The sequence below is a fragment of the Pristis pectinata genome, chromosome 11, assembly GCF_009764475.1.
Source record: "Pristis pectinata isolate sPriPec2 chromosome 11, sPriPec2.1.pri, whole genome shotgun sequence".
Lineage (NCBI taxonomy): Eukaryota > Metazoa > Chordata > Chondrichthyes > Rhinopristiformes > Pristidae > Pristis > Pristis pectinata.
Window position 1 is genome coordinate 11,522,223 of NC_067415.1, and position 144,179 is coordinate 11,666,401.

The 144,179-nt window shown below is 42.3% G+C and overlaps 1 long non-coding RNA gene across 2 annotated transcripts; it reads left to right on the forward strand.

Annotated features, from left to right (window-relative positions):
• The first annotated feature begins 55,135 nt into the window (after window positions 1–55,135).
• Window positions 55,136–115,194, forward strand: LOC127575648 (uncharacterized). 2 transcript variants are annotated; one of them, XR_007957108.1, is made up of 11 exons: window positions 55,136–55,321; window positions 85,387–85,536; window positions 96,108–96,265; window positions 98,928–99,069; window positions 102,480–102,600; window positions 102,688–102,866; window positions 102,964–103,105; window positions 104,006–104,147; window positions 107,101–107,194; window positions 109,296–109,380; window positions 110,321–115,194. It is a non-coding gene; the product is annotated as an uncharacterized LOC127575648 (long non-coding RNA). The 2 variants fall into 2 exon arrangements; XR_007957109.1 differs by lacking the exon at window positions 55,136–55,321 and adding an exon at window positions 56,787–56,929.
• Window positions 115,195–144,179: the final 28,985 nt, after the last annotated feature.

Genomic DNA, 144,179 nt, shown 5'->3' on the forward strand with positions numbered 1-144,179 from the left:
GGCACATTACCTTGTTTTTCTCACGTATTGGGATGATAGTCAGTGGAATCAGCAAGTTGAGCAGCATCTATCGGAGGGGAAGGAATTATTGACATCATAGATCAAAACCCTACATCAGAGACAGAAAGCTGGAAAATATTCAAGTTTATTGCCATGGGCATACATACCCATACATGAAATTGAGCTTTTTGCAGCAACGGCAACACAGTACATTACAAACGTGACACACATAAATTGCATAAATTTAATTCAACATAAATTATGCAAAACTTACACCACAAAATAAACAAAAAAAATGAGTGCAAGTTGAGGGAACTATGGTCCAAGGTAGAGTTAGTTTTTTTTTAGGTCGGTTCAAGAACCTGGTGGCAGTGAGGAAGAAGCTGTTGTTGAACCTTGAGGTGTGGGTCTTCAGACTCCTGTACCTCCTGCCTCATGGCAACAACGAGAAGAGGTCATGGCTTGGATGGTGGGGGTCTTCAATGATTGATGTCGCCTTCCTGAGACATTGCCTCTTACAGATGTCCTCGATGGTGGGGAGAGCCGTACCCGTGATGGATCTGGCTGAGTCCACCACTCTTTGTAGCCTTTTGCATTGGAGTTTCTTTACCAGACCGTGATGCAAACCAGGCAGGTTGCCTTCCACCGTAAATCTGTAGAAGTTTGTCAGAGTCTCTGATGACGTGCCAAATTTCCTTAAACTTCTAAGAATGTAGAAACACCGATGTACCTTCCATTTGAGTTTTTTGAGATTGTAATTAGAGATCAGATTAAGGATGAACCAGTTGCTGTGGTGCATTTGGTCTATACCAGAGATTATAAAACAAAATTGGAACATCTGGTATTATACCAGCAAAGACTGAAGATTAGTGAACAGACAGAAGAGAGTAAATGGGTCATTTTTGAATTGGGAAGCTGTAACTATTGGTGCATCCCTGGGATTGGTGTTGAGGATCCAGCTGTTACAATTGAAAGGCAAGAATTGGATGAGGATATCAATGTGTTTTGCTGATGCAACATTAGGTGGCAGTGTGGCCTATGAGAAGGTGGCTTTAGGGACTATTAGCGAGTTAAGTGAGTGGGCACAGTTACAGCAGATGGGGTCTTCCAATTTGGCAGAAAACAGAAAAATAGAGTGGCTTGTGTTGGTGTTCAGAGGGACCGGGGGTCCTTGTACACTGAAAGTGAGCCGTGAAAGTGAGACCGAGAACGGAGATTCGGACTGTGGCGGGGAGGACGACAATGAGAGGGGTGGACAGACCCTGAGGGACAACAGAAAGAGGAACGAGGAACATGAGCAAGAGAATCGGCGGATTATTTCGAGACAGATCGAAAGATTGAGAGAGAAAGACACAAACAGACATTAGATCAGAGAGAGGGACACTATAGCGGTTAGCATGACGCTATTACAGCGTCAGCAACCAGGGTTCAATTCCCGCCGCTGTCTGTAAGGAGTTTGTACGTTCTCCCCATGTCTGCGTGGGTTTCCTCCGGGTGCTCCGGTTTCCTCCCACATTCCAAAGACGTATGGGTTAGGAAGTCGTGTTGGCGCCAGAAGCGTGGCGATACTTGCGGGCTGCCCCCCAAGAACACTCTACGCAAAAGATGCATTTCACTGTGTGTTTCGATGTACATGTGACTAATAAAGATCTCTGATCTGATCTGAGATAACGTGCAAATCCAGCATGCAATTTGGAAGGCAAATGATATGCTGGCCTTTACCATCAAAGGATTTAAGTACAAGAGTAGAGAATTCTTGCTTTAGTTTTCTTGGGTCCTGTCTAGACTCTGTGTAGAATGTTGTGTGTAAGTCTGGTTTCCCTACCCAAGGAGGAAGTGCTTGTGATAGAGAAAGTGCAATGAAGATTCACCAGTTGAGTGGTCATGGGCCAAAAATTCCCAGGAATCAGCGGGGATGTTGTGGTACATTAATAAAAAACTTTTGGTCAATTCATTTTGCTACCTGGTTGCTAACTACAGGCAATAATAAATTACCGTGGGAAAGGCTGAGGTCACTATGGATGCTGGAGAGGTATGGGCTTGTTGCTGTGGAGAGTAATACGAGCACCGGAGCGGGAAGTCTCGTTTGCCGTGCTAAGTGTCGCAAGAACTAGAGCGAGAACAAGAGCGAGAACGAGACCGAGAAGCAGCTTAAAAAGATAGGCCCGTTCTTGTAGGTCTTGTTGCTGTGGTGAGTTGATAGGCCTGTTGATTAGATAATTGGATGATTAGGCCGCAACTGCCAATAAAGAGAAGTTAGGGTCAAGTGGAGTGGCAACTGTGAAAGTGCAACAGTGTTAGAGCGGGGAATGGAGGCTTTGGCTCAAGAAGCTTTGGGGTAAAGATACGGAGTAGGTGAGTGGAGGCTTCTTCTGGTAGGTTCTCTTTCTTTCTTTGTTATTTGTTATTTTCTTTGTATAGAATAGTGGGAATGGCAGTCAGGGCAGAAATATGCTCCTCCTATAGCATGTGGGAAGTCAGGGAGACCTCCGGTGTCCCTGAGGACTACACCTGCAGGAATTGCATCCAGCTTACAGACCGCATTAGGGAGCTGGAGCTGCAGCTGGATGAACTCGGTCATTCGGGAAGCTGAGGAGATGATAGATAGGCGTTACCAGGAGGCAGTTACATCTAGGGTGTGGGATGTAGGTAGTTGGGTGACCATTTGGAGGGGGAAAAGGAATAGGCAGTCAGTACAGGACACCCTGGTGAGCGTTTCCCTTGTATATCATTTTGGATACTGTTGGGGGGGGGATGAATCACCCGTGCAGAGCCACAGCAGCCGGGTCTCTGGTGTGGAGTCTGGCTCTGTGCTCAGAAAGAAAGGGGGAGGGGGGTGAGGAAGAGGAGTGTGATAGTGATAAGGGATTCATTGGTTAGGGGAACAGGCAGGAGATTCTGTGGACGAGAACGAGACTCCTGAGTGGTATGTTGCCTCCCAGGTGCCAGGGTCAAGGACGTCTCAGATTGAATGCACAGTATTCTTAAGGGTGAGGGGGAGCAGTCAGAAGTCGTGGTGCACATTGGCACCAATGACATGGGTAAGAAAAGGGATGACGTCTTGAAGAGCGAATACTGGGAGTTAGGAAGGAAGCTAAAAAGCAGGACCTCAAGGGTAGTAATCTCTGGATTGCTGCCTGTGCCATGGGCCAGAGAGGGAAAGAATAGGAGGATAAAGCAGATAACTGAGTGGCTGAAGAGTTGGTGCAGGGGTCAGGGGTTCAGATTTGTGGATCATTGGGATCTCTTCTAGGGTAGATAGGACTTGTACAGAAGGGAGGGGTTATACTTGACCTCGAGAGAGACCAATGTCCTTATGGACAGGTTTGCTAGAGCTGTTGGGGAGGGTTTAAACGAGGTTGGCAGCAGGATGGGAGCCAGAGTATTCGATTAGTTGATGGATCAGTTTGTGTCGAAGTAGATGTGATGTGTACAGAGAATGTGAGGAAGGATAGGCAGAGGACAGGGTCAAATGCAGCCAGTTAGATGGGTTGAAATGTGTTTACTTTAATGTGAGACCTGTTAAGAATAAAGGTGATGAACTCAGAGCACGGATCAGTACATGGAATTACGATGTTGCGGCCATTACAGAGACTTGGCTGTTGCAAGGGCAGGAGTCGCTGCTTGAGGTTCCGGGGTTTAGATGTTTCAAAAGAGGTAGGGAGGGCGGTAGAAGGGGTGGGGGGCGGTGGCATTGCTAATTAGAGATCAGAAGGGAGCTGTTGGAAGGGAGGACATCATAGAGGGATCGTCTATTGAGTCAGTGTGGGTGGAAGTCAGAAACAGGAAGGGAGCAATCACTCTATTGGGTGTATTCTATAGGGCCCCAAATAGCCATCGGGACACTGAGGAGCAGATAAGTCAGCAGGTTTTGGAAAGGTGCAAAAATAACAGGGTTGTTCTCATGGGAGACTCCAACTTTCCTAATATTGATTGGCACCTCCTCAGTGCAAAAGGTTTAGATGGAGCAGAATTTGTTAGGTGTGTCTAGGAAGGATTCCTGACACAGTATGTAGACAAGCCGACTAGAGGAGAGGCCATGCTGGATCTAATACTGGGCAATGAACCTGGTCAGGTGACAGATCTCTCGGTGGGTGAGAATTTTGGGTATAGTGACCACAACTCCCTGAACTTTAGCATAGCCGTGGACAAGTATAAGAGCAGACATTATGGGAAAGTATTTAACTGGGGGAGAGCAAATTACGATGGTATTAGGCAGGAACTTGGGAGTACAAATTGGGAACAGATGTTCTCTGTAAATGCACTGCAGAAATGTGGAGATTGTTTAGGGACAACTCGCATGGGGTTCTAGATAGGTTTGTCCTACTGAAACTAGGAAAGGATGGTAGGGTGAAGGAACCATGTTTAACAAGAGAGGTGGAAGGTTTAGTGAAGAGGAAGAAGGAAGCAGGGGAGTATTCGACCTGGAGGTCTATGACTAGGGGTGTTCTGCAGGGATCTGTTCTGTGACCCCTGCTCTTTGTGATTTTTATAAATGACTTGGATGAAGAGTTGGAAGGGTGGGTTGGTAAGTTTGCAGATGACACGAAGGTTGGTGGTGTTGTGGATAGTGTAGAAGGTTGTCTGAGATTGCAGTGGGATATTGACCGAATGCAGCACTGGGCAGAGAAGTGGCAGATGGAGTTCAATCCAGAGAAGTGTGAAGTGATACACTTTGGAAGAATGAACTTGAAGACACAGTACATGGTTAATGACAAGTTTCTTAGCAGTGTGGAGGAACAGAGAGATCTTGGGGTTCTAGTACATAGATCCCTCAAAGTTGCTGCGCAAGCTTATAGGGTAGTTATGAAGGCGTATAGTGTGCTGGCCTTCATTAGCCAGGGGTTTGAGTTCAAGAGCAGAGAGGTAATGTTGCAGCTCTATAAGACTCTGGTTAGACTACATCTGGAGTATTGTGTTCGGTTCTGGTCGCCACATTATAGGAAGGATGTGGAAGCTTTGGAGAGGGTGCAGAGGAGATTAACAAGAATGCTACCTGGATTGGAAAACACGTATTATGAGGAGAGGCTGAGCAAGTTAGGGCTTTTCTCCGAGAGACAGAGGATGAGAGGAGACTTGATAGAGGTATAGAAGATTATGAGAGGCATAGACAGAGTGGACAGCTAGCACCTTTTCGCCAGGGTGGTAATGGCCAATACTAGAGGTCACCATTTTAAGGTGTGTGGAGGAAAGTTCAGGGGAGATGTCAGAGGTCGTTTTTTTTACACAGAGAGTGGTGGGTTCCTGGAATGCACTGCTGGGGGGGAGGGGGGGTGGTAGGGGCTGATACCATAGGGTCATTTAAGAGACTCTTAGATAGGCACATGGATGAAAGAAAAATAGAGGGTTATGGGAGGTGAAGTAGTGAGGGGTATAGATATAATGTAGATGAGGTTTATATAGGTTGGCACAACATCGTGGGCCGAAGGGCCCGTACTGTGGCTGTACTGTTCCAGAAACTCCCTTGATCCACCAGAGAGAATGGCAGAAAATTCACATGTTTAAAAAAATTGCCCATTTGGCTCCTCATTACAGGTAACCTACCGTGTTAAAGAGGGGTGGGGTGGGTTGCCTTTCGAGAAAACAGCCCGTAATGCAATTTTCTGTAATGCAAAACAGCATTTTCTGCACGTGTCAAGAAACGTGAGTTGAACAAAATAAATCTTGTGTTTTACTTTTTTTCACACATATTCTGTAAGAGCAAATTTTATTCCTTACCTCAAATTTTTGAGGAGCAGTTTGGGAATTCTGTGAGGACGAATTTCCATAAACTGAATAGACATAACGCGGGGGTTGCCAGTATTAAAATACTTCCATTTGTGTGTCAGATTGAAATTTCCTGGAATCCACAAGCAGTTGGAATTCCACTGTGGAATTGTGCAAAATCCATGTTCTGGTAACTAATCTCTGACATGGGAAAAGAATCTTGTTACTTTTTTCTTCCCCCAGTTTCTTTTACTTTGAAATCTTCCCACTGCTCTCCAGAGAGGCAAAAGAAATTGGTAGGAATTTACTTTCATACAGCGATCTCAATATCTCAGCATTTTCTGAAGTGCTTTGCAGTCGATTACATATTTTTGACATGGAGCCACTGCCTTAATATAGAACCATAACATCGTACAGCACAGAATTGGACCATTTGGCCCACATTGTCCATGCTGACTGAGATGTCTATCTATTCTAATCCCATTTGCCCGTATTAGGCCCATATCCCTCTACAACTTTCCTATCCAACTACCTGTTCAAACGCCTTTTAAACGTTGCAATCGTGTCCATCACCACCAGCTTCTCTGGCATCTCATTTCAGATATTCTCCACCCTCCTGTGAAAAATGTACCCCTCAGGAAACATCCAGAGTGTCCAGGAAAGGCCCCAAACATTAAAGGGATAATTTAGTCCTTCAAGCTATGAGACAACTCCTGGAAAGGGTCACATTTCTTGCCCACTCCTACCTGCCCTCGAGAAAGTGGTGGCAAGTCACCTTCTTGAACTACTTCAGCCCTTCTGGTGAAGATGCTCACACAGTGCCATTGCCATAATAAAGGAACAGTGATTCATTTCCAAGACAGGATGGTGTGAGACTTTGAAGGGAAGTTGCATGTGGCGATGTCCTTACCTTTCTGACCAATAGAGGTGGTGAGTTTGGGAGGTGCATTCAAAGAAGTATGGCGAGGTGATGCAATTCATCTTCTAGATAATCGCTGGTGCTGTCATGGAGTGTGGAAATAAAAGGAATTAATACTTATGGTGGTGGTTGTGTGTCTATCAAGAAGATGTTTCTAGTTTCTTGAGTGTTGTTGTAGCTGTACCCACACAGGCAAGTGGAGAATATTCCATTACACTTCTGAGCAGTGCCTTGAAGATTGGGCTTGAGGAAACCAGGTGGGATAATTATTGGTTAGGAGGTTGAGAAGAATCATCTGGGTTTTGTCTATATACTGCTATGGAATCTTTTAATTCAATCCAAGATGTTTTGGTTTAATGCCATGTCTGACAATGCAATAATCCTTCAACATTTCACCAGAGGATGAGGGAAGATCTTGTACTGAAATCTTTGGAGTGGAGCTCAAAATAAGAGAGGGATCCAGAGCTATGAATGCATCAAGAAGAATGTCCCCTCAGGCATGTATAAGATAAGATAAGATCTTTATTAGTCACATGTACATCGAAACACACAGTGAAATGCATCTTTTTGCACAGAGTGTTCTGGGGGCAGCCCGCAAGTGTCGCCATGCTTCTGGCGCCAACATAGCATGCCCACAACTTCCTAACCCGTATGTCTTTGGAATGCAGGTGGAAACCAGAGCACCCGGAGGAACCCCATGCAGACACGGGGAGAACGCACAAACTCCTTACAGACAGTGGCTGGAATTGAACCCGGGTGTCTGGCACTGTAAAGCGTTATGCTAACCGCTACATTACCATGCCTGCCCCTAATATACAAAGTTGACGCGTAGTCGGCAGGATAGAAGGTCGCATCAAGAAGTATGTAAAACTCTTCAAAGAGTTTGCCAATTATCAGATTTGGTAAGAAACATTGCGAATGCTAAGGCTGGATTTAGCCTTAGTTTTATAAGTATTCCTGTCTCCACTATTTTTGCTATTGTAGATAAGTAACCCTCCCCTTCCTTCCAATCCTGAAATTCCTGAATTTTGTCCTCAACCAATCCAGGTGGGTTAAACCGGCCAATGCTCACAAGGCAGTATTTTAATGGTTTATGTAATTACAAATGTTTTTCAAATACGAATCTGCCATTCCCTTTAAAACACCATTCCTTAAACTTTAAATATTACTTACTTTTACAGTTCTCTTTAACTCTGGATGAGTTGGAACATGTCACAATCTGGTGATTACGGAGGAATCTCTTCCCGTGTGTACAGGTGATCATATTATCTGCAGTTACTCTGTGATGGCAAAGTTTGGCCCCCAGCCAGCTTTTTCTTAATAGTACAGAAATCATGACTGTGACAATTTGATTGATGCAGTATATGATTTTACCATTGTTATCTTTATCTTGGTCACGATAAGTCAGTGAAATGTTCCTTCTCACTCTCAATGTTTTGACCACTATCACACAAGGCTTTGTTGATGGGAAGAGTTCTGGATTCATTATCATTTTGAAGGGCTGATGAATGGCTTCCACTCCATCGAGGTAACATGCCTTAATGACTACCGACCGGTGGCTCTGACATCCACCATCATGAAGTGCTTCAAGAGGTTGGTCATGGCACGCATCAACTCCAGCCTACCAGACAATCTCGACCCATTGAAATTCACCTACCGCCGAAACAGGTATACAGCAGACACCATCTTCCTGGCCCTTCACTCATTTCTGGAGCATCTGGAAAGTAAAGTCACCTACAGTACGTTAGACTATTGCTTATTGACTGCAGTTCCACCTTCAATACTATAATCCCAAGCAAACTTATCACCAGACTCCGAGAGCTGGGACTCACCACTTCCCTCTGCAACTGGATCCTTGACTTTCTGACCAACAGACGGCAATCAGTGAGGATAGGCAGCAACACCTCCAGCACGATTATTCTCAAAGCTGGTGCCCCACAAGGCTGCGTCCTCAGCCCTCTACTCTCCTCCCTATATACACATGACTGTGTGGCCAGATTCTGCTCTAACTCCATCTACAACTTTTGCAGATGATACCACCGTGGGCTGTATCTCAAATAATGATGAACCAGAGTACAGGAAGGAGATAGTGACATGGTGTCATGACAACCTTTCCCTCAATGTCAGCAAAACAAAAGAGCTGGTCATTGACTTCAGGAAAGGGGGTGGTATACAAGCGCCTGTCTACATCAATGGTGCTGAGGTCGAGAGGGTTGAGAGCTTCAGGTTCCTAGGAGTGAACGTCACCAATAGCCTGTCCTGGTCCAACCACATAGATGCCATGGCCAAGAAAGTTCACTAGCGCCTCTACTTCTTCAGGAGGCTAAAGAAATTTGGCATGTCCCCTTTGACACTCACCAACTTTTAGCGATGCACCATAGAAAGCATCCTATCTGGATGCATCATGGCTTGGTACAGCAACTGCTCTGCCCAGGACCGCAAGAAACTGCAGAGAGTTGTGGATGCAGCCCAGTGCATCACGGAAACCAGCCTCCCCTCTATGGACTCTGTCTATACCTCTCGCTGCCTTGGTGAAGCAGCCAGCATAATCAAAGACCCAACCCACCCAGGTCATTCTCTCTTCTCTCCTCTCCCATCAAGCAGAAGATACGGGAGTCTGAGGGCGCATACCAGCAGGCTCAAGGACAGCTTCTATCCCACTGTGATAAGACTATTGAACGGTTCCCTTATACGATGAGATGGACTCTTAACCTCACAATCTACCTTGTTATGACCTTGCACCTTATTGTCTACCTGCACTTCCCTGTAGCTGTGACACTTTACTCTGTATTCTGTTATTGTTTTACCCTGTACTACCTCAATGCACTGTGTAATGAATTGATCTGTATGAATGGCATGCAAGACAAGTTTTTCACTGTACCTCAGTACAAATGACAATAATAACCAATACCAATACCATCAATGATCTGCACATTAACAATTCCAAAGGTGTTGGGGATGAATCCAAACTTTGTGGAACCAAGGTTGTGGCTTCTTTGTTAATCTGAAATCTCATGGACAGGTAGACAACAAGGATTGCGAGGGAAACAGTTGCATTCCCACAAACACATAACAATATTTAGTCCACGTATTCCCCGTTCTCTTTGTGCTCCTCCAGTATTCTCTTCAGCCCACTACCACATAGAGTCATAGGGACACAGAGTCAGGCCCTTCAGCCTACCATGTCCATGCTGACCATTATATTTATCTATATTAGTCCCACGTACCTGCAATTAGTCCGTAGCCTCCTCTGCCTTGGCAATTCAAGTCCTTGTCTAGATGCTCCATAAATGTTATGAGAGTAATTGTCTTCACCAACTCCTCAGGCACTGCGTTCCAAATTCTAACCTTCCTATGTGAAAAACTTCCCTGCTAAACCTCCTTCTCACCTTAAACCAATGCGCTCTTATTTTTGATTTTACTATCATGGGAAAAAGATTTTGACTATCTACCCTATCTATGCCTCTCATAATCTGATATCCTTCTATCAGGCCACTCCTCAGCCTCCTTCGCTCTAGGACAAACAAACCCTGACTATCCAATCTCTCCTGACAGCTGAAATGCTCCAGTCCAGACATCATCCTGGTGAATCACCTCTGCACCCTCTCCAGTGCAATCACATCTGTTACGAACCAGTAACAAAAGAAACACACTGAGTCATGATTCAGTGTTAAAAACTATTTTATTAATCACTACTTATGATAATAAGAAAAATAAAAGTAAAAATGTTAGTATGTTAGAAGTAAAAATGTTAAACCTTGAACATTAACCCCAAAAACTAAACTCTTCATGTGTGTGTGGCAAAGTCCCAAACTCCAAGTCCAGGAATGGTTCTTAAAGTTCAGTTCAGCAAGCCATAAGGTGAAACATGAGCAAAGGCTTCGTTGACTGAAGATAAGACGTAGATGTAGAGAACATAGAGAGTAATTATGAAATCCAAATGTTCCACAATGGAAACCAAACAACACCTCAGTGTTTATTCGGTAGTGACTTCCTCACCCCGAAAAGCATCCGACTCGTGGTCGTCCACACAAATACCTGTTTCTTTCTACAGGTCAACAACAGAGTGAACTCCACTGGATTACTTTTCAATTTCCATACGTGGATTGTAGTGACAGACACAGTTATTGTTTCTCATCCATCGATAGAGAAACTAGCAGGCCGGTGTCTCTCTCCCTTCTCTCTCTCTCTCTCTCTCTCTCTCTCTCTCTCTCTCTCTCTGACCTCTCTCTCTCTCTCTGACGGCTCTCTCTCTCTCTGACCTCTCTCTCTCTCTCTCTGCCCGCTCTCTCTCTCTCTCTGACCTCGACTGACTTCTTCAACAATGTCATTACATCCTTTATCTTCTGTTGACGTAAGCACACCCCACCTCTCACACGCGCGCGCGCGCGCACACACACACACACACACACCCACACACACACACACACACACACACACACACACACACCCACACACACACACACACACTACTACTACTCTAAAAGGGACATTCACTGAGTCCATAACACCTAAAAAGAATTTTTTTCCAAGAAAAAATTTAACCGCGCATACAGTTAGTAATGTTAATAATTATCATGCTACACAATTACAGAATATCAGATTAGTGAAGATACATGTTTCCCATTTAACATCAGGAAAGACAATCAGCGATCACATTATCTTTGCCTTTAATGTGAGTTATCATGAGATCAAACTCTTGCAAAATTAAACTCCAGTTTAACAGCCTTCTGTTCTTGTTTTTGACTCAGCTCAGAAACACCAGTGGGTTAGGATCTGTACACACAGTCAATGGTTTCTGAGCGGTGCAAACATATATACTGAAATGTTGCAAGGCTAAAACAAGTGACAGTAATTCTTTCTCTATGGTGGAATAATTCTTTTGATGCTCATTAAGTTTCTTTGAAAAGTAAGCTACAGGATGGTCAATATCATCAAAGTCACCCTTCTGCAACAACACAGCTCCTGCAGCTTCATCACTGGCATCTACTGCTAATGAAAATGGCTTTTCAAAGTCAGGTGATTTGAGCACAGGATGGTAGCATAAAATGGCTTTCAGCTTCTCAAATGCTTCTTGACAAGGATCTGTCCAAACAATCTTTACTCCCTTTTTCAGAAGATTAGTTAGGGGAAGAGCAATATCAGCAAAATTTTTACAAAATTTTCGATAATATCCAACCATTCCCAAAAATCTTCTAACAGTCCTCGTACCCGTGGGAACAGGGAACCCAGATATTGCTTGAACTTTTGCCTGAACAGGAGCTAACTTGCCTTGACCTACAACATAACCAAGATACGTCACAGTGGCATGGCCAAATTCACTTTTAGCCAAGTTAACTGGAAGGTTAGCTTCGGAATGTCTTTCAAACAACCTTTCTAATGCAGAGATGTGATCCTCCCAAGTATCATTCCCTGTCACTAAGTCGTCAATGTAGGCATCTGTATGTTTTAACTCATGAATCACTGAATTAATCATTCTTTGAAATGTTGCCGGAGCATTTTTCATTCCAAATGGCAAAACATTGTATTCATACAATCCAGAAGGCTTTACAAAGGCAAAAATCTCCCTTCCTCTATCTGTTAATGGAACACACCAGTACCCTTTTAATGGGTCAATCTTTGTAAGAAATTTAGCCTTTACCACTCTGTCTATGCAATCATCCACCCTAGGAATAGGGTAAGCATCTGACTTCGTTACAGCATTCACTTTCCTGTAATCTGTGCAAAATCTAACAGTTCCATCAGGTTTAGGCACAATAACACAGGGTGAACTCCAGTTTGAAGCGGAACGTCTGATAATATCATTTTCTAACATGTATTCTATCTCCTGGTCAACAAGTTTACTTTTTTCCACATTCATTCGATATGGGTGTGGTTTGATTAGTTTTGCATCCCCAACATCAACATCATGGGTAATTATCGACGTTCTGTTTGGAACATCTGGGAACAGATTTTTAAATTTTAAAATTAATTCTCTCATCTGTTGTTTTTGCGAAACTTGTAAATGGTCCAAGTTCATTTCAAAGTTCTCCAGGATATTTTGTTTCTTCAGTTTTAATGGAACAATATTTGGCCTAAATTGGCCTTCCTCATTATCAACATCAGGCATTCCAGAAACAACTTTCATATCATCCACCATGGCCACAATTGAATCTCTCTCATAATAAGGCTTCAGCATGTTTACATGACACAGTTCTGTTTTCTTGCGTTGTTTTCAAATCAGTTACTCGGGATTCAATAACATATGGTCCAGAAAAACAAGATTGCAATGGATTGTTTTGGCTAGGGAAAAATACTAACACCTTTTATCCCACTGCAAATATCCTAGGCTGAGCACGTCTGTCAAAACATGTCTTCATTCTTATCTGACTGGTTTTCAAATTCTCTCTCGCCAGCTGGCAGACTCTCTCCAACCGAGTTTTAAACTTTTGGACATAGTCCAACAGACTCAAATGCACTTCCTCATTAACCCATTGTTCTCTTAACAATTCTAAAGGTCCTCTCACCCGATGTCCAAATACAAGCTCAAACGGACTAAATCCTAATGACTCCTATATTGATTCTCTTACAGCAAACAAAAGTAAATGAACACCCTCGTCCCAATCCTTTGTGTTTTCAAAGCAATATGTCTTCAGCATATTTTTGAGAGTAGAATGAAATCTCTCCAGAGCTCCCTGAGATTCTGGGTGATATGCAGATGGTACAATCTGCTTTGCTCCCAGCGCATAGACTAGTTGTTGGAATAAATTAGACTTAAAATTACTGCCTTGATCAGATTGGATTTCTTTTGGCAAACCAACCAAAGTAAAAAATTTTAAAAGAGCCTTTGACACAGTCTTGGCCTTAATATTTCTAAGGGGTATTGCCTCTGGAAATCTAGAAGTTGCACACATGATGGTTAACAAATACTGATTTCCAGCCTTAGACTTTGGTAATGGGCAAGCACAGTTCACAATCACCTTCGAAAAGGGTTCACCAAAAGCAGGAACAGGTTTCAACGGAGCCACAGGGGGTTTTTGATTTGGTTTACCTACCATCTGACATGTGTGACAGGTTCGACAAAACATCACCACATCTTTTCTCTAACCAGGCCAATAGAATTGTTTCAAGATCTTCCCTACAGTTTTATTCACACCAAAATGACCACTCAAAGGCATACTATGGGCCAGATTTAAAATCTCATTCCTATAAACTTTTGGAACCACAACCTGATGAATACCTTCCCATTCCTCATTAACAGGAACATAAGGAGGTCTCCATTTCCTCATTAACACTCCATTTTTGACATTATATCCAATTGGCACTTCTTAAATCTCATCACAAGAGAGTGCTTTTTCTTTCAATTCTGTAAGCTCAGGGTCTTTCGTCTGTTCCACCATAAATTCTTTCTTCGACAAAGACAAATCTTTAAATTCAGGTTCACTACAAGGATTTTGATCCTCCAGCGAAGACAGAAAAGTCTCAGACAAGTCATCATAATTTTCTTCCTGTTTAGGACTGTCACAGGGAACCACATCGGGCTGCACAGGACTGTCAACCTTGGCTAATTCTTTAGCTCTAGCTCGAGTCACCGCACATGATGGGTAAACATCTGGATCATTCTCAGACTCGTCAATCCTTGGTTTGGTCGTTAACCGTACCATAGGGACACATTCTCCATCCGCAAGGTCATTTCCCAATAACAAAGAAACTCCTTCCACTGGCAACCTAGGTCTTATCCCTATCTCGACTGGTCCTTCTACGAACTTTGACTTTAAAATCATCCTGTGTAAAGGGACAGACATGGTGTCACCTGTAACGCCTCGCACTAGATTTACCTCACCAGTGTCAGTTTCTTCACCAAAACTTAAAACACTGTCCAGCAAGAGAGATTGACAAGCCCCAGTATCTCTAAGAATTTTCACTGGCACCTGGGGTGACTCATCATTCAGTGAAACAAAACCCTCTGATGCATAAGAACGGAATTCCTTTCTCACCTCCTCCAATTTTTCAGCTTTCACCTTTGGCAAGGACAGATCTTTAACAACATCTCCTAAACCTTTTTGATTTTTAACTGCCTGAAAGCAAGCATTGGGCATGGCTTCCTTCCTTTTCTTCAAAAGGGCACAATTAACTATTACATGGCCAGGTTTCTTACAGTAATAACAAGTACGCTCAACAGGTTTCTCCAGTACTGGCTTCTTTTCATCCTTCCCTTTTTGATTACCTCCCAATTTAATCCCTGGTTTACCTGGATTGTCTTTATAACTCTTTTGAAAGGTTTTAGGTGGTCCCCATTTGGATTTATGGATTAAAACATAATCATCTGCCAACCTAGCAGTTTCTTGTAATGTTTCCACCTCCTTTTCATTTAAATATGTTGTTATTTCAGCTGGAACATATCTTTTAAAGTCTTCCACTAACATCAATTCTGTCAATTTATCATAATCCCCAACTACATTTTTAGCCATGCACCATCGTTCAAAACATATTCTCTTTCCATTGGCAAATTCCATGTACGTCTGATCTGCAGATTTCTTCAAGTCTCTAAATTTTTGACTATAAGCTTCAGGTACCAATTCATAGACCTTCAACACAGCTTGTTTTACTTTTGTATAATCAGCTACATCCTCAACAGACAAAGCAGAATAAGCTTTTTGAGCTTTACCTTTAATTACACTCTGTAACATAAGAGCCCATCCTTCCTTTGGCCAGTTTGAACTCACAGCAACGTTTTCAAAATGTTGGAAATACTGATCAACCTGATCTTCCTCAAAAGGAGGGACAAATCAAACCTCCCTGCTGGCTAAAAAGCCATCATCAGAATCAGATTCCAAACTCTTTCGCTTCATTTTTAACTCATGCTGCCGCTGTTTTTCCTTCTCCGCCCTATCCAGCTCCATCCTCCTCAATTCCATCTGGGCCTTGCTTTCCTCTGCCTCAGCCTCAAACTTCAACCGAGTTAGTTCCCGTTCAGCCTCTAACTGTAGTTTCCTTCATTCGGCCTCTGTCTTTGCCAGCTGCACCTGTGCCTCAGAAATCGCTGGTTCACTGCCAGGAAACTGTTTTAACACCTCCTCCTCAAACACCTTCTTTTCCACATAATGGCCAGCTATCAGTCCCTGAATATCTGCCTTTCTCATAAATCGTGTTACTGCCTCAAGATGTAGCTCTGCAGCAATTTTCACCAAATCAGGCTTCCTCATCCCCTGCAATCCTCCAGGGGTGGGTTTTTTCAAAAATGTATCCATTGTTGCTGGTTTCCACACACACAAGCCAATTAAAAAGAATTTATCAGACCGACCACAATCAGTCATCCACTAAGACCCCACTTTGTTCAAACTCAGACCTCCCTCGTCAATCTTTGGATTGTATTCCGAACGAATCTCATTAACCTTGGGAACAATCCCGGATGAGCCCCCAATTTTGTTACGAACCAGCAACAAAAGAGTCATGATTCAGTGTTAAAAATTATTTTATTAGTCACTACTTATGATAATAAGAAAAATAAGAGTAAATGTGTTAGTATATTAGAAGTAAAAATGTTAAACCTTGAACATTAACCCCAAAAACTAAACTCTTCGTGTGTGTGTGGCAAAGTCCCAAACTCCAAGTCCAGGAATGGTTCTTAAGGTTCAGTTCAGCAAGCCATAAGGTGAAGCATGAGCAAAGGCTTCTTCAACAGCCACCTTTGTCTGAAGATAAGACGTAGATGTAGAGAACATAGAGAGAGTAATTACGAAATCCAAATGTTCCACAATGGAAACCAAACAACACCTCAGTGTTTATTCGGTAGTGACTTCCTCACCCCGAAAAGCATCCGACTCGTGGTTGTCCACACAAATACCTGTTTCCTTCTACAGGTCAGTAACAAAGTGAACTCCACCGGATTACTTCCAATTTCCATATGTGGATTGTAGTGACAGACACAGTTATTGTTTCTCATCCATCGATAGAGAAACTAACAGGCTGGTGTCTCTCTCCCTTTTCTCTCTCTCTCTCTCTCTCTCTCTCTCTCTCTGACCTCGACTGATTTATTCAACAACGTCATTATGTCCTGTATCTTCTGTTGACGTAAGCACGCCACACACACACACACACACGCACGCACGCACATATGCACGCACGCACGCACGCATGCACGCACACACACACTACTACTCTATCTTAAAGGGACATTCACCGAGTCCGTAACACATCCTGTTTATAGTCTGGTGACCAGGAATGCTGCAGACAATACTCCAGGTGTGGGTGAACCAATGTTTTATAAAGTTGGAACATGATGTCCCTGCTTTGATATTTTTCTGCTATGGCTGATGAAGTCACTTTCAAGGATTTATGGATTTGTACCTCAAGTCCTTCTCTCCGTCAACACTCCCTGTGGCTCCGCAATTTACTGTGTTTTAAATACTTATTCAGGGGCACCTTGGTTCCTTATCACATGCTAGAATGTGAAGCTTTTAACATTTTTTAATGTTAGGAAAGCACAAAACTAGCTTTACCCATTTAATGTTGATTTATTTTCATGAGCTGAATGCCTTTTTGCTGCTTTTTTTTTACACGCTGTTTACAGTTCTACATTGTCAACACTCTCCTCTAAGGAAAGCCCCAGCCTGAAATAATAAATGCATGGCAAAACAGTATGACAGGAAAGTATCTGTCAAAATGCCAGTGCAATCTAGAAAATTGATATGTCAGGCATTCATCCAATAAGCAAACTAATCTGCAAATTTTAGAAATCTCTTATCCATGTCTCATTAATAAACATCCTAAAGCCTTCTTGTTGTGCTTTCCTGTGTAGCTCAAAGACTGTAAATCTTAATAATTTTAGCCATGGGCTTCCATTATTCTTAATGAATTGCACAAGGTTGTTCAACTTCAGTGAAGTACAGTTGTTCAAGAGTCCAGAAGTACCCTGTTGACTTTCACCAATTTTGACAGATGCACCATAGAGAGCATCCCATCTGAATGCATCATGGCTTGGTATGGCAACTGCTCCGCACAAGACCGCAAGAAATTGCAGAGAGTTGTAAGCATAGCCCAGTCTATCATGAAAACCACTCTCCCCTCCATTGACTCCTGTCTACACTTCCCGCTGCCTTGGATAAACAGCCAACATAATCAAAGACCCCTCCCATCCTGGTCATTCTCTCTCTCCCCCCTTCCATCGGGCAGAAGATACAAAAGCTTGAGAACACATACCACTAAGCTAAAGGACAGCTTCTATCCCGCTCTGATAAGACTCTTGAATGGACCTCTTGTATGATAAAGATAAACTCTTGATCTACCTCGTCGTGGCCCTTGCACCTTATCTGCCCACCTGCATTGCATGTTCTCTGTAACTGTAACACTATATTCTGCATTCTGTCATTGTATACCTTTCCTTTTGTACTACCTCGATGTACTTATGTTAAGAATGCTCTGTCTGGATGACATACAAAACAAAGCTTTTCATTGTATCTTGGTACATGTGACAATAATTAACCAATTATCAATACACTGCATTTACTCCATCTCTCGAGTGGTGTGTGAATGCTGTCAGTCTGGTGACCCTTGTATCTTTGCTCAGAGCTTTGTTTTATCTTCACTGTGAGGCACTGAACTTGCTTCTTCCTGTTGATTCCCATGTGGGAAGACTGAATTAACCTACTGTCTTACTGATGGTAAACTGGGGATTTTGTTAACTCCAGACACTCACAGGCTGTTCCCCTGCTCCCCTGCACAAACTGGTTTCTCTAGATAACTCCACCCCGTTTTCCTGGCAGTCCTTCTGAAGCCAGTGTGTGTGCCAGTGAAGGGAACAGTGTCATGAGCCCTTCCCCTCAGCAGTCAACAAGAAAAATTCATACATACAGACCGTAAAATGAGGGGTGATCTCCATGAAACACACAAAAGTATCACAGGGCTTGACAGAGTAGATTTAGGTTGAATATTTCTCCCAGAGACATGACAGACTGCAGATGCTGGAATCTGGAGCATAGATACTGTAGACAACATCTACAGGAGGTGCTGCCTCAAGAAGGCAGCATCCATCATCAAGGATCTCCACTATCCAGGTCATGGTCTCTTTTCACTGCTGCCATCAGGCAGGAGGTACAGGAGCCTGAAGTGCCACACCACCAGGTTCAGGGACAGCTACTTCCCCAGAACTATCAGGTTCTTGAACTGACCTGCACACCCTAACCCTACCTCAGCAATGGGACACTACGGACCACCTCTCACACTGCAATGGACTTGTCTCTGATTGTGTCTTTGTTTTTTGCACTGAGGTCTTACTTTTGCACTCTTTCTTTTCCACTGTGTGGTATAATTTTACATATAATTTATGCATAAAATATATTCTGTATGTTGTCTGTACCTAGTACCTAGTGCCTGTGATGCTGCTGCAAGCAAGTTTTTCATTGCACAATACACAAAAGGTGCTGGAGGAACTCAGCAGGTCAGGCAGCATCCATGGAGGGAAATAAACAGGAGGGCTGAGACCCTTCATCAGGACTGGAAATTCTGCAGAATTTATTGTGTCTAAGTTTTTCATTGTACCTGTACCTCACTATTTTCGTGCATATGACAATAAACTAGACAATAAGACAATAAAATAAGACAATAAACAAACTGGTGGAGGAACTCAGTAGGTCAGGCAGCATCTGTGGAGGGAAATGGATAGTCAATGCTTCAGGTTGAGACCCTTCATCTGGGCCCTTCATCAAAGGTGTAGCCATGGGCAATCCCATGGCCCCCAGCTACATCTGCCTTTTTGTTGGCTACTTGGAGCAGTCCTTGTTCCAGATCTACCCTGGCATCCCTCCCCAACTCTTTCTCCACTCCGTCGACCGCTGCATTGGTGCTGCCTCCTGCATCCACACAGAACTTGATGATCTCATCACCTTTGCTGCCAACTTCCACCCTGCCCTTAAATTCCCTTGGACCCACTCCAGGTGAAATGTCTCAGCCTGAACCGTAGACTCTCCATTTCCCCCACAGATACTGCCTGACCTGCTGAGTTCCTCCAGCAGTTTTTTGCTCCATATGACTGGGTCACATAGAGTCACAGAGAGATACAGCATGGAAACAGGCCCTTAAGTCCAATGAGCCCATCAACCACCAACCATCAATCACCCATTTATACTCAGCCTAAATTAATTACATTTTTTAAATTTTGCAAAATTGTTTGTTTTTTAATTTTACATTTATTATTTATTTGGTTCTCATCAGCTTCCCCCAGATTCTACCACTCATCCACAAATAGGGGCGATTTACAGACACCAATTAACCTACCAACTTGCACATCTTTGGAATGTGGGAGAAAGCCCATGCAGTCACAGGGAGAATGTGCAAACTCCACGCAGACAACACCCGAGGTCGGGACTGAACCCCGGTCTCTGTCGTTGTGAGGCAGTGGCTCTACTAACTGTGCTACTGTGCTGCCCCTGGAACCAATGGTCACAGTCTCAAAATAAGGGGTCAGTCATTCAGGACTGAGATGAGGAGAAACTTCTTCACCCAGCAGGGAGTGAATCTTCCGAAATGTCTCCCCAGGAGGGCTGTGGAAGCTCAGTAGATGACTATTTTCACAATAGACATCAATAGATTTTTAGATATGAAAGGGAGACAAGGAATACAGGGTTATGAACACCAAACTTATGGATACCCCCACTTACCAATGAGCTCCCATAATATTATTAAATTCAAAAGTCCGATGTATGTACATACGTTCGTTCCTATGGATGGCAGAACTAGTTTCCTCTCTCTCTCCACTTTTAGTAATAGTTTTTTCTTATCAGTCCTATTTGTTTTTGATACCACAATACTGTGGAGGTATGGTTACCATAATTGAGTGATTTTTGTGTATTTTACAGAGAAGAATCGACTTATGGACATCTGTAAAGACAGAACCAATTCATTACCCAGGGATAGCCTGTGTGGGGTTACTGCAGAAAAGTGGTGCTGTGGTAAAATATCAGCCATGATCTTATTCAGTGCAAGAACAGGCATGAAGGGCTGAATGGCCTACTCTTGCTTCTTTCTTATATGTTTGTCACATAATGTTGAGGTACAAAAGCCAGAAAATTTAACCACCTTCACACATCTGAAGATCAACCAGCTTCTGAAGCTCAGCCAGACTTTGAAACCTTGGAGCACAATTGACCTGAGATGTGGTTCAAACTGAGATTGTCTACCTCCCTCTCCCCTCCTTCAAGAGAACCAAATGCTAGTTATTGCCTCAAACAACCCTCTTTGAAGCCTTGCATCCATTGACTGATACGAAGTATTGGGCAGAGATATTGAGAGAAACACAGTGTCTAGAACACAAGGAAGCAAATTCCATGTGTAAAACCAGTTTTGAAAATTTTGCTGTGCAGACTTGACTTTTTTCCATGAAAGTAAGCCTAACAAAAGTGCAGAGATGTTAGAAAGTCATTGAATTAAACGGGATTTTTATTCTGGTTACACTCCCTCTCCTGCCATGCAGGATAAGGATAGGGTTCCATTTGACCTTGTATTCACTCTCATCAGCGCATTCACGTTCAATGGATTGAATCCTCTGTAATTTTGCTTTAACATGTTTTCCACCACCCCTATACCCATTCACCATGGGAATGGTCATAGTCTTTTTCCCAGGGTAGAGGATTCTAAAACTAGGCAGCATTGGTTTAAGGTGAGAGGGGAGAGATTTAAAAGGGACTTTTTCACACAGAGGGTGGTGGGTCTGCGGAACGAGGAAATGGTAGAGGCAGGTACAATTACAAATCTTAAAAGACATTTAGACAGGTACATGGATAGGAAAGGTTTGGAGGGATAGGGACCAAATACAGGCAAATGGGACTAGATCAGGTAGACAACTTGGTTGGTGTGGACAAGTTGGGCCGAAGGGCCGGTTTTCGTCCTGGGTAACTCTATGACCATTCCAAAAGGAACATTTCCTTTCACAACCCTTTGATTCATCTTTCCATCTCCAGCAACACCCACTACCCTTTTCCTGGCACTTTACCATCAACTGCAGGAGATTCAACACCCGCTCTTTTACCTCACCCATTCTCACCATCCAGGGACCCAAAATTTCCTTCCCTGAGCCTGAGGTCCCTGAGGTTGAGCCTGGAGGAGCAAGGGGAATAAGTTGGCTCTCCAGAAGACTGATGCAGCAATTTATTTGCACTTCTTCCAATCTAGTATTTTGCTTTGTTTCTATGTGTTCTGCAGACATTAAAAACTGGCACTGGGGATGTTGACAGATTTCTTGAAGAATATTAATAACGTTCTTGTGGTAAGTTTGCAGGACCAAAACTGAATGTTTGAGACACACAGTAGTGGTAATGGACATTGCAGTTGACTTACCACTGGACTATTACATGCACCATGTTTAGCCAAATTAACATTGAATGGGACTGTCTGCCCATCTGTTTTGGGAATCTGTACATAAACAAGTGAAATTAAACATGTAGGATCTTAAGGGGGCTTGACAAGGTAGACGTGTAAAGATTTCACCAGTAGGACAGTCAGGAACAAGGGGACATAGCTACAAAATAAGAGACCAGTCATTTAAAACTGAGATGGGTAGAAATTTCTTCTCTCAGTGAGTAGTGAATCTCTGGAATTCTATGCCTCCGAGGTTGGTGGAGGCAAGACCATTAGATATATTTAAAGGTGGGGATAAATACTTGAAAGAAGAACTGAGGGTTATGGGGAACTGGAACAGAAGACGAATTGAGGCCAGCATAGATCAGCCATGATTATATTGAAAGGAAAGGCAGACTTGAGGGGTCTGGTGATCTCCTGCTGCTCCTATTTTCTTGTGTTCTTGTTAGATAGAGAGCCATTAAACTCACGCATTGAAGAAATGGGCATATTCCGTATAGTTAATAATTTCTTACAGATTGAAGAAGGCAGTTTGTTAGTTTATAAGTCAGTTTGGAAGATATGTTACAAGAGTATTAAAAAAAAGACTGCTGTAGACTGAGACAGAAGCATGCAGTCAAAACCTCTCAGGCCACAGAAGGTAAAAAATGTCTTGTACAAAGATTCATGCAGAAATTGGAAGACTGTTTTGACCAGAGGCCAGTAAAAAGTTCAAATTTATTGTCATAGCAATGCATACCCAGGGAATAAATGCCGTGAAAATTAGCTTTCTGCAGAAGCAGCACAGTACATTACAAGCATGACAAACATAACGTGAGCTGAAATTAACATAAATTGTACATAACTCACACAACAAAATAAACATAACAAAGTTAGTGCAAGTCGAGAGAGAGAAAGAAATATAGACTGAGGTAGTGTTAGGGTTTTTCAGGTCAGTTCAAGAACCTGGTGGCAGTGGGGAAGAAGCTGTTGTTGAACCTTGAGGTGTGGGTCTTCAGGCTCCTGTACCTCCTGCCTGATGGCAGCATCGAGAAGAGGGCACGGCCTGGATGGTGGGGGTCCCTGATGATGGATGTCATCTTCCTGAGACATCGCCTCTTCTAGATGTCCTCGATGGTGGGGAGAGCTGTACCCGTGATGGAACGGGCTGAGTCCACCACTCTCTGTAGCCTCCTGCGTTCCTGTGCATTGGTGTTTCTGTACCAGGCCGTGATGTAACCAGTCAGCATGCTTTCCACTGTACATCTGTAGAAGTTTGTCAGAGTCTTCGATGGCATGCTGAGATTCCTGAAACTTCCAAGAAAGTAGAGGCACCGGCTGCCTTCTTCATGGTTGCACATATGTGCTGGGCCCAGGATAGGTCCTCTGAGATGTTGACACACAGGAACTTGAAACTGCTCACCCCTTCCACTGCAGACCCTTCAATGAGGACTGGTGTATGTTCGCCTGATTTCCCCTTCCTAAAGTCCACAATCAGTTTTGCTGATCTTGAGTGCAAGGTTATTGTTACGACACCACTCAACCAGCAGATCTATCTCACTCCTGTGTACCTCTTCATTACCTCGAATAGCTAAATGCTGTAGATTTATGATAAGGAATCAAAATCACTTTGATAGGGTTATACTAAAGGTCTCCAAATAGTGGGAATCCAGAGAGCAGATACGTAGGTATTTGGTTCTTGAACCAAGTGACACAACCCTAATCACTACAGTATAGCAACACTATGACCACTTTAATCACTTTGCACTAAAATGGACTTTTTGTTGTTCTAATTGTGTTCCTTCTTGTAAAATTTGTGTATAATTCCTGTTTAATTTATGTTTTTCTTGTGAATGCTACTTATATGATGCTTTGTGTCTGTGATGCTGCTGCAAGTAAGTTTTTCATTGCACCTGTGCCCACATGTACGTATGCATATGGCAATTAACTGGCATTTGACTTTGAGATCACAGAAAAGTAGAAGAGCAACAGGGTTGTAATAGTGGGGGATTTTAAATTTCCAAATATTGACTGGGATTGCCTAGTGCAAGGGATTTAGATGGGATGGAATTTGTTAAGAGCAGCCAAGATAGTTTGTTTTGGGACAATATTTAGATAAACATACCAGAGAAGGGGCTGTGCTTGACCCTAGCTTAGGAAATGAAACTACGCAGGTGGAGGAAGTGTTGGCTGGGAAACACTTCAGAAACAGTGACCACAATTCTGTAAGTTTCTCTGTAGTATGGAAAAAAGATAAAGTTAGTGTCCTCAACGTCCTAAACTGGGGAAAGGCCAATTTTGCTAGTGCAGGAGAGGAGCTGGTGAAAGTACATTGAGAGCAGATGATTACAGGCAAAACAACATCTGATAAGTGGAATTTTTTTTCAAAAGAGAATTAGCGATTATTCAGGGGCAACATGTTCTGGTAAGGCTGAAAAGAAAAGATAGCAAGATGGGGGAACCTTAGACGACAAAGGTTATTAAAGATTTGATCAAGATTAAAAAGGCTGCATACAGCAGGTATAAACAACTTCAATCAAGTGAGAAGCAAGTCCCTTGAGGAATATAGAGTGTACAGGAGAGTAATTAAGAACAAAATTAGGAATGAAAAATATAGACAATGAAATATCCTTGACAGGTAAGACTAAGGAGAATCCTAAGTCATTCTTCAAGTATATTAGGAGCAAAAGTCAAGTTGAGTTTATTGTCATGTGCACAAGTACGGTAAGGTACGGGTACAATAAAAAACTTGCTTGCAGCAGCATTACAGGCACATAGGTTCAGACAACACACAGAATATAAATTATACATAAATTATACAAGACTGTGAAGAGAGAGAAAAAAGTCTGTGCAAAAACAAGACCTTAATGAAAAAAAAAACACAATCAGAGACAAGTCCATCGCAGTACAAGAGGTGGTCAGTAGTATTCCGTTGCTGAGGTAGGCTTAGGGTTGTGCAGGTAGGTTCAAGAACCTGATAGCTGCAGGAAAGTAGCTGTTCCTGAATCTGGAGGTGTGGGACTTCAGGCTTCTGTACCTCCCGCATGACAGTAGCAATGAGAAGAGGGCATGACCTGGATGATGAGGGATCCTTGATGATAGATGCAGCCTTCTAGAGACAGCATCTTCCATAGGTACTGTCAACGGTAGGGAGGGCTGTGCCCATGATGGACTGGGCTGTATCCACTGCACTCCGAGCCTCTCTTCTTCCTATGTGTTGGAATTGCCGTACCAGGCCATGATGCAACCAGTCAGGATACTTTCTACAATACATCTGTAGTAGTTTGTTGGACTATTTGGTGACATGCTAAATCTCTTTAAGCTTCTAAGAAAGTAGAGATGCAGGCATGCCTGCTTCATGATTGCATTTATATGCTGGGACCAAGGCAGGTCATCCAATATGTTAACGCCCAAGAATTCGAACTGCTAATTCTCTCCACCTCTGACACACCAATGAGAATTTACACTAAAATGGATTTGGTTTTTTTTTGTTCTAATTGTGTTGTTTCTTGAAAAAATTGTGTATAATTTATGTTTATAATTTGTGTTTCTCTTGTGAATGCTGCTTATATTACGCTATGTGCCTGTGATGCTGCTGCAAGTAAGCTTTTCATTGCACCTGTGCATACATGTACTTGTGCATTTGACAATAAACTCAACTTTGAAACTCGACTTTGACTTTGAGAACAGGCATGTGGTCAAATGACTTCCCCTTTCTGAAAGTGCTAAATGAAAAATTCTCATCTGTATTCACCAAGGAGAAGGGTGCGGAGGATGGTGAATTCAGGGGGTGAAGTGTTGATAGTCTGGAGCATGTCATATCAAGAAGATGGAACCATTAAATGTCTTGGAACACATAAAGGTGGATAAATCCTCTGCGCTGGATGAGATCTATGCCAGGTTGCTATGGGAAACATGGGAGGAGATTGCAGGGGTCCTGACAGAGATTGTTGCACCTTTGTTATCCACAGGTGTGGTATCAAAAGACTGGAGACTTTTATTTATGAAGGGAAGCAGGGATAAGCCAGGTAACTACATGCTGGCAAGCCTTACATCAGTGGTAGGGAAATTATTGGAGAAAATTCTATGCAGCAGAACTTATGTGCAGTTAGAAAGGCAGGGACTGTTAGGGAAAGTCAGCATGGCTTTGTGCAGGGGAAATCCTGTGTCACTTATTTGATTGAGTATTTTGAGGAGGTAACAGATTTTTAAAAGCAGAGTGGTAGATGTAATCTATATGGACTTTAGTAAGGCACTTGACAAGCTTCCACATGGTAAGCTGGTCTAGAAAGTTAAGGCACATGGAGCCCAAGGTGAGCTGGCTAATTGGATCCAAAATTGGCTTGGTGATAGGAAGCTGAGGGTAATGGTGGAAGGATGAAAGTCTGTGACTAGTGGTGTGCTGCAGAGATTGGTGCCAGAACCCTTGTTGTTTGTGATATATTAACAACTTGGATGTAAATGTAGAAGGTTTGATTAGTAAGTTTGCTTATGACATGCCGTGACAAGTTTGCTTATGCTTATGGTCACCTGCCTACGGGAAAGATCTCAAAAAGCTTGAAAGAGTGAAGAGAAAATTTACATGGATGTTGCTGGGACTTGAGGACCTGAGTTACAGGGAAAGGTTGAATAGATTAGGACTTTATTCCCTGGAACACAGGAGAATGAAGGGAGATCTCATAGAGGTATGCCACAGCCCAGCACATTACGGACACCAGTTTCCCCTCCTTGGACTCTGTCTTTACCTCTCGCTGTCTTGGTGAAGCAGCCAGCATAATCAAAGACCCCACTCACCCGAGACGTTCTCTCTTCTCTCCTCTTCCATCGGGTAGAAGATACAGGAGCCTGAAGGCACGTACCACCAGACTTAAGGACAGCTGCTACACCACTGTGATAAGACTATTGAACAGTTCCCTTATACAATGAGATGGACTATGACCTCACGATCTACCTTGTTGTGACCTTGCACCTTATTGCAATGCACTTTCTCTGTAGCTGTGACACTTTACTCTGTACTGTTATTGTTTTTACCTGCACCACATCAATGCACTCTATACTAACTCAATGTAACTGCACTGTGTAATGAATTGACCTGTACGATTGGTTTGTAAGACAAGCTTTTCACTGTACCTCAGTACAAGTGACAATAATAAACCAAAACCAATACCAATTATGAGGGGTATACATAGGGTGAATGCATGCAGGCTTTTGCCACTCAGGTTGGGTGAATCTAGAGGTCATAGGTTTAGGGTGAAAGGTGAAATATTTAAGGGAAATCTGAGGGGGAACTACTTCATTCAGAGGATGGTGCGAATGTGGAACCAGCTGCCAGCGGAAGTGGTGGATGCGGGTTCAATTGTAACATATAAGAGAAGTTTGGATAGATACATGGATGAGAGAGGTATGGAGGCCTATGGTCCGGGTGCAGGTAGATGGGACTAGGCAGAAAAACAGGCAGGCATGGACTAGATGGGCCGAAGGGCCTGTTTCTGTGCTGTAGTGATCTATGACATGAAAATTGGTAGTGTTGTGGATAACGACGAAGTTTGTCTGAGATTACAGCAGGATATAGATCAGATGTAATGTTGGATGGAGCATTGGAAGATAGAATTTAATCCTTACAAGTGCAAGGTGATATATTTTGGGAAGTTAGGTCGTGGTAGGACAATATATACAATATAAAGTAGAGCATGAAGAAATGTTGATGAATAGCAAGACCTGGAGTTCCAAGCCCATATCTCCCTGAAAATGGCATCACGTCAGTTGGGTGGTGAAGGAGGCATATGGTATCCTTTCCTTCATAGGTCGGGGCATTGGATATAAGTGTTGGGATGTTATGCTGCAACTGTATAAAACATTGGTTGGACTGTACTTGCAGTATTGTGTGCTCTTCTCGTCACAACACTATAGGAAAGATATAATTGCGCAGGAAAGAGTGCAGAGGAGATTCACCAGGATATTCCTTGGATTGGAGGACTTTAGTTATAGGGAGAGATTGGATAGCCTGGGCTTTATTTCCCTGGAGCAATGGAGGCTGACCTGATAGAACGATATAAGATTATGAGAAGCCTAATATAGATAGTCAAAATCTTTTTCCCATGGTGGTGGCAATATCAGAAACAAGAGAGCATAGATTTAAGGTGAGAATAAAGAGTTTTGAAGAGGACCTGAAGGGTCATTTTTTTTTGTTTCTTTTACTCAGAGTAGTGGATATCTGGAATATGTAGCTGGAAGTGGTGGTGGAATCAGATACCATTAAGAGGCATTTAGAGAGACACCCAAATAGGCAAAGTAAAGAAGGATAAGGACGGAATGAAGGCAAATAGAATTAGTGTAGATGGGCGCAAAGGTTGTCATGGACACGATGGCCAAAGGGCTTGTTTCTATTCTGTATGAATCTATGATCCTGAAGATGAGGGAGACAAATAGTGAGTGCATGTATTATTAAAGGATTTTACCATGTACTGCAGTTTTGATGCCTTTTTCAATCATGCCATTTATGAAAGGTTTGGGGGAATGAACAAATTTAGTCAGAACTTTTGAGCAAACTAAATCTGACTCTTAATCTTGCATACCACATTTCTGCGTCAAGGAAAATAGCATCCAAAGAAAACATCCAAATAGCACCGAAAATGAATGGTTTGGCTGAAGTCCAGAATCTAAAAGTCAAAGCTAAGTCTGAGTGTGAAGCAAGTTGTTATTGATGCAAAGGCCAACACTCACATTCCATATTTTCTTACAACATTGAAGGAGGCTATGGGAGCAATAGAGCCCATATCAGCATTAGGAAAATCCCATTAATATCCTTCACCTACCTCCCCGTAACTTGTTTTCTCCCACATGCCCATCAGATTCACCCTGATTCTCCTGTCATCTACATGAGGGATAGTTTACAGCAGCCAATAAATTGATGAATCCGTGTGCCTTTGGGATGTGGGAGGAAACTAGAGCATCCAGGAGAAACCTATAAGTTCAGAGGAAGAACTTGCAAACTCTGCACAGACAGCACCAGAGGACAGGATTGAATTGGAATCACTGGAGCTGTGAGGTAGAAGTTCTACCCATTGCACCAGTCATCCCAGAGATCATCACTTTAGAACAGGCAGGTTTCCTGGTTGCCTGAAGGAAGTAACATTTCAACAACCTGCAGACCTGATGTTAAGACAAGCAACAAAAGCAATTGCAGCAACAACCTAGAATACAAATGTATGGAAGGCTTCAGAGTTTGGCAATTCATTTAGACAATGACCAAACGGGTTTCTAGAGTACCTGCAGCAAACATGCAGAGACTTTAGAGTAAAAGGGTGGCATGCAAATTGATGCTACCACAGACAGTTCAGTAATGAGTCAAGACATTTACAAGCAATATCACCCAGATACCACTGAAGAAGAGTACCTTCAAACTGAAAATGAACTCTAGCGAGGTTTTACCGACATTAGGACAAGTGGAGTGCATAATTACACACAATGGATAGTGAGTATAGCTACTCATCATCGTTGAATATTATGAAAACAGGCCAACTTTACTGGGGCAGATCTGGATTACAATTTTCAGCCAAATTGCTCCTTGACACATTGTTGAAAGGATATGGCAATGTGTTGAAAGTCGGCTCTGCTGGCTTTACAGGGCACACTGGCATTACACCTTGAAAGCCCAACCAAGCCCATAGACATTAATAGGTTAGGTTAGGATAGGTTAGAACAAGATGGTGTGCTTGAGAAAATAGTCTGCAGTGAATGGGTTCCACCAATGGCGATTGTGCCTGAGGTAGATAAAGCTGTGTGAATGGAGAGAGTCTGCAAATCACATAAAATCAAACAGCAGATGATGAACAATATCTGCTACCTGCTTCACAAACCTCACACAGAGTGTTAGCAGATTCAAACATATTCATAAAATTGGACCATTCCTACACCTATAACTTTTACACAAAATTACAGAACGGAGTCAAGTCTTTGTCCAGGAATTTCCAGGATGAAATCTTGCAAGGAGTTTGTCAGTACACGAGTACAGTACAAGACAAGTCACTGTTTGCCATGAGAAAATTCAAGATTTTGGTGGAGGTGTGTAGGAGATTGCATGAGCATAGTGTTATCTAATGATGAGAGGTATTTTGCAAGTTGATGCCTGTGACCTAGAGCCAATGAAGAGACTGTACAAGCCATCACTGATGCAACATAGGGTTGTCCCTCGGGATTGTATGGTAATCAGAGCTTTGGTATTGGTATTGGTATATTTCTGTCACGTGTACTGAGATACAGTAAAAACCTTTTGCTTGTGTGCCATCCAGGCAGATCATGCCATACATAAGTAAATCGAGGTAATAAAAAGAAAACAGAATGCAGGATATAGTGTTGCAGCTCCAGAGAAGGTACAGTGCAGGTAAACAAATAAAGTCCAAGGACCACTACGAGGGAGATTGGAAGATCAAGAGTTAATCTTTAGCGTACGAGAGATCCATTCAAGAGTCTGACGACAACGGGATAGAAGCTCTCCTTGAGCCTGGTGGTAAGTGCTTTCAAACTTTTGTACCTTCTGTCTCACAGGAGAGGGGAAGAGAGTGAATGACCAGGATGGGAGAGATCCTTGATTATGCTGGCTGCTTTCCTGAGGCAGTGGGAAGTATAGAGTCAATGGAAGGGAGGCTGGTTTGTGTGATGGACTGGGCTGCATTCACAACTCTCTGCAATTTCTTGCGGTGTAACACTGGTTGGAAGAGAATGAGATAGGTATGGAGCAAGGAGCAACAAAGTGCCGATATTGAATGCAAGAGGAGATTAGCAGAAGAGAAGCTCTCCTTTTTCCTTGCAGTACACTTGCTGAGTTGAAGTTGGCATTGGATTACAAATGCCACATTATGGATGATGTGCAAAACAAACCCATCACTTCACTTCTTGCACTCTCCCAAAGAGTGAGTGCAATTGTGCACAAACTGACAAGAAAGCACTTAGAACAACGTTTGGAATCAAGAAACTATCAGTTTTTACTGGGCAGATCCTTTACCCAAGTGACAGATCATAAGACAGCACCAAATATAAGATTCCAGGTAGCAATAGCAAATACAGATACTGCCCAATATACAAGCATTGAGAATACAAACACCCACACTTAAGAACGGCTGAAGCAGCACGACCCTTTATCGTTTCAGTTGTTTGCAAGTGCAAGCATGTGCATTGAGGTTTCAACACACATAAAAATATCACTTTAAAAATAGCGGACAAAGTACGACAGCTCAGTGAAATCCCAGGGCTGCATCAAGTGGGGTTTGGGGCTGGGAATATTTATCATTTTGTTCAAATTTTATACTGAACATACAGGAATAGTCAGTCAGTGTGAAAGCAACTTCAAGAGGCTTTATTAACTGACCTTATCTTGGACAGTGATTTTGAATCTTTGGCGAGCAAATGTGGGATTTGACAAAGTTGTAGAAACAAGCCACCAAAAATTCCTTTACAATCAAGGTCATGGCCAATTAGACCTTCCCAGCGAGTGTGGCAAGGCTTTCGTGAAAGGGGGATTGGGAATTTCCTGGCACTGATCAGGAGTCACTCCTGAATGAAACACATGGGTTCAGGTACAACCATTGAACTGCCACCAATAGGTGAGTTGAAGTTTAGGCAGAGACAGAAGAGACTGCAGATGCCGACAAGCACACAAAATGCTGGAGAACTCAATGGATCAGGCAGCATCTATGGAGGGAAATGGACAGTCGACGTTTCGGGACAAGACCCTTCATCTGGACTCAGATGAAGTCTATATGCTTTACCTGAAGATATCATTTCTGAAAATGCCCCTCAGTTTTAATGTACTCCATTTACAAAAATGATGTAAGAGAATGGAATCAAACATTCTCTCGTTCCTTCACAACATCCAGTTTCAAATGGAGCAGCCAAGAAGTCAGTCTAAATGGAAGTCTCAAGAAGCAAATGTGGCAAGGAGAGTCAAAGCTCAGTGTGAAACATCACTTGGTCAACTTCTCGCTGAAGTGCAGAACAACCCTGCCCTCTACCACGGTGTGCACCCCTGCAGAACTCTTGATGAATAGAAGATTGGGAACACACTGAAGCCTTGTTCAACCAAATGTGGTTTCTGGAGTCGAGCAGAAATAGCTGAGCTAAAAATGTTATTATGACACCTCTGTAGGGCACATGAAGATTGTGCCTCCCTAATGTAGTTTCAATGCTGGGGATGCAGGTCTAGGCAAAAAAAACTGTTGTTGGTTTGCTCATTCTTCCAGAGAATTTGCAGGTTTTTGCAGAGACAGCATCAGTGGCATCTTTACAATACCTTGCCGTACCTGCTGTATGCCGATCTGGGATCACGGCTACCTGGTATACCACAGGTCGTGTTGCAGGTCAGAATTCCTGATCCTTAAATATCCTTTTCCTCAATCGACCAAAGACTGTGCTGGTGGATTTCATCATCAATGTCTGTCTTCGCTGAGAGGTGGCTCTGGAGATATGGGAAGTGATGCACATTTTCCAGGGTATTGGTAAGAACATTCAGTGTTGGAGGGCAATGTTGAGGCAGATTAGTTGAGGGTATTTGCAGACGTTCAGTGGAAGGCCCTTGATTCCAATCTCTCTCACATGTGGAGATTACCAAGTGGACAGAGGAAAAGATTGTAATTGGTTTATTATCGTCAATGTACTGAAATACAGTGAAAAGCTTTGTTTGCGTGCCACCCAGACAGATCATTCCAAACATAAGTTTATTGAGGTAGTACAAAAGAAAAAGCAGTAACAGAATGCAGAATATAGTGTTACAGTTACAGAGAATGTGCACTCAAACTAGTGAAGGGCCATTCAGGATGGTTTCAAGTCCATGCATCAGGAGCACGCAGATCACAACCACCACATGAGCAGCCACTTCCTACACCATCTGTGGAAGAGTCTGTGGTTCCCACGTTGGTCTCAACAGCCACCTGAGAAGACAGAAAGCTGGAGTGGAACAAGTTGTCCTCTATCCGGGGGGGATTGCTGCCCAAGTAGAAGAAGAGGAACCAAGATACCGATCGGTAAGAAAGCAGTTTCAAGAAAAACAAGCTCATTTGTGTCCGTAACTCCCCCGCGAGCTGACTGTGCAAAATGGGAGGTTGGAAACATTGCAGATATTTGTGGAACTAAGATGTATTTGGTTGATATTGAATCAGAATCAGAGTTATTAGCACTGACTCATATAATATGAAATTTGTTGTTTTACAGCAGAAGTACAGTGCAAAGACATACAATTACTATAAATTATGAAAATAAATAAATAATGCAAACCAAAAGCAGTAATGAGTTCGTGTTCATGGGTTATTGATAGAAGAGTCCAGTGTGTTCAAGTGATCTCTGTTAGATATGAACCAAGTCTGAAGGTTGATGCACTCAGTCATGGAGCTGTGTCTGGGTGGGATCGAGTACAGACTTCAGCAGGTGAAGCACAAAACCCAGGGCAAGTATCAAAAAAAAGAAACAGAACTTCTTTAAATTCAAATTCAGCATCAAAATGTCTGAAAGCAGATTTAATCTGTAAGGAAATCAGGATGACTCTGAAAACCATTTATTAGGCTATATTTACAATTATTGGCATGAAAGTATTTTGATAATTGTATTCACTCTTGTTTTTATTAAAAGAATGAGAAACAGAATATGTTCTTTCTTTAAGCATGGAAAATGTTGTTATCTCTTTATCTGTGTTTGTCTTCCGATTGGTCAGCAGAATCATGTGGTGTTTCTCAAGTAACATAACAGTTTCACAGTTACGCATGAGAATACCATTTGGAGGCCATTTGGACCCTCTGCTGATTGATAAAATCTTACCTCAGCATCACTTTCCTATACCCGCCCATATCTCTTTATTCTATTAAATATTCAATTTGCATCAAGTAACTCAACCCCAAAAATAGTAAACATGCTTTTTCATAAGTAAACTTCCATTGCTTATTTGCTCTGTTTCAATAATTCAATGCTTCAATGAGAAGATAAGGAAAGTTGTGTTTGTTTGTCGAGTGCTAAGCACATAAAATAGCAGGTACTGTTTGCAATAAGCATTTCTGCCTCAAAAGAAATGATGTGTGTTGAATGCAATTGACATAAGACTATTGAATGGTTCCCTTATACAATGAGATGGAGAATGACCTCACGATCTACCTCGTTGTGTCCTTGCACCTCATTGCACTGCACCCTCTGTAGCTGTGACACTTTGTACTGTTACTGTTTTTAGCTGTACTACATTAATGCACTCTGTACTAACTCAATGTAACTGCATTGTGTAGTGAATTGATCTGTACAATCGGTTTGTAAGACAAGCTCTTCACTGTACCTCGGTACAAGTGACAATAATAAACCAATACCAATGTGCCTTAATGCTAATGAACAAAGCAACAATTGTTACTGTTCATGTGAAGTTGTTTCTAATACACAATGACTGAATCGAAATAATGTTCTCGAAAAAACATCACACCAGAAAAATATACAGAGGTGAACATCAAAAGCATCTGCTTTCCACAACTATTAAGGTTGCAGTGAATAACAGAATACGAATAGTTTTTCTCATGGGCTCATAGAGCACAGATTGAAACTGTTAAACTGGCTGATTTGCACAAACAATTTGTTCAATTCACTTGCCCTTTCTCCAAAACACCGCTTCTCTCTGATCGGTTTCTGACTCCCTGGGCTTCAGGAGACTGGGTTGACCCCTTGACTGAATCATTCTCAGCTGTGGTGATGATTCTTTATTTGTAACCCATGCATTCATCTTCTTCCTGGTTTTGTGGTTGGACTGAACTTCCCCAGCATTGCCTTCCTCCAACACACCCAAGGTGAAAAGTTCACAGCTATTGTTATTCCCAACTCTGTGGCCATGGCTTGTTGCTTGTTGTCCCCTGCAGAATGAATCAGAATCAGGTTTACTATAACTGATACAGTATATGTCATGAAATTTGTTGTTTTCACAAGATCACACAAGATCACAAGACAAGGGAGCAGAAGTAGGACATTCGGCCCATCAAGTCTGCTCCAAAGAAAAGGAAAAAAGAAAAAGAAATGAGAAATTGGGGGAGGGGGGGCCAAAAAAAAACCTAACCCCAATTTCCGGCCTTATCCCCATATCCCTTGATACCCCGACTATTTAGATATCTATCTATCTCTTCTTTAAACGCCTCCAATGATCTGGCCTCCACTGCTGTATGTGGCAAGGAATTCCACAAATTCACCACCATCTGGCTAAAGAAATGTCTCCTCATCTCTGTTTTAAACCTGTACCGTCTAATTCCAAGATTGTGCCCTCTGGTCCTGGGCTCACCCACAAAGGGAAACAGCTTGACCACATCTACTCTGTCCAGTCCTTTCAACATTTTAAATGTCTCTATGAGGTCCCCTCTCATTCTTTTGTACTCCAGTGAGTTAAGTCCAAGAGCCGACAAATGCTCATCATACGTAAGCCCTTTCATTCCGGGAATCATCCTCGTAAATCTCCTCTGAACCCTCTCTAACATCAGCACATCTTTCCTAAGATATGGGGCCCAAAACTGTGCACAGTGTTCCAAATGAGGCCTCACTAGTGCCCCGTAGAGCCTCATCAACACTTCCTTACCTTTATACACCATACTTCTCGAAATGAATGCCAACACAGTATTCGCTTTCTTTACCACCGATCCGACCTGGTGGTTAACTTTTAAGGTATCCTGCATGAGTAACCCCAAGTCCTTTTGTACTTCTGTACTTTGAATTTTATCTCCTTCTAGATAATAATCTGCCCGTTTATTTCCATTTCCATAGTGTACAACTGCACATTTCTCAACATTGAATCTCATCTGCCATTTCCTTGCCCATTCTCCTAAACTATCTAGGTCTCTCTGCAACCTTCCTGTCTCCTCAATACTCCCTACTCCTCCACCTATCTTGGTGTCATCTGCAAACTTAGCCACAAAACCAATTGTGGCAGCAGTACAGTGTAAGCAATAAAGACATAAAAATTACTATAAGTTACAAAGCTAAATAAATAGCGCAAAGGTGGAATAACGAGGTAGTGTTCATGGGTTCATGGACCGTTCAGAAATCTGATGGAAGAGGGGAAGAAGCTGTTCCCGAAATGTTGAGTGTGGGTCTTCAGGCTCCTGTACCTCCTCCCCAATGGCAGTAACGTGAAGAGGGCATGTCCCACATGGTGAAGGTCCTTAATGATGGATGCTGCCTTCTTGAGGCACCGCCTCTTGAAGATGTTCTCGATGGTGGGGAGGGTTGTGTCCATGATGCAGCTGGGGGAGTCTACAACCCTCTGCAGCCTCTTTCAATCCTGTGCATTGGAGCCTCCATACCAGCCGGTGATGCAACCAGTCAGAATGCTCTCCACTGTACATCTGTAGAAACTGGCAGGCTTCTTTGGTGAGATACCGAATCTCCTCAATTTCCTAATGAAGTAGGGCCGTTGGCAATTTATGAGCGAGTTCAAGACTGCCTTTCCAAAATTTGGTTCTGTTGAATTAAATGTAACTGAGCTTCAGGAATAGAATTCAGCAGAAAGCCAAATGGATAGCACATGCAGAAGAAAATGAATTTCTCATCCATCTCTCTCTAGGTTATCCTGAGTTTCTCAAGTGGGATTGAGAGATTACAGAGGGAAAGAATCTCAGAATGTGCAAAACTTCAGAACATAGAACAGTACAGCACAGGAACAAGCCCTTCAAACCACAATATCTGTGCTGAGCATGATGCCAAATTAAACTAATCCCTTCTGCCTTCACATGATCTAATCCCTGCATATTCGTGCACCTATCTAAAAGCCCCTTGAACACCACTAATGTACCTGCTTCCCTTACCACCCCTGGCAGCACGTTCCAGGCACCCACCACTCTCTGTGAAAAAAAAACTTGCCCTGCACACATTCCCTTTAAACTTTCTCACTCTCACCTTGAAGCTATGCCCCCTGGTATTCTACCCTGGGAAAAAATATTCTGGCTGTCTACCTTATCTATGCCTCTCAGAATTTTATAGCTATTTTATAAACTTCTGTTACTTCCTTATACCCATCTTTAGCTGAAGCGTAAATCCTTGGACCATCTGTCCTCTCAGGTGAGCTGAAAAGACTCCATATGCATTACAGGTCCTCCCCAGGTTACAGCAGGGTTCCACTCGTGTGAACTGTTCGTAACCTGGACAGCTCGCAAGTGGAAATGTGGTCTCAAGATTTTTATTAATGACTTGGATGAGGGGTAGAAGGATGGGTTGGCAAGTTTGCAGACAACACAAAGGTTGGTGGTGTTGTGGATAGTGTATAGGATTGTCAAAGATTACAGAGGGACATTGATAGGATCCAGAGCTGGGCTGAGAAGTGGCAGATGGAGTTCAATCCGGAGAAGTGTGAGGTGGTACACTTTGGAAGGACAAACTCCAAGGAAGAGTACAAAGTTAATGGCAGGATTCTTGGTAGTGTGGAGGAGCAGAGGGATCTGGGGGTCCATATCCACAAATCCCTGAAAGTTGCCTCACAGGTGGATAGGGTAGTCAAGGGAGCTTATGGGATGTTAGCTTTCATAAGTCAAGGGATCGAATCTAAGAGCCATGAGGTAATGATGCAGCTCTATAAAACTCTGGTTAGACCACACTTAGAGTACTGTGTCCATTTCTGGTCGCCTCATTATAGGAAGGATGTGGAAGCGTTGGAAAGGGTGCAGAGGAGATTTACCAGGACGCTGCCTGATTTAGAGAATATGCATTATGAGGAGAGACTAAGGGAGTTAGGACTTTACTCTTTGGAGACAAGGAGGATGAGTAGAGACATGATAGACGTGTTCAAATTATTAAGAGGAATAGATAGAGTAGTCAGCCAGCACCTCTTTCCCTGGGCACCAATGCTCAATACAAGAGGGCATGGCTTTAAAGTAATGGGTGGGAAGCTCAAGGGAGATATCAGAGGAAGGTTTTTTACCCAGAGAGTAGTTGGGGCATGGAATGCGCTGCCTGGGGCAGTGGTGGAGGCAGGTACATTGGTCAAATTCAAGAGATTACTAGATAGGCATATGGACGAATTTAAAATAGTATTGTGCTGTACTATTCTATGTATCTATGTAAGCTTCCACATGGCAGAAGATGCCTACAGCCCTGCAGCAGCTGACAAAACCATCCCACTGGTCTCCCAGATTCTCGTTTGGATGTATGGGCTGTACATAAGTAACACAGGGAGGACTTTTATTCTGAAGCAAAGGGGCAATCTGCAGTCACTGCGTTCTCCCAAGTAACCTGGCAGATGTATATGTCTATTGTGATGTTTCATGAAAACCTCTGCTATGCTCAAGAGCTTCCTTAACTATTCTAACCTCACAGTTGAAGCTGGATGATATAAAGGAACAAGATTGTTTCGATGCAATTCCATTTCATAAAGTTTGTGAATAGATTTAATCAAAACCGAGGGCCATTGTCAGATGCACTGTAACTGTACAAATAAACCTCAATTAATCCTTAGTGTATTCAGTAGTGCCATATGGTGGTGGTTCACTTCAATCTATTTTGAATGATCAGTATCAGGATACTCTTATCCTTTCTTGCACAAACGTTGACAAATTCTCTCTGAAGTTTAGTTGGGTTTCACGTTTCAGAGCAGATTTTGGTGATTGTAACTGTAAAAGGAGCTTTGCAAATAGCTGCAGCATTGCAGTAATTGCTGTTTTCTGCAATTTTAGGGGATTAGGGGGAAAAAATTGTTCATGGTAGCTTGTGTCACTTGTGTGTACATGGATAAACTCCTCGTGAATGTAACTCTGTAGCTTTGGTTCCTTTGGATCCAAGCATGGAAGATGAATACAATTGGCAGACAATACTTGTGCTTGTATTTAACATGGGAAATCAAAGGTGAATTGATTCCTTGAAGTGCTTCATCCCTTTACTTGAACAGTTATATTTCTCATTAACAAGTTCAATTTCACCATTGTCATGTAGTGCCCTGTTGGATGACCTATCTTAAGTGCACCATCTAAAATAGAAATGAAGGAACCTGCATTCTTATTGCATTGTCTGGAACCTCAGAAAGGCCAAAAGCACTTCACTTTACAGCCTAAAAGGTATTTTTTTTGAAATGTGGATGCTGTTATAAATATTTTAATCTATTCGCACGGTGCCAAGTGTCATAAAAAAGCAATGTGGTGATAACTAGATAATTTAAAATAATTTCTTATTGGAGGGATATATATTACCCAGAAAAATGGAGAGAAGTCCCCTACTTTTTTGTTTGGGATCCTTAATCTTGGATTAACATTCAGTTCAAAAGTTAGCACAGATTGACATCAGCACACCAACTCAGAACTGCGCTACTTTTAATTTTCTAAACTAGAGGTGATACTGTTATCAACAAACGCATTTGTTTCAGCAAAATAGTGTGTCGACTGGTTCCATGTAAGTCACTCCAAACCTCCAATAATTAATAGTTAATCTTTAATAACCATGCTATTAGCAAATTTCAGGTAAATAAGCAAGCATTCGATAAGAACCTTTGGATAAAATTGTAGAAACGTCAGATACTAGAGGATATGTATTTAAACTGAGAGGTGAAAAGTTTAAAGGAAATGTGAGGGACAAGATTTTTCCCCCACACAAAGTGTGGTAGATGCCTGGAATATGTGGCCAGAGGTAGTGTTGGAAGCAGGTACAATAGTGGTGCTTAAGAGACTTTTAGATGGACACATGGATATACAGGGAATGGAGGGATATGGATCATGTGCAGGCAGAAGAGTTTTAGTTTAATTTGGCATCGTGTTTGACACAGACATGGTGGGCTGAAGGGCCTGTTCCTGTGCTGTACTGTTCTATGTTCTAATTTGGTAAAAAATTCAGTGTTGCCTTCTGCATCAAGGATTACAGGGAATAAGATTCAGGGCTGAAGTTTGCTGGTGAGGTTGACACTAAGTTGGCAGTCTAAAGTGGAATGCAGGAATGGGGAATACTGAATAAAAATTAAACAGAACTCTTCACAAGAGCTTTGAAAAGGTATGTGTGATTTAATCTGTTTCCCCAAGTGACGAATCCAAAACTAAGCATCATAAGATTATCACCAACAGATCCGGTAGGGCAATCAGGGCAATTTCTTGACACAGAATGAGGGCTAGAACGTGCAGCTTGTCACCAAATGAAACACTTGAATCAAATAGCAGAGATACACCAAAGAGAAAGTTATACATGTATACAAGAGAGAAGAAAAACCCAGGTCATACCAATGGGTTTAGTTGATGAATGGGGACTTGGAAGCTTGTTTGGAGCGTCAGCATCAACAAGTAGGGGAGCAGGACTTGTCCCAAGCTATCCAATTCTGTATCATAAATTCATGTGGCATGAAGGCATTTTTGATGTTTAATTTTATATGATAACAGATAATGTTGGAATGGAGAAGTAACCTGATAGAAATGTACAAAATTATGAAGGATTTCGATGGGGAAAAATTAATAAACTTTATCCCCCCCAGCAAGGTACCTATAACCAGGGGGCATAATTTAAGGTAAGGGGTAAGAGGTTTAGAACGGATATCAGGAAGAAAAGTTTCACCGAGAGCTTGGTTGGAATTTGGAATTGGGTTCTTTTGAAGTTGTTCAGATGGCACAGTGACGCAACTAGCAGCGCTGCTGCTTCACAGTTCCAGCAATCCAGGTTCAATCCTGGCCTCCGATGCTGCCTGTGTGGAGTTTGCACATGGTCCCTGTGATTGCATGGATTTCCTTCTGGTGTTTCTGTTTCTGCCCATGTCCCAATGCCGTGCAGATTAGCAGATTAATTGACCTTAATTCGTAGCAAATTTCCTTAACAGGAGTTGAGGGGAATGTAACCAGAATAAAATGGGATTAGTGCCGGAATAGTGGAAATGGGTATTTGACAGTTAGAGTGGACTTGTTGGTCCAAGTGGCCTGTATTTGTGGGGTACAACTGTGTCCATAATGTATGACTCTATGATGAAGAACCTGAGGATATAGAACCAGACAACATAGTCTGAGGATAAGCTTCATTAATTTATGATTGTGATGGTGTTGTGTGAAAAAGTTCTTTTGGAATCTTAAAGATGGAGGACTTTGGACACAGGATTTGGAAAGGAAAGGAAAAATGCAGGGATCACAAAGGAAAATGCAGGGACAGAATGAATAGGAACAGATGCACACTCACACACACGCAGGAGACCGCGAACGTGAGGGGGGATCGCAACGAGGACGAGATATCACACACACACACACACACACACACACACACACACACACACACACACACACACACACACACACACACACACACACACACACACTAAACAAGGTACAGCTTATAAAGGGATAAACACTTCAATGCCTGAATACCTTGACCCAAACAAGCATTGGCCCTAACACTCCCTGGAATCCGACTAAGATGCTCCCAAACCATGTGGGGGTGCACACTCTTACCAGTGCTCTCTGCAGCATTGTCTCACTATTCCTGAGGTAGTTGAAAGAGGAAGGGCCAGGGAAGTGCAACACACTTTATAGTGCTGGAAGGCCAAGCCAGGTAATTTAGACAGGCCAGTGGCTTGGAGGTCAAGGACAAAGGTGCCTGCCAAGGCCAATGGTCAGGCAGCTTCAGGAACAAAGGTGCTCTCCTAGTCCAATCCCTATGCCCACACCTGATGGGTGGGGTGGAGCCACACCTTGATTGACAGTGGTGTCGCTTCCGATCCGAGGAGCAATGCTGTCCTCTGACCAGAGGGGTCAGTGTTGTTACTGTCACTTGACAGCTATGTGCTCTCCTACTACAGTTGAGGAGAAGCTTCTTTAATCAGAAGGTTTCAGATCTTTGGAATTCTTTCTCAAGTGGCCAAATGGGGTTCTCCCACCTCCAGTTCCCCGTGTGCTTATCATAACCAATGACACAACAGTGCTGATGGCAAACTTTTCAGTCCGTCATAGGTCCTGCCTTGATGAACTTTGTTCTAAACAGAAATTTACTTCAAGAGACCAAGATAGAATCAAAACAACATTGTGGGTGGAGAAGTTAACAAAGTTATTCTTAAAGGGAAGATACTAGTTATTTCTGTAAACAAATTAACAAGTGATAGTTTCCACTCGAGCCACAGAAACTATTAGTTCCAACTATAATTTTGCCACTTTTCCATCTCATCTGAATTACTTGTAATAGGAGATTTAAAGCTTAGAAACAAGGTAGGCTATCTGTCCCTTGAACCTCTTTCATCATGGTAGTTGAGTTGTGACCTTAATCTATAGCCTCCCCCCCAACAACCACCCATACCCTCCATGTCTCCGTATTCCTTAACAACTTCAACTATCACAAATCCATCAATCTCAGAGTAAAATTAACAATTAAGTTAACATTTTTACTTGCTAAAGGGAGCTCCAAAGTTCTACCATCCTCTATGTAGGAGTGTTCACTAGTGAAAACTTGGCTTTTGCTTCTGGACTCCATTCCAAGACTTCCCAACCAGTAAAACCTATCCCACTCACACCAAGGCCAATAAATCATTTTTTTTTAAATTCATTTTTTAATATTGGGACATTGCCAACCAAGCCTTCATTTGCTGCTAATCCCTAGGTGCCCTTGAGAAGATGGTGGTGAATCACCTTCTTGAATTGGTGCAGTCCTCTGCTGAAGGTGCTCCTGGTCTTGCTGTTGGGTAAAAAGTTCCAAGATTTCATGTTGCAGCTCTATAAAACTTTAGTCAGATTCCACTTGGAGTATTGTGGGCAGTTCTGGTTGCCCATTATAGGAAAGATGTGGAGACTGTGGAGAGGGTGCAGCGGAGTTTTGCCAGGATGCCGCCTGGATTAGAGGGTATGAACTATAAGGAAAGGATGAACAAACTTGGGTTGTTCTCCCTAGAGTGTCAGAGGCTGAGGGGAGACCTAATAGAGGTTTTTAAAATCATGGGAGGTATAGATAGGGCAGGCATTCAGAAATCCTTTCCCCAGGGTAGAAACATTAAACACCAGAGGACATGCTCTTAAGGTGAGAGGAGGGAAGTTTAAAGGCATCAAGAGGGGTAAGTTTTTTTATGCAGAGAGTGTAAAACTGTGTCCAGTTCTGGTCGCCTCATTATAGGAAGGATGTGGAAGCGTTGGAAAGGGTGCAGAGGAGATTTACCAGGATGCTGCCTGGTTTGGAGAGTATGGATTATGAGGAGAGACTAAGGGAGCTAAGACTTTGCTTTTTGGAGAGAAGGAAGTTGAGGGGAGACATGATAGAGGTTTACAAAATATTAAGAGGAATAGATAGAGTAGACAGCCAGCACCTCTTTCCCAGGGCACCAATGCTCAATACAAGAGGGCATGGCTTTAAAGTAATGGGTGGGAAGTTCAAGGGAGATATCAGAGGGAGGTTTTTTACCCAGAGAGTGGTTGGGGCATGGAATGCGCTGCTTGGGTGGTGGCGGAGGCAGGTACATTGGTCAAATTCAAGAGATTGTTAGATAAGCATATAGAGGAATTTAAAATAGGGGAATATGTGGGACGAAGGGGTTAGATAATCTTAGGTGAGGTTTAAAAGTTGCACAACATTGTTGGCCGAAGGGCCTGTATTGTGCTGTACTGTTCTATGGTTCTGTGGAGTGGTAGGTGCCTGGAATGTGTTACCAGGGGTAGTAGTGGAAGCAGGCAGTTTGGTGGAGTTTAAGAGGCTTTCAGATGGACACATGAATATGAAGGGAATGGAGGGATATCGATGATACACAGGAGGACGACATTTAGTATAAATTGGCATCAAGATTGGCACAGCATCATGGGCTGAATGGCCTGTCTAGTGCTGCACCATTCTACATTCAATGTACAGGTTTGTACCCAGTTTTGCAGGTGTTACTGAAGTTATATACTGTAGATGTATGAAGTACTTCCATGCCTGCTACAGTGTACTCCTGGGCAGCATTTCGTTTCATTGATTACAACCTGAGATTATTTGTGAATCCTTAATAACTTGTAATCATTAAATTCCAAGTCTTTTGAGACTCTTCAACTCAAAGAATATTAGGCTCTTGCAATGGAGGTGACTCCAGAAATAACTATTAATGAACAATAATGAATTAACTAACCATCGGAACTAATTGAACACCTCTTTCAAAGACATGGAAACTTGATGATTCTAGTTAGGACAGGGTTGATTGCATTCCAATTTTTGACTTTCTTTGCAGAAGCAAGGCAGAAATTTAGTTACATTGGCTAAAAATATCCAGATGTAAGGTATTTCCCCATTTAAATGAGTAATTTACACTAATTCAAGTGACATGACATTGCACACTAGGTGAGAAACATTCAAAGTGGCAAAACATAAGGAAAGGGCCAGAATTTTGGACCGTTTTCATCAGAGTCTGGGTAAAAAGATACTGTCTCTTAGTAAAGCACTGAATCTTCCAGTCAGCTGAATCCAAATGAAATAAATTTCTGAATCAAGAGTACAAAGAGCACCTGGAGGAAACCCACGCAGTCACAGACAGAGAACGCAAACTGTACACACACAGCACCAGAGGTCCCAACTGAATTTAGATTGCTCAAGCTGTGAAGTAGTGTACTTCCATACCTGGGCTGAATGGCGATGCAGTTTATTGGAACAGTCTTATTGGGCTCATGCCCAACACTTGCTCCTATTTCTTACATTCTCATGAAATAATCAGGAAAGGTTTTACTGCAGGCTTTCATAATGTGCCTTTGAATTAATGCCCTGGTACCGGAGCATCCGGGCCAGAACTACTAGACTGTACAACAGTTTTCTCCCCACAGGCTGTCAGGCTCCTGAATACCCTGGAGGCAGTCTCAGACAAATGCCGTGTCAAAAACCCTGGTAAGAACTCTGGCAGCTGCTGAACATGTTTATACAATTAGTGCAACACACTGAGTTCTGTATTTTTTTTGTCTAACTTGGTTTTGCACTAACTCTGCACTAAATTTGTGTTATGTATATACCGTTTTTTGCATTATTTGTACTTGCATAAGTTTTTTGTCTGCCTTTATTGTATGTCCTCTGTTTTATGTATGTCCTCTGTTGTGTGAATCTGGGGGAAATGACATTTCATTCCTCTATGTGTTTTTATGGCATATGGTGAATGACAATAAAGTAACTTGAACTTGAACTTGAATTGCACTTGTTTCCTTGAGCTCAGACACTCACAGGCATGTTTTAATCTGTTAAAATTTACTTAATTTACTAAAATGCTGACAAGTGTACGTCAATGAATATGGTTTTATTTTGGAATCGGACTTGGAAGGCTGGGAGTGTGGAAAGCACGGATTACAAATGCAACATGCAAGGTGCTGGAGGAACTCAGCAGGTCAGGCAGCATCTATGGAGGGAAATTACACCACTGTTGTTGGTAGAATCTCGGAGGTGTGCAGAAGTGAGATAGATTGGCTGGGTGAGTGGTGTTGCAACAACAACCTTGCACTCAATGTCGGCAAGACCAAGGAATTGATTGTGGACGTCAGGAAGGGGAAGTCAAGAGAACACACATCAGTTCTCAGCAGTGGAAAGGGTGAGCAGCTTCAAGTTCCTGGGTTTCAACATCTCGGAGGATCTATCCTGGGCCCAACACATTGATGCAATCATGAAGAAGGCATGCCAGCAATTCTATTTCATTGGGAATTTGAGGAGATTCGGTATGGCACCAAAGCTCCTACAAATTTCTATAGCTGTACGGTGGAGAGCATTTTTACTGCATCACAGCCTGATATGGAGGCTCCAATTCACAGGATCGCAAGAGGCTGCAGAGGGTTATAGACTCAGCCAGCTCCATCATGGACACAACCCTCCCCGCCATTGAGGACATCTTCAAGAGACGGTGCCTCAAGAAGGCAGCATCCATCATTAAGGACCCTCACCATCCAGGACATGCCCTCTTCTCATTACTACCATCAGGGAGGAGATACAGCAATGTGAAGACCCACACTCAATGATTCAGAAACAGCTTCTTCCCCTCTGCCATCAGATTTCTGAATGGTCCATGAATGCTACCTTGTTATTCCTTGTTTTTGTACTATTTATTTATTTTTGTAATGCATAGTAATTTTGTGCCTTTGCACTGTACTGCTGCCACAAAACAACAGTTTCACATCATATAAGTCAGTGATAAAAGTCGACATTTTGGGTTGTGACCCTACATCTGCAGTCTCTTGTGTCTCCATTGATTACAAATGCTTGTTCCCTGTGATAAACTCATTCCATGAACAAATGCAGTCACCCTGAGGCAGAAAATTCTAAATATTCACAAACCATGAGGAAATAGCTACAGCTGTATTGGTTGAGAAAATATGACAGCAAACGTCTTTTTTGTTAGTAGATGAATATGTAATAGGATCAGGGACAAACAGGAGTCATATTGAGCCTCTTTATGTTACAAAGTCCAGAGGAAGGTTGGCAACTTTGGTGTGTTGGTCCATAAAGGGTGACATGTATGGAACCAGCTCAATAAACTCCAACACTGAAGCATGGTGAATGGTGCCCTGGGATATTTTGCCATAGATCCTTTTGAAGAACTTCTGGATTTTGAACTAAGTAGGAATGAATGGAGCAAACTGTACTGCACTGAGATTTTCGGGTAAAGCCTCTTCACATCCAAAGGGTACATCACCTCTGAGTATCTTCTTCATTCAAAGGATATCCATCAATTCATAGCTGTAGCAAGATCTGTGTAACCTAGATATCAAATTACAGAAATTATTTTAAGAGAGAAATATGTGATCATGAAAGTGTAACCAGTTGTTGCCACTTTTAAAAACATCAACCGATCTATTTTATTTTAAAGGAAAGCAAAATAAACAACTGAGTTCATTGTGGTTTCACAATAGACTGCAGATGCTGGAATCTGAGCCACACAAAAAGCACTGAAGGAACCCAATGGGTCAGGCAGCATCTATGGAGGGAAATGGACAGTTGACATCTCGTCCCAAAATGTCGACTATCCATTTCCCACCATAGATGTTGCCTGACCTGCTGAGGTCGCCCAGCGCTTTTTGTGTTGCTCCATTGTGCTTTCCATCTAAATATCAGCGGAAAGTTGAGCTACACCGATCTCCAATGGGGTTTAAGCTATGGCTCCTGTTCCAAAGGGAATTTTCATCTGATTTCCAAAATAGAACCTATTTTCTTCAAATGTGTGTTTCTTGCATTTCTTGCTCAATACCTGCAGTTTTAATGAAAACTTATACATGACATCACAACAATACTGCTTCATATTCCAAAATATCTAAAGCATCCCAAGACATTTTGGAGTAGAATTATCCAACTACAACTGATGGCAAACTTCCTAAGAAGATTTTAGAGTGGATGACAAAGAGCTGAGTTTAAGGTCTGGGGTTCAAATGATCTCTTAAAGAAGGAAACAGATATAAAAGGGAGGGTGGAGATTTGCAGAGATTGGAAATGTAATACCTGAAGGTAGAACTACCTGTAGTGAACTGATTAAATGTAGGGATGAGGATTTGGCTATAAGTAATCAAAAGGAAATAACAGAAAGGGAGCAAGATGAAGTAGGGCATTGAGAAAATAGGTGCAGATTTAAAAATTGAGATGTTTCTTAAGCAATAGCCAATGCAGGTCTACAAGATAAGAGTGAGGAGTGAATGAGCCTTGATTTGATAGACACAGAGACAGAAAATCATGGTTAAGTAGTGGATTAGATGATTCAGGTTAAATTAGGGAAGTGAACAGTCTGCTGACAGCCCAGATATGAAGTCTGAAACTCAACTCAGGTTCAAATATGACACCAAGATTCTGTGAAAGATAGTTGACAGAAAGAGGGATAGAGATGGTGGTTAGAGAATGGAGTTTGTCATTGGACTAAAAGGAATTGGCCTTCCTAACATAGCATTGAAGGAATTTGCTACTTGACTGGTACACAGTAGAGAAAGCAAGAGAGTTGCTAGTGAGACAAGCCTGGGTGTTGTGAGTATGCTGCAGCCTCAAAAGAATGGAATTTAGGTCAGGCATGAGGTTTCCTCTCAGATGAATGTGCTGACTTTACACTGCTGTTTTTTTTGTCCTCAGGAAAGAACATCATAAACCACAAATGTGAAGCTTAGTTTCACAGTATGAGTGGTTTCTAACCATTGTATAAATGGCAGATTGAATCATGTGTTTATTTTCTACCTCTGTTTTCAACTGCTTGTCGGAATGCTCAGCATAATGATTTAAATTACTGAACCAGAAATCCCTGGAACTCAGTTAATGATCCATAGATATGAGTTCAATGCCCGCCATAACTACAGGGGATTTAAAATTCTCTTAGATGAAACTGGAATGAGGAAAAAATATCAGAAAAGTGGCTATGAAACGAGCAGCCTGCTGATAGTTCACTGATATCTTTACGAAAAGAAGATCTACTGTCTTTAGCTGGTCTCTGCTTTTAGGCAGTCCATCAAGGTTGAGGATGACTTGCTCCACCTCGCTTCTAGCCTGATTATTATCTGAGGTGAGATCAGCAGACTCTGCCACTAGTGGGACAGGTTGTGCTTGAATAGGTAACTTATTTGGTTACATTCTCCTCTGCTGTTTGTGCTTGCCCTCCATGTGCTCAAAGGCTATGAGCTTAATGCCGTGTTATGGCCTTGGTCTTCAAACACTCTTTTCCTCTGGCACATGAAGGTTATGCAGGCATATTAAAGGCAGTGGTGTATTTTCTCATTGATGACTGCCCTCTTTGAACGGCTCTGGAGATAATTGATCCATATTGTCCAGGATCTTGTCATAGGTCTTGATTGTTGGTTCCTCAGTATCATTCTCTCATTTAAGAGTTTTATGCTACATTACAATGCTCTGCCCTTGTGGCCAATGAGAAATAATAGCATCTTTACTTTTATTTGTTCTGGTTTATGTGCCAATGTCAGTTTAAGATAAAATGTAAATTCTTTTCTCCGCCTTCTCCATTCATTTGACAAGTTACTTGTCTGCTTGGCTGTCATTAATTGTTCCTACATGTATAGAGGCATAGAAACATAGAAAACCTACAGCACATACAGTCCCTTCAGCCTACAAAGCTGTGCCGAACATATCACTGCCTTAGAAATTACTAGGCTTACCCATAGCCCTCTATTTTTCTCAGCTCCATGTACCTATCCAAAAGTCTCTTAAAAGACCCTATCGTATCCGCCTCCACCACCATTGCCAGCAGTCCATTCCACGCACTCACCACTCTCTGAGTAAAAACTTACCCCTGACATCTCCTCTGTACCTACTCCCCAGCACCTTAAATCTGTGTCCTCTTGTGGCAACCATTTCAGCTCCAGGAAAAGCCTCTGACTATCCACACAATCAATGCCTCTCATCATCTTATACACCTCTATCAGATCACCTCTCATCCTCCGTCGCTCCAAGGAGAAAAGGCCGAGTTCCCTCAACCTGGTTTCATAAGGCATGCTCCCCAATCCAGGCAACATTCTTGTAAATCTCCTCTGCACCCTCACTATGGCTTGCACATCCTTCCTATAGTGAGGCAACCAGAACTGAGGACAGTGTATCAGGGTCATGGAGTCATGCAGCACAGAAACAGGCCCTTTGGCCCACTCTGTCCATGCTGACCACCATGTACTCTCTCAAATGAATCACACAGCTCCTCTCAGTGCACATTCTGAACGAGGAGAGACCATATCCAGTGTTCAATATTCTTGAGCCTTGAAGTTTAAATTTTGCAATTTTGTCAACTGGTTAAACCAAAAGGTTGACAACACATCTGGTGTTAGTGAAGATCAGTGTCAAAATCTGAACCTCTCCTCCAAGCTACAGCACTAACATGAAACTGTTCAACCAATATCTCCCCTACTCGAGAAACAAGGTCATCACAACACCAGTAGCTGAGCTGCAATAGACAACTGAAACTTGCTTTCATGTACATTTGGATGACAAACTCCAAGTCATCATCCGTTTATGCAATGAAGAATACAACAGGATGGGCTTTCTGGTCAATGTCCATGTGATAAGAATCCCCTACCAACCCGTCTGCACTGCACAACACTATCCAAAAACAAAGGTCCATAGTAAGACCTTTGGAAACTCAGGAAGCACCTCTTGATGAAGGCAGACATTGATGATGAAGTTCACCACTGTGTCAGCACACCCTTTTATCGATTGAGGGAAATCAAGACCCCACATCTGGCACAAAGCTCACACGAGGCAGCAGTGCTCCCAGACCTCCTATATGCTTTGGAAACCCACACTACTTACAGCAGGCACATCAGGGCACTGACAGGATGCCACCAATGCTGCATCCACAAGTTCCTCCAAATTCACCAGGAGAAGTAAAATAACAAAAGCATTTTCTCCCAGAGTGTTTCCAGCAGTTTCTGTTTTTATTTCAGATTTCCATCATCTGCAGCAGATTTCATTGCCTAGAGGACATAGTGAACCAAATGACCTTTTGCAAAGATCTGGTAGTTTCACGGGAATATGGCTTTGACTGAACACATTTTGATTACCTAGGTCCTGCGCGAAGATTTAGACTCATCTCTGGATTGGTAGCCCAGTAAGTTAAAAACTATGCTACCATTTTCCATTATCATCTTCCTTACTTATCATATTCCAGCACTGGTAGCCTTTGTGTCCACACTTATCACCCTCCAGCAGCTGTCTCCACCTTCACCCTCCCATCCCCCCACCTGGCTCCATCTGCCCATCATCCCTCATCCCCCCTCAGTCCACCCATCACCTACCGGCCCCTGTCCTCTTTACACTGGCTATCTTCCCTCTCCACACTGAGTCCTGATGCAGGGTCTCAACCAGAAACATCAGCAAGTCCTTCCTCCTCCACAGCTGCTGCTCGACCTGTTGAGTTCCTCGAGCAGTTTGTTTTTCACTACCATTTCAAATTTTATTACCATTTCAAAGTTTGTGACCATTGTAAAATTTCTATAGATGTATGGTGGAGAGCACTCTGACTGGTTGCATCACTGCCTGGTATGGAGGCTCCAATGCCTTGGATTGCAAGAGGCTGCAGAGGGTTGTAGACAGCCAGCTCCATCACAGGCACAACCCTCCCCGCCATTGAGAACATCATCAAGAGGCGGTACCTTAAGAAGGCGGCATCCATCATTAAGGACCCTCACCATCCAGGACATGCCCTCTTCACGTTACTACTATTGGGAAGGTACAGGAGTCTGAAGACCCACAGTCAACATTTTAGGAACAGCTTCTGGATGGCCTGTGAATATTACCTCATCATTCCTCTTTCACACTATTTATTTTATAACTTATAGTAATTTCTATGTCTTGCCCTGTACTGCTGCCACAAAACAACAAATTTGTATGTTCTCCCTGTGTCTGTGTGGGTTTCCTCCGGGTGCTCCCGGTTTCCTCCCACATTCCAAAGACATACAGGTTAGGAAGTTGTGGGCATGCTATGTTGGCGCCGGAAGCGTGGCGACACTTGCGGGCTGCCCCCAGAACACTATGCAAAAGATGCATTTCACTGTGTGTTTCCATGTACATGTGACTAATAAAGAAATCTTATCACGACATATATCAGTGATAATAGACCTGATTCTGATTCTGGGATTCTGATTTCCTGTACTTGGCCTGATTTCCTGTACTTATTTCAGCATGTCTGGCTGCAATGTTTTTTTTCTTTTTTTTTATTGATAAACAAAAAAGATATCAATTGATATTGATAAGTTTAGAATAATTTTATTATAAAAAAATCTAACCCCACTACCAAAACCAAAGTTGTTTAATAACATCTTAAAGACATAGTAGTATTGGCAAATATCTGTACATTAAGCACCAAATCAGTGGTTTTGAAAGTAGTTCAAAAAGGGTCCCCATAATAATTGAAAGTCCAGAACAGATCCAGAAATAGAGCAATGGATCTTCTCTAAATTTAGATATGACATAACATCCCATAACCATGGAGCATGAGTGGGAGGAATGGTTTCCTTCCATTTAAGCAATACAGCCCTCCTAGCCATAAGAGGAATGAAAGCCAATATGTGTAAGTCGGAAGTCTCCAAAATTATATCTTTTTCTCCAACAATCCCAAATAATGCAGTTAAAGGATTTGGCTTAAAATTTATTTTAAAAAGTATGGAAAAAGTTTGAAATATCTCTATCCAGAATTTTTCCAAACTTGGACATGACCAATACGTATGGATTAAAGAAGCCTCTCCATTATTGCATTTGTCACAATAAGGAGATATATCTGAATAGAAACGTGATAACTTATCTTTGGACAGGTGAGCGCTATGGACCACTTTAAACTGAAGGAGGGAATGATGCGCACATGATGATGAAGTATTAACCGGGCTAAAAATTTGATTCCAGGTTTCCTCAGAAATTGAAATCTACAGATCGCGTTCCCAAGCATTTTTAATTTTGTCTAAAGGGACCTTATTCATTCCTGATAATCTACCATAAATCTTAGATATTGAAGCATCATAAAAAGGCTTCAAATTAAAAATTACATCTATTAATTTCTTATCAGGACTTATAGGGAAAGTATATACTTGAGATCGGAGAAAATCTCTGATTTGCAAATATCGAAAAAAGTGAGTTCTTGGCAAATTATATTTAGTTGCCAATTGTTCAAGCATTAAAAAATTTCCTCTTACAAACAGATCCTGAAAACGAGGAATACCCAATCTATCCCATTCTTTAAAAACTATATCAGTCATAGAAGGTTTAAAGAAAAAATTAGCAAAAATGGGACTAGATGCAATGTTGAAAAACTGATAAAAGAAAGACTTTTTATCGCAGTTTTTACATTGCTCTGAATTATTTTATACCAACCATAAACCATTTCCATAATTGTAGAATTAATAAGTATAAAACAGAGTCAGTGGCATTATGGAGATTCATGCTCAATTTTACAGTGAGCTTTTATACATTTTCAGAACATGGGTATTGTCCATCCTAACTTGCCCCTTGAGAAGTTGGTGGCTAATCTTAAGTTTGACCATCTAAAGCCTGAAAGAATGCACTACCAAGCCCAAGGACAGATTCTATCCCACTGTTATAAGACCATTAAATGGACCTGTTGCATGATACTGATGGACTCTTGATCTCACAACCTACTCATCACAGCCTTGTACCTTATTGTCTACCTGCACTGCACTTTATTCTGTAACACTATATTCTGCATTTTGTTATTGTTTTTCCCCTGTACTACCTTGAAGTATTGATATTGTGAAATGATCTGTATGGATGGCATGCAAAATAAAAATTTTCTCTGTATGTGACAATAATAAACTAATTACCATTGTCTGAAAGGTGGATGTTCTCCCACAATGTTGCCGGGTTGCGAATTCAAGGACTTTTACCCAGCATGAAGGGAATCAATCTCAGTACTTGGGAGTGTGGTTACAATTGCAGTGTGGGAAACTCATGGAGTCATAGAATTGTACAATGCAGAAACAGGTCATTTGGTCTCCTGTCCATGCTGTGTTGTACCCATCTGAACTAATCCCCTTCACCCATGTGAAGTCCATATCCTTCTCTGTCTTGCTGACTTAAGTATTTGTTGAGATGTTGCTTAAAAGGTGAGAGAGTATTTGCCTCCACCACCTCTTCAGGCAGTCAATTGCAGACTCCATTCACTCTCTGTGTGGAAAAGTCCCTGCTCAGATACCTTCCTTCCTCTCACCTTAAACCTCTGCACCCCCACCATGGGAAAAAAGATTTTTACTTTGTACCCTATCTATCCCACTCACAATTTTATATCTATCAAGTCCTTTCCCCCATCCCCCACCCCACCATCCAACCTCCTGAACTTCAGGTAAAACAAATGCAGCCAATCTAGTCTCGTCTCATTAACACTACAGTTAATTTGCATCCAGCAAGCTCTCAAAGAGAGGAATGTGATGACGACCAGATATTCTAATTTTTGTAATGTTGATTGAATGATTAATATTTTTAACTTTTTTACTTAGATACAAAAAGAGGCCATTCAGGCCATTGGATCCATGCAAACTCCCAGCAGTCCTATTCTCCCTCTCCTGTATTCCTGCAACTCATTCTTTCTCATAAACCCATGAACTCCCCTTTTTACTCTTTGGCACTTACCTAACTAAGCAGCAATTTACAGCAGCCAATTAACCTACCAGTACATCATTCTGCTGTTGGAGTCAGCTGGAGCACATGGAGGAAATCCACACAATCACAGGAAGAACATACAGTCTCCATGCAGACAGCACTGGAGGTCAGGATTGAACCTGGGTCACTGGGGATGTGAGGTAGGAGCTCGAATTACTGTGTCATCCAGTGCGTGGGACACTGGAAAGAACTTTGGTTATCTTCAAAATAGTGTTGTTTGTTATATATACCTGAGAGGACACATAAGAGCCTTGGTTTAATACCACACCTAAAGATAGCACCATTCTCTGTTTGCAACAGACTCTCTCAGTATTTTACCAAGGTGTCAGCCTGGATAGTTCTGACAGTCTCTAATGTTTTTATTAATATATTTATACAAGGGATGTGGGCTTCACAGGCTTGCATTTAATTGCCCATCCCTATAGTTTGCCCTTGAGAGGTGGTGGGGAGCTGCTTCTTGAACTGCTGCAGTCCTTGCGGTGTGGTAGACCCGCAATGCTGTTACTGAAAGAGTTCCAGGATTTTGAACCAGCGATGGTGAAGGAACAACAATGTATTTCTAAATCAGGACGGTGTGTAGCTTGGAGGGCAACTTCCAGGTGGTGGTGGTCCCTGTGCTTTTGCTGCACTTGTCCTTCTAGCTGGTGGAGGTCATGGGTTTGGAAGGTGCTGTCTAAGGAGCCTTGGTGAATGGGATTTAAACTGGATTTAAGATAAGATAAGATCTCTTTATTAGTCACATGTACATTGAAACACACAGTGAAATGCACCTTTTGTGTAGTGTTCTGGGGGCAGCCCGCAAGTGTCGCCTTGCTTCCGGCGCCAACATAGCATGCCCACAACTTCCTAACCCGTACGTCTTTGGAATGTGGGAGGAAACCAGAGCACCCGGAGGAAACCCACACAGACACAGGGAGAATGTACAAACTCCTTACAGACTGTGGCCGGAATTGAACCCCGGTCGCTGACGCTGTAAAGCATTACGCTAACCGCTTGCCCTACCCTGTGAGTTTGTGATTTGGAGGTGAGTGAGACACCGACCGAACTGAGGTAAGATGAAAGCCGAACCAAAACTGGCTTGTGTGCTGCTTCGCTGCCTCCATGGACTTTGATATCACAGATTATGACAAATCAGAAGAACAGGAAGTTTTGTTGTTCATTAGAGCAGTGACCACAGCAGCAGAGCAGAGCAGAGAGAGAGAGAGAGAGAGAGAGAGAGGGACTTTCCGATGCATAAGCAGCTCTCATACTGAGCTGCGCAAACAGAACACACTGGGAGACAGAACAGATCTGTTCTGACAAAGAAGCATCTGACTTGTTCTTGGAGATAATCTTGACAAGGAAAGGGATGGTTCGATTCTCTCTTCATATGCAAACTGCTTCATAGAAACAGTAAGACTTTCATTGGATATTTCAACTCAAATGGACAAAAGCATTTGTTTTTAAGAAATTAGTGTTTGGTTATTATGACTTGTAATTTCTCCATTGTTTTAGCTTGATCTTAAGTGTATGTTTTGTGACTAAGCCACCACAAATGTCAATTATTGATTTTTTTCTTGATTTCATTTAAGCTATGCTGTTGAACTTCTTAGTTGTTTTTTCCAAAAACAATAGCAAGGAGTATTTTCTGACCTGGTTGATCAAAATTAGACTTCAGAGAAGCAGGGCAGAGACCAAGTGACTGACCTTTCCTGGGTTATTTCTCTGAAGGATACTGAACTAATCTTATAAACTGCCAAAGGTGCCCGGCTTGACATTGATGTCGAAGTCGCACTTCTCTCTTTATGGATCCAGCTGGCTGTTGGACTGTTATCATACATGAGTGCTTCTCCTTTTCATTGGCACAGTGGAGGACTATCCATAACCTTATACCAGTTAACACCTCAAATACAATACAGCAAAGCCCAATCCTGTCTCAAGTTGCTTGCTCATTCACAGAGCTGGTTGAGTAGGTAATTTTTGCTCCTTGTCCCTGAACCAAGAAGCTTTCTAGGCCAGTTCAGTTTAAAGACAAGGGTTTGGGACAAGAATCTTGGAGTGCATGTGAGCAGGACTTGGTAGTTTATAGATGACAGAGTTTTGGAAGAACTAAAGTTTACTGTGGAAGACTGGCAAGTATTATTGTGACTGGCAGTGTCAAATATATGGGTGAAGCATATATGATATATCGCAAATTTTGACTGGAAGATGTGAATACTAAGACAGAGACCAGTACCACAGAGAAAGATTAAATTGTCTTTATAACGGAGGTGCTAAAGGGTTAAGAAAAAGCTTGGGGTGGAATGGGAAAACTGCAGTCAAATGGGCAGACACGGTAGTGTAGCGGGATAAGAACCAGTCAAATTATATAGCAGACTAGGTAAGGATGGCAGATTTCCATCCCTGCAGGACATTCAAGAGCCCAATATTTTTAAAAGACAATTTGAGAGATTCAGGTTTATTTAGTTTACTTGAATTCAAATTTCCAGTGACGATGGTGGAAGCCCTGCCGAAATCATTCTATAATTCTATGAAAAGCTTTCATGACTCTGGATCAATAGTCCGAGCTTCAACAAACTAATAACAAACGCTTAACTACCATAACTCTCCAAACTTACTGAGCAGATGATGTTTAGAATTAGGACTGGGTTGTCTCTAATGTTATTCTGATCAGAGGCTGCAAAACAGGTTCCACATTGCCACGATAGATTCAGGGCTATGGGTGTCCATTTTGCTTCGTATTTATTCTGCGAATAGCATGTCACAATTGAGAAAACAGAGTATGCTGAATGTTCCTTCAAGCTTGCTGTGCCACCCAATAACAGCATTGCTGGATCTGTGCCTCAGAACAGCCCTGGAGTACAAAAGGAAAGAAGCCCTGTTAAAACTTATCAGAAATTTGTAGCCGTGGGCGCTAATCACCATTCAGGCCCTTTGCCAGCTTAAATGTGGGTAACAAGACCCTATTGATTTCAATAGAAATTCTAAGGCTTCATATCATATCAAGAGTTAAGAGGGCAGGTAAGTTCCTTTTACAAATTATCTTAAGTTTAGTTTATCATTTTTAACTATTTTTGTATTTTAACTTGATATTTTGCTTATAATGTTTTAATCATTTTAAATTTCTTCCATCCATTGCTGGTCAGACAGAGATGAGGAGGGATGGATTTAATTATGAGAAGGAGAGGTCTAAATTTAAGGCATTGAAGAAATGGCAGTTAATGTAGATCAGTGACAATGGAGTGCATGTGAGCAGGATTTGGTAGTTTATAGATGACAGAGTTTTGGAAGAACTAAAGTTTACTGTGGGAGACTGGCAGGTATTATTGTGACTGGCAGTGCCAAATATATGGGTGAAGCATATATTATATATAGCAAATTTTGACTGGAAGATGTGAATACTAAGACAGAGGCCAGTACCACAGAGAAAGATTAAGTGTTCTTTATAATGGAGGTGCTAAAAGGTTAAGAAAAAGCTTGAGGCAGAATGGGAAAACAGCAGTCAAATGGGCAAGCATGGTAGTGTAGCAGTTAGCATAATGCTGTTACAACGCCAGTGACCCAGGTTCAATTCCGGCCACTGTCTGTAAGGAGTTCGTATGTTCTCACGTCTGTGTGTGTTTCCTCCGGGTGCTCCGGTTTCCTCCCACATTCCAAAGATGTACGGGTTAGGAAGTTGTGGGCACGCTATGTTCGCGCCGGAATCATGGCGACACTTGCGGGCTGCCCCCAGTACACTACAAAAAAGATGCATTTCACTGTGTGTTTCGATGTACGTGTGACTAATAAAGAACTTATCTTAAATAAATCATTACAGGATGAATACATATTTGAAACATATTTGTAAGCAGAAGGACTTAGAAAATTAGCTTGAGCCAAGAAGAGAAAGAAAGCCTTTCTGTGTGATGCGTTAATTTATCAGATGTGATATCTGGGAAATCTTTCACAGTTTCCAGAAAGTGAATCACACTTCAGATCTTTCAATCTGATTCATACTATTGTTTTGATGATTTGAAGAGATGCAAGAGGAGTTTGATTAGTGAAGGTAATTTGTATTTTCACTTGCCCGAGCTCAATGTAAAACCAGTCTAGAACGCAGTCACTTCTGAAGTGTTTAGGGATGAGGTGAGAAAGACAAAGTCAAATGTAAGGTATGAAACAAAGGTCAAGGGAGGAAAATTTCTCTCATTTCTTCAAAAGCTGTGCTCCCCACTTCCCACTAACTGTTGCAACCACTGCCTGATTTGCACCTCTGATAACATAATTTAGATAATATAGTCTAAATTGATAATTTTGGTCTTCTTTCAACATTCGATTACGGAGCACTTAATTTTGTGCAATATGCAAACTTGGACATCTAAGGATATATAATGTTGACTCGCTGCCAGTATATGTATGTGTGCTTTCTTTAAGGAGATGATTGTACTGAAGAGGGTGGAGAGGAGATTCACCAGGATGTTGCCTGGGATGGGATGGGATGTTTCAGTTACATCGAGAGACTGCATAGGCTGGGCCTGTTTCTCTTGAAGCAGAAGAGACTGAGGAGGAACCTGATAGAAGTAGAAGAGGCACAGATAGGCGAGATAATAAGAAACCTATCCCCATGGCAGGGGTGTCTAAGACAAGAGGGTATAGGGTTAAGGTGAGAAGGAAGAGATCTGAAGAAGTATCTTTTTCACCCAGATGGTGGTTGCAATCTGGAGCACTCTGCCTGTGAAGGTGGTGAAGTCAGGTGCTCTCATAACATTTAAGTAACATATGAATGAGGACTTGAATCTCCAAGATATAGTAGGCTACAGACCAAGTTCTGGTAAGTGGGATTAGTAGAGATAGGATTTAATGGTTGTCATGGTGGGCCAAAAGGCCTGAATCACACCTGTACCTTTATGACTTATGAATACATTTATATATATTAATAATGACATGTATAGACATTAATGGACCTGAATTTCATAAGCAGAAGGCAGAGAATGGTGCTAGGTATCATAGTATGCAGAGTGCTAGTGACTGTGAATATATTATAATATGATAAATTCTCATGTCTCTGGGTCAATGGTCTAGGTCTCTGGGTATTAATCCAAAAATTTAATCATTGGAATTGGTAGGTCAAATATGTTGGTGGAATATAGTCTTAATGGTAGGACTCTTGGCAGTGTGGAGTATCGGAGGGATATTGGGGTCCGAGTCCATAGGTCACTCAAAGTGGCGGCGCAGGTTGACTCTGTGGTTAAGAAGGCATATGGTGTATTGTCCTTCATCAATCGGGGAATTGAATTTAGGAGCTGGGAGGTATTGTTGCAGCTATATAGGTCCCTCGTCAGACCCCACTTGGAGTACTGTGCTCTGTTCTGGTCGCCTCACTACAGGAAAGATGTGGAAGCCATAGAAAGGGTGCAAAGGAGATTTACAAGGATGCTGCCTGGAATGCGGAGCATGCCTTATGAAAGTAGGTTGAGGGAACTTGGCCTTTTCTCCTTGGAGAGACGGAGGATGAGGGGGGACCTGATAGAGGTGTATAAGACGATGAGAGGTATTGATAGGGTAGATAGTCAGAGGCATTTCCCCAGGGCTGAATTGGTGGCCATAAGAGGACATAGGTTTAAGGTACTGGGGAGTAGATATAGAGGAGATGTCAGGGGTAAGTTTTTTACTCAGAGAGTGTTGACTGCATAGAATGGGCTGCCGGAAATGGTGGTGGAGGCGGATACGATAGGGTATTTCAAGAGACTGTTAGATAGGTATATGGAGCTGAGTAAAATAGAGGGCTATGGGTAAGCCTAGTAATTTCTAGGGTAAGGGCATGTTTGGCACAGCTTTGTGGGACGAAGGGCCTGAATTGTGCTGTAATTGTTCTATGTTCTATGTTCTATTATTGGAATTGGTTTATTGCTGTCACATGTACTGAGGTACAGTGAAAAGCATCTCTTGCATACTTTTCCTACAGATCAATTCAATAGTGCATTGAGGTAGTACAAGGTAAAACAATAACAGAATGCAGAATAAAGTGTAACATCTACAGAGAAAGTGCAGTGCAGGGAAACAATATGGCACGAGATCATCACGAGGTAGATTGAGAGATCAAGAGTCCATCTTGTATTCTGCTACTATACCCATCTATCCTTAAATATACAATCAATGACTGAGTTTCCTTTATTGCCATTCCTTCTAAAATATAACCAGATAACATAATATATAAAATATATAATAAAATTTATATTACATATTAATACATTTATAGTGTAATATATTATAAAAGCTATATAATAAAATATAACTTGATATTAAGTTTATGAAATATAACTTTACATATTGATATTTTATGATTTTACATATATCAGCTGAAAATGCTGGAAGCATATAGCAAATAAGATAGAATATTATTCCCAGTTCTAATGAAAAGCAAATGATTTGAAGTGTTAACTCTGCTTCTTGCTGCCTGACTTGCTGGTATTTTCAGCCTTTCCTGACTTTATTTCAGATTTTCAGGCTCTGCAGTATTTTTTGCTGTTGTATTGGAATCTTACCCCGACCAACTTTCTAGAATTGCCAGTAAATCAAAAATTAATCTGAAACCTTCCAAAATTCCCAATGAGCAAATGTTGTTACGGAAAGTTTTTGAGATGGTTTTAATTCTTGTAATAGTAAGGAATAGCCTCTGTGTTTGAGCTGGAACATACTCATGTTTTGCTGTAAGGGGGGACTTCCAAATGCTCTTTATTTCTTGGAAGGTGCTGAAGACGTTTGCCATTTTTCTTGTTCTGGTCTGATCAGTTGGCACCCAACTGAAAATGGAAATTTTTCTAATATGCATTTTGCTTCAATGTTTCTTCACATCACTTTGATAATCCTTCCTGTTTTGTTTTTAAGGCATGGATTTGGTTACTTTTTCACATAGACCATGAACAGTCTAACATTCCTCCATGCACAGTAGCATTATGGTTACCAAACCAGAGGCTTATATTAATGGCCCAGGACTGTGAAGGAGCCTTTCCTTAAATTTCTTACTGTTCACTTCAACAGCTCTGTGGTATCGTCTATATTCTCACCATCTTTGGGTCAAAGTGTTTCTTCTCAATTCTCTGTTGGAGTTTCCAAGAAATATCTGATATCGATGGCCTCCGGTAATGTTCTTTCACATAAGTGGAAACATTTTCTCTGTTGGAACATGTGCAGGCAGATGGGATTAGTTTCACTGGGCATCATGGTCGGCACAGACATCATGGGCTGAAGGGCCTGTTCCTGTGCTGTACTGTTCTATGTTCCAGACACAAGAGACTGCAGATGCTGGAATCTGGCGCAAATAAAAATGAACTGCTGGAGAAACTTAGCGGATCAGGCAGCATCGGTGGAGGGAACTGGACAGCTGACATTTTGGGTTGAGAGAGAGAGAAAGATTGAGAGAGAAAGAGACAGAGAGACAGAGAAAGAGAGAGAGAGAGAAACAGACAGAGAGACAGAGAGCACCGACCATTTATTTGATTCTAAATGACATGAAAACCAAGTTTTGCACTTGTATCTTCCAAGGATCCTCAAATTGAAATGAGATTTGGACCAGTTGGGCCAAAGGGCCTGTTTTGTACTGTCTAACTCTATAAACTTTATTTATGGACTCCATGAGACAGAGGGTGCAGAAAATCACTTAATCCATGTTAATAAGAAGGGCATTGGTGGGAACTCTTTGCTAACTGGTAAAATGATGCAATGCCATTATTAATTAAATATGGTCAAATTTGGTGCTGGAAGTCTGAACTATTAGACAGTAAATATTTTAAAAAAAATTTAGGTTGCAGTATTTACAGTCAGTTTTTTGCGTTCTTTGGAATTGTAGTTCCTTAAAATCAGTGCTTTCTCAGCAGAATTCTTACATACATGCGAAAGCAAAAAGGGCTCGAAAGGAAATTACACTTCATGACAGAGTTGGCATGAAGGAATCAGTATTCAGCTTGTATCCTTCCTCTCTCTAAGTCACATTAATGTGTCCTGTCGAAACTCAGCATTTGTTAAAAGCAAACACCGCTATTTAAAACGAGCCTTTGTTTGAATTCATTCCCCAAACATTAGCTCGGTCCTTGGTGATGGATTTTCCAAATGCTGCCAACTCCCACCCTACTTGCAACTCAGATGTTTAATTTTTGAGCAAACAGTTAACTTAAATCATTTGTTGTCCTCTTTTTGGTTAGCTGGCATTGGGAGTTTTGCTCATTAGTACATAAGCCAAGAGAAATATTTCAACACACGCTGTTTCAGCATCAGTGTGTCCCTTATGAATATTCAAGACTGGAATCAACTTCTATAAAACTATAAACATTCCAGCTAAGAGACTGGCCAGAGCACACTCATTATGTTGGGAGGCATTTCTTTTGTCATGGGATCAAAGAGACATACAGCACAGAAACAGGCCCTTCAGCCTACCATGTCTCTGCTGACCATCAAGCAACCATTGATACTAATCCCATATATGTGTCTGTTATTCATCTTCACCTGTTCATGGTTCCCAAGCTCTGTGATGATCAGGGGCACTTAGTATCACAGAACATAGAACATTACAGCATAGTACAGACCCTTTGGTCCATGTTGTTGTGCCGACAATTTATCCTGCTCTAAGATCTATCTAACCTTCCCTCCCACATAGACCTCCATTTTCCTATCATTCGTGTGCCCATCTAAGAGTGTCTTAAATGTCCCTAATGTATCTGCCCCCACAACCTCTGCCGGCAGTGCATTCCAAGCACCCACCACTCTGTGTAAAAAACATCCCCCCTATACTTTCCTCCAATCACCTTAAAATTATGCACCCTCGTGTTAGTCATGATTGCCCTGGGAAAAAAGACTGACTGTCCACTCAATTTATGCCTCTTATCATCTTGTACACCTCTATCAAGTCACCTCTCATCCTCCTTCTCTCCAAAGAGGAAAGCCCTAGCTTGCTCAACCTATCCTCATGTGACATGCTCTCCAACCTAGGTAGCATCCTGGTAAATCTCCTCTGCACCCTTTCTAAAGCTTCTACATCCTTCCTATAATGAGGTGACCAGAAATGAACACAATACTCCAAGTGTGGTCTAACCAGAGCTTTATAGAGCTGCAACATTACCTCACGGCTCCTGAACACAATACCCCAACTAATGAAGGCCAACACACCGTACGCCTTCTTAACAACCCTATCAACCTGCACGGCAACCTTGAGGGATCAATGGATGTAAACCTCAAGATCCCTCTGTTCCTCTACACTGCTGAGAGCCCTACCATTAACCTTGTATTCTGCCTTCAAATTCGATCTTCCAAAGTGTATCACTTCACACTTTTCCGGGTTAAACTCCATCTGCCACTTCTCAGCCCAACTCTGCTATCAATGTCCTGTTGTGACCTACAGCAATCTTCTACACTATCAACAACACCACCAACCTTCATGTCATCAGCAAACTCACTAACCTACCCTTCCACATCCTCATCCAAGTCATTTATAAAAATCACAGAGAGCAGGGGTCCCAGAACAGATCCCTGCAGAACACCACTGGTCACAGACCTCCAGGCAGAATACGCTCCATCTACAGCCACCCTCTCTCTCTATGGGCAAGCCAATCCTGAATCCACACAGCCAAGTTTCTCTGGATCCCATGCCTCCTGACTTTCTGAATGACCCTTCCATGAGGAACCTTATCAAATACCTTACTAAAATCCATGTATATCACATCCACTGGTCTACCTTCATCAATGTGATTTGTCGCATCCTCAAGGAATTTAATCAGGCTCGTGAGGCACGACCTGCCCCTCACAAAGCCATGCTGACTGTCCTTAATCAGCCCATGCTTCTCCAAGTACCCATAAATCCTGTCTCTAAGAATCTCCTCCAGTAATTTGCCCACCACTGAAGTAAGACTCTCTGGTCTGTAATCCCCAGGTTTATCCCTACCCCCTTTCTTGAACAAAGGAACAACATTTGCCACCCTGCAATCATCTGGCACTACTCCTGTCGCCATTGAGGACGCAAAGATCACAACCAAAGGCGCAGCAATCTCTTCCCTCACTTTGCATAATAACCTTGGATATATCCTGTCCAGCCCCAGTGGACTTAACTATCCTAATGTTTTTCAAAAGTTCCAGCACGTCCTCTTTCCTCACATTGACATGCCCTAGCGTATCAGCCTGTTGTACGCCATCCTCACAAACATCAAGGTCTCTCTCACTGGTGAATACAGAAGCAAAGTATTCATTAAGGACCTCCCCTACCTCTTCCAACTCCAGACACGTTTCCTCTTATCCCTGATCAGTCTGACCCTCAGTCTAGTCATCCTCCTATTCTTCACATATGTGTAGAATGTCTTGGGGTTTTCCTTAATCCTACTTGCTAAGGCCTTCTCATGCCCCCTTCTGGCTCTCCTAAGTCCATTCTTAAGCTCCCTCCTAGCTATCTTGCAACTCTCCAGAGCCCTGTCTGATCCTCACTTTCTAAACCTTCGATAAGCTTCTTTCTTCCTCTTGACAAGATATTCTACATCTCTTGTCAGCATGGTTCCTTCATTCTACCATCCTTGCCCTGCCTCACTAGGACAAACTTATTCAGAAGCCCATGCAAGTACTCCATAAACAACTTCCACATTTTCGTTGTGCACTTCCCCAAGAACATCTGTTCCTAATTTACGCTCCCAAGTTCCTGCCTGAAAGCATCATAATTCATCTTCCCCGAATTAAATACTTTCCCATATTGTCTGCTCCTATCCCTCTCCAAGACTCTGGTAAAGGTCAAGGAGTTATGATCACTGTCTCCAAAATGGTCTCCCACTGAGAGATCTGAAATCTAATCAGGCTCATATATGGTTTTACTGTAGAAATGTCATGGCTGTAGAGGTTGGAGAACCATCAAAGCATTCAGGCACGGGAATCCGGGGGTCAGAGGGAGGCGGTTGACTGGCACAGATTTGCTGCACCAAGGCAGAGAGTTGGATGAGAGTGGCGGACAGATGGTCAATGGTTTCCTGCTGCATCCTGATCGTGTGCTCATGTCGGTGGATGACTTCCTTTAGGTGAGCGTACTCTGCTGGGTCAGTCGTTGGTTCACTCATCCTGTCACGATTGTAGAGGAGGCTTGACCCAAAAGCAGAGCAGTGGAGATGATTTAGCAGTGAATGATGACGCTAATAATAGACCGCAAAATAAGAAGCCACGAGAGGCCCCTATACAGAAGAGAATAGAAAGTAAACACCGCAGGCAACAAGATAACCTTGGGCAGGGAGAGTAAAGCTAGGAGCAACTGGTTGGGACCGACTGGTTCGATGAGTGAACAAGGACTGTGAATGAAAACTGGGGTTAAATAGGCTGCAGGCGATGAGTCTGGAAAGAGCAGCAGGTGAATCCTATTAGCTGGGCGAGACTGGGAGATGCCTGCACGTGCAGGCTGGGAGGTGTCCGTGGGAGTAGGCCTGACAGCGGCAAGAAAGTGGTGGATGGAGTAACATAAGATCAGATAGATAAGATATCTTTATCAGTCACATGCATATCGAAACACACAGTGAAATACATCTTTTGGCGTACAGTGTTCCGGGGGCAGCCCGCAAGTGTCTCCACGCTTCCAGCACCAACATGTGAGAACATGTAAGGTTAATTATTTTGTGGGAAGAGTGCTCAAACAGAATCCTTCTTAAATGATGAAATCCCAGTAAATAGAATCATAGAACATTACAGGTCAGAAATAGGCCCTTCGGCCCAACTCATCCATACTGACCAGGATATGTATTTACACTAAACCCATTTTCCCACGTTAGGCCTGTATCCCTCCAAGCACCTATACAAATGTCTTTTAAATGTTGTTATTGTATCTGCCTCCACCACCTCCTCTGGCAGCCCATTCAGATATTCACTACCCTTTGTGTGGACAACCTGCTCCTCTGATCTCCTTTAAATTTCTCTCTTCTCACCTTAATTCTGTGCCCTCTAGATCTAGACTCCTCTGCCCCTGGATAAAAGTTTGACTATCTATCCGGTCGATGCCCCTCTGAATTTTATAAACCTCTATAAGTTCAGACCTCAGCCCTCTATGTTCCAAAGAGAATAAACCCAGTCTATCAGACCTCTCCTTATAACTACACCCTCTAACTACAGCAACATCCTGGTAAATCTCTTTTGCACTCTCTCTATTGGTACCTCATCCTTCCTGTAGTTTGGCAACTAGAACTGTACGCAATATTCTAAGTGCTGTCGAGCAAATGTTGTACACAACTGCAATATGATGTCCCAACTCTTATACTCAATGCTTCTGAAGGTAAGCATACCAGGTGCCTTTTTCATCACCCGATCCACTTTCAGGGAGCTAAGGACTTGCACCCCAAGATCTCTCTGTACATCAATGTTGTAAGATCCCTGCCATTTACTGTCTATATCCCAGCTGAATTTAACCTCCCGACATCCATTACCTCACACTTGTCTAGATTAAATCCCATCTGCCACTGCTCCACTCAACTTTCCACCCCCACTGTACGCTTAGACAACTTTCTTCACTATCCATGACTAAATTTTCATTTCATCAGTACCACCTACATTTTCATCCAAGTCACTAATGGTCCCAGCAATGGTCCACCTCTCATTACACCCATGCACCACCACCCTCTGTATCCTATCATCAAATCGAGTCAGACAACAAAGGAACAAGCCCTTCAGCCTACTGACTCCAGACTGACTGTTGAGCATCCATATACTCTTTATCCTCGCCTAACCCCATTTTAACCTCCAAACTTTCCCATGATGGTATACAGTGAGATTTGTGTGTGCTTGTACACAATATAGAAAATAAACATGCAAGTATAACAAGCAATTAAGAAAGTAAACAATGGATTGGTCTTTATTGCAAGGAAATCAGAAAACAAAAGTAAAGAAGTTTTGCTATAATAGAACAATGATTTTGTAAGACAATATCTACAGTACTTTGTAAGATGGACTCTTGACCTCACAATCTACCTTGTTATGACCTTCCACCTTATTATCTACCTGTGCTGCATTTTCTCTGTAACTGTAATACTTCATTCTGCATTCTGTTATTGTTTTACCTTGTACTACCCCAATGCCTTGATGTAATGAAATGATCTGTATGGATGGCATACAAAAACCAAGTTTTTCACTGTACCTCAGTATATGTGACAATAATAAACCAACTTACCAATTTACAGTTTTGCTCTCTCTATACCAAGGAAAATATGAAGTTTCATGGGAGGAAATTCAGCAGAGGTCAAAAAGGTTGATTTCATGGATGAAGGGGGAATGTTTTGCCTTTACCCTGTGTAACTCTTTCAAATCAAACAAGATTCTGAGAGGGGTGGATAGTGCAGACAAAGAGAGATCGCTTGCTTTAAAATTATAGGTACACAGTCCCTGAATTCGGGTTGGAATTGAGATGAGGAACAAATCCAGTACTTAGCGGATTGGGAATCTTTAGAATTTTCCATCCCAAAGGGCTGTGTGGATGCTTGGTCATTGAATAATTTGCAGGATATCTGAAAACCTTTAGAATTAAGGGATATGGGCATTAGGCAAATAAAATGGTGAGGACCGTGCATGATATTGGACAGCAGAGTAAACTTGTATTGGTGTAATATCTCAGGTTTTTTATGCTCCCTGGGAGTGGAAAGCTGTTGCCTGGCTGGTATACAATTCAGTCCCAATTGTTCCCACATCAAGGTTTCTGAAGTCAGCTGACACTACGACTTATGAGCAGGCTACTGGTCGAGAGATCCCCGATTCTAAAAGAGTCATCCCTTCATAGTTAGCCATATAACATGATAACAAAGGTTACATTCTATCTACGTTATTTAGAAATAACCTGAGTTCAGAAAAAGTGTTTTATAAATGCAGGTCTTTTTTTGCTCTTTCATTAATATACATTTCAAAGCAACTCACAAACAATTAATTTTGATGCACAGTCATTGTTATGAAGGCAAACACAGCAGTCATGCTTGTCCAAGGCAAGGTCCTATAAAGGAACAATAATAATCTACATTGTGGATGGGGCATGAAAGTTAGCCAGGACTGGTGTTCTCCAATCAGTGACATGGAATGGAATCAACCTTTTCAAATTGTTCAAGCAGACATTTTTGATTTAACGTTAAGCTCCAAGGATCGTGCTTCTGACATTGCCATGCTCCTGTAGTACTGTATAGAAAATAACAATATATCAGGCTTATTTATGAAGATTTCTGGACAGTGATCAATGTTCTTGAAATATCAGCTTCATCAGTCAGTCATCTTGATTTGAGAATAACTCCTGTTGATTTCAATTCACAATCTAACTACATGTAAGATAAGATTAAGATATTTATTTATTAGTCACATGTACATCGAAACACAGTGAAAAATGTCTTTTTGCATTGCTAAGAATGTGCTGGGGGGCAGCCCGCAAGTGTCGCCACTCCTCAGGCGCCAGCATAGCATGCCCACAACTTCCTAACCCGTACGTCTTTGGAATGTGGGAGGAAACTGGATCACCCGGAGGAAACCCACGCAGACACGGGGAGAACGTACAAACTCCTTACAGGCAGCAGCAGGAATTGAACCCAGGTCGCTGGTGCTGTAATAGCATTACGCTAACCGCTATGCTACCGTGACGCCCCACCACTATGCTACCGTGCCAAAACTAATGCCATAAAATTGTTATCCTTGGTTTAACACAACATGTTAAATGATCACAAAAATTTAGACTGCAATTTTCAGCTGCGTTTTGGTGGGTTGTTTTAGCAGTGCCTCTCACATGTGCATCCTGTGATTTTAGAAATAGAGATTTATATTGGCTGGCCAAGGCTCAAAGGCATGACCAAGAAAAATAATTTTCAGAGTTAATCATGACCTGGAATTCACTGCTTATTAGATCAGTGGAAGCAGGTTCACTCTTCATTTTCACAAGTCTTGGCCAGTCATCATGAACCTCTATTTCTACAATCACAAGATAAATCTTCAAGGAGGAAAAATTTGTAGAATTGCTGGAAACAGAGGAAAATGTGATCAATTATATTGCTCTTCCAGAGGTTTGGAATGGGCTGGTTGAGTTTCCTTCTTTGCTGTAAAAATTTTGCAAATTTGTTATCTTATTCACGTGGCAAGATAAGCAGGCACTGTAGTGTAGCGGTTAGCATAACGCTTTACAGCGCCAGTGACTTGGGTTCAATTCCCGCCACTGTCTCTAAGGAGTTTGTATGTTCTCCCCATGTCTGCGTGGGTTTCCTCCGGATGCTCCGGTTTCCTCCCACGCTCCAAAGACATCCGGGTTTGGAAGTTGTGGGCATGCTATGTTGGCGCCGGAAGCATGGCGACACTTGCGGGCTGCCCCCAGAACACTCTATGCAAAAGGATGTATTTCACTGTGTGTTTTGCTGTACATGTGACTAACAAAGATCTTATTTTATCTTAAGATAATGGCAAAGGAGCAGCTCTCTTTATCAAGGACATATTCAGAGGCTTAGTCAAAAGCTAATGCAAACACTTTGCAGTTGTGAAACAAATTCACCAAAGGACAATTTGAATGAACTGCAATAAGTGCCTAATATTGAGTCTCCTCAATACTTTATACAATGATAATTGACAATGGAAACTTAGTGGCATCTCTGGAAATGGTTATTAGGCTGAACAGTTTTGGTTACGTGCTCCAGAAAGTATTAGAATCATAGCATAGAAACAGCATAGTACAGCATAGAAACAGGCCCTTTGACCCACTGAGAATATGATGACCATCATGCCTATCTATACTAATCTCATTTATCTGAATTAATTCAATATCCCGGTATGCCCTACTTATTCAATAGCTATCCAAATGCCTGTTAAATGTTGTTACTGTTCCTGCCTCCACCACCTCCTCTGGCAGCTCATTCCAGTACCAACTACTCTTTGTCTGAAAAAAATTACTGCTCAAATCCCCTTTAAACCTCTTTTCCCTCACCTTAAACCTATGCCTGCTAGTTTTAGACACCCCTATCATGGGAAACAGACATTGGCTATCAAACTGGTCTTTGCCTCTAATAATTTTACATACCCCTGTCATGTCATCTTTCAGCCTCTTTCACTCCAGGGAGTCAATTTCTCCTCAAGCCCTCCATCTAGTCTAAGTAACATCCTTGTAATTTTATTTTTTCACCCTCTCTAGTCCTTGTTATAGTGTGACAACCACAGCTGCACACAATACTGAATGCATTCTAACCAATGCTTTGTATAACTGTAACATGTCCTAACTCTTGTACTCAGTGCCACAGCTGATGAAGACAAGCACAGCATATGCCTTCATCATCACCCTGTCTACCTGTCTTCCCACTTTCAGGGATCTATGTACTTCTACCCTATGGTCTGCCATTCACTGGGTGTGCCCTGCCTTGGTTTAACTTCCTAAAATGCATTACTTTGCAATTGTCCAAGTCAAATTCCATCTACTATTCCCTTGCCCACTTTCCCCGTTGATCAATATCCTATTGTACTCTTCTTGGCTGTCCACTATACCAATAATGTTGGTGTCATCTGCAAACTTACTAACCATGCCATCTACATTCTCATCCAAATCATTAATATACATGATAAACAACAGTGGACCCGACATTGATCTCTGTATCCTCTAATCTGAAAAACAACCCTCCACTACCGCCCTCTGCCTCCTACCACCAAGCCAATTTTGTGTCCAATTGGCTAGCTCACTCTGGATCCCATGTGTTGTAACCTTCCAGACCAGCCTACCATGTGGGATCTTGTCAAAAAGGCCTTGCTAATGCCTACTGCCCTGAACTCATGCCTACTACCCTGAACTCGTCAACATTTTTTGCACCTCTTCAAAAACTCTACCAAATCCGTGAGATTATTTCCCAAGCACAAAGTCATGATAACTATTCCTGACCAGTCCTTGCCTTTACAAATGCAGATAAATCCTGTCCTAGCTTATCCCTACTGCCCTTCTGAAATCCTCGCTTTTCCTCCAGTCTTCCAGGACCTCACCTGTGGCTAATGAAGATACAAAAGTCTCTGCCAAGGCCCCAGCAATTGTTGGTGATATTTGTCAGTAAAGTTTATTTGTGGGATAGTTTAACTGAGGTGCTTCAAATAATCAAGGATCGTTTAATAAGAGCATTTGGAATTCATCCATTTTTTGCAAAAACTTGCACTGTTACTGTGGAGAGTCCCAAAGTGCTTCACAGAATTGTTACCAAACCAAATTTGATATTGAGCCGCACAAAGAGGAGCCTGGACAATGTGGTGGGATTTAAGAAGTATCCTAAAGAAGGAGATAGGGTTAAAGAAGCAGAAAAGGGTTAGGAAGGGCATTGCCTAATAAGGACAAATCAATTAAAGTTTGCAGTGTGTGCCAGACCAACACAGGAAAGAGTTCAGTTGTACATTTTCTTTATTTATTCACAGGATGTGATATCACTGGTATTGTCAGCACTATTCCTAATTGCCCTGAATTAAATGAGCCACTTCAAAGTCAATCTCTCTGGTGTGCATCCAGAGTCCTGAGCGTCATAGGGTCATACAGCCTGGAAAGACGACCTCGGCCCACTGAGTCTGCACCGACTATCAACCATCACATTAATCCCATTTTTTATTATTGCCCTCACATTCCTCTAAACTCCCCCCAGATTTTGCCACTCCCTACATATTAGGGGCAATTTGCTGTGGCCAATTAACTTACTAACCTGCACGTCTTTGGGATATGGGAGGAAACCAGAGCACCTGGGAAGGGGAACCCACACTTTCACAGGGAGAACGTGCAAACTCCACACAGACAGCTCTCAAGGTCATGACTGAACCCAGCTCTCTGATGCTGGGAGACAATGGTTTTACCAGCTGCACCACTGTGCTGGACAACATTACAGTCAAGTGGAGAGGAGAGACAATGGAGGGATGACACCTTTAGAATCAGGGGATCTCTCGACCAGAAGCCAGTGCAGGTCAAACACTGTGCAAAACCAGAGGCCAGTGAAACAAATTTTGGGCTTGATGCTTCTCCCTGCTGCACAAGCTTTTTCTGGGAAGGCTCTCTATTGACGACAGAAGCTCTTCAAAAGATGAGAGAAAATATAAACTGAGAAGACCGACAGCAAACCAGCAATGTCCAATGTTAACCATTCCTTACAACTGTACAACATGTGGTTGGATTCCGTACAAATGTAAAATTCACATTGTATTGAAGCTTCACATATTATTCACCCTTAACAGCTTTACTATGAATATCACTTGTGGGTTTTCTGAGTTCTTAATACTTTTTTTTTAAAGTCATGAGACTTGTTTTCCATGACAACATGGTTTTAAAGAACAGGGTCTTGACCTTAATGTCACCAGCTGATAGGGAAAGTAAATTATCTGAATTGGTATTAGAAATGACTAGTTCTGCTATTGGTGAGCCACCTGTAATATTGGCTCGTTTTCCCTCCCTCCACCAGCATGGCTTAACCTGTTGGTCATATCCTACAGCTCTTTGTGTCACAGACTTAAAATTCCTTTGTTCATTAAATTCTACAGAACTTTTTTTACTGAAACTAATTTGCTCTAATTCCTCCTTTTCACTTGACTCTTGGATCCCTCGTGTTTAGAGTCATAAATTGTTTATTATTGTCACATGTACCGAGGTAGAGTGAAAAACTTTGTTTGGCATGAATTATTTCATTACATCAGTATATCGAGGTAGTACAAGGGAAAAGCAATAACAGAATACTGTAGCGGCTAGCTACACACTATGAAGTGAAGACACAGAGTCGCTGGTTTCAAAATCAGAGGTCGAAAGCAGACTCGGGGCGCAGTGCGCCTTTAATAGCTGAAAACTTCCTGCACTACAGTTCCCTCGCTGACGTCACGCGTGGGTCACCTGACCTTCTCGCGCGCGAGCTTTCCCAGCCCAACACTGGGAAAGAAGGAGGGCCCCGTGCCATCTTGGATCAGGGCCTCCGACGACGTCGCGATGTCGGGAGCCGGTTCGAATGTTGGTGTGGTGAGTTGCTACAATACACTCAATATTACAGTTACAGAGAAAGTGCAGTGCAGGTAGACAGTAAGGTGCAAGGCCATGGCAAGGTACATTGTGAGGTCAAGAGTCCATCTTATAGTACAAGAGGTCTGTTCAATAGTCTTATAACAGTGGGATAGAAGCTGTCCTTGAACCTGGTGGTATGTGCTTTCAGGCTTTTGTATCTTCTGCCCGATGGGAGAAGGGAAAAGAAAGAATGTCCAGTGTGGGTGGGGTCTTTGATTATATTGGCTGCTTTACTGAGACAGAGAGAAGCGTAGACAGAGTCCATGAAGGGGAGGCTGGTGGCAGTGGGGAAGAAGTTTTTGCTGAACCTTGAGGTGTGGGTCTTCAGGCTCTTGTACTTCCTGGCCCCTGATGGTAGGGGTACTTAATGATGGATATCGCCTTCCTGAGATATCACCTCTTGTAGATGTCATCAGTGGTGAGGAGAGCTGTACCCATGATGGAACTGGATGAGTTCACCACTCTCTGTAGCCTCTTGCATTCCTGTGCATTGGAGTTTCTATACCAAGTATGGAATCTCCAATACCAGCTCTCCCAGTCAATAATTATAGAGGATTTAACAGTGATCTCAAGTGACACTTCACATCTACATCTGTAGATTTTGTCAGAGTCTTTGATGATATGCCAAATCTCCTAAAACTTCTCAGAAAATAGAGACTGGCATGCCTTCTTCATAGTTGCATCTATGTGCTGGGCCCTGGATAGATCCTCTGAGATGTTGACACCCAGAAACTTGAAGCTGCTCACTGTCTCCACCGCTGACTCCTCAATGAGGACTGGTGCATGTTCTCCTGACTTCCCCTTCCTAAAGTCCACAATCAGTTCCTTGGTTTTCCTGACGTTGAGAGCAAAGTTGTTGTTACGACACCACTCAACCAGCTGACCTATCTCACTTCTGTATGCCTCCTCGTCACCATCTGTGATTCTGCCAACACTAGTGGTGTCATTGTGTGTGATGACATTGGAGCTATGGTTAGCCACACAGTTGTAGGTATAGTGAGAATAGAGAAGGGGCTAAGCACACATCTCTGAGGTGTGCCTGTGTTGATAGTCAGTAAGGAGGAGATGAGGTTTCTGATCTGTGCTGATTGTGGTCTCCCAGTGCCAATGCTTCTCTCTCAAAGTCACTATCATCTCTTTTCCGTTCATGCAGTCTTGACCTATTCAAATTGATGGCCATTGAGAAGGTGCATTTGTGATTTGCTAAACGTGATAACAAAACTTAAAAGTCATACTTATCAGAACCATAATTTAAATGTATTGGGACTTGCTTTTGATCGGATTGATATGGAGAAGATGTGTCCTCTTACAGAGGAGACCAGGCATATAAATACAATATTCATTAATAGCTCAGAAAGATGTTCAGGAGAAAAGATTTTATCTGGATAGTGGTTATAATGTGGAACTCACTTTCACAGGTAGTAATTGAGATAACTTGAGAGATATGGTAGAGAAGTGGTTATGTTACTTGATTAGTAATCCTGAGGTTTGGCCTAAGATCTAGAGATGCAAGTTTAAACCCCAGTACAGCATACAAACATATACAATTAGGAACAAAAGTAGAATACTCAGCCTTTCAAGCCAACTCTCCCAGTCAATAATTATGGAGGATCTAATAGTGCTCTCAACTTCACAATCCTGTCAATCCCCAAGGACTTTTCTCCCCCTTGCTTATCAAGAGTCTATTAGACACTGTTTAAAAATACTCAAAGCCTCCGCTTCCACTGCCCTTTGAGGAAGAGAGTACCAGAGACTTGTAACCTCTGACAGAAGAGAATCCACTTGTGATTTAAATGAGTGAATTCTTACTTTTCAAAGGTAGACCTCAGTTCAACATTGTCCCACAAGGGGAGATGTCCTCTCCACATTCACCTTACAAAAACCCCTCAGAATCTTTTATAATACAATCAAGTCCCATTTCACCCTTTTAAACTTCGGCAGATACAAGCCTAATCTGTCAAACCTTTCCTCATAAGACCACCCACTCAGCTGGAGAATTCAGTTTATTAAACAAAACATGAAATAAAATGCCCGTGCCAATAGCAGTGACCACAGGTTGAAAGAATCTGCCAACTCTTAAAGGTTTCTTTGAAATTACAAGTAGTGTCAATGAGCAATGTGTAGGCATCAGTTCTGTACCCCAGTGTTATACAGTGATAGACCAGTCCCCACCAGTACTGTACCCCAGTGTTATACAGTGACAGACACGTCCCCACCAGTACTGTACCCTAGTGTTACACAGTGACAGACCCAACCCACCTGTACTGTACCACAGGTAATACAGCAACACACCCATCCCCATCAGTACTGTACCCAAATGTTACATGGTGATAGACCCCAGCCCTCTAGTACTTTACCCCAGTGTTATACAGAGACAGACTTACCTACACTAGCACTGCACCCCAGTGTTATAAAGAGACAGACCTGAGTCTGCCAGTACTGTACCATCGTGTTACAGAGACGGACATCCCCACTAGTACTGTACCCCAGCATTTTAAAGTAATTGACCTATCTTCACCAGTGTTGTACTCCAGTGTTATACAGTAATAAACTGATCACACCAGTTCTGTACACAGAGTAATACATACCTGGACCCACTTATTCTCCACCCCAGAGTTGTGTAGTGTCAGACTGATCTCCATGAGTCCTTTACCCTGGTGCTTTGTGTGACAAATCTGTGCTACCAGTATTGTATCCAGTATGGTAAAGTGACAAACCTGTACTGAGCAGTACTGTGCCGGAGCACCAGGTGGAGGCAAAACTGTACCACCAGTACAGAACTCTTGGGTTTGGACCTGCGTGTGGATTCAACCCTGAAACATAGAAACATAGAAAGCCTACAGCACAATTCAGGCCCTTCGGCCCACAAAGCTGTGCCGAACATGTCCCTACCTTAGAAATTACTAGGCGTACCCATAGCCCATTTTTTTTAAGCTCCATGTACCTATCCAAAAGTCTCTTAAAAGACTCTATCGTGTTCGCCTCCACCACCGTTGCCGGCAGACCATTCCACGCACTCACCACTCTCTGAGTAAAAAACTCTGACATCTCCTCTATACCTATTCCCCAGCACCTTAAACCTGTGTCCTCTTGTGGCAACTGTTTCAGCCCTGGGAAATAGCCTCTGACTATCCACATGATCAATGCTTCTCATCATCTTATACATTTCTATCAGGTCACCTCTCATCCTCTGTCGCTCCAAGGAGAAAAGGCCGAGTTCACTCAACCTGTTTTCATAAGGCATGCTCCCCAATCCAGGCAGCATCCTTGTAAATCTCCTCTGCACCCTTTCTATGGCTTCCACATCCTTCCTGTAGTGAGGCGACCAGAACTGAGCACAGTCATCCAAGTGGGATCTGACCAGGGTCCTATATAGCTGCAACATTACCTCTCAGCTCCTAAATTCAATTCCACGATTGATGAAGGACAATACACCTTATGCCTTCTTAACCACAGAGTCAACCTGTGCAGCTGTTTTGAGCGTCCTATGGACTCGGACCCCAAGATCCTTCTGATCCTCCACACTGCCAAAAGACTTACCATTAATACTATATTCTGCCATCATATTTGACCTACCAAAATGAACCACTTCACAGTTATCTGGGTTGAACTCTATCTGCCACTTCTCAGCCCAGTTTTGCATCCTACCCATGTCCTGCTGTAACCTCTGATAGCCCTCCACACCATCCACAACACCTCCAACCTTTGTGTCATCAGGAAACTTACTAACCCATCCCTCCACTTCTTCATCCGGGTCATTTATAAAAATCACAAAGAGTAAGGGTCCCAGAACAGATCCTTGAGGCACCGGTCACCGACCTCCATGCAGAATATGACCCATCCACAACCACTCTTTTCCTTCTGTGGCAATGTCCCCTTGGATCCCATGCCTCCTTACTTTCTCAGTAAGCCTTGCATGGGGTACATTATCAAATGCCTTGCTGAAATCCATATACACTACATCTGCTGCTCTTCCTTCATCGATGTGTTTAGTCACATCCTCAAAAAATTCAATCAGGCTTGTAAGGCAGGACCTGCCCTTGACAAAGCCATGCTGATGATTCCTTATCATATTATACCTCTCCAAATGTTCATAAATCCTGCCTCTCAGGATCTTCTTCATCAACTTACTAACCACTGAAGTAAGACTCACTGGTCTATAGTTTCCTGGGCTATCTCTACTCCCTTTCTTGAATAAGGGAACAACATCCGCAACCCTCCAATCTTCCGGAACCTCTCCCATCTTCATTGATGATGCAAAGATCATCATCAGAGGCTCCGCAATCCCCTCCCTCACCTCCCACAGTAGTCTGGGGTACATCTCATCTGGTCCTGGAAACTTATCCAGCTTGATGCTTTCCAAAAGCTCCAGCACCTCCTCTTTCTTAATATCTACATGCTCAAGCTTTACAGCCTGCTGCAAGTACTCACTACAATCACCAAGAATTTTTTTCATAGTGAATACTGAAGTAAAGTATTCATTAAGTACCTCTGCTACTTCTTCTGGATCCATACACACTTTCCCACTGTTACACCTGATAGGTCCTATTCTTTCGCATCTTATCCTCTTGCTCTTCACATACTTGTAGAATGCCTTGGGATTTTCCTTAATTCTGCCTGCCAAGGCCTTCTCATGTCCCTTTCTGGCTCTCCTAATTTCCTTCTTAAGGTCCTTTCTGTTAGTCTTTTACTCTTCCAGATATCTAACATTATCTAGCTCTCTGAACCTTTTGTAAGCTTTTCTTTTCTTTTTGACTAGATTCATTACAGCCTTTGTACACCACAGTTCCTGTATCCTATCGTAACTTCCCTGTCTCATTGGAACATGCCTATGCAGAACTCCACACAAATATCCCCTGAATATTTGCCACATTTCTTCTGTACTTTTTGCTGAGAACATCTGTTCACAATTTAAGCTTCCAATTTCCTGCTTGAGAGTCTCATAATTCCCTTTACTCCAACTAAACTCCTTTCTAATCTGTCAGTTCCTATCTCTCTCCAATGCTATTGTAAAGGAGACAGGATTATGATCACTTTGCTTGATCCCTATGTGAATGTCCCCTCCCTAGCCCTAGACACAGTCTGGTGCTTGTATCTTTGCAAATTCTTTGCTGCATCTGTTCCCTGAAGCTAGGCCTGGTCTGAGTCAATTTATGGCAGAGCCCAGGGATTGGGCAGAGAATGTGGGGAATACACGGTAAATTAGTTTATTATTGTCACATGTACTGAGGTACAGTGAAAAACTTTGTTTTGCATGCCACCAATACAGATCATTTCATCACATCAGTGCAATAAGACAGTACAAGGGAAAACAATAACGGATGCAGAATATGGGGTTACAATTACAGAGAAACTGCCGTGCTCGCAGACAATAAGGCACAAAGTCATGACAAAGTTGATTGTGAGATCAAGAATCCGTCTTAACATACAAGAGGCCCATTGTGGGCATGCTATGTTGGTGCCGGAAGTGTGGCAACACTTGCGGGCTTCCCCCAGAACACCCTATGCAAAAGATGCATTTCACTGTGTGTTTCAATGTACATGTGACTAATAAAAATATCTTATCTTATAATAGTCTTACAACAGTGGGACAGAAGCTGTCCCTGAGCTTGGTGGTACGTGTTTTCAGACTTTTGCATCTTTTGCCTGATGGGAGGGTGGAGAAGAGACAATGTCCGGGGTGGTTAATTACCCAGGTTACTTGCTAAATTTGGTCTCTGGACTCAAGGTGCCGCCAGTTGGCTCATTCCTAGCAATGCAAAAATTGTCCTTGGTTACCAGCTGCTTTTGATTGACAAATAACATCAGTTAATATTCCTGCTTCTTAGATTGCAGCTTAATGTGCTTTAGCTAGTTTGAAGTTCTCCCAGTACGATTCAGCTTTACAGTATTCAGGTTTTGTATTGCAGTTTGTATTTCTTATTAGGGATATTTAAAACAGACTCTTCCTTCACTGTAACTCAGATTGTTTGTATTTATGTATTTTTTACTCACAGAGAATAGTTATGTTTTCGAATTCACCATCTGCAGAGGTGTTGGAAATAATCAGTGGATATGCACCAGAGAGAAAATAATCTGCAGAATAGGGTAAAGGGACTGATGAGATACTCTTGGATGATAAGATGGACTCTTGCCCTCACAATCTATCTTATCATGGGCGCTTGCACCTTATTGATCTACCTGCACTGCACTTTATCTGTAACTGTAACACTCTATTCTGCATTCTTTTACTGCTTTTCCCTTGTACTACCTTGATATAAGATATTTATTTATTAGTCATGTGTACATTGAAACACACAGTGAAATACATCTTTTTGCACAGTGTTCTGGGGGCAGCCCGCAAGTGTCACCACGCTTCCGGCGCCAAAATAGCATGCCCACAACTCTTAACCTGTACGTCTTTGGAATGTGGGAGGAAACCAGAACCCCTGGAGGAAACCCACGCAGACACGGGGAGAACGTACAAACTCCTTACAGAGAGCAGTGGGAAATGAACCCGTGTCGCTAGCACTATGATAGTGTTATGCTAACTGATGTACTTATGTGGTGAAATAATCTGTATGGATCCATACTGATGGCATGCAAAGCAAGGTTTTTCAATGTACCTCAGTGCATGTGACAATAATAAACCAATTTACCAATTTTAGGAGTTGGCATAGACACAAAGGGCTGAATAGCCTCCTCCTGTGCTGTAACAATACCATGACTGCATGGTATTAAATTACATTACTGAGCATGATTCTTAACAAAAAACACTGATATAAAAACTGTAATCAGATCCAATGTACTCAGTGTTTACCAAACACTAAATCTTAAACCTAATGGATCTCTGTGGGTGAGTAGATATTTTGGGGCTCAAAGACTTTACTCCATTGTTGCACTACATTTAAGCTCCATTTTAAAGTCTGATGGGTATTGTAGTCCGCTGCCAGTGTTTGGGTAGGATCAGAAAAATAACATGGGCTGCCAGCATTGTTTGTGACTCCGTGTTTGGATTCATTCTGTGGGTTGGAGGTACCATCCTTCAGTTGTGTTGTTACACTGATGTCCAGTCTGCTGTCTCTGGGAGGCAGCACTGCAGCGCAGTGTTTGGAAGGTGAGCAGGTGCGTTATCTTGGGAGCCCAGCCCAATATTTACAGCAGAGTCAAGTCACAACATCAGACCATCCAATCATTACCGCTTGGTGGGATCCTGCTGTGCCACGCCTCCTCTGTTACGACAGTGACTGTGCTTCCTCACAGATCATGAAGTACCTTGCATGTGCACGAGGTTGTGAAGGCTGCAGCGCACATCCGAGTAAATTCTTCCTGATGGACTGGAGGGGAGGGTGGGAAGAGACAAGTGAGCATCAAGGAGAAGACTATTGTCAAGATTAAAAATACTGGCCTGGCCACATCATGCCATATCTTGTTGGCTCACAGGATGTAGACAGCACTGGCAATCCCTGATTGCATCGGGACTGGGCAAGTGGCTAAGAGTCAATTATATTGATGAGCTGGGAGTCGCATTTAATCAGACCAGAGGAGTACAATAGATTTCATTCCAGAAGGACTTCAGTGAATCAGGTGGGTTGTTACATCAGACCAGTTTCATGGCTTGTTGTACAACAGTGGCTGTTCCATGTACAGTTGTAAGTTTTTTTTCCCCTAAATGTCACTGAATCAATGGTCCAACATTCTGGCTCCCAGTTGTTCTAACTTAACCAGAAAAGGTCACCAAAATATAGTGGCTCTGTCACAGCTCCAGCTACCTGGGTTCAATCCTGACCCTCGGTGCTGCCTGTGTGGAGTTTGCACATTCCCCTTGTGACTGTGCGAGTTTCCTCTGGGTGCTCCGGTCTCCTCCCACATCGCAGAAGCATGTAGGTTGATGGGCTACTGGGGGGTAGATGAGTGGTAGAACCTAGGGAATATTGACGGGAATGTGGGGAGAACATAATGGGTTAGGGTAGGATTAGTGTGAAAATGGGTGCTTGATGGTCAGCACAGACTCAAGGGGTTGAATGTCCTTTCTCTGGGCTATATCACTCTATGACTGTATGACTAGAGGCAACTGACATAGAGAGTGCATTTCTAAAACAAGTGTTTGGAAGTTTTTGATGAATATTCCTCACTGTACCTCTGAAATTATGTTTATAAATGTTTAGCAACTTCTTTATTTTTTTACATATTCCAAGCCCTCTCTTCAATACCAAGTTAATAGACACACCAAAAGACAATACCGAGAATTCACGCAGTTTTCACACCAGCCGCTTGTGGAGATTAAGAAGAATGATAAGAAGTCTGCTACATCTTGTGTTTTCTTTTCTTTGTTATGCTTCAGGGTCATTGCACAGACTGTGCCAAAAAAACAAGAAACCACTCTAACCTCTCATCGTCTGAGGACCTGGGATCTTCCTTCCTTCACCAGACCACGAACCACCTTCCACATTAACTGAGCAAGTTTTACATGGTTAGCTCAGCATCACTCTGCCTTCCCTGCAAGACCTTCAGCTGCATGTCATGAGAATTAACATTAGGTGTCTGAAGGCATGAGTGGCATAGATAGCGCGAATGCACGCAGTCACTTTTGAAAAGGGAGTCAAAAACTAAAGGGAAAATGTTTAAGGTGAGCGAGGAGAGATTTAAAAGGGACCTGAAGGGTAACTTCTACACACAGAGGGTGGTGCATATACGGAATGAGCTGCCAGAGGAAGTGGTTGAAGAAGGTACAACACTAACATTTAAAAGACATTTGGACAGATACATGGATAGGAAAGGGTTAGAGGGATATGGGGCAAATGCAGGCAGATGGGACTAGCTTAGATGGGAATCTTGGTCGGCATGGATGAGTTGGACTGAAGGGCCTGTTTCTATGCTGTATGACTCTACAATGTTCATTACAGTCAGTTACACCTGAGAACATTCAATATTCCACATAGTTAATTCCCACTGAAGCCAAGTGTTTCCATCGTTGGTGTCAGAGGTTGTGCCCATTTCATTGAAATCTTCCATCAGTTGATATCACTGTAATGCAGTTAGTGAAAGCCCTTTCAGGATAAGTATTGGCCATTCATGAAAGCTATGGACAATACATCCATGAGAGTCCCATCATTTGTTACACTTTATTTGGCCCATTCCTGGGCACAAAGTGGCTTCTTTAACTCAGAAGGCATCTGTCTCACTGTTCCCCCGCAGAAATAGTTAAAATTACTCTAGAAACACAAAATGGTCAACACAGCAGAACAAAAAAACAGAACATTATAAGAACTCAACGGGTCAAGAAGCATATAGAAGGCAAGAAATGCAAGTCTACGTTTCAGGTCAAGACCCTGCATCATGACAGAGGGATCAAGAAAGTTGCCATAATATACCGAAAGACTTAAGACTGTGGGACACAGGCTGGTAGGTGATAGGTGGAACCAGATGGAGAGGGGATGTTGGGCACATGGAACCAGGTGGGGGGAGGGGATGAGAGGGATGAACAAAGGGAGAAGAAAACTAAGTAGACAGGTGAGTGTGTGTCAGAGAAGACCGCCACGAGTGTGGGATACCTGAAATTGGCAAATTCAACATTCATAGCCTTGGGTTGTAAGCTACCCAAGCAGAATATGAGACGCTCTTCCAATTTGTGTTTGGCCTCTCCGTAGCAATGGAAAAGGCCAAGGATAGACTGGTTGGTGTGGGAGTGGGAAGGAGAGTTAAAATGACGTGAACCGGAAGCTCAGGATGGCCATTGTAGACAGAGCAGAGATGCTCTGCCAAACGGTCACTAAGTCTATGCTCGGTTTCGCCAATGTGAAGGAAACCACGTCATAAGCACCGAATGCAGTAGACCAGATTGGAAGAGGAGCCTTTGCCACACCGGGAAGGGCTGATTGGGTGCCTGGGTGGTGGGGAAAGGAAGGTAAAGGGACAGGTATTACACCTACTTCAGTTGCAGGGTAAAGTGCCCTCAACACACAGCAGGGCAAGGAGAAAGAAAGAGAGAGAGAGAGTACGTTAACAATTCCATGCTCTGCTGAAGCAAACCATGAACAGACAATTATTTATCACTTGAGTCTGGCACAGAAAAGAAGATAGGTCTTAAAAAATAAGTTATTGCCTTAAAGCATACCAGCCCTTACACACAACTGCCAACTGCACCAAGATCGTCATGCATATGCCTTGAATGATATCGAGCAGATCATATTATCTTATCAAGTGCTTGTTAACCACCAACTTGTTACAGCCTTCTAGTAGCAAGTAGTGCTCAACAATTATACCGTCCTCCCTTCTCTCACATAATGCCTTCCAATTCCTATTCTTCCTCAACAAATGATACCACGGCTTCTAATTTTGATCAACTTCCCATTTTGATTCAAGCCAGCCAAATACTTGGAATTAATATTTTTTAAATTTATGTAGGTATATTGGCATGATTGACAGGTCCAGCTTTTATTGCTTATCCCCCAGCTGCCCTTAAGAATATGGTGGTGAGCAGCCTACTTGAACTATTTCTTGCCTCACTAGCACGTGGCATGGGTAGCAATCCTGAGATCACCACCCTAGAGGTCCTGTCTTTTAAATTAGCACCTAACTCCCTGAACTCACTTTGCAGGACCTCATCACCCTTCCTGCCTATGTCATTGGTACTGATGTGGATCACGACTTTTGACTGCTCCCCCTCCCCCTGAAGAATGTTGTGGATTCAATCTGAGACGTCTCTGACTCTGGCACCTGGGAGGCAACATACCATCTGGGAATTTCATTCTCGTCCACAGAATCTCCTATCTGCTCCCCTGACCAATGAATTCCCTATCACTACTGCACTCGTCTTCTCCTCCCTTTGCTTCTGAGCCACAGAGCTAGACACAGTGCCAGAGACCTGGCTGCTGTTGCTTTCCTCTGGTAGATCATTTCCCCCAACAGCATCCAAAACGACATACTCATTATTGAGGCGAACGGCCACAGAGGTGCCCTGCACTGACTGCCTATCCCCTTTCCCTCTCCTGATAGTCACCTAGCTACTTGCATCCTGCAACCTAGGTGTGACTGCCTCCCTGTAACTCCTGTCTATCATCCCTCCAGTTTCCCGAATGATTAGGTAAAGATTCAGTTGAATATTTGATTCAGATTCCAGTGTAGCACTCCTCATTACCACCCTCCCAACTCAATCTAGATTTTCTAAAAGAAAATTACTGCAGATGTTGGACATCTGCAATAAAATAGAACATGCTAGAAATACTGTGAATATCTGCAGAGAGAGAAGAGAATTCATTTGATTTTGTGATTTGTACTAAAAGTTTTCTGAATTCCTACAATCTGTAATATTTGTAGGCAGAAGTGAAAGTATATTGTTACGAGCTGGTGTAGGTACTGGTAAGAAAGTGGCTGATATAATCAGTATAGTACAATCTGCAATGTTAGTGATACAACCATCCCAGTAAGAAATGAAAGTCAGTTTCATCACTGCATGTAGACAATACCTTTTGGTTTCAATCTGATAACATTGATATCACCATAATAGGAGCAGAATGTGTAGTTTATTGCATGCCAGTCTTGTAGAGCTGGTGATTATTACAAAATCATAGAGTCACAGAATAGTTATGCCATGAAAAAGGGTGTTTTGATCCTATGAGTTCATCCTGGCCCTATGTAAGAATAATTCAGCTAGTCCATCTCAAACATCTATTACCCTGCAAATTGTTTCCCGAAATAATGGATGCTGCACTTGTTAAAGACATTGGTATAAAACTGCTGGCAATGCCCTGGTCTGGATTTTTTGCTTTAAATTGGTATATTAGTTTATTATTGTCACATGTACCAAGGTACAGTGAAAAACTTTGTTTTGAATGCCGTCCATACAGATCATTTCATTACAACAGTGCATTGAGGTAGTGCAAGGGAAAACAATAACAGAATTCTGTTACAGTTACAGAGAAAGTGCAGTGTGGGAAGACAATGAGCTGCAAGGCCATAACAAGGAAATTGTGAGGTTAAGAGTCCACCTTATCGTACTAGGGGACCGTTCAGTAGTCTTATAAACAACAGGATAGAAGCAGCACTTGAGCCTAGGGAAAGGTTCACTGGTATTTCAAGGCCCGTTTTCATTTTCTTCATTTCCATCCCCAAAGAAGAAAATGCTATTAAAAACAACTTTTAATGTTTGCATTACAACTGGACTTTTCACAATGGCTTCTGTAACTACTTTGTAAAGATGATATTTAAAGAATAAATGTAGTTTCCATTTCATTTCTCTTTGAAACTTCCTCTTCCTTTTACTTGAAAAGTCACTTGCTTATCTGTGGTTCAGTGGGTGGCATTCTTGCCTACTGAGTCAGATACCCGAGTACATAACCTGGCTGACATTCTAGGGTAGCACAACCAGAAATACCAACTTTCAGGTGAGATTTTACAATAAGTAACCCACTTACTAATTGAAAGTCAGTTTAACAAAAGAACAATACAAGTTAATTACTTTGAAACTGTGCTTGCAACTTAATAATATAGTTTTACTTTCCTTTATTTTCAGAATTTTTTATTACCTGAATTGGCATTTTAAACCTGGCAGTATTGCAAACGAAGATCTCCATCATGTTCCTTCTAGTTGCTTATCTTGCAATCCACTTTGCATTATCAATTGCATTAAGTAATAAAAGCCTAGACCTCCTAGAAAATCTGAGTAAGTACTGAACATTCATTTAATGCAATGATTGTTTACCCATTTTGTTTTAGCAATGTTTGTCCCTTTTGTTTAGTTCCATTCCTACATTCCTTAATAATCAGTACTTTTCCCTTCTTTGAATACCTCCTTGCATCATCCTTAATGGTCTTTGGAGTGGAATTCACACAAACATATACACTTTAAAGCTGTTGATACAACCTATTAAACCTATCACTCACTGAGAGTTGTTGAGCCAAACTATAGGGAGACAACACCTGGAATATTTCATGTGTTGAAACAGACTATGAGTTAAGATTAAGATGAGTTAGACTTCAGAGGGTCAAATCCTACTGGAAAAGATTAAAATGGGAAGAATTCTTTATGTAAAGGAGGGAAAGTCAGTGATATTTAAGAAGTTATGCTTTATCTTACTCATTTGTGGGATGTGAATATTGCTCAATTATCATCCATTCTTAATAAAGATGGGACATGTTTTCAAGGATTCAGGTATTTTATCTATTCTCCTGGTTATCATTTATTGTGGTGGAACTCAGAGTTGATTGACTCAATCAGAAATCCACTGCTAGGTGGCTGAGCTTAATCTTAATCCATTCTTAATTGCCCCTAAATTTGGGAGGCAGTTAAGGAAAAACTACATCATTCAGCCCAGAGTTACATATAGATCAGCCCAGATATGGTGCCAGATTTTCCCCTCAGAACATTTATGAACCAGATGTGTTGATGCATAATCATCATTTTTGATACAAAATTTTTAAATTGAGATTCATTTAATTACACAAATTTAAGTTCCCTATCTACCATTGTGGAATTTGCACTCACATCCCTGAATAAATGGTTCAGTCTTCCCAGATGCAAGTCTGGTGACTTCACCACTATGCTGTCAGAACCATACTTTACTCTGAGAAAGTAATATATCCAAGGAACAAGGACAAAACAGGAGGGTGAATAGGCACAGGTGAAAATAGAAGCTATGAGGACAAAGAAGTCTGACAGAACTCCAAGAGTAAATAGATGGAGCATGGATAAGTAATAGTAAAAGCACAAGATTGCTCAGAACCTTACTGGAAATACAAGAAACATAAAAGCAATCAGCAGAAACTATAAAGTGTACTTTATAGATATAAGGAACAGAGGAATGTTGGACCCCATTGGGGGTAACGGGGAGTGGGCAAGATAGAGAAATACTGAAGTTATAAAAATCATTTGTTTTATGAGTTTAGCCTCTGAAACAAAATGTGTGAAAGGAAATGTGGGAATGTGCAATGCCACACCAGAATGTAACAGAGATCAATTGAAGATGCTTAAAATAAAAAGTGTTGAGAACATTCATCCAAAGGTGTGCTGAAGGATGGTTGTGAGATCTACAAATCCCATCCCTGACATACAGAGCTGTCACCCAGTCTTGTTTGTAGAAGTCTTGCTTCTACAGTGGATGTATAAACCATTAATCCAAACCCTTAATCTGACAGCTCTCAAATTCCCTGATGGATCAAGAATATATCTACTGATTCTTTAAATACCCCATAACGCTCTGGGGTAGAGAATTCCAGAGATTCACCACCCTCTGCAAGAAGTTGTTCTAATGCATAGATTCGTGCTTGCTTAAGCCATGTTGATTCCTGTAGATAGTTCCAAGAGCATGCAGTCTTATCATAAAAAGATGTGGGCCCATCAACTCTCAAGTAAATGTAAACAATCTATTGCCACTACAGGAGGATGGAAGGATGATCATGTGCTGTGGAATTTTGCTGTATGCAGATTCCCCACCATGTCTAGGCTAATGTTATGGCAGTGTATCATTTTGTAGTCATGAATTATTTTGATTATTGACAATACACTTCAAAACTGACTTCATTTATGTTGGCATTGGTATTGGTTTATTATTGTCACTTGTACCGAGGTACAGTGAAAAACTTGTCTTGCATATGGATCGTACAGGTCAATTCATTACACAGTGCAGTTACATTGAGTTAGTACAGAGTGCATTGATGTAGTACAGGTAAAAACAAACAATAACAGTAAAGAGTAAAGTGCCACACCTACAGAGGAAGTGTAGTGCAGGTAGACAACAAGGTGCAAGGTCACAACAGGGTAGATCGTGAGGTCAGAGTCCATCTCATCGTATAAGGGAACCTTTCAATAATCTTATCACAGTGAGATCGAAGCTGTCCTTGAGCCCGGTGGTATGTGCCCTCAGGCTCCTGTATCTTCTGCCTGATGGGAGAGGAGAGAAGAGAGAATGACCCGGGTGGGTGGGGTCTTTGATTATGCTGGCTGCTTCACCAAGCAGTGAGAGATAAAGACAGACATTGGATATGTGTGATGCTGTAACATGTCATGGGAGTGTTGGGTCCAACTAAGTTCAGGTTCTTTCTTCAGAACTCAATTAATTAATGTGTTTCAAGAGCCAGGAACATATGTAGGTACAAGTGACTGCAGATTCTAGAACCTGCAACAAAAAAAACTGCTGAAAGTACTCAGCAGGTCGAGTAGCATCTGTGGAGACATGCTCCCTCCTCAGATGCTGCTTGACCAGCTGAGTTCTTCAGACAACACGCACAAAATGCTGGAGGAACTCAGCAGGTCATGCAGCATCTATGGAGGGAAATAAACAGTCAACGTTTTGAGTGGAGACCCTTCATCAGAACTGAGTTCTTCAGGCAGTTTATCTTTTACGAGGAATGTATGCCTTCAACTTTATGAAAAGAAGCAAGGAAAAATTCCTCAAATGAAAGAGTCAGACCCTTATCACAATTGTGGTGGAAGTATTGGAGCAGTGTTAAAGATATCACCAGGCATCATTTAGGAGTTCTAGGTACAATTAGAAAGAGTTACCATGAAATAAGAGTCAAGTCTGACTAAAGTGCAGAACTTTTAGATGAGGCTACAGTTTGAATGATAAGGAAGTTAGTATTATAAAAACATTTAAAAAAAACAGGAGGAGCAGTGGACCATTCTGCCCAGGCCTCATCTCCTCTGCCCTGCTAGTTCCCAATAGCCCTCAATTCCCTGATTGTTCAAAAATGTATCGACTGCCTCTTTAAATACCCCAAAATCTTCTGGCATCGAAAATTGTTCTATGTTCCAATTCCAGATATTCACCACCCTCTGGGTCAAAATACTCACCCCTCAGATCTCCTTTGAATTTCTCTCCTCTCATCTTAAACCTGTGACCTCTAATTGTAGACTCCCCTACCCTGGGGAAAGGATTGTGACTCTCTATCCTATTTATGCCCCCCATAATTTGATAAACCTCTACAAGGTCACCTCTCAGTGTCCTTTGTTCCTGTGAGAATAAACTCAGTCTATCCAATCTTTCCTCATAACTGCAGCCCTCCATTCCAGGCAATACCCTAGTGAATCTCTTCTGCACTTTCTCTATTGCTACCACATCCTTCCTACAGTGCGGTGACCAGAACTGTGTACAATACTCTAAACGCTGTCCAACCAGTGTTTTGTACAATGGCAACATGACATCCCAGCTCTTCTACTTGATGCCTTAGCCTATGAAGGCAGGCATATCAAATGCCTTTTTCACTACCCTATCCAATTGTGTCACCACTTTCAGGGAGCTTGCATCCCCTCTGCACATCAACGCTCCTAAGATCCATGCCGTTTACCCTATACATTCTACCAGAATTTGACCACCCAAAGTGCATTACATTACACTCTCACACACCTCAGTTTTAAATGACCACCCCCTAAGCTCTTAACCATGTCCCCTTTTTCAAGATTCTCCCACCAGCGGGACGATCTCAATATTTGCCCGGTCATGCCCCCGATATGTTTCAGTAAGATCACCCCTCATTCCTTTCAACTCCAAAGAATATGGATCTAATTTCTTTAGCCGCTCATGAAAGGACAACACTCTCATACCAGGAATTAGTCCAGTGAATCTCTTTTGGGCTGCCTCCAATGCCAGTATAAATGTCAATGTGATAAGGATTAATATTACATCCCTGGATCATAGCAAGGTATGTAACAGCATCCCATATGATTGACAGCCCATCTTCTCGCAGCTACAGTACAGGAGGTATAGAAACCTGAAGTCCCACACCATCAGGCTAAAGAACAGCTACTTCCCTTCAACCATTCGGTTCTTGAACTAACTGGCACAACCCTAATCACCACCTCAGTATAGCAACACTATGAACACCCTGATCAGTTTGCACTAAATGGGCTTTTCTTTTGTTCTAATTATGTTTTTTTTCTTGTAAAAATTGTGTATAATTTATGTCTAATTTATGTTTTTGTGAATGCTGCTTATCTGATGCTATGTGCCTGTGATGCTGCTACAAGTGAGTTTTTCATTGCACCTGTGCATACATGTACAATGCTCTTTTCTCTGGAGCAGTGGAGGCCATTGGAAGTGTATAAAATTCTGAGGGCATAGATAGGGTGGACAAGCAATATCTTTTTCCCTTTATTGAGTGATCCAATACCAGAGGGCATCCATTTAAGCCGAGAGGGGGTAGGTTCAGAACAGATGTGAGGGGTACGATTTTCACTCAGAGAGTGGCGGATGCCTGGAATGCATTGCCTGATAGGGCGGTGGAAGCAATTTCATTGGGGGCTTTTAAGAGGGGCTTGGATGGGCACATGAATGAGAGGGAAATAGAGGGATATGAGCATTCTGTAGTTGGGAGGGATTAGCTATGTCGGCACAACATTGTGGGCCGAAGGGCCTGTTCTGTGCTGTACTGTTCTATGTTCTATATGACAATAAACTCGACTTTGACTGTGGAAAGGTGATAAGAACTGATGCATGACGGAAAGCTATATAGTGAAGAGTATTTGGAGATGCTGGGGTGGAAACCAATTGTCAGTAGGACTACTCAAATGTTGACATTGATTACATTCGTTTGCAAGCAAGACCAAATTGGCTGCAATAGCTAATGCCAAAAATCAAAGAGGATGTTAACAATTTAAGCCAGTAGTTGAACAAAAAAGGCAGATAAAATTCAACAGTTATGTGTAAAATTCAGTGGAAGAAGCAAAAATGTGGAATATGTGTTATTTCCTGTTGTGCTTGATATAATCAGAAAGCAAAGCAGAATGGCTCTCCAACCATCAAATCAGGTGACTCCAGCCATCCAATCAGGTCACAGCTGATCCTGTGCCAACCAATCACTTTTTCAACCAATTCCCATATCTCCTGATGCCTTTAATAACCAAAATTTTGCTTCAGTCTTAAATATACTGAAATATTTAGAAAGAAGAATTCCAAAGATTCACAACCCTTTCTGAAAAAAAACTTAATCTTTGAACGAAATATCAGATACTTTATCTTCAGAATTTACCATAGGTAGATCACACATGGCGATCAATAGGTGGGTAACTAGATTAATCTTTTCATTTTTAAAAATCTCGTTGGGAATGTTGGAACTGTGTGTGTCATACAAGTTAAAAGGTTTAAACTAGATTGCGAGGGGGAAGGGAAACAGAGGAGTAGGTCAGAAGAGGAAGGGGACGGGGAAAAGTCAGATCTGACAGGTAGAGAGGCTTTGAGGAAGGAGAAGCAGAGTACAGGCTATAAAAGTAGTAAGGTGGATGGGCTAAATTGCATTTACTTAAATGCAAGAAGCATCAGGAATAAGGGAGATGAACTGAGGGCTTGGATTAGTACATGGGACTATGATATTGCAGCTATTACAGAGACATGGCTGACATCAGGACAGGAATGGATATTGAATATTCCTGGTTTTCAGTGTTTTAAAAGGGATGGGGGGGAGAAGAGGAGGAGGGGTGGCGATACTGGTCAGGGACACTATTACAGCTGCAGAAAGGGTAGATAATGTAGAAGGATCCTCTCTAGAGTCAATATGGGTGGAAGTTAGGAACAAGAAAGGGGCAGTTACCCTCCTGGGAGTATTCTATAGGCCCCCCCCAGTAGCAGTAGGGATAATGAGGAGCAGATTGGGAGGCAGTTTTTGGAAAGATACGAAAATAACAGGGTTATTATAATGGGAGACTTCAACTTTCCAAATATTGATTGACACCTACTTAGTGCCAAGGGTTTAGACGGGGCACAGTTTGTTAGGTGTGTCCAGGATGGATTCCTGACACAATATGTTGACAGGCTGACTAGAGGGAATGCGATATTAGATCTAGTTTTAGGTAATGAACCGGGACAGGTGACAGATCTATCGGTGGGTGAGCATTTGGAGGACAGTGACCATTTTTCCATAACCTTTAGAAGTGTCATGGATTGGAATAGGAGCAAAAAGGACAGGAAGATATTTAACTGGGGAAAGGCGGATTATGAGGCTCTCAGGCGAGAACTTGAGAGTGTAAATTGGGATGACATTTTTGAAGGGAAATGTACTATGGAGATGTGGTCGATGTTCAGGGGTCTTTTGCAGGATGTTAGGGATAAATTTGTCCCGGTGAGGCAGAGAAGGAATGGTAGGGTGAAGGAACCGTGGGTGACGAGAGAGGTGGAACAACTAGTTTGGAAGAAGAAGGCAGCATACATAAGGTGTAAGCAGTGAGGATCGGACAGGGCTCATGAGGAATATAGAGTAGCAAGGAAGGAACTTAAGAAGGGGCTGAGGAAAGCGAGAAGGGGACATGAAAAGGCTTTGGCGAGTAGGGTTAAGGAGAATCCCAAGGCTTTTTAATCGTACGTGAAGAGCAGAAGGATGGCTAGAGTAAAGGTAGGTCTGATTAAAGACAAAGGTGGGAGGATGTGCCTGGAAGCTGTGGAAGTGGGTGAGGTTCTCAATGAATACTTCTCTTCAGTATTCACCAAGGAGAGGGGTCTTGATGATGCTGAGGACAGTGTTGGTAATGGTAATGTTCTGGGGTATATAGATATCAAGAGAGAGGATGTGTTGGAGTTGTTAGAAAATATTAGGACAGATAAGTCCCCGGGGCCTGACGGAATATTCCCCAGGCTTCTTCGTGAGGTGAGGGAGGAGATTGCTGAACCGTTGGTTAGGATCTTTGAGTCCTTGTTGTCCATGGGGATGGTACCAGAGGATTGGAGGGTGGCGAATGTTGTCCCCTTATTCAAGAAAGGTAGTCAGAATAGTCCAGGGAATTACAAGCCGGTGAGCCTTACGTCTGTGGTGGGTAAGTTGTTGGAAAGGATTCTAAGAGATAAGATCTATGAGCACTTAGAGAATCATGGACTGATTAGGGACAGCCAGCATGGCTTTGTGAAGGGAAGATCTTGCCACACAAGCCTAATAGGGTTCTTTGAGGAGGTGACCAGGAAGATTGATGAGGGTAGTGCGGTGGATGTGGTCTACATGGATTTTAGTAAGGCGTTTGACAAGGTTCCGCATGGTAGGCTTCTTCAGAAGGTCAGAGGCCAAGGGATCCAGGGATGCTTGGCCATGTGTATTCAGAATTGGCTTGCCTGTAGAAAGCAGAGGGTTGTGGTGGAGGGAGTGCATTCGGATTGGAGGGCTGTGACTAGTGGTCTCCCGTGGGGATCGGTTCCGGGACCTCTACTTTTTGTGATATTTATTAATGACTTAACTGAGTGGGTGGAAGGCTGGGTTAGCAAGTTTGCAGATGACACAAAGATTGGTGGTGTTGTAGATAGAGTGGAGGGCTGTCGAAGCTTGCAAATGGATATTGATAGGATGCAGAGCTGGGCTGATAAGTGGCAGATGGAGTTCAATCCAGAGAAATGTGAGGTAGTAGACTTTGGAAGGACAAACTCCAACGTGGAGTACAAGGTAAATGGCAGGATTCTGGGCAGTGTAGAGGAGCAGAGGAATCTGGTGGTTCATATCCACAGATCACTGAAAGTCGCCTCACATGTAGATAGGTTATTTAAGAAAACTTATGGGATGTTAGCTTTCATAAGTCGGGGGATCGAGTTTAAGAGCCGTGAAGTGATGATGCAGCTTTACAAAACTCTGGTTAGGCCACATTTAGACTACTGTGTCCAGTTCTGGTTGCCTCATTATAGGAAGGATGTGGAGGCGTTGCAAAGGGTGCAGAGGAGATTTACCAGGATGCTGCCTGGATTAGAGAGTATGGATTATGAGGAGAGACTAAAGGAGCTAGGGCTGTTCTCATTGGAGAGAAGGAGGATGAGGGGAGACATGATAGAGGTATACAAGATATTGAGAGTTATACAAGATATTGAGAGGAATAGATAGAGTAGACAGCCAGCACCTCTTTCCCAGGGCACCAATGCTCAAAACAAGAGGACATAGCTTTAAGGTAATGGGTGGGAAGTTCAAGGGAGATGTCAGAGGGAGGTTTTTCACCCAGATAGTGGTGGTGGAGGCTGATACATTGGACAGGTTCAAGAGATTGTTAGATAAGCATATGGAGGAATTTAAGTTAGAGGGATATGTGGGAGGAAGGGATTAGATAGTCTTTGGTGTGGTTTGAAGGGCGGCACAGCATGGTGGGCCGAAGGGCCTGTATTGTGCTGTATTGTTCTATGGTTCTATGGTTCTAAATGATTTTGAACTTGTGGACAGTCAAAAAAATTCAGGTGCTGGAAATTTGAGATAAAACAAAATATTGGAAACATGCAGCAGGTCAGGCAGCATCTGTGGAGTTAGTATTTCAGGTTTCACACTGTAGGGTCTTCAACTTGGAACAGTATTGCTCTTTCCACAGATGCTGAATTTGTGTCTAGTATTGGTGGGACTTCATCTCAATGCTTAGTTCTTGTTTCTATATTACAGTAAAGAAATACAATTACTAGAAAGACTGTGGGGGATTGGTATGAGTCAATTTCCTCAAGAGGATGAGTCAAGACCGTGGTTTGTATTCTGGAAATGGAAAGAAGATAGGCATGAGAGGGCTTTTGAGATCTTTGGACTTCAGAGAAGTTAATTCTTGGCCGCAGAATTTAAAGGTCAGTTTTGAAGTGAAGAAAAGTTAGGAACAAAGGCTACTTCTTTTGCTTGACATGTGAAAGAAAGACTTGGCAAAACAAAGAAAGGACTTGAAATAAAAACAGAAAATGCTGGAGACACTCTGCAGATCAGGCAGCATCAGTAGAAAGAGAAACAGTTTTCATTTGAGGTCTGGGACCCTTTCGTTATGATTTATTTGAGATTTCAAGCTTTTTATTTTCAACCAAAGGATTTTGTAGGAATGTATAACAATAGCATCTTTGAAAATGTGGATAGATGAATTCCCACAAGGAAAGGGGGCACACAAGATTATCGATTACAGACTCCCAGTAAGGATTGTAACAGAAAGTTTTAAAGGGTGGGATATTTTTCTTAAAAAATAGACAAAATAAATACACAAGAAATACAATTGGGACACATTTCTTCACAGGAATTGTGCCATCCAATCTATATATTCTCTTGCAGTGCCACTCATGTTAGAGAGGCTGTTACATGCCCCTCAGTGACGAGTGATGACACAACCCTGGATTGTGGTCATTCCCCATGGAGCTTTTGTGGTGGCTGCTCCAAGCTCCACATGTCCTCCTGCCAGTTAGCAGCATTCGCTTAGGGACATCTGCTTACACGGGAAGACCAACAAGAGCGTCTTTCACCGAACTGATGATCTTCCAGCAGCAGTTGAAGTTTATCTCAGTTTGTCCCTGGAACAGCCCATAGATCAACACTTGTTATTCAGTGACGTGGGACTTAGAAGTGATGCGTTGGCCAAGGATGTTTTGGTAGCTCTCTTGTCACTGCATCAGAAGGTTGAGGATTCAAATCCTACTCCTGAGGGTTGAAGCAAATAGTAAGCAGACATTCCAGTGAAGCTTGGGTGCATTGTTGCAGGTGCTTTCTGCTGGATGTGACTCTCAACTCAGGTGCTATTGAAGAGATTATTGTTCTAGTGTATACCTACCTCCCAATCAATGAATTGTCTCATGTCTCCACTAAACATTCTAGCCTCTGTCTCTCCCTCTACCCTCCCTTCTCCCCCCACCTGACTCCGTATGCCTCTTTAATTCTCTCTCCATATCTGTCGCTACCTATCACCCACCACTGTTGTCTCCCAATGCCACCATCTTGCCCTCTCCCACCAGCTCCAGCTGTCCAACATCTCCCCCCTCACCTGGTTGGACCTATCACCTACCGGACCATGACTCACCTCCCCACCCTCTCACCTCTTTATACTGGCCATCTCCCCTCCATACTCTCAGTCTTAATGCAGTGTATTGATCTGAAACATCGACCAACCTTTAGCCTCTGCAGATGCTGCCTGACCTGCTGAGTTCCTCCAGCAGTTTGTTTTGTTGCTGACTGACACACATTAGCTGGTCGTAATGACTTTGGTGCCTGTGGGACCTTATATGGAAACTGGTGGCTGGAGAGGCAATGCAGGAAGGATGCTCTCAGCTAGAGAAAAACTCGATGGATGCAGAAGTCTTCCTTGGAAGTATTCTTAGTACTTTCAACATCTGTTCATGTCAAAGTGTAAATAAAGTATGAATTATACTGACACAGTTCTTAAAGGAAGATTGTAGGAATCAGGCAGGAAAGTGGACACCAAGATCAGATCAGCAAGGATTGTGTAGAATGAAGGAGCAAACTCAGGGTTGTATGATCTTTCCTTAATTTATTATGTTATCTACAGTCTTTGGCATTGTAACAAACCTCTGTCACTTATTAATTTTTAAATAGCTTATCTAAATCCACCGACGGACTTTAAGATTGTAGATGAACAGCTTGGAGAACTGACATTCTCTTGGAGTAGCAACCTCAGTGAAGAAATACAGAGTCGATTTCAAGTTAAATATGAGTTTGAATATAAATACTTTGATACGGACCTTTGGGAAAGTGTAAGTTTGATTTCAATTCTTGCTGATTATCATGTTAAAAGCTGATTTGTCAATATCTCTGATTCTTTGTACTATAAATTCAGAGAACCATTTCATGGTACAGAAGGAGGAGATTCAGCCCATTGTCTGCATGCTAGCCAAGAAAGAAATACTTAGGCTAGTCCCACATCCCCGCTCTAGGCCAGTAGCCTTTAAGTTAAGTAAGTTCAGAGCTCCTCTAGAGGCTGGTTAAATGATGGGAGGTTGAATCTCACACTTATTCAGATTATTTGAATACGTGGACCTTTAATTTAGTTGTAAAGACTGAGAACCATTATGCTTACTAATTATATACCTTCAAATGCCCCACCTTTCCTGTGAGAGACCAGTGACCAACAATTTCTAGAGAGGTAAGGGACTGCAGATGCTGGAATCTAGATGAGAAAAACAACAAGATATTGGAGGAACTCAGCAGGTCAGGCAGCATCAGTGGAGAAAAGCAGGTGGTCAACATTTTGGATCAGGATCCTCCTTCAGGACTGAAGATAGGAAAAGGGGAAGACCAAAGGGGAAAACAGAGCAGTTATTGGTGGACAAAAGAGGGGAGGTGGAGTGGGCACAAGGTGGTGATGGGTAGATACAGGTAAGAGATAGAGCTAGGCAGATGCTGGGAAGGAGGGGAGAGCAGATCCACCAGGGGATAGGTCAAAGGTATGGAGGCAGGTGGCATGGGGAAAAGGGAAGAGAGGAAAAGGAGAGAAGGAAAAATGGTGAGGAGAAAGAGAGATAGGCCAGGAAAGAAGAAAAGAAGAGGCAAGGTGGGGGGTGGGTGTTGGGTTACTTAAAGTGGTTAAATTTGATGTTCATGCCATTAAACTGTAGGATTTTTTCTACATTTTCCACAATTTCTACACCAGTAATCTCTTTCTCTTAGGTATTCGCTTTGGATTGGAGCTGACTTACTTCTGCTCCAGTTGTATAGGTTCTGAGGTGAAAGATTAGGTGTCTCCCAAACAAAGATGAGAATAACTATGGCCTCAATGCTGAGGATGTTGGCTTTTGAGAGGGCATTGATGTTGGTTCACTAAATTCAGTAAATTTGGAGGACTTTGTATAGACAGCATTGATGGTATCTCTCCTTGAGATACCAACCTTAGTGTTGATGCCCCACATTCCACTGGCAACTAAAAGACACTGTTCACCTTTATTTTTTAAAAGTTCAGTTAATCTCTGGAATGTAGCAGCACGAGGGAAACAAAGGTAGAAGAGTTATTTTTATACTTCACCAAACCTAATCTGTAACCTCTGCCTGCTGGGGACATAATGGGCAGACCATTGAGATGGTAAATTAGGGGTGTATTCTATTCCAAACCTCATCATCTTTCACTGTGCTGGAGTCAGATGCAGCAAGACAGCTCACCCCAAAGAAACAGGACCCCAACTAAAATGGTAAAGTTGCACCTTGCACAGCCTTCCCTATTGTGTGATTCAAACCGGCCATCAAAAACATGCTGAAGGAGTGATTCTGATCACCAAAGTATTTTTACTGGATCCAGAAGGTTACTTAGGAGCTATTTGCCTTGGATTCTGCCCCTCCACAGATGGTAAACTTATCTGTTTTCTCTTTGGTCCTTCCTTCCCTTGCTAAGGGACCACAACCCAGCAGTGCTCTCATCTCCTTTGCTGCTGATGACACAGCTCCGACCAGCTCCAGTGTTGGAGGTATTGAAGGGAGAGGTTTAATGGGACTTGACCCTCAGGCTACAGGACCTTTCTTTCCATTTATTCACTTATGGGATGGCTACATCACTGGAAATATTAACAATTTTTGTCCATCTTTTATTTCTTTGAACTGAGAAGGTGGTTAAGTGGGTAGTGTCGCAGTTAGCACAATGCTATTACAGCGCCAGGCACCAGGATTCAATTCCGGCTACTGTCTGTAAGAAGGTTGTATGTTCTCCCCGTGTCTGTGTGGGTTTCCTCCGGGTGCTCCAGTTTCCTCCCATATTCCAAAGACGTACGGGTTAGGAAGTTGTGGGCATATTATGTTGGCGCCGGAAGCATGGCGACACTTGCGGGCTGCCCCCAGCACACTCCACGCAACAGATGCATTTCACTGTGTGTTTTGATGTACATGTGACTAATAAAGATATCTTAAAGTGTCAACCATATTGGTGGACTGGAGACACAAAAGCCAGACTGGATAAAGAAGAGCAATATCCTCCTGGAAAGAAGGACACCAATAAACTAATTGTTCTTTTTTTAAATGACAATCTAATAGTTTTACGTTTACCATTACTGAGCAACCTTTATCAGATAAAGTTTCATCTTTAATTACTTTAAATTGTCTCACTACCCTGGTTGGATTCAAACTCATATTTTGGGATGAAAGGTCTCGAATTTTGGTTGCTGGTCCAATGAGTTAAGCACTGCACTTTCATATCCTCACCACCTGCTCAGCCCTTGCAGAGCCACCAGGCCAGCCCTGGGTTCAAATCACACGCTTCTCCAATTCTAATGCTCCTGTGGCACAATTTCAACCACCCTTGAATTTAAAGGATGCAATATTAATATCTGTTGCTTACCTGCAAGCAAAAGTGTGAAAATGGCACTTTATAATCGGCGCTAAATGGAGTCTGTTAAAGGGTGATCTTCACACTAATTGTTCTACCTTGTATCGCAGGGGGGCAGAGAATTAGTACCGGAACATGAAAACACATTTGAATTACACAGGGGTGTTTACTTACGAATTAAAAATGTGCTCCAAATAAATGAAAATGAGTTCAGAGAAAGCAAATGGACTACAAAGAAGATACAATTACCAGGTATGATATTGTGCATGAACATGCATATTTATGTATATGTCTGCAAAAATGTGAACAGATACATGTTCTGTTTATTATTTATGCAGTAGATAAGTAAACAGACAGGAGACAGACATATTCAAACTCAAATTTTATATGCATCGAGTTATTGAGGCCTGGTCACCTTGCAATGCAGAATTCAGGCCATTAATTCTTGGTGTGCCGTGCTACACCATCTCATTGGGGAGTTCAATCTGTGGTGGGGGATAGTGACCAGTTCTCTCTATGAACAGTACAACCTCAGTGAGAAAATACTGTATGTAAATCATCCCTTGTATGTTGGAGACATGAAGAAAATCAAGGATTCTTGATTTTCTTTGATTCAAAAGAAACTCAAAGATCGATTAATTGGCCATTGTAAATTGCCCCTCGTGTGTGTAGTAGAATCTGGGGGAAGTTGATGTGAATATGGGATGAATAAAATGGGATTTGTTTAAATAGGTGGTTGATCGTTAGTATTGACTAGCTCGGCTGAAGGGCCTGTTTCTGTGTTCTATGACTCTAACGATTGACAAATATTTTGCTGTTTTCTGCAAAAAGAGTTTGTTGAACCATAGGCCATAGCTTTTGTCAGATCATAAAGATCTTGGTATCAGGTGAAGTATTTACAAGACTGCTTTGAATCGGTGGACTGGACCATATTCAGGGATTCATCTTCAGATCTGAATGAATATACCACGGCTGTCACCGACTTCATCAAGACCTGCGTGGATGAGTGTGCGTGGTTGAGAACATACCGAAGCAACTGGATCCTCGACTTCCTTATCAGGAGACCACAGTCAGTGTGCATTGGTAGTAACATCTCCTTCTCACTGACAATCAACACAGTCGCACCTCAAGGATGCGTACTTAGTCCACTGCTCTACTCTCTCTACACTCATCACTGTGTGGCTAGGCACAGCTCAAATGCCATCTATAAATTCGCCGATGACACCACTGTTGTTGGCAGAATCTCAGATGGCAATGAGGAGGCGTACAGGAGTGAGGTAGTTCGGCTGGTTGAGTGACATCACAACAACGACCATGTACTCAACGTCAGCAAGACCAAGGAACTGATTGTAGACTTCAGGAAGGGGAAGTCGGGAGAACACACACCAGTCTTCACTGAGGGGTCAGCAGTGGAAAGGGTGAATAACTTCAAGTTCCTGGGCATCAACATCTCAGAAGATCCATCTTGGGCCCAACACATTCATGAAATAATGAAGAAGGCATGCCAGCAGCTCTACTTCATTAGGAGTTTGAGGAGATTTGGTATCTCACCAAAGACTCTTGAAAATTTCTACAGATGTACGGTGGAGACCATTCTGACTGGTTTCATCACCGCCTGGTATGGATGCTCCAATGTGCAGGATCGAAAGAGGCTGCAGAGGGCTGTAGACTCAGCCAGCTCCATCACGGGCACAACCCCCCCTTGCCATCGAGGACTTCTTCAAGAGGCGGTGCCTCAAGAAGGCAGCATCCATCATTAAAGGACCTTCACCACCTGGGACAACCCATCAGGGAGGAGGTACAGGAGCCTGGAGACCCACACTCAGTATTTCAGGAACAGCTTCTTCACCATCAGATTTCTGAATGGTCCATGAACCCATGAACACTACCTTGTTATTCCTCTTTTGCACTATTATTTTTGTAACTTATAATTTTTATGTCTTTATGTCTTGCACTGTACTGCTGCCACAAAACAACAAATTTCATGACATACGTCAGTGATAATAAACCTGATTCTGATTCGGGTGGTAGAAGAGGAATAAGTGAAGGGTACAGAACAAAATCAGAGGATTGGGAGCAAACTAATGGTGTATATAACCAACAGAGGTCTGGTGAGCTGAAAGACCTGTCCTTGTGCTGCAACCCAGGGTGGTCCAATGAGAAGTCTGTCTGTCAATCTCGTGTCAGGAGTGCTGAATGTAAAGTGCTTCTTTCTAAAATAGGGCATATTCCAAGTGTCAGCTCAGAGCCCCAGTGAATCTTCATCAGTGGTTGAAAGACCAGAAAGATTCCAGGTTCATTTTAGGGTTCATGAAGACCTCACTGAACTTGTGTAGGATACTAATGAGGCTTTTAAAATTATGCTCCATGTCTTCAACAGTTGGCATACATCACCAAAATACATGGTCTGGCCATTATCAGATCACTGACTGTGGGATCTTGCTGTGCCCATATTCCCATCTGAACCTCCTACCTTACAACATTACTCCACTTTAGGGTAGGGAGATCCACGGCAGAGGGGGCCAGAGGAAGATGGTGTGGGGAAAGGCCATGTCTGTTTGCATCTGTGTTAGCATGTGCGGTCAGAGTGCACCTATGCATTCATGTATGTGTGTGCATGTGTATTTATGCATGTGTGCACATTAGTGCAGTAAAGCCTGGTCTCTAATTGCCTTGGACTGCTCTACCACTAGATCAAGACATTGCTCCATCAAGTCTATGCAGTGGCTGATATTCTATGACCATCCCACATTAAAATTCATGCACAGATTTCCACTCTTCATGACAGTAGTGGACGCAAATCATTCTCAGTTCTAGCAGACAGTCTAAGCAGGAGAAGAAGACGTATCAAAAGTTCTTGCTTTGGTCTTACTTTGGAAGTATCAAATTATCCTCAAAGATATGCTGGTTGCTTAATTGGTCACTTAAATTAGCCCTCAAAGTAGGTAAGTGACAAAATGAATCCAAATGGGCATGTGAGAGAGAATAAATTGTCAGGGCGACAAGGAATGGGAGTGATGGGATTGCACCAGTGCTATTCAACCCGCTGAGTTCATCCATCAGGTTGTTTGTTACTCCAGATTCCAGCATCTGCAGTCTTTTGTGTCTCCTCTACCATAATTATGGTGCGTATCATCCACAGAATGCCATGGGCCACCTACCAGAGCTTCTTTGATAGAACGCACCATACCCCTGACTGCCTAAAAAAACAAGGGCACATGTGCCTGACTACCATCAATGCTAAGTTCCTCTCTTTACTTATGCATCAACTGGACTTGGACATATATTGTTGCCATTGGAATCTCCTTCACAACAGTTCTATGGGAGTAGCCACCTCAGAAGAACAGAAGCAGTTCAAGAAAACAGTTTATCATTACCTTCTTAAGGCAAAATATTTTGACATTGGCATCAATGCCCAAATTCCAAATATGAATATTCAATACAGGAAGCATTGTAAAGGAAGGTAGCAGAAGAGATCATGTTCTCTGAACTTCAGGGTTTAGATCTGGACTTCCCAAAATGAATTAGACAATTTCACTTGTGAAAATTTCACACGTTTTTGCACCATCACAACTTCAGCAAAAATAGTGTGGTTTAAAACTAGTTTTTAAAGCAAAAACTAAAAACGTTTAATGAATCTACTGCTTATATTATTGATACAGGTGATCCAGAAACATTAGCTTACAACTTTTCATGTGTTTTGTATGATCACTCGAACATGACTTGTAGATGGTATCCTGGCAACAACGTTCCGAATGGCACACAATATAAAATGTATTACAGGTAAGTGTGCAATTACACAATAATTTAAAACACTTCAAAATCTGATGATGAATTCTTTACATTAATTTTGAATCCTTTCCCTTTAAGACAGTATGGCACCACCAGGGAATGTGCTCACTACTTTACAGACTTGCAAGGGAGACAAAGTTGCCATACTGGTAAAGATATGGTTGATCCTGAGGAGGATATCCTAATATGTGTCAATGGATCAAATAATTCTTCATCAATTATGCCATATTACACAAAGTTTGATCCACAGCAGTTTGGTATGAGAAATCTTTCCCTAATGCGACATACCTCTTTGTGCTCTTTGCAATAAATACTCAAGTGATTGGGAATTCCTTTTCTGTTCTTGATTTTCAGAGAAGTACAATCCACCACGCAATGTTGAAATCTTTCCAAATCTGACTGTAAAATGGAAAAGTCTCCAGGCAACTCTGTTCGTAAAAGTAGTTGCTTTGAATATCAATTGCAACTCATGGAATTGACCGAGAATAACATTAAGGTAAAGTAAGCAAACATTAAATTAAAAGGCAGAAAAATATGAGGATATTTTCCCCTGTTCCTGATTTCTACCTTAGTTTCAATCCATACTGCCAAATAGTAACCTTTCCAGACCAATAGCTACCTAGAACTTGAGGGCAAAGAAACAGCTATTAGACCCAAATGATCAATGGTGTATTTCTATCCATTTCCAAGCCTCCTTTCACCTGATTTCATTCCACCCTATTGATATATCAGTGGAGTTCTTCTTATAAATGAACAAAAGAATATAATACCATAAGAAAAATGAGCAGGAGTTGACCATATGGTCCTGTGACTCTATAAGAATGTGTCTGATTGGATCATGGACTGAGATCCACCTTCCTGCACCTTCGTCATAACCCTTGACTCCTTGATAAATCAAAATTATGTCTAACTCATCTCTGAATATGTTCCATGATTCAGCCTCCACTGCTCCCTAGGGTGAAGATTTCCAAGAGTTCATGACAATCTGAAAGAAGAAATTCCTTTTTATCTCAGTCTTAAATGAGTTCCCCTTTATTCTGCAACTATGCCCTCAGGAGGATAGAGTCTCTCGGCATCTACCCTGTCAAGCCCTCCAGAATTATGTTTCAATAAAATTGCCTCCAAATTCTCTTGAATTTGACTGATGTACCTGCCTCCACCACTGCCCCAGGCAGCACATTCCATGCCCCAACTACTCTCTGGGTAAAAAACCTTCCTCTGATATCTCCCTTGAACTTCTCACCCAATACTTTAAAGCCATGCCCTCTTGTATTGAGCATTGGTGCCCTGGGAAAGAGGTGCTGGCTGTCCACTCTATCTATTCCTCTTAATAATTCCTCTTAATACATTTCAGTACACAAAATAATGCAAATAATTGCCATTGTTTTTCTTTCAGTTGTTCCATGTGAAAGCTGACACCAAATTTATTCTGATGAATATTAACTTATCTAAACGTTACTCAGTGAAAGTGCGAACAAAGCTAAAGTATTGCAAGGAAACCAGATACTGGAGTGACTGGAGCAATGAAGCATTTATTGGTAAGGCTTCTGAGCATTTTCTTCAACCACTGCCAATCATTATGGCCAAATCTTCCTTCATTTGGTAACAATCATTGAAGAGGTTAAAGAACTGACGTTTCCCCCCAGTGGTGCCAAAGAGTCTGTGGACTAATTTTTACTGACTTATGTTTCAAATAGGAGGCTAGTGAAACAAAACACCTGCGCTCTGTTCATAACCGCGATCTGCATCTCCCCATTGCCAGTCACTTCAACTCCCCCTCCCACACTATCACAGATATGACAGTCCTCGGCCTTCTCCACTGCCAGGAGAATTCCAAGCACAAACTAGAGAAACAGCATCTCATTTTCCATCTTGGAACCTTGCAGCCTAACTGCATGAACATTGAATTCTCCCACTTTAAGTAATCCCCACACCACCAGCACCCACCCCCCCCCCACCCACCCCCATCCATGCCTCTTCTTTTCTTCCCTTTCCTAGCCTCTCTCTCTCTTTTCTATCCCCCTTTTTTCCTCCTTACATTTGACCCATCCGCTGGTGGATCTGCTCTCCCCTCCTCCCCTGCTCCTGCCTATCACTATCTCTTACCTGCATCTACCTATCACCACCTTGTGCCCACCCCGCCTCCCCTCTGTTGTCCACCTTTCACTGTTCTGCTTTTCCCTCCTATATATTGGGCTTCCCCTTTTCCTACATTCAGTCCTGAAGAAGGGTCCTGACCCGAAACGTTGACCACCTGCTTTTCTCCACGGATGCTGCCTGGCCTGCTGAGTTCCTTCAGCATCATCGTGTTTTTCATCTAGGTTCCAGCATCTGCAGTCCCTTGTCTCTCTAAAAAAAGAAAAAGGGCATTCCTGAGTGTTGGCAGCCAACATCCCTCTAGGAGACAGTTAGGAGAATTATTGCTCTAGCCAGAAAAAAAATGTTTGTGTACTGTCTCCTCCTTCTTGTGTTGGTTCTTCAAAGGCAAGACCTTTGGGTTACTACAGATACTACAGAAGATGTGAATGGAATTGACACACTTTTGTAAGGAGCAGATAATAGAATCACGGCCAAACAAGGGACCATCCAACATCATCATCAACAACATGCCTATCCTTTGAATCTTCGAAAAAGTTTCTCATTTAGTCGTACTTCCCCATCAGCAGTTTTTAATATTAACCGATATTGGTGAGACCCGTGGGCAGATCATTGGCAGACTGGATCAATTGACTTCAATGGAGACACAAGAGATTGCAGATATTGGAATTTGGAGCAACACACAAAATACTGGAGGTACTCAGTGGGTCAGGCAGCCTCTGTGGAGAGAAATGGACAGTCGACGTTTTGGGTCAAGACTTTTTATCTGGTCTGAAAGATAGAGGAGAGATGGCCAGTGTAAAGAGGTGGAGGGAAGGGGTGGATCAGAGCTCACAGGTGATGGGTGGATTTAGGTGGTGGGGGTGAGAGTGATAGTCAGATGGGGGAATGGAGAATGGGAATAGTGTCAGAAGCTGGAAGGTAATAGGTGGAAGTGACAAAAGGTTGAAGATATTGGAATCTGATAGGAGAGGAAGATGTAGCATGGAATAAAGGGAGGGAGGTGGGGAGGGCAGAGGGGGAGTAGTGGGGGAGGGGAACCAGTAGGGATGTGCGGGCAATGACTTAAATGTTGGCTAATGGTCTTGAAGAAGGTCGAAGAGCAAGAGGAGGTCTTTGTTTTCGGAAAAGGGAATCAAGTAATGATATTCAATAAAATTGCAGTTGCTGGAAATCTGAAATAAAACCAAAGTGCTGGGAACGTTCAGCAGGTCAGGCTGCAGAGAGAAACAGTTAATATTTCAGGTCCAAGAACCTTCATCTGAACTGGAGGAGACAGAAACCTGTGCTAAAAATCTGACCCCTCCCATCTCGGACATGCCCTCTTCTCCCCCCTCCCGTCAGACAGAAGATACAAAAGCCTGAAAGCACATACCACCAGGCTCAAGGACAGCTTCTATCCCGCTGTTATAAGGCTATTGAACGGGCCTCTTGTACAATAAGATGGACTCTTTACCTCACAATCTGCCTGCACTGCACTTTCTCTGTAACTGTAACACTTTAATCTGCATTCTGTTATTGCTTTTCCCTTGTACTACCTCGATGTACTGATGTGATGAAATGATCTGTAAGGATGCCATACAAAACAAAGTCTTTCACTGTACCTCAGTACATGTGACAGTAATAAACCAATTTACCAATTAAAATAGCAGAGAAGGTGGGGGAGGGATTGTTAGAGCAAAGGGAATATCTCTGCTAGGGTGACTTAATGTGGCAGTTCAAAGCCTACTTTGCTTCTTTGTCCATGTTATGTGTTGATAATAACAAGGCTGTGGGACATGCCCAGCAGACCAAACTTTGCTAATAGAAAGAGAAAAACTGAGCCAAACCAATGAGAGGCAGAAATGGCCAGTTCTGATGCAAAGGCAAAAATAGCACAAGTTCCTAAAGTTGGAGAATTCATTATTGAGTCCAGATGGCTGTAACGTGCCAAGTAATGAGGCCCAGTTGTAGTGTGCATCCCTCCTCTTCTTGACACCACAATAAATTAAGCCAACTTGAAACCTCTCCCTTGAAACTTTTCTCTAAGACCCACTGTGTACCAGAAAAAAACAAGCAAAGCCACACATGCTTTAGCTGTTCATTGTCCAACTAAGTAGAAGGTTGGACTGACATGGCAATGGACTTAACACCAGTTTGAGACCCACAAAAGAGTCTTAACCAATTTTTAGCATGAAATTCTTGTATGTTCCCTGTCCACAATATTGGTCTTTTTGTCACTTCTCATAACATTGGGCTGGCTGAGAGTGAGCCTCACTTATTTGAGAATTCTCATGCTATTTAATTTTAGTACATGTGTTATTAGCATTGTATGTACTTGACTTTTCTTTGCAGCAACTTTTGCTGAGCAAGAAATATCCTTCATGACTCATGATATTTTATGTTTATTTGCAGAACCCAAGGGGATGCTTAAAGTACGGGTAATGGTATTTATATTTCTTCTGATCGTTGTCGGGGCAGGGCTGCTTCTCAGAATAATTTTCAGAAGGTAATTCCATGACCAAAAAGTTTATTGTATTGTAACTACTTCCTGGTATATGCACCCACTCCTATCCTGATAGATTCTCACCATGATTCGGTTCCTGAGAATTGCATGGACACCCCCCCACCCCCACATGCCTTCATCAGAAGTTGACTCTAACACAGCTTCAGCACAAAATTGGCAAGACACCACACACCATCCAAGAACCATCTTGCCAATCTTCCATCGAAACTATGCCAAGAGTTACAATTATTTTGGTTGAGAGGCATTCAGGCAGACACTTGAATAAGATAAAGGTCATAGTGCGGGCAATGGGATTAGTGTAGATGTGCAAAAAAGTCAGCATGAAATAGTGGGCTGCTGGACCTGTTTCTGTGCTGTTCTTTTTAAGATAAGATGTCTTTGTTAGTACATGTACATCGAAACACACATTGAATCCATGAGAAAGGTTCGCCAGCATCCAGGTTGACAAGAAGGCTTGAAAGAATTAGGCCAACCTTCATTCTTGGCAAAATAAACTCAAAATCATTAGGTCTTTAAGTAACTTGTACTGCTGCATTTAACTTATTTGGCTGGGGAAGTTATTGAGAGAAAATAGTTTTTGAGAGCTGCCTGATCCCAAAGGCAATTATTAACTGGCTAAACTTACAATACAATTTTCATTTCAGGAGATTGAAATCACCAAATCTTTTAAAGTTGTGGCTCCCTGGAGCTTGTGGAACCAAAACATAATTTAAATATTGTAAACACTTCCAAAGCCATGATATGCCCTACACGGTAACACAGTGGTTAATATCCCAAAGACCTGGACCTAAAATATGACATCATGGGAGTTATGGAATTCAAATCTGTGTAGTTTAATAAATCTGGAATAAAAAGGCAGTCTCAGTAATAATAACCAGGAAACTACTTGACAATTAGAAACAAAAATCTCATTGACTGATGCCCTTCAAAGAAGGAAATCCACCATCCTTATCTGGTCTCAATGTGGTTGACTCTTAACTACCTCCTTAATAAATGGCAGTCTTTCCAGTGAAGTTTACATCCAATGAATCGAGAATAAATAAAAAACAGATGAATCCATTTCTTGCTCCTTTCCTCTCTCTCCCCCGCACCCAATTTGGGTTTCTGTCTTCACCTTTGCCAATTTTCTCCCCTAACCTCCTTGTTCAGAAAGTGTAGAGCCCTCTATGGGGTAGAATTCACTGTCTGCCTGTCTTCCTCTAATCCCTTGTAACAATGGCTATAAACTGGCCAAAGACATCAGAATCTTCCTACATCACAAGACATTATAATTCAACATCTTCATCTGGACAGCTGCAGAAAGAATCATTGCAAGGCAACTAATAGAGATTGTCCTGGTTTGTAATCCTTTCTTAACTCTGGAGAACTGAGACCAGTTACGGTAGCATTTTGGCAAAGCTCTCCTCACTCTGAAAATAATTGTCTTTACCCAAAAGAATGTGGTTGGAAGAAAATATTGAACCATATGCAAATTCCATATCCATGGAGAGGTGTATAAACTGCATTAATTGAATGTAGAATTTGCATTAACACTCAAAAGGGTGATCTTGACTTTGCATGACAGTGTTACAGGTATGTTGGTAAGTAGGCAGCCATTACATATCTCTCCTTTAGGCTTAAAAAGAAACAGAAGGAGGAAAATTTCTATCGGGCTGCCAACTGTCTATCAGACTATTTTGCTAACTCAAGACCTACTTCTATCTCTCTTCTGTGCCGATATGCAAAATAGTTCAAAATGTGGAGCAACAAACAAGATGTTGTAGGAACTCAGCAGGTCAAACAGCATCTGTGGAATGAAGTGGACAGTTGACGTTTGGGGTCCAGACCCTTCACCTGGACTGAAAGATAGAGGGGAGATAGCCAGTATAAAAGGGTGAAGGGGGTGAAGGGAAGGGTTGGAATAAGAACTGGCAGGTTAACTGGGGATCCAAGTGAGGAGGTGTGATAGGCAGGTGGAGGAAGGGAGAGTGGAAATGGAGCTGGGGAGACTGATCCACTGAGCTCCCCAGTATCTTGTTTGTTGCTCCAGATTCCAGCATCTGCGGTCTCTTGTGGATTCATTTATATATTTATAATTGCTTAGGTACAAAATCATTACATTCAGACCAGTCCCTGATCCCCAGAAGAAGTTCAAAGAATTGTTTGAGGAATACAATGGTGATTTTCAGGTAGGTAGACATTAATAAAATGCTTTATATTTCATAAATATTGAGTTGGGACATCATGTTACAGCCATACAAGATATTGGTAAGGCCACATTTAGAGTATGGCATACAGTTGTGGTCACGCTGCTAATAGGAAGGATGTCATTAAACTGGAGAGGGTACAAAAATGATTTACAAGGATGTTACTGGGGCTGGAGGGTTTGGGTTAGAAGGAGATATTGGACAGGATAGGAGTTTATTTTGTTTGAAGCATACAGTGGGAGACTGACAGGTGATGTTATAGAGGTATATAAAATCATTAGGGGCAGAGATAGGGTGAATGCACTCAGTCTTTTCCCATGGTTGGGGCATCAAGAACTAGAGGGGATAGGTTTAAAGGGAAAGGGGAAAGATTTAATAGGAACCTGAGGGCAACTTTTTTTTAAATAAACACAAAGGGTGGTATGTACATGGAATGAGCTGTCAGAGGAAGTGTTTGAGGCAAATATAATAATGACTGTTAAAAGGCAATTGGACAGGTACATGGATAGGAAAGGTTTAGAAAGATATGGACCAAATGCAGGCAAGTGGGACTAACTTGGATGGGCATCTCAGTTGGTATGGGCCAGTTGGGCTGAAGGGCCTGTTCCCTTGTTGTATGACGCTATGACTAACTGGCAGGGCAATCATCTGATCGGCCTACTCCTGGTAGCACCCTTTCTTCATCTCCTCCCTTCAGGAGCTGCTATTCCAACAGCCCTGCAGGGGTAACTCCACCAGAAGAACTGCAGTGGTTCAAGAAGGCAGCTCACCACCCCCCTTCTCAAAGGCAATCGGGGATGGGCAGTTAAATGTCAGCCCTGATCCCATAATTAAAAGAATAGTCCCCTTCTGTGTGTCAAACTCTGTGACAGCTAAAATAAACTGTGAGAGATATTAATCCAAGTTTTTCCTTGCTCAACAGAAATGGCTTGGCTATCAGATACCAATCTCTAAATATGAAGAGTGTTACACAGTTGTCATTGAAGAAAGCATCAGACCTGAAGCACCAGTTAAGAAATGTACTTCTTCCATCGCCACAGACCTTCGCGCACCTCAAGAGTATCATGTGATCCATAACAAGGGTATCATGTGATCAAAACAAATCAACCAGAATTTTTAATTACCTTCTTTGCCTTACCTTTTATAACCCTGAGGCACGGTTTCAACCAGAAACATCGACAATTCCTTTTCCCCCCACAATCTGCTACTCAACCCGCTGATTTCCTCCAGCAGATTGTTTGATGTTTAATATAAACAATTGTCATTGTCAATCAAGATTCCTCGTGAACACTCCTGTTGAAAGCTCACTGACCCGAAACATTAACTCATTTTTTTCTCTGAAGTGTCACCTGGATTGTTGAGTAACTTCAGCATTGCAAATGATTCTATTTAAGTTTCAACTCTGCCAACCATAAAATGAATAGAGAAGACATTTCAAGTACATCACCTACATTTGTTGAAACTGAGCCTCATTCCTTCAGATAAGACTTTTATACTTGCTCACTTTGTGTGGTCCCTGATATATCATACCCACCAGTAGATAATGAATAAATAACAGTGCGGATTAATAAGTTATTTTGCATTATGTCAGTTTGAAATACAGGGCACGCATTGCTAAAGAATTGTTAAAATAGGTAAGGAAATAATGAAACAGAGCAAATAATGTGAATATAATTCTAACTATTCTTATTTTTTTTACTACAGTGTTGTGTATATTTTTAGGTTTATATTGTATGAAATGTGAGACTGTTGTTCAAGAAAAGTGAACTAGTTAGCCTAACATCTTGTGCAGAGAAACTACTGGGGTATATAACTAGGGATATGCATACTGTAAGATTTCAACTGCTCAGGGAGAGTCAGCGTGGATTTCTGAGGAGAAGGTCACACCGATGAACGCAATTGGATTGTTGGAAATGGTAGTGATGGTGGTGGACATGGGATTCTGTGGATATTATATAGACTTCTTCAAGTCCCTCATAAGAGATCGTTAAAGTCATGAAATTAAAGGCAAATCATTTGCCTGATTAGGAGATTAGCCCAACAGCAGAATAGAGGGAGCAGGAAAAATGAATAGGTGCTTTAATTAAGCTCCAAATCTGCAGGTTGTGACCAGTCACGATCCACATTGATCTGTGCAGGGACCTCAACTAATCATGGTATTTATTATTGGCTTAGACAACAGGCTAGAGAGAGATATATATCCAAGGCTGCTATAACATGAAGAAAGGTGATAGTATAAAGGTAAGCATTAAATTACAAAGAAATATTCTTCTTCTTAGCTACTGCCTCAGAGTCAAGGGTAACCTGTTTCCAGTCCAGTTGCATTGGTTCTGAAGTGATTGAAGAGTCCTATGCAGAATTCACAGACTTTACCATAGATGGGGTAGGTGGTGCTTGACAGGGTGCGTGACGATGTTGTGCACTCCTTCTATTGTTTCTACATGGCCTCCCCGTGCTCTTGTCATTGAAACTCAACAACCTCCGTGCCTTCGGTATTGAATCTCTGGAATTCTCTGCCCCTGAGGGTGGTGGAGGAGGCCAGATCATTAGATGTATTTGAGGTGGAGATAGATAAATATTTGAAAGATCAAGGGATTGAGAGTTATGGTGAACTGGTACAGAAGAGGAGTTGAGGCCAGCATATATCAGTCATGATCATATTGAACGGCAGGACAGGTTTAAGGGGCCTAGTGACCTCGTCCTGCTCCTATTTTCTTGTGTTTTTGTGTGGCCCTGCTCTATTTTGAACAGAAATAGGCCAATGCTTTCCAAGAGTTGGTGAGGGTGTCCTATCTTTGTTTCATGGAGATCTAAGAACATCCTTAAAGCATTTACTCTGTCCTCCTGGTAATTTCTGACTGTGACAGGGTTCAGAGTAGGGTCCTTATTTTGGGAGTCCAGTATCACCATTGCAGACAATGTGGCTCATCCACTGGACGTGATTAAGCACAATAAGAGACAAATGCAGGGCATGTTGGCCTGGGAGGGAACAATGGCTTTGGTTTACCTATCCTTCGAATGGATTTGGAAAATGTTGTGCAGACACCATTGGTTGCATTTCTCCAGGTGCTGGCTAAGGATTATCCATGGAGTTCAGGAGGTCAGAGATTGCTACAGATCCGTACAATTTGATGTTACTGCAGGACTTGTGGTCTTTGACTTTGGAACCCCTTTCTCCTCAGTTGGCTGAAGGGTAAGCTGCTCTGATGGAAGCAGTGGCAGCTAGAAGGTGACCCATGTTTTTTCAGGGTTGTACAGTGTGTTTTGATTGTCAAGAGTTAGTAATCTAAGTGAGGACAGGTTGCTTTCCTGGAGGTTTTGTGTTAGGTCCATCTCTTCGTATACTCAGTAATGAAATCAACAATGATTTGGAGCTTAATTTAGGAAATGTACAATATGCAACAATAATTTAATGACTGAGGTTGGGATGATCTGAGTTTTAGGGTTGAGCCAATGATGGTTTTCTACTTGTTCTGTAGACTGAGTCCATTCCAGCTGCAAGCTTGTTGAAAACAAAATGTCTCATCGTAGAGAAGAAGAGTGAGAAAAGGATTGGAGAAATGGCACAGTTATTCTTGACTTTAGTTTGTATTGGGACTGGGTCTGTGGTGGACAGGTTGGTTAGAATCATGGCTTGCCTGTCATTGTGTAGGATGGTGATCAGTTTGTGAGGACAGCCCAGTTTGAGTTGAATTCTCCATAACCCCTCTCTATCGGCAGAATCAAGGGCATTCATGAGGTTGGAAAAAGCAATGTACAGTGGTTGGTGCTGTTCTCTCTCTTGTTGCTTGGTTTGATGTGCAGTGAAGGTTATGCCCATTGTCTCCATTGATGCACAGAATCCCAAATAGATCAGTGAATGATCACAATAATGGCAAATGAATTTCAAGTAATCATGTGTGACATCTACTTCAAGCCAAGGAGGACAGTTCGAGATTACTTTCCAAATTCTGAGCAGCTGGAAACAATGGAGATCTGAAAGAGACTTGGGGGTAGGAATAAAGTGATTATATTCAGATAGATAGATCATCAACAATCATCGCCAGGTACATAAATTAATCAACGACACTAATGGAAACCTAATCATTATGCCTCAAAGAATGGTTTTCTGTTTGTTAGTAGTCATCCAAAGCAGTGGGGTACTTAATTCCAAACACTACCTCTAAAGAAGGATATTCAGCCTTGGAAAGATGTGAAGCACAGATATGTCCAAATTGTATCTGTATTCTAAGAGTTAAGTGAGAGGAGGGTATGACAGACAAGGATATATTGTTTTGGTAATCAGATCATTAAGGGGCAATTTGATTGAAGTTTTCAAGTTGGTAAACAGAGAGAGAAAATATTTCCAGTGGTTGGGGAATGTCGTGAATGGGTCGTCGTTTAAAAAAAGAGCCAGAGCTTTCAGTAGCGAAGATTGGAAGCAGTTGTACACAGAGGGAGGGAGGAAGCTTGGAATTCTCTTCCACAAATAGCTTGATTGTTAATTTTAAATCCAAGATTTGTTGACCAGAAGTATTAAGTACTCTGGAGTAGGGTCATTGATCAGCCTGCATCTCTTGATTGGCAGAACAGGTTCACAGATCTAAAATGTCTCCTCCTGTCCCCAGTATATGTGACTGGAATTAATGTTCAGTCACTTGTTGGTCACCAATCATAGAATTGTAGCACTGAATCAACCAATGGGCGAATCACATCTGGGTCAGGTATTCTTTAAAAATCACAAACAGAAACTGAATAGTACAGTGAGTTATCAAGCCATCTGGACGTCACTGGTATAAACCAGGATTACTGGATAAAACATCCTCCTGTTACTTCCATTTCTGAAGATCATGAGCACATGATTTCGAAGATGTGGAGACACCCTTCTCTTTGTATTTCTGCGCATGACATCATTTGATAATATTGCACTCTGACCCTACCACAAAGAAGCTCTATATTCATTTGTGATCTTGAGTTTATTATTAACTAGCTTTTCATTACAGAAAGAGTGTTTACTTATTAAAAATGACAATGTACATTTATTCTCTGTAATTTTCTAATGGTTATTTTTGATATAGCGTGGACTGTTTAAACACATTTATCTTCTCTTTAGGTGAAAGTGTTGATTTAATTATCAGTGCATTTACTAGATAAGAGGAGATATTTTTAAAGTGTTTTTCTACTAATATTGCAATCATTTTTATTTTATTTAGAAGATCCTACTGTGGCAGCTTTCTTAGATTTTGTACTTGAATATTTTTGTGGCGGCATATTTGTTAAGATATTAAACCTTTGATCTGGAAAAATGAGCTCAAATCCCATCAAGACAGCTGGGAAATTTAAGTTCAATTAATTAAATAAATCTGGAATGAAAGGCTAGTGTCAGTAGGACTAGAAAGTCACTGATGTTCTTCACAGAAGGAAACCTGCCACCTTTACCTAGTGTGGTCAATATGAGACTCCAGATCTATCAGGTGTGTGATTACTTTTAAATGCTGGTTAAATTAAGAGGCAATTAGAATTGAATTATAAAGCAGGCTTTGTAAATGAATGAAAACAAATAAGTAAAAATTCGTTAGTGATTGCCATTCATCTGGTCACCAGTAAAAGTTTGCAGGCAGGCAATGGAATGATTTCGACCGCATTAAACAGTACCACATTAAAAACTCATTGTCACTTTTATTTTTTTTAAATGGCCTTTTGAACCTGCAAGTGAAGAAGTATGAGAAGAATGCAGAGTTTATGCATGATTTGAAATGTAGAAATTCGCAGTCATTTGTGAAAATGTCATAGTGCATTAAAGAAGTGTTTTATCAAAAGCTGAAAGAATGTATGTGTATCTTTTGTCAAATACTTTAAGCAAACAATTATTGCCAAGATGAGTTTGATTTCATGAAGGATGAATAGCATGGGGCTGATCATATGCATTGATTTGTATTAAGTGGTCTTCTTTATACAAGAACACAAAACAAAAAATAGAACAGGAAACAGGAGCAGGCCGGAGGGTTCTTTAGGCTTGTTCAGTCCATCAGAATGGTTATGGCTGATCTCACCTTGGCAACTCCAGCTTCCTGTCCAACCCATTTAACCCTTGATCCCCCAACAATTTAAAATTCCATCTCAATCTTGAATGTATTCAATGATTCCACCTCCACAACTCTCCAGGGTAAAGACTTCCAAAGATTTACATCCCTCCGAGAGAAGGAATTCCTCCTCTTCTTCATCTTAAGTGACTTATCCCTTATTCTGAGACTATGCTTCCCAAGCTCCTAACTTCCATACTTGTGTGTGTTTCATGACAGTTTCCCATCATGGGCATAATTTCCTGATGTTGTCTTGTCAGTTTCTGAGCAGCAATTTTCAGAGGATTCCAGGAAACAAGACTCTCTCTCTGCAATAAAAGGTCAACTTGTACACCCTGAGGTTGATGCCTCTTTCAAACCTAGAAGTAAAATCCTCATTGTTCACCACCTATTTAAGATGATGGACTGATCAACAAAACCTATTTTCTTCATGACTATCATTGCTCAGCTGGTTCCCATTTCACCCTCACTTTGACAAAGGGTTTCAGACCCAAAACGTTGACTGTTTTGTCAGCACTGCCTGCAGAGGTTGTGGGGGCAGCTACATTAGGGACAGTTAAGAAACTCTGAGATAGATACATGAATGATATAGAAATGGGGGGCTATGTGGGAGGGAAGGGTTAGATAGATCTTAGAGAAGGATAAAACGTCGGCACAACATTGTGGGCCAAAGGGCCTGTACAGTGCTGTAATGTTCTATGTTCTATGTTCATCCTTTCACAGATGCTCTCTGACCTGATGAGATTTTCCAGCATTTTCTGCTTTTATTTCGCTTTCTCCAATAATGTTAAAGGTATTTATATATGCACAAGTTAGATCCTTTCTTCAATATCTTCAGGGTATGTTGCTCAAATCTAGGTTGCTCTTTTGTCTGGTGACACTGATCTTTGGGCAGCCATGGAGTGGGAGTGGAGAGGAAGTGGTGTAGGCCCGGCCAGGCAAAGAACCACACTGTTGAACTGCCCCTGAGCCTGCAGATTGGTCCATCCGCTGGTTTCACTGTATATTGAGCTGATTTTTTAGAGTGCTGTAAATGTTATCCAAGAAAATGAATTATCTGTATGAACGGTATGAAAGACAAGTTTTTCACTGTTCTCGGTACAAGTGACAATAATAAACCAATACCAGTTTCCCACTCCTCTTCAAACTAACTTTGGATCTTTAACGTTCACCAGCAGAAACATGTCTCAATCAGAAGACTGCAGTCCCTACAGTGCAGCACTGCTTCAGTGGTGCACTGAAATATCAGCTTAGATCTTTGTGCTCAGAACTCTGGTGTAGGAATTGAATCCAGACCTCAAGGCAAGTGTACTTCCAAATCGTCCAAACTGATCCATGAACATCACAACCAGATTCATGGACATGAAGCAAGGATGGAAAATATAGTATTTAAGAAACAGGATAAGCTGTAGGCTATTTGAACTCTTAACTCCTGCTCCTCCATTCAATAAGGTCCTAAGAGAACAAAATGAATATTATGGTATCAACACATGTCCTATCTCATGGCATTCTGAGAAATAGTTGCACACAGATCTTCTGTTTCTGGAATTATGGTTTAATCTGAACATTCTCAACTTCACTTTACTGAGCAATTGTTTGCACAATGTTACAGTTATGCAAGCCATTTTTGCTGTTGCTGTTTCTTTAAACCCTGCTGTCTCATTTCCTCTACATGAACACAACAGCATTAATTTTAACATGCAAGATATTTGCAGGATATGTATACACAATTACATAGTTTGGCTTTCCAATGACCTTTCTTGTATAGTCACAGTAACAAGTATTCACTTCCCAAATGCTCGAGGCAAACATTAGGTTGAATTTGTAAATCCCATTAACTTAATAAGTGACAAGATTGTTGCAGTGCAGAAAGAAGTGATTCAGCCCATCAGAATCAATGCTGGCTTCCCATAGAACAATCACATCAGGCTCATTCCCTCATAGCCCCACAGATGAAGCCCTTCACAAGTGTCTATCCAATTTCTCCAAAGTCTGTGATCGATTCTGTTTCCACACCCCTACAAGCAGTGAGTTCCAAATCATCACCACAATCTGAACATTAGGAAGTATTTTTCATTGCACCCCCCTTTTACAACTTTTTGGCAACATTTTAAATATGATCCCTCTGGGCCTTGGATCATCTGCTATTGAAATCTGGTTCTCTTCTTATCTAAACAATACACCTCGATCAAATCTCCCAGTTGTATCCTCAGTCCCATCTGCTGGTTTTGGTATGGAGATTCTGCAGGCATCATGCACCAATGGGTGAACAATTTACTCATTGTGCACCAATGGGTGAATTATTTACTCAGCAGTCGTTTTATACATGGCACTTCATCTCTTCTTCTCAGGCAGTTCCTTAGGATCAGTTTACTTCCATTCACCCTGTAGTGTGTGGGTTTTCCCCGGGTGCTCCAGTTTCCTCCCACATCCCAACAATGTGCAGCACTGAAACACGCCCTTCAGCCCAACTCCTCTAGGCCGACCAAGGTGCCCACCTAAGCTAGTCCCATTTGCCCATAACTCTCTCAACCTTTCCTATCCGTGTACTTATCCAAATATCTGTTAAATGCTGATATTAGTAGGTGTGTGGGTGAATGGGAGTTGTTGGGAATGTGGGGAGGGTAAACATGGGACCACCATAGCATAAGTGTAAATAAGCAGTGGTCAGCACAGAATTGAAGGGCCAAAGGGCCTGGTTCCGTGCTGAATGACTCTAAACAGCTCTTGATATTAAGTAGTATTATCATCACAGTATATCCATCCACCCTCTCGTCAGCAACTACTTACATGGCTACCCAGAGATTTGCAGAGCATTTTCCGTACAGAAGCACAGTAATGGACCACTTGGCCCAGCTGGTCCATGCCTGTCTTTATGCTCCACACAATCTTTTTCCCACCATCTCACCCGACCATCTAGCCCTACAGTTCCTTTCTTCCTTATTTCCCCTGTGCTAAACACCTCCATTACTTACTGTGGTAGCACATTCTCACCACTTTTTTAAAAAAAATTTATTTACAGCGTGGTAACAGGCCCTTCCAGCCCAGCGAGTCCGCGCCGCCCATTTTAAACCCAATTACCTACCCGTACGTCTTTGGAATGTGGGAGGAAACCGGAGCACCCAGAGGAAACCCACGCAGACACAGGAGAACATACAAACTCCTTCCAGACAGCGACGGGAATCGAACCCTGATCGTTGGCGCTGTAATAGCGTCGCACTAACTGCTACGCTACCGTGCTGTACACTTGCTAACTGAACATTTTCTTTCAAAATTATACTTTATTCATAAACAGTAAAAGCAGCTTCGACATGTCTTTGTCAATGACCACTGCATCAATTCAATATATTCCAGGACATACATCAATGCTACACGTCCATAAACAGTGCATTATGAAATGTAAGAGAGGTGATTATACAAAACCCAGTCCCTCAGTTCTTGGTCCCTTCAATCCCTCTGACTATGGTTCTTCTCCACAGCGCTTTTATGGTGGTTGCACCAAGCTTCAATGTATCCCTCAGTATGAACTACTGCAATTTATCTAGCACATTCATAATCTGTTAGTTCTGGACTGGGCACAAGCAGAAGAATCTCACAGCTAGCCTATAAACCACGTCATTATTTCAACAACTTCTTGCAGGTACGGTAGTGTAGCGGTTAGTGTAACGCTTTACAGCGCCAGCCACCCGGGTTCAAATCCGGCCACTGTCTGTAAGGAGTTTGTACGTTCTCCTCGTGTCTGCGTGGGTTTCCTCTGGGTGCTCTGGTTTTCTCCCACATTTCAAAGACGTATGGGTTAGGAAGTTGTGGGCATGCTACGTTGGCGCCGGAAGCGTGGCGACACTTGCAGGCTGCCCCCAGAACACTCTATGCAAAAGATGTATTTCACTGTGTGTTTCGATGTACATGTGACTAATAAAGATATCTTATCTTATCTTATCTTATCTTAGGAGATCTCTCAGTCTTCTACTTTCAAGCACTCAAGCAGAGTGCTTGAAAGAACACTCAAAAGAACTCAAGCCTATTTAATCTTCCCTGCACCCTTTTTGATACTTGCACCTTTTCAGTTCCAACAATACGTTCTGCAATTTCTGTTCAACATTTTCTTTGGTGCTTCTACTTTTTTTAAAAATGGAAACCAGGACTCTGAACAACAGTCCAAATTTGGTCAGACCAAATGTTAACTTCTCCGTTCTTCCATTGCGTGCCTTTAATAATGCATCCCCACACTTCCACAAGACGTTGGCTTTTATTATCTGCATTGTTATGCCGAATGATTTATGAATCTATTGCCTTTGTGCCTAATCTAGGCCATTATTTATTTTTAAGGAATGTAAAAGGAGAGGGATGTACTTACAGACACATATTCTTATTGATTGGGGCATAGATAGGGTAGATAGAGTCTTTTCTCTAGGGTGGGGGAATCTAAAACTGGAGGGCACAGGTTTAAGGTGAGAGAAGAGAACTTCAAAGGGATCTGAGGGGCAGGTTTTCCACACAGAGTTTGGTGGTTATTATGGAAGTGGTGGAGGTAGATACAATTACAAACTGCTGGAGGAACTCAGGGGATCAAACATCATCTATGGATGCAAGGAAATGGTCAACGTTTTGGTTCAAGGCCCTGTATGACGGTAGTGTAGTGATTAGCGTAACGCTATTACAGTGCCAGCGACCCGGGTTCAAATCTGGCTACTGTCTGTAAGGAGTTTGTACATTCTCCCTGTGTCTGCATGGGTTTCCTCTGGGTGCTCTGGTTTCCTCCCACATTCCAAAGACGTACAGGTTGAGAAGTTGTGGGCATGCTATGTTGGCACCGGAAGCATGGCGACACTTGCGGGCTGCCCCCCAAATCACTATGCAGAAAGATGTATTTCACTGTGCGTTTTGATGTACATGTGACTAATAAAGATATCTTATCTTATCAGTCTTAATGGAGGTTCTTGACACGAAACGCCAGCCTTTCCTTTGCTTCCATCAAGGCTGCTTAACACGTCGTTCCTTCAGCAGTTTGGTTTTTGCTCCACATTCCAGCATCTATGGTCTCTTGTGCCACTACAGATATAATTATGATGTTTAAAAGTCATTTGGACAAATACTTGGAAACGAATGGAGTAGAGAGACACAAACCTAATGTGGGCAAATGGGATTAGCGTAGATAGGCATTATGGTTGGCATGGACAAGTTGGACCAAAGGGTCCCTTTCTGTGCTATATTGTTCTATGACTTTGAATGCTCTCAAATGGGGGGGGGCAATGTGGGAGGGAAGGATTAGATAGATCTTAGAGCAGGATAAAATGTCAGCACAACATTGTGGGCCGAAGGGCCTGTGCTGTGCTGTAGTGTTCTATGTTCTATGACTTCGTATGTACTCCTCAGAATGACCCAAGATTTTGCACCCATAAAACACTTTTCAATTGCTCTATGACTCTGTAAGACAAGCTACAGTGGTGATGGTAGAGACTCTGCTGGAAAATGCATGGAGATTTATAGTGTAATTAGATGAGAGCTAAATATTGGTTTCAGTAGCAGGATAATTCTACATTTCTCAAAGTAATACCATTGGACTTTTTTCTTTAAATAGGTTGACAAGGACTCAGTTTAACATAAATATAAACAAACTCTGCAGGTCAGGCAGCAACTGTGCAGAGGGAAACAGAGTTAATCTTTCAGGCCAATGATCCTTTCAGCAGAACTGGGAGAAATTAGAAATCTGATAAGTTTTAAGCAAAAAATGGAGATGGTGAGGATGGGGGGAGGTGGGAAGAGGAGGGAACTCTGTGAAAGAGTGGTTAACAAGAAGGATCAATTGACATTGCTGGTGGACATTAGGTACGTCTGGAAGAGCTACCAATAGGAAGTTCAAGTCCATTATCGTGACAAAGAGCTCAACTAGAACAGCACAATAGGTGCAAGAGAGCATTCAAAGTTCAATAATACTTGGGTCAGAGTTCCCCTTCAAATCCCTCAAAGTTTTTTCACCATCAACAACCATGTCAGATGGGTGATTGAATCTGTTTGCTGGACTGGATGGTTTTTGATTAGATGGCTGTTGGCTGGATGGGTGCTGATTGGATGGCTGACAATTGGATGCATGGTGACTGGTTGAATCTTGATTAGGTTGGGGTTGACTGGATGGCTGTTGATCAGATGGCTTGTAATTGGATGGCTGTTGATTAGTTGGTTGTTGAATGGCTGCAGAGGCAACAACATTCAAGAAGCTACATTCCCATTGGAGAAAAATTCCTAAAGTGATCCGAGTTTTATCTGCTGTATTAGACACTCAGGAGATGATGAATGAAAAAAAAACCTGCAGTTTACTAAAAACAAAGTGCTGGAAACACTCAGCAGGTCAGACAGTTCTGATGGAATTCCACTTCCCATCCCCACACTGACATGTCTGTCCACAGCCTCCTCCACTACCAGGTTGAGGCTAAATGCAAATTAGAGGACCATCACCTCATAATCTGTCTGGGCAGTCTCCATGAACATCGAATTCTCAAACTTCTGCTAACCACTCCCCTTCTATCCCTCTTCCCTCATCACCCTATCTCTTTCCTCTCCCTCTGCTCATTCCCAACACACTCCATCCACAGGTTCCCCTCCCCACCTCCCTCCCTTTCTTCCACGCTCCCCATCTCTCCTATCAGATTCCATCATCCTCAGCCCTTTGTCACTTCCACCTGTCACCTCCCAGATTCTGACATCATTCCCACTCTCCCCCCTCCCTCATCTGCCTATCACCCCCTCCCCTCACCTGGATCCACCTGCATAACACTGCTTCAGGGAAGGGCAGGGGAAATTATGCATGGAATGCTGGCCAACGTTTATTCCTTCATCAGCTTCACAAGAAAAACACTATAGCTAGTCATTGACTTCAGGAAAGGGAGCAGTGCACATGCACCTGTCTACATCAATGGTGCTGAGGTCGAGAGGGTTGAGAGCTTCAAGCTCCTAGGAGTGAAGATCACCAATAGTCTGTCCTGGTCCAATCACGTAGATGCCATGGCCAAGAAAGCTCACTAGCGTCTCTACTTCCTCAGGAGGTTAAAGAAATGTGGCAAGTCCCCTTTGACACTCACCAACTTTTATCGTTGCGCCATTGAAAGCATCCTATCTGGATGCATCACAGCTTGGTATGGCAACTGCTCTGCCCAGGACCGCAAGAAACTGCAGAGAGTTGTGGACACAGCCCAGCACATCACGGAAACCAGCCTCCCCTCCATGGACTCTGTCTATACCTCTCGCTGCCTTGGTGAAGCAACCAGCGTAATCAAAGACCTACTCACCCGGGTCATTCTCTCTTCTCCCCTCTCCCATCAGGCAGAAGATACAGCAGCCTGTGGGTATATACCAACAGGCTCAAGGATAGCTTCTATCCCATGGTGGTAAGACTATTGAACGGTTCCCTTATACGATGAGGTGGACTCTTGACCTCACAATCTAACTTATTTGACCTTGCACCTTATTGTCTACCTGCAATGAACTTCCCTGTAGCTGCGACACTTTACTCTGTATTCTGTTATTGTTTTTACTCTGTACTACCTCAATGCACTCTGTACTAACTCAGTGTATCTGCACTGTGTAATGATTTCATCTGTACGAACAGTATGCAAGACAAGTTTTTCACTGTACCTCGGTATAGGTGACAATACTAAATCAATACCAATATGAATATGTTTGGTAATCATTTTTCAGATTGCTGTTTACGGGAGCTTGCTGTGTGTGAGACTGGATGCCTTGTTTTTTTATAACTAAACAGTGGTCACATGTCAAAGTCTACTTCATTAGCCTTAAATTAACTTGGACTGTTGTGACAGATACTATTTAATCTTTGTACAAGGTTGACTCCTAAGATGATGGGTTGCATAATAAGGAATGAAAGGAAAGCTGGGCCTATACTCAATGGAGTTTGGAAGAATGAGACGCGATCTTACTGAAACCTAGATTCTGAGGATGGCTTGAAAGGATGGATGATGAAAGAAAATTCCCCCTCATGGGGAATCCTAGAACTAGAGTATGTAATTTCAGAATAACTTGTTGCCCATTTAAGATGAAGAATTTTTTATCTCAACCGGTCATGGATCCTTGCAATTCTCTACCCAGTTAAGTTGAAATAATTGAATATATTCAAAACCAGGATAGAAAGATGTTTCAGTCAATGGTGGAGTCAGGCCAGAAAGTTGAGCTGAGAACAGTGTTGGATCAGCCATGATCTCATTTAGTGGCGGAAAAAGGTTTGAGAGTTGTATCTTCTTAATTACATTTGTGTTTCATACATTCTAATGCAAGGACACATTTGATAAGGTGTTGTGTAAAAGATTACTGCACAAGATGAGTATTCACAGGATTGGGGTTAATATATTGGAAAGGATAGGGGAGCGGTTAACTAACAGAAGTCAGAGTGTGGGATAAATGAGTGATTTTGGTACCACAGGGTGCCACAGGGATCAATATTAGGGTCTCAACTATTTATAAAGCATGCTGACGATGTGGATGAAAGGACTGAGTGTACTGCAGCCAAATTTGCTGATGATACAAAAATAGGCATTTAGTAAGTTTGTGAGGAGGATGCAAAAGGCTAAGCGAGCGGCCAAGAAATTAACAGACAGAATACAAGGTAGAAAATGTCAGGTTTTCTAAAAAGGTCAGAAAATGAAGGAAGTCCAAATAGAAAATTGTAATTAATGATTGGTTTATTATTGTCACATGTACCGAGATACAGTGAAAAGCTTTGTTTTGCATGCCATCCACACAGATCATTCCAAAATATAAGTATGCTGATAAAGGACAGAAAAGCAATAACAGAATGCAGAATATAGTGTTACAGTTACAGAGAAAGCACAGTGCGGGTAGACAAATAAGGTGTAAGGGCCACAATAAGGTAGATTGAGAGATCAAGAGTTCATCTTTATCGTACAAGAAGTCCATTCAATAGTCTTATAACAGCAGGATAGAAGCTGCCTTTGAGCCGGGTGATGCATGTTTTCAAGCTATTGTGTCTTCTGCCCTATGACGCAGTGGGGAGAGAATGACCAGGGTGGGAAGGGTCTTTGATTATGTTGGTTGCTTTCTCAAGGCAGCGGGAAATATGGACAGACTCAGTGAAGGGAAGGCTGGTTTTCGTGGTGGACTGAGCTGTGTCCACAACTCTCTGCAACTTCTTGTGGTCTTGGGCAGAGCAGTTGCCATATTGAGCTGTAATGCATCTGAATAGGATGCTTTCTATGGCGCATCTACAAAACTTGGTGATGGTCAATGGGGACATGCAGAATTTCTTTAGTCTTCCAAGGAAGTAGAGGTGCTGGAGTACTTTCTTGGCCATAGCACCTATGTGGTTGGACCAGGACAAGCCATCGGTGATATTATGGAATGAGACTACAAAATGTTGCCATACAAAGGGATCTGGGATCCTAGTACATGAAACATGAAAAATGAGCATGCAGGCACAGCAATTACTTAGGAAGACTTATGGTATATTGGCCACTGTTGCAAGACGATGGAATATAAAAGCAGGGAAGACTTGAGGCAACTTTACATACGCTGCTGAGACCACACCTGGAACACTGCATTCAGTTTTGGTCTCCATATTTAAGGAATGATATACTTGCTTTTGGAGACAATGCAGTGAAGAATCACCAATGTTGTGGTGAAGAGGGTTAACATTTGAAGAAGGGATGTGCAGATTGAGCCTGTACTCATTGGACTATGGAAGAATGAGAGAGAATCATTGAAACATTTAAAATTCTGAAGGAGATTAACAAGGAGGATACGGAGAGGATATTTCTTCCAGTGGAGTCATCTGGAACCAGGGATAAAGTTTCACCAATTTCAGACAGAGATGAGGAGTAATTTCTTCTGAGAAGGCCCTAAATGTATGGAGTTCTGTATCCCAGAGAGCTGTGGAGACAGAATCATTGAATGTATTCAAGACAGTGATTGACAGATAATTAAACCACAAGGGAATCAAGGGGTTCAGGGAGAGACCAGGGGAAGTGTTGTTGAGGCCAAGGATGGATTAGCCATGGATGACACAACAAGCATTAGGGATCAATTGGCCGACTCCTCTTCCTGTTTCTCATGTCAATATGCACTTAATGGGGAAGCTGCCTCTCCTATTGATGCTTAGATAACCGCTATGATGGTATTTTCAAAACCCCATCAATATATATATGGAGGAATCTCACTTTGTACATCCAGGGTACTTTGCCATATGCTCAGAGGAGCAGGTTATTATGAGGGAATAAGGAGTTTAACTGTTCACTGGGAGTTAAAACCCAGATAAATGGAAGTGATTCCTTACTGTGTTAGACTCACAACCAGGAAGGACATCTGCTCACCCATGTGTATCAATCCTGCACCACAGAAAGCATCCTAACTGCTTGGCGTGGCAACTGCTCTGCCTGAATCCACAAGAAATTGCAGACTGTTGTGAACGTAGCCCAGTCCATAACCCAAGCCCGCCTCCCCTCCATTGACCCTGTCTACACTTTCCACTGCCCCGGGAAAGCAGCCATTATAATCAAGGACCCCTCCCACCTTTGCTCCAGATTCCAGCATCTGCAGTCTCTTGTGTCCCCTCCCATCTTGGTCATTCTCTCTTCTCCATCCTCCCATCAGGCAGAAGATACAAAATCTCAAGAACACATATCACCAGACTCAAGGACAGCTTCTATCTCGCTGTTATCAGACTTTTGAATAGACCTCTCATACGCTAAATATGAACTCTTGTTCTCCCAGTCTACCTCGTTGTGGCCCTTGCACTTTATTTGTCTACCTGCACTGTATTTTTTCTATGACTGTAACACTATATTCCTTTCTACTACCTTGATGTACTTATGTATTGGAATTGGTATTGGTTTATTAGTCTCACGTGTACTGAGGTACAGTGAAAAACTTGTCTTGCATACTGATCATACAGGTCAATTCATTACACAGTGCAGTTACATTGGGTTAGTACAGAGTGATTGATGTAGTCCAGGTAAAAACAATAACAGTACAGAGTAAAGTGTCACAGCTATAAAGTGCAGTGCAATAAGGTACAAGGTCACAACAAGGTAGATTGTGAAGTCATAGTCCATCTCATTGTATAAGGGAACTGTTCAATAGATGCTTTCTATGGTGCATCGGTTCGTGATAGTCAAAGGGGACAAACCAAATTTCTTTAGCCTCCTGAGGAAGTAGAGGTGCTACGAAATGCAAAAGCGTTTCATTGCATTTTGGTACATGTGACAATATTAAACCAATATCAATACCAAAGATTGGGGTCCCTTAGCATACACATACAGCCTTCTGCTAAGAAGGGGATGGGAACTGCGGGACTTTCAGCAACAGAACTGAGATGAGAACATATGGAGGCAGGCCGAGAGAAAATTAACTCTAAGCATGTTTTCTTTGTGTATTGGTTCCATCAAAGGTCCACCAGCTGACATAGTGTTGGTTGTCCTGCGCTTTGCTGGTGAAGCTCGGAGACAATTGAGACTGAATGGGCAATGACAACAGACAGGATAATATCTAGCAATGAAGGGCAAAGTAATGGCAGGGGTGGGGTTGGGGTTTGAGGCTTGAGGCAAATGGATAGTAACAGTCATGTATCAACACATGGGAGTAAAATAAATACAGGGATTGATAAAGTTGAAAAACACTCTGAATCTGGATGAACACAGCAGGACAGGCAGCATCTGTGGAGAAAAGCAGGTGGCCAACGTTTCACGTCAGGACCCTTCCTCAGGACAGATAAGATAAGATAAGATTTCTTTATTAGTCACATGTACATCAAAACACACAGTGAAATGCATCTTTTGCATAGAGTGTTCTGGGGGCAGCCCGCAAGTGTTGCCACGCTTCTGGTGCCAACATAGCATGCCCACAACTTCCTAATCCCTATGTCTTTGGAACTTGGGAGGAAACCAGAGCACCTGGAGGAAATCCATGGAGTCAGGGGGAGAATGTACAAACTCCTTACAGACAATGACAAGAATTGAACCTGGGTCGCTGGCGCTGTAATAGCGTCGCGCTAACCGCTACATTACCGTGCCTGCCTGATAGGAAAAGGGGAAGCCCAATATATAGGATGGAAAAGCAGAGCAGTGATAGGTGGACAAAAGAGTGGAGGCAGGGTAGGCGCAAGGTGGTGATAGGTAGTTGCAGGTAAGAAATATTGATAGGCAGGTGCCTTGCTGCTTTTCTCCACGGATGCTGCCTGGCCTGCTGAGTTCCTCCAGCAGCGTTGTGTTTTTCATCTAGATTTCAGCATCTGCAGTCCTTTATTTCTCTGGGATTAATAAAGAACCTTGCTTAAGAACCAAAACAAATAACAACATATGTGTGCAGTGCTTCAATGCATCAAAACGTTCAAAGTCTCTTCATCACAGCTTTAAATGAGACTAAGCCACACACAAGGATATTAGGACAGTTCTAAGTCATTTTTAAGATGACTCCTGAAATGGAATTTAGAGGTTAGAGAGCTTTAGGAAGGGGATTCCAAAGCTTGGAGACATACCAGATAAAGGTACTGCCACCAAAGTTGACACAATCCAATTTGGAGACACAAGAGTTTGCTGATGCTGGAATCTTGAGCGACAAGCATATTGCTGGAGGAAGCATATGGGGATAAGGCCGGTAATTGGGATTAGAATAGGTTTTTTTTTCTTCTTCTTCCCCCATTCCCCATTTCTCATTTCTATTTCCCTTTCCTTGGAGCAGACTCGATGGGCCGAATGGCCTGCTTCTGCTCCCTTGTCTTGTGATCTTGTGATCTTGTGAACTCAGCATGTCAGGCAGCATCTGTGGAGGGAAATGGAGAGGAAATGTTTTGGGTCAAGTCCAGATGAAGGGTCTTGACCTGGAACGTCGACAGTCCCTTTCCTTCCACAGATGCTGCCTGACTCATTGAGTTCCTTCAGCATTTTGTTTGTTGCTCCAGTTCAACTTGAGATGCTCAGAAGGTCAGAATAGGGGAACACAGAAATCTCAGAGAGCTGCAGGCCTAGCGATGGCTGTGGCGAAAGGAAAAGATGAAGACAGCCAGGAGGCCATGAACCTCTGAGTGGAGATCCTTGAACTATGAGTCACAGGAACGACTTCATTCCTTTGAGGAATGAGATTGGGAGAAATTCCCAGTCTACTCACGGGGTTGTAAATCTTTGGAATCACTACTGCAATGCAGATTTAATTGGTGGATATATTAAAGACTGATTAATAGAACTATTGTTGTGAAAAGAATCACGGAAAGTGAGGACTATATGGAAAATAGATGAACTATTGATTTAGCCTTGATCTGACTGAATGGAAGATTGGGCTTGAGGTGCTCTATGGGCTGTTCCCATTGCCATTTCTCATATTCTTAAAAATGAAGATATTCTGTTAAAATTATGCCTCATATGCAATTGAATGTTTTGCTGATTCAAATGGTTGCGGGGTATTATGTAATCATAGAGTTGTGGGGGTCGGTACAGGATAAAAGAAGTCTATGCCAGCTCTCCGTAGAACAATCGCATCAGTACCTTTCTATACTCCCCAAATTATTTCTTTTCAAGTGCAGCTCCAGATCCATTTGAAGGAACAGATTGCTCCTGTGCAGGCAGTGAATTTCAAATCCCATCTCCTCTCTGTGTGGAATAGTTTTCCTCACTTCCTTGTTGCATCTTTTGCCTCATATTTTAAGTCTGTGACCACCCCCCAGCACCCCCCCCCCCCCGCCCCGTCCATGAACCATCTGCTAATGGGGCCAGCTTCCCTCTGCTTACCCCATCTAAACCTGTCATGACCTTGTACAATTCTATTAACTCTGCTCTCAACGTTCTTTTCTTGAAGAAGCACAACTCCAGCTTCTCCATACTACCCTTGCAGCTGAAGACCCTAATTCCTGCAACCGTGCTAATAAATCTCTCATACGCCTTCTCTGGAGTTTTCACATCTGCCTTAAAGTGTGGTAATCAGAGTTGGATGTAAAACTCCAATTGTTGTCTAACCAGTGTTATGTACTGGTTCAATCCCCAATGACTCCTGGTCTATTATTTGTGGAGGAAATGTGGGTGGTATTGATGCATTGTAAGAGAATAAAGTTTGGATACATGGGGTCAGTGGAGAATTGGCTGTGTGGATCCAGAACTGGCTTGCCCATAGCAGACACAGGGCGGTGGTTGAAGGGACTTATTCGGACTAGAGGGCTGTGAGTAGTGGTGTTCCGCAGGGATCTGTACTGGGACCTCTGCTGTTTGTGATGTACATAAATGACCTGGATGAGTATGTTGATAGGTGGGTTAGTAAGTTTGCAGGTGATACCAAGATTGGTGGAGTTGTGAATAGTGTAGAAGACTGGCGATGGATACAGCGTGATGTAAGTCAGTTGCAGATGTGGGCAGAGAAATGGCAGATGGAGTTTCACCCGGATAAATGTGAGGTTTTGCACCTTGGTAGGACTAATGTCAAGAGGCAGTACACTCTTAAGGGCAAGACCCTTAACAGTGTTGGAGAGCAGAGAGACCTTGGGGTGCAAGTCAATGACTCATTGAAAGTGGCCACACAAGTAGACAGGGTGAAAGAAGGCTTACAGAATGCTTGCATTTATTAATCGGGGTATTGAGTACAGGAGTCAAGAAGTTATGATGCATCTCCATAGAACTCTGGTTAGGCCCTATTTAGAGTATTGCATGCAATTCTGGTCACCTCACTATAGGAAGGATGTTGAGGCTTTAGAGAGGGTGCAGAGGAGGTTTACTGGGATGCTGCCTGGATTAGAGGGCATGTGCTATCAGGAGAGGCTGGACAAACTTGGGCTCTTTTCTCTGGAGTGGCAGAGGCTGAGGGGTGATCTGTTGGAAGTGTATAAAATTATGAGGGGCATAGATAGGGTGGACAAGCAATATCTTTTTCCCGTTATTGAGTGATCCAATACCAGAGGGCATGCATTTAAGGTGAAAGGGGGTAGGTTCAGAACAGATGTGAGGGGTACGTTTTTTACTGAGAGAGTGGTGGATGCCTGGAATACGTTGCCTGATAGGGTGGTGGAGGCAAACTCATTGGGGGCTTTTAAGAGGGGCTTGGATGGGCACATGAATGAGAGGAAAATGGAGGGATATGGGCATTCTGTAGGTAGGAGGGATTAGCTATGTCGGCACAACATTGTGGGCCGAAGGGCCTGTTCTGTGCTGTACTGTTCTATGTTCTTGACATATTAAATTGATGTTTTAATGAATGTAGAGAGAGATGTGTGCTGATTGTACTTACAGTTTATTATGAACAAACTCTATTTTTGAAATCTAAAACATGGGACTCTTGGTCACTCAAAGAGGAGAAAGAGCATTCAGGATGGTATATAAAACTTGTGGCTGTACATGGGGAGTACACAATGTCCTTGCTCAGTCACAAATTACTCCACTACCTGACCCATCAACCATCACCTGCTTCATCCGAGGAAGAGTCCATGGTTGCCACATTCATCTGAGGTTACCAACTCAGGCCTCCACATAACTGGAATGGAAATAAGTCTTCCTCAATTCGATGGAACAGCTTAAGAAGAAGAAGACCGGCTCATAATAACTTCCCTACTTTTGTGCCTGATGTCCATTACATATGAATCCCAGTGTCCCACATGCAATACTAACTGTACTCTCAACATACCATGCTACTTTCACAGATTTGTGCTTGTATACACTCAGGTCCAATTGTTCTCGCTCACCTTTAGAATGGTATCATTTTATCAATATTTTTTTCTAAAGGAAAGTCATTTGATGGTTCAGAAGTGAGAAAATATAGGCTACAGGAGTCAATGGCCACCTCAGAAATCTGGAGGGGAAAGCACAGAGAAGAAGATTCAAAACTTCCACATGTAGAGTTTAAAATGTGTTCTGTAAAGAGAAGTATTGAAAATATCCTCAGTGGAATGCTATGTCATTTGTTTAAACGTCAGAAAATAAAGAACTGCAACAGGATTTGTGGCTAACCATGAAGTTAAACCAGCCAGCATCTTCAAACCACATTGTGTACCAGCCGGAAGGGTTGGCTAAGCTCGATAGTTCTGACTCACTCAGTAGCCCGATTGCAACATGTGAAATAGGAGCTGGAGTAGCCCACACAATTTACGAGCCTGTCTTACTGTTCAATGACTGTAGCTGACTCTGCACTTTCAGTCCACTCTACGGATCACCGTCATGTCTGCTGATTCTCCTATTACCCAAAGTTCTCAGCCTTGAATATATTTAAGGATCGTAGAACCATACAACAGGAAAATAGGCCATTCAGCTCAACTCATCCATGCTAACCAGTGGGCACTTGCATTAACCCTATCACCCAGCACTTGGCCAGCAGCCCTCTATGTCCAAGCAATTCAACTGTTCGTCAGGACACATCTGTGACCCAGCTTCAACCACACTCTCAGTCAGTGTATTCCAGATACTTACTACTTTCTGGATGAAGAAGGTCCCCCTCATATCCCCTCTGAATCTTTTCCGCCTGACCTTAACCCTATATCCTCCAGTTTGATCTCCCTCTGACACGGGGAAAAGTTTCCTGCAGTCTACCCTATCTATACCCCTCATAAACTTATAAACCTCAGTCATGTTCCCCCTTAACTTCCTCTGCTCCAGGGAGAAAATACTAAGGTTCTTCAGTCTCTCTTCATAACTGAACTGGTCCATTCCAGGCAACATCCTGGTGAATCTCCTTTGCACCCTCTCCAGTGTTATTACATCTTTCCTCTAGCTTGGTGAACAGAACTATGCGCAGTGCTCCAGCTGACGTCTGACTTATGTTTCATAAAGTTGAAGTATAACCTCCCTACTTCTGTATTCAGTGCTCCGACTAATAAAGGCCAGTATTCCATATGCCTTCTTAAACATGTTATCTGCCTGTGTTACCTCCTTCAAGGATCTATGGACTTGTACTCCATGTTCCTTCTGTTCTTCAATACTCTCTAATACCCTACCACTCATGGTGTGTGTCCCAGCTACACTAGTGCACCCAAAATGCATCATCTCACATTTGTCTGGATTAAACTCCATCTGCCATTTTTCAGCCCATTTCGCCAACACATTGATATCTCTCTGCAGCCTGAGACAACCTTCCACATTATCAACAACTTTGGGAACCTTTGTGTCATCTGCAAACTCACTGATCTTGCCTCCCACATCCACTTCCAAGTCATTCATGTATATTACAAACTGCAAGGGTCCCAACACCAATCCTTGTGGGACACCACTAGTCACAGATATTCAATAGCAAAACAATCCTCTAACATCACTCTCTGTCTTCTATGGCCAAGTTAATTTTGGATCTAGTTTGTCAATTTATCCTGGCTCCCATGGGCCTTAACCTTTTGAACCAGTCTCCCATGTGGGACATTGTCAAAGGCTTTACGTCAAAGTCTATGTAAATCACATCTACTACCCTGCCTTCATCGATACACTCTGTTACCTCTTCAAAGAATTCAATTAAACTGGTCAGACAGAATTTGTCCTTGGTGAAGCCATGTTGGCTGTCACTGATTAGTCCCTGCCTTTCCAAGTGATCATTATTCCTCTCTGGGCAGGCACGGTAGTGTAGTGGTTAGCATAACACTATTACAGTGCCAGCGACCCGAGTTCAATTCCCGCCGCTCTCTGTAAGGAGTTCATACGTTCTCCTCATGACTGCGTGGGTTTCCTCCAGGTGCTCCAGTTTCCTCCCACATTCCAAAGACGTACGGATTAGGAAGTTGTGGGCACGCTATGTTGGCGCCGGAAACGTGGCAACACTTGCGGGCTGCCCCCAGAACACTCTACGCAAAAGATGCATTTCACTGTGTGTTTCAATGTACATGTGACTAATAAAGAGATCTTATCTTATCCCTCAGAATTTTTTTCAGCTTCTTCCTACTACTGATGTTAGACTCACAGTATCGTTACCAGGCTGTTACCTGCTAAGGCAATCCCAGTTAATGCTTAGGAAACTGCAATCTCTCAGCATGATTACCCTACCTTTATGATGTCTCTGTGATATCTGCTCCTCCATCTGCTGTAGGTCGCCGGGAGGCCTGTAATTCACCCGCAGCAAAGGGCCAACACTCTTTTTGTTTCTAATCTCTACTCACATGGTCTCAGTTGAGAAGCCTTCTAGGATGTCCTCCCTCAATACTGAGGTAAAGCAAACTTTGACTAACAGTCCAATACCTCCTCCCCTTTTACTCCTCTCTCTGTCTTGCCTGAAAATTCTATACCCTGGCTTTCTGAGTTGCCAGTCCTGCCCATCCTTCAACCATGTCTCATTGGTGGAAACAATAGCATAGACCCCTGCATTAATTAAAGCTTTGAGTTCACACACTTTACTGGTTCTACTCTGGATTGATCAGCCACAATCCCTAGGGTGGAGAAGTACAACTATTTATAGCATTTTGAATAAATAAATTTCCCTTCAATTCAGTGCTAAGAGGACACATCCTGAGAACAATTCTAGTTCCAGATACTCAGGACTGCGGAAGCAGTCTCTCAGCACCCACCCTGTCAGTCCTTCTCAGAACTACGGATATCACAGAGAGATCTTCTCTCATTATTCTAACTCCACTGAATAAAGAACCCTGCTGAGACTGCTGCTGCAATGTTGTGTACAGGTCATAGTCATAGCGAGATACAGAACAGAAACAGGACCTTCATCCCACTGAGACTGCACTGACCATCAGCCACTCATTTACACTAATCCTTCCCAAATCCTATTTTATTCTTCTCACATTCTCATCAACTCTCCCCAGGTTTCAACACCCACCTACACAATGGGGACAACTTATGACAGCCAATTAACCCACTGACTTGCATGTCCTTGGGATGTGGGAGAAAACCAGAGTACCAGAGGAAACCCACGCAGTCATGAGGAGAACGTTCAAAGTCCACGCAGACAGAGGTCAGGATTGAAAGTACCTACAGGATGCACTGCCTCAAGAAGGCAACATCTATCTTCAAAGACCCCACCAGCTGAGCCGTGCCATCTTCTCACAGCTACCATTGGGCAAGAGGTACAGAAATCTGAAGTCCGACACCACCAGGTTCAAGAACAGCGACTTCCCTTCAACCATTTGGTTCTTGAACCAACCTGCACAACCCTAATCACTACCTCCGTTTTGTGACCACATTGACCACTTTGCACTACTTTTTTCTGTTCTTATCATGTTCTTTCTTGTATAATGTTGTATAATTTATATTTCTAATTTATGTTTTTCTTGTGAATGTTGTGTATCTGATGCTATGAGCCTGTGATGCTGCTGCAAGTAAGTTTTTCATTGTAGCTGTGCACACATGTACTTGTGCAGATGACAATAAACTCAACTTTAATCTTGTTTCCCCTTTGTGATATTGTCACTCTGATTTCCCCTTCCAGAGAATAAAAATGTTCCCCTTTCATAGCAAACCCTAAGTCTTGAAGTATTTCCACTTAGACATATTTCAGATGGAAACTCAGTCAGTTGACAAGAATTTTTGAAAATCAAGTGCAGATGCTGGAAATCTGAAGTTGATGCAGAAATATTCAGCAGATCTGCGAAAGTGATTCAGAGTTCATATTTCAGACTGATCTTTTATGAGAACTGGGAAAGAAAGAAAAACAAGTCAGCTTAAGCTCCAGGGATGAATAGGACAAAATGAACCTCTCTGATAGGGTGGGCTCTGAGTTACCAAGGTGATTAGTTGGCACACTTGACTATATATGAATACTCCCCAGGGCGGAAAACTCAGAGGCCTCCAGAAGTTGCACTCATAATCTTTTCCCAAAAATATATTTCATTTATAAAATCTGTAGATCTATAATACAGTAAATCCATATATCACCATTCACAGTGAAAGACAAAATATTTCATTGATTGGAACTTTATTCATTGGATTGTGGGAGAATGAGGGGTGATCTTACAGAGGTGTATAAAATCATGAGAGGCACACATAGGGTGAATGTGCACAGTCTTTTTCACGGGGTTGGGGAATCGAGAACTAGAGGGCATAGGTTTAGGGTGAGAGGGAAAAGATTTAATAGGAACCTGAGGAGCAACTTTTTCACCCAGAGGGTGGTCAGTACATGCAATGAACTGCCAGAGGAAGTGGTTGAGGCGGGCAGATGAACAACATTTGAAAGGGACTTAGATGGGTACATGGATAGGAAAGGTTTTGAGGGTTATGGGCCAGAGGAAAGCTGAATATTCACTGCTGACATTGGAGTGATACACTTAAGAGATGGTTTGACGATGGCAACAGAGGGATGTGATGTCAGAACAGTAAGAGGTGCTTTGAGTAGGGTTGTAACACTGGCTCAAATTCTCCCCTTCCTTATCTGACTAATGAGGCACCAAAGTGACCTTTCTTGTTGGTAAGCATGCAAAGGTCATGGAAGTATTAACATTATGAAATACATGAAATGATCTAACTCGGTGCTATTTTTGAGACTGAGAAGAACTCAGAAATGTGCACAGTGTAGCTTCGAATAAATGTGATGAAATATTCAAGTGGGATTTGACTTTTAATGATATTAATGGGAAGAGAGGGACTTTAAAAAAATCATTTAATATTCAGATATAATTTTCTGGGATTATCTTGTAAACAGAGATGGAAGAAAGTAATAAAATAAATTTATAGCTGGCAAACTGATGGATGTTGAATGAGATTGTTCTTGGGTTTTGAAATCATTGGTGACTGGTGACAAACATGCACTCACTGCTTACCTATGTGAGAATCTGCATTACCTCGTGTTGATTCCCTGGTGAAAAAAAATCCCCAAAAGTAGGGAGTTAATCCTCAAATGATGGGGCCCTGTGCAGTGACAGACTCTTGTGGTCACAAGTGCCATCATGCAGGGAGGTTGATTCAAAGGGAGTGAGAACAGAACAAGTTCAATGCTAGAAAGTAAAACTTTGGCAGTCAGTTAACCAGGCTTAACCAGCTGTCGAAACAGTAGAATATTTCTGATATTAAGATTTAATAACACAACAAAACAATCATAAATATGTTCAAAATATTAACATTTTTCAATGATTTCAAATTTCAAGTAGATAAAAACACACACTTAAACACAAATAAAAACACTTAAATAAACCAAGAACTTAACATGAAATTGAAAATGAATTGTGATTTACATTTGTCCTTTGCAGCCATTCCTCTCCACTCATTCATTATGAATTGTTGGGTAAGTTTCCCAATACAGGTGCTGGGGATAATTCCATGACTTGGTGTCCTGGTGCTGACCGACTTAACGTTTTTGAAAAGTACTTTGGCTGGCTGGCAATGGCTTCAACACTTACAACATTTCTGTGATATTTCCCTTCAAAATCCGAGCCATCGTGCCAAGCTTTCTGGTTCCAGAGGCCAGGTATGCTATGACGAGTGACTCACCTCCTGACACCCAAACACTTTCCAGTCTCTCCAAGGCCTTCAAGGAGGGAGAGAGAGAGAGGGAGAGAGACTGACCGCTGGTCTCTGTATCTATGGATGAAGAACAATAGTTGTGACTGTCACTATACAATCCATGAATGGATTTTTGGAGAAATCTGTGGAGTCCACTTTGTCGTTAACCTGTACTGGAAAGCAGGTATATCTGTGGGCGGCCACGAATCAAGTGTCCTCGGGGCGGCAGATACTTCGGAACAAAGCAATGGAGATCGTCGGTGATTGAGGTGTTGTATGGGTTCCATCGTGGAATTTGTGGATTTTGTAAATTCTCTCTGCATTCTCTCTACATTTTCTCTACAATCTACTATGGTTTTCAAAAGCCTTTGCTCACTGTTCTACCTTATGACTTGCTGAACTGAACTTTGAGAACTATTCCTAGACTTGGGGTTTGGGAACTTGTCACACACACACTTCGAGTATATTTTTGGGGTTAATGTTTAATATCTACTGTTTTTATTTCACTTATTATTACAAGTGGTTATTAATAAATAGATTCTAACACTTATATATGGCTCGTTGTGTTTCTATTGTTGCTGGTATATAACAATACCAAAGCATTTTGTAATCATATCAAGGGCAAGAGTGTAACCAGAGAAAGAGTGGGGAGCAAAGAGGCAATCTGTGTCTGGAACCAGAAGACATAAGTGAGGTTATAAATAAATCCTTCTCCTCTGTATTCACCAAAGGATAGGACACTGTTGTTGGAAAATTCAGAGACTGGGGAAGCAGTGAAATTTTAAAAGACAATACTATTAAAAAGAGGAGGATATGAAGGTGGATAAGTCCTTTGGACCTGATGACGTGTCTTGGGCTGCTATAGGAAATAAGAGACGGGATTGTTGTGGATCTGACAGATTTTTAAATCGTCGCTGGCCACAGTTGAGATGCCAGGTAACAGGAGGACAGCAACTGCTCTACCTTTATTCAAGGGTAGCAGGAATAAAGCCAGGTAACTTAGAGACCAGTGAGTCTACCATCAGTGGGATAGAAATCATTGGTAAAAGTTCTGATGGATGGGATTCATCTACATTTGTAAAGGCAGAAGCTAATCAAAAATGGTCGTCAAGGCTGTCCGAGGGAGATCCTATCCGACCTATTAATATTGATGTTTCAACGAGATAATAAAATGTACTGATGAAGGCAGTGCATTTGATGCAGTCCACAGGGACTTCAATAAAGCTTTAGACAAGAGCACATATAGGAGAATGGTCCATTATGTTAGAACATAGAACATCAAACAGTACAGCACAGGAACAGGCCCTTCAAACCGTGATGTTCTACTGAACTAATTAAACCTGTAGTTAAATGCCTAACTAAACTAATCCCTTCTGCCTACACAATGTCCATATCCCTCCATTCTCTGCACATTCATGTGTTTATTTAATAGTCTCTTAAACACCTCAATCGTATTTGCCTCCACTACCACCCCTGGCAGCACATTTCCAGGCACCCACCACTCTTTGTGTAAAAAATTGTCCATCTCCTTTGAACTTATCCCCTTGTACGTTAAGTGCATGCCCTCTAGCCTTAGACACTTCGATCGTGCGGAAAAGATACTGGCTGTCTACTCTGTCTATGCCTCTCATATTCTTATAAACCTCAATCATCTCCCCTCAGCCTCCACCGCTCCAGAGAAAACAACCCAAGTTTGTCTAACTTCTGCTTAAAGCACATGCCTTCTAATCCAGGCAGCATCCTGGTAAACCTCTTCTGCATCCTCTCCAAAGCCTTCACGTCCTTCCTAAAATGGGGTGACCGAAATTGAGTGCAATATTCCAGATGGGGCTGAACTAGAGTCCATGGGATCTAGGTTAAGACTAGTTGGGAAATCGGATCCAAAACTGGCTTGGTAATAGGAAGCAATGGATTATAGTGGAGGATTGTTTCTGTGGTTGGAAGCCTATGATCAGTGATGAACAAGGGATAGGTGTTGGACCCTTACACATTAACAATTTGGATGCGAATGTCGGAGGTATGATTAGTAAGTGCGTAAATGATTTAAGAATTGGTGGTGATATTGAAGGTGAGAAGGGAGCTCTTCAGCAACAGAATGATATTTATCAGGGCAACATGTCCTTTCACCTCTTCTCTTCCCATCATCCAAGGACCCGAAAGTCTTTCCAAGTGCGGCAGTGATTCACCTGCACTGCTTCCAATCTGATGTACTGAATTCGCTGTTCGCAATGTGGTCTCTTCTACATTGGAGAAACCAAGCCCAGAGTGGGTGACTGCATTGTGAAGCACCTGTGTTCAGTCCGCAGCAATGATCATGAACTTCATGAACCTCCTGTTGCTCAACCACTTTAATTCTCCATCCCACTCTGACCTATATGTCCATGGCCTCCTGCACCGTTGTAACCAGGCCCAAAGTAAGCTCAAGGAATATCACCTCATCTATGTTTTTTCTCATGGAGCTGTATATCCTTTCTCTGTGATTTTACGACTTTTCCTCATATTTTGACACTAATTGCTGTCTCCTCTCCTATGGTACAGCAATTCAAAAGCGCAGGAACGTGAGAAGCTGCAACATGTAGTGGACTCTACTCAGTACATCACAGACATGTCCCTCCCCGTCATTGGTTGTATCTACAGGAGGCACTACCTTAAGAAGGCAACATCTATCATCAAAAATCCCTACCATCTGGGCCATGCCATCTTCTCGCAGCTACCATCAGGCAGGAGGTACAGAAGCCTAAAGTCCCACACTACCAGGTTCAGGAACAGCTACTTCCCTTCAACCATTCAGTTCTTGAACCAACTGGCAAAACCCAAATCACTACAGTTTAGCAACACTGAACAACTTGACCAACTTGCCTAAAATGGACTTTGTTTCTTTTGTTCTAATTATATTTTCTTGTAAAAAATTGGATATCATTTATGTTTAATTTATGTTTTTTCTCGTGAATACGACTTATTTGATGCTATGTGCCTGTGATGCTTCTGCAAGTTAAGTTCTTCATTGAACCTGTGCACACATGTACTTGTGCATATGACAATAAGCTTGACTTTGACGTTGATGTTCCAACAACCACACAGATTTTTATCCATTTTTGATCTTTCTTCATTGCAGGAGTTTTCTCGTATTTCTCATCCTCTTTGATAGGATCGATTGCAGCTCCAATGCTATATTCCCATTTTTCTTTCAGTAGTAATTACTCACCCAAGTGCTGCTCTATTCTACCTTCCATTTCCCCCCAACCAATAGCCTAAGTTGGGCATCAAACCTGTCAGTGGTTCAGGGAGCCTGTTCCCATCTGTACAAGTGATCACTGCTACCTGCAGTTCCCTTACAAGATGCCCTTTAACTCTCAATACCTCTCACTTTGTAACTCCAGATAATTTTGAACGTAACTCACTTCACTGATCACTCGGAGGACTGTGTTCCCTTGAGTTTAGGGCATCAGTCCTATCCACAGCTCCCTCGAAGTTTTGAAAGTTACCTTAAACCTCCCTTATTCTATAATGTAAAAGTCACAGCCATGACAACTTGATTGGTGGAGCCTGCTTTTGATTGTGTTGTGGTTGTCCTGTAGTTGTAAATCCATGAACAGGTTGATTTATTGGTATTGGTATTGGATTATTATTGTCACCTGTACTGAGGTGCAGTGACCGATCATACAGGTCAATTCATTACACAGTTGTTACGGACTGGGTGAATATCCCTTTAAGATAGAGTAGTAGTGTGTGTGTGTGTGTGTGTGTGTGTGTGTGTGTGTGTGTGTGTGTGTGTGTGTGTGTGTGTGTGTGTGTGTGTGTGTGTGTGTGTGTGTGTGGTGTGCTTACGTCAACAGAAGATAAAGGACGTAATGGCATTGTTGAAGAAGTCAGTCAAAGTCAGTGAGAGAGAGAGAGAGAGAGAGAGAGAGAAAAGGGAGAGAGACACCGGCCTGCTAGTTTCTCTATCGATGAATGAGAAACAATAACTGTGTCTGTCACTGCAATCCACGTATGGAAATTGGAAGTAATCAAGTGGAGTTCACTTTGTTGCTGACCTGTAGAAGGAAACAGGTATTTGTGTGGACAACCACTAGTCGGATGCTTTTCGGGGTGAGGAAGTCACTACTGAGTAAATACTGAGGTGTCGTTTGGGTTCCATCGTGGAACATTTGGATTTTGTAATCACTCTCTATGTTCTCTACATCTACGTCTTATCTTCAGACAACGGTGGTTGTTGAAGAAGCCTTTGCTCATGTTTCACCTTATGGCTTGCTGAACTGAACTTTAAGAACCATTCCTGGACTTGGAGTTTGGGACTTTGCCACACACACACGAAGAGTTTAGTTTTTGGGGTTAATGTTCAAGGTTTAACATTTTTACTTCTAACATACTAACATTTTTACTTTTATTTTTCTTATTATCATAAGTAGTGATTAATAAAATAGTTTTTAACACTGAACCATGACTCAGTGTGTTTCTTTTGTTGCTGGTTCGTAACACAGTGCATTTACATTGAGTTAGTACAGAGTGCATGGAGGTAGTACAGGTAAAAACAATAACAATACAGAGTAAAGTGTCACAGCTATAGAGTGCAGTGCAATAAGGTGCCAGGTCACAACAAGGTAGATCGTGAAGTTAAAGTCCATCTCATTGTATAAGGGAACCGCTCAATAGTCTTATCACAGTGGGATAGAAGCTGTCCTTAAGTCTGGTGGTACGTGGCCTCAGGCTCCTGTATCTTCTAACTGACAGAAGAGGAGAGAAGAGAGAATGTCTCGGGTGGGTGGGGTCTTTGATTATGCTGGCTGCTTCACCAATACAATGAGAGGTAATGACAGAGTCCAAGGAGGGGAAGCTGGTGTCCGTGATGCGCTGGGCTGTGTCCACAACTCTCTCCAGTTTCTTGTGGTCCTAGGCAGAGCAGTTGCCGTACCAAGCCATGATACATCCAGATAGGATGCTTTCTATGGTGCATCAGTAAAAGTTGGTGAGAGTCAAAGGGGACAAACCAAATTTCTTTAGCCTCCTGAGGAAGTAGAGGCACTGGTGAGCTTTCTTGGCTGTAGCATCTATGTGATTTGGCCAGGACAGGCTGTTGGTGATGTTCACTCCTAGGAACTTGAAGCTCTAGAAATGTCATTCTGTTTGGTGTTCAACCCTTAGCAAAACAAACATGTTTTGATGTGAAAAAAGCCTGAAGTTAACAACTTTCTGAAAAGTTGGTGAATAGGTTTCATGCTAATGATGATTCTGCTGTTTACCTCTTTTGTTGAGGACAAATTTAGAAATGGCCATTACTTAAGCATTACTTAAACCTTGTGACAACCACACCACAGAGATTCAGAGAAAGTTGCCAACTTCCAACTGCATCCTGCTTTTGTTTATGAGAACAATTTCTTCAGTATTTCCTACCAGCTCACAGCCTGTTTTAAAAGTTCATTACAAAGGCATTTTGTTCTTCAAAAGATGCTGGGAGAAAAAGGTCAACTTTTAATTCATTTAGATCCTGCACGGATCAGCTAGTAGGACTATTCATAGAACATAGAATATAGAACAGTACAGCACAGGAACAGGCTCTTTAGCCCATGAAATTGTGCTGAATTAATTAAACTAATGATTAAATGCCAAACTAAACTAATCCCTTGGACTACACAATGTCCATATCCCTCCATTCTCTGCACATTCATGTATCTATCTAAGAGCCTCTTAAACACCTCTATTGTATCTGCCTCCACCTCCACCTCCTGCAGCATATTCCAGGCACCCACCGCCCACTGTGTAAAAAATATTGTCCCCACATCTCCTTTGAACATCCCCTCTCTCACCTTAAATGCATGCACTCCAGTATTAGACATTTCAATCCTGGGAAAAGATACAAGCTGTCTACCCTGTCTATGCCTCTCATCATCTTATAAACCTCTATCAGGTGGCCCCCATAGTAAACAACCCAAGATTGTCCAACCTCTCCTTAAAGCACATGCTCTCTAATCCAGGCAGCATCCTGGTAAACCTGCTCTGCACCCTCTCCAAACCCTCCATATCCTTCCTATAATGGGGTGACCAGAATTGAAAGCAATACTCCAGATGTGGGCTAACTGGAGTTTTATAAAGCTGCAGAATAAGTTCCTGACTCTTGAATGCCTTGACTAATAAAGGCAAGCATGTCATTGCTGTCTTTACTGCTTTAGAGTCCATGGGATCTAGGTTAAAACAAGTACGAAAATCAGATCTAAAATTGGCTTGGAAATAGGAAGCAAAGGATTATAGTTGAGGGCTGTTAGAGAGCTTAGTATCATGGTGTCATGACAGCAACCTTTCCCTCAGTCAGCAAATCAATGGAGCTGATCACTGACTTCAGAAAGGGGTCAGTGTACATGCTCCTGTCTACATCAACGGTGCTGAGGTTGAGACGGTTGAGAGCTTCGAGTTCCTAGGAGTGAACATCACCAATAGCAAGGGTCACAAAGTGGGTCAGCCACTCAGGACTGGAATGAGAAGAAATTTCTTCACCCAGAGTGTTTGGAGTTCCTCCCCAAGAGGGCTGTGGGGGCACAAACTGAGTACATTCAAGATTGATAGCAATAGATTTTTAGATATAAAAGGAATTAATGGATATGGGGTTATTGTTGGAAAATGACATTGAGGTAAAACTTTATAAAACTCTAGTTAGGCCGCATCTGGAGTATTGCATTCAAATCTGGTCACCCCATTATAGGAAGGAAGTGGAGGCTTTGGAGAGGGTGCAAAAGAGGTTTACAAGGATGCTGCCTGGATTAGAGGGCATGTGCTTTAAGGAGAGGTTGGACAAACTTGGGTTGTTTTCTCTGGAGTGACGGAGACTAAAGGGAGACCTGACAGAGATTTATAAAAATATGAGAGGCCTAGACAGAGTAGACAGATGGTATCTTTTTCCCAGGGTTGAAATGAGTAATACTGGAGGGCATGCATTTAATGTGAAAGCGGTTAAGTTCAAAAGAGATGTGCGGGCCAAGTTTTTTTACACAGAGAGTGCTGGGTGCCTGGAAATGTGCTGCCAGGGGTGGGGGTGGAGGCAGATACAATGGAGGCATTCAAAAAGCTCTTGGTTAGACACATGAATGCGCAGGGAATGGAGGGATATGGACATTGTGTAGGCAGAAGGGGTTTGTTTAGTTAAACATTTAATTACTAGTTCAATTAGCCTGACACAACATCGGGGACTGAAGGGTCTGTTCCTGTGCTGTACTGCTCTGTGTTCTGTAGATCAGTCATGATCTCTTGAGTGGGAGAGGAGATCAGGTGCCAAATAGCCTCCACCTGCTTCTGATTTATAAATAGGCCCACTCTTCCTTATTCTTTCCTCATGGGACAACATTCAAGATTCAACCCAGTGAACAGTAGCCCAGAT